The sequence below is a fragment of the Panicum hallii genome, chromosome 5 (assembly GCF_002211085.1).
Source record: "Panicum hallii strain FIL2 chromosome 5, PHallii_v3.1, whole genome shotgun sequence".
Lineage (NCBI taxonomy): Eukaryota > Viridiplantae > Streptophyta > Magnoliopsida > Poales > Poaceae > Panicum > Panicum hallii.
This window is the reverse complement of record NC_038046.1, coordinates 5,099,651-5,234,036: the sequence shown is the minus strand read 5'-3', so window position 1 is coordinate 5,234,036 and position 134,386 is coordinate 5,099,651. Positions and strand designations below refer to the sequence as shown.

At 48.4% G+C, this 134,386-nt stretch overlaps 19 protein-coding genes and 1 long non-coding RNA gene across 30 annotated transcripts in view; 9 read left to right on the top strand and 11 right to left on the bottom strand.

The window, feature by feature from the left end:
- Positions 1–821, top strand: part of LOC112893656 — a 2,922-nt gene extending 2,101 nt beyond the window's left edge. The window contains exon 2 of the mRNA XM_025961104.1: positions 1–821. This exon is cut by the window's left edge and continues 62 nt beyond it. Coding sequence (XP_025816889.1) covers positions 1–164 — 164 coding nt within the window. The 3' untranslated portion in view covers positions 165–821.
- Positions 822–6,060: 5,239 nt separating this feature from the next.
- On the top strand, positions 6,061–7,955 carry LOC112891472 (cytochrome P450 81E8-like). The gene is made up of 2 exons (XM_025958353.1): positions 6,061–7,091; positions 7,198–7,955. The coding sequence occupies exons 1-2, from the start codon at positions 6,147–6,149 to the stop codon at positions 7,810–7,812; spliced, it is 1,560 nt and encodes a 519-aa protein (XP_025814138.1). The 5' UTR covers positions 6,061–6,146; the 3' UTR covers positions 7,813–7,955.
- Positions 7,956–13,771: 5,816 nt separating this feature from the next.
- On the top strand, positions 13,772–16,612 carry LOC112891607 (transcription factor MYB77-like). The gene is made up of 3 exons (XM_025958511.1): positions 13,772–14,142; positions 14,246–14,372; positions 15,773–16,612. Exons 1-3 carry the CDS (start codon positions 13,772–13,774, stop codon positions 16,610–16,612), a joined length of 1,338 nt encoding a protein of 445 aa, XP_025814296.1.
- A 7,378-nt stretch (positions 16,613–23,990) lies between these two features.
- On the bottom strand, positions 23,991–25,963 carry LOC112894840 (nematode resistance protein-like HSPRO1). Its single transcript, XM_025962667.1, has one exon. It carries the CDS (start codon positions 25,707–25,709, stop codon positions 24,306–24,308), a length of 1,404 nt encoding a protein of 467 aa, XP_025818452.1. The 5' UTR covers positions 25,710–25,963; the 3' UTR covers positions 23,991–24,305.
- Positions 25,964–31,008: 5,045 nt separating this feature from the next.
- LOC112894885 (cell division control protein 6 homolog) lies at positions 31,009–34,851 on the top strand. Its single transcript, XM_025962722.1, has 15 exons — positions 31,009–31,185; positions 31,277–31,690; positions 31,768–31,842; positions 31,932–32,038; positions 32,124–32,230; positions 32,332–32,391; positions 32,478–32,551; positions 32,664–32,714; positions 32,835–32,884; positions 33,128–33,185; positions 33,581–33,670; positions 33,792–33,857; positions 33,948–34,043; positions 34,133–34,222; positions 34,323–34,851. The coding sequence occupies exons 1-15, from the start codon at positions 31,009–31,011 to the stop codon at positions 34,365–34,367; spliced, it is 1,560 nt and encodes a 519-aa protein (XP_025818507.1). The 3' UTR covers positions 34,368–34,851.
- A 17,617-nt stretch (positions 34,852–52,468) lies between these two features.
- LOC112894126 (auxin transporter-like protein 1) lies at positions 52,469–59,054 on the top strand. Of its 3 annotated transcripts, none has more exons than XM_025961741.1 (8): positions 52,469–52,725; positions 53,028–53,251; positions 53,374–53,559; positions 54,044–54,156; positions 54,250–54,433; positions 54,567–54,664; positions 56,637–57,102; positions 58,239–59,054. In XM_025961741.1, exons 2-8 carry the CDS (start codon positions 53,060–53,062, stop codon positions 58,461–58,463), a joined length of 1,464 nt encoding a protein of 487 aa, XP_025817526.1. In that variant the 5' UTR covers positions 52,469–52,725; positions 53,028–53,059; the 3' UTR covers positions 58,464–59,054. The 3 variants fall into 3 exon arrangements, with proteins under 3 accessions (XP_025817526.1, XP_025817525.1, XP_025817527.1); XM_025961740.1 differs by having other exon boundaries at positions 52,469–52,841; XM_025961742.1 differs by having other exon boundaries at positions 52,469–52,933.
- A 1,564-nt stretch (positions 59,055–60,618) lies between these two features.
- Positions 60,619–66,038, bottom strand: LOC112894216 (nuclear pore complex protein NUP62). Of its 3 annotated transcripts, XM_025961850.1 has the most exons (10): positions 64,861–66,037; positions 64,504–64,752; positions 64,150–64,234; positions 63,978–64,062; positions 63,670–63,792; positions 63,158–63,235; positions 62,072–62,175; positions 61,602–61,689; positions 61,426–61,524; positions 60,619–60,968 (listed from the first exon to the last, which is right to left on the bottom strand). In XM_025961850.1, exons 1-10 carry the CDS (start codon positions 66,035–66,037, stop codon positions 60,876–60,878), a joined length of 2,181 nt encoding a protein of 726 aa, XP_025817635.1. In that variant the 3' UTR covers positions 60,619–60,875. The 3 variants fall into 3 exon arrangements, with proteins under 3 accessions (XP_025817635.1, XP_025817636.1, XP_025817634.1); XM_025961851.1 differs by having other exon boundaries at positions 64,504–66,038; XM_025961849.1 differs by having other exon boundaries at positions 64,150–64,222; positions 64,507–66,037.
- A 1,811-nt stretch (positions 66,039–67,849) lies between these two features.
- On the top strand, positions 67,850–68,732 carry LOC112893335 (pleckstrin homology domain-containing protein 1-like). The gene has a single exon (XM_025960606.1). The coding sequence runs from the start codon at positions 67,958–67,960 to the stop codon at positions 68,411–68,413; it is 456 nt and encodes a 151-aa protein (XP_025816391.1). The 5' UTR covers positions 67,850–67,957; the 3' UTR covers positions 68,414–68,732.
- A 1,630-nt stretch (positions 68,733–70,362) lies between these two features.
- On the top strand, positions 70,363–72,326 carry LOC112893333. The gene is made up of 5 exons (XM_025960604.1): positions 70,363–70,855; positions 70,979–71,048; positions 71,175–71,350; positions 71,417–71,758; positions 71,831–72,326. The coding sequence occupies exons 1-5, from the start codon at positions 70,421–70,423 to the stop codon at positions 72,053–72,055; spliced, it is 1,248 nt and encodes a 415-aa protein (XP_025816389.1). The 5' UTR covers positions 70,363–70,420; the 3' UTR covers positions 72,056–72,326.
- Positions 70,936–71,916, bottom strand: LOC112893337. The gene is made up of 3 exons (XR_003228782.1): positions 71,775–71,916; positions 71,152–71,683; positions 70,936–71,072 (listed from the first exon to the last, which is right to left on the bottom strand). It is a non-coding gene; the product is annotated as an uncharacterized LOC112893337 (long non-coding RNA).
- Positions 72,327–72,471: 145 nt separating the features above from the next.
- Positions 72,472–82,705, bottom strand: LOC112893331 (RNA polymerase II C-terminal domain phosphatase-like 2). Of its 3 annotated transcripts, none has more exons than XM_025960599.1 (16): positions 82,231–82,281; positions 79,974–80,444; positions 79,480–79,690; positions 78,988–79,145; positions 78,833–78,903; positions 78,622–78,727; positions 78,451–78,540; positions 78,037–78,094; positions 77,153–77,283; positions 77,020–77,073; positions 76,493–76,589; positions 75,496–75,704; positions 75,311–75,391; positions 74,344–74,409; positions 73,206–73,279; positions 72,472–72,983 (listed from the first exon to the last, which is right to left on the bottom strand). In XM_025960599.1, the coding sequence occupies exons 1-16, from the start codon at positions 82,264–82,266 to the stop codon at positions 72,971–72,973; spliced, it is 1,926 nt and encodes a 641-aa protein (XP_025816384.1). In that variant the 5' UTR covers positions 82,267–82,281; the 3' UTR covers positions 72,472–72,970. The 3 variants fall into 3 exon arrangements, with proteins under 3 accessions (XP_025816384.1, XP_025816383.1, XP_025816385.1); XM_025960598.1 differs by lacking the exon at positions 82,231–82,281 and adding an exon at positions 80,915–81,587; XM_025960600.1 differs by lacking the exon at positions 82,231–82,281 and adding an exon at positions 82,571–82,705 and having other exon boundaries at positions 72,481–72,983.
- LOC112893334 (isoprenyl transferase-like) lies at positions 82,469–84,182 on the bottom strand. Its single transcript, XM_025960605.1, has 4 exons — positions 83,732–84,182; positions 83,565–83,632; positions 82,884–83,388; positions 82,469–82,780 (listed from the first exon to the last, which is right to left on the bottom strand). The coding sequence occupies exons 1-3, from the start codon at positions 84,062–84,064 to the stop codon at positions 82,938–82,940; spliced, it is 852 nt and encodes a 283-aa protein (XP_025816390.1). The 5' UTR covers positions 84,065–84,182; the 3' UTR covers positions 82,469–82,780; positions 82,884–82,937.
- Positions 84,183–84,496: 314 nt separating this feature from the next.
- On the bottom strand, positions 84,497–88,789 carry LOC112893332 (probable 3-deoxy-D-manno-octulosonic acid transferase, mitochondrial). 3 transcript variants are annotated; one of them, XM_025960602.1, is made up of 12 exons: positions 88,413–88,789; positions 88,273–88,315; positions 87,690–87,812; positions 87,368–87,487; positions 87,202–87,280; positions 86,937–87,053; positions 86,353–86,450; positions 85,966–86,056; positions 85,742–85,864; positions 85,580–85,650; positions 85,083–85,300; positions 84,497–85,001 (listed from the first exon to the last, which is right to left on the bottom strand). In XM_025960602.1, the coding sequence occupies exons 1-11, from the start codon at positions 88,727–88,729 to the stop codon at positions 85,136–85,138; spliced, it is 1,347 nt and encodes a 448-aa protein (XP_025816387.1). In that variant the 5' UTR covers positions 88,730–88,789; the 3' UTR covers positions 84,497–85,001; positions 85,083–85,135. The 3 variants fall into 3 exon arrangements, with proteins under 3 accessions (XP_025816387.1, XP_025816386.1, XP_025816388.1); XM_025960601.1 differs by having other exon boundaries at positions 84,497–84,993; positions 88,413–88,787; XM_025960603.1 differs by having other exon boundaries at positions 84,497–84,993; positions 85,742–85,861; positions 88,413–88,784.
- A 990-nt stretch (positions 88,790–89,779) lies between these two features.
- LOC112894903 (GABA transporter 1) lies at positions 89,780–94,859 on the bottom strand. Its single transcript, XM_025962748.1, has 6 exons — positions 94,602–94,859; positions 93,013–93,243; positions 91,284–91,381; positions 90,994–91,180; positions 90,770–90,900; positions 89,780–90,647 (listed from the first exon to the last, which is right to left on the bottom strand). Exons 1-6 carry the CDS (start codon positions 94,720–94,722, stop codon positions 90,033–90,035), a joined length of 1,383 nt encoding a protein of 460 aa, XP_025818533.1. The 5' UTR covers positions 94,723–94,859; the 3' UTR covers positions 89,780–90,032.
- Positions 94,860–98,216: 3,357 nt separating this feature from the next.
- On the top strand, positions 98,217–103,114 carry LOC112892938 (nucleobase-ascorbate transporter 12). The gene is made up of 10 exons (XM_025960049.1): positions 98,217–98,797; positions 98,915–99,012; positions 99,108–99,278; positions 99,412–99,512; positions 99,989–100,124; positions 100,224–100,274; positions 100,377–100,664; positions 101,006–101,240; positions 101,317–101,603; positions 102,536–103,114. The coding sequence occupies exons 1-10, from the start codon at positions 98,326–98,328 to the stop codon at positions 102,755–102,757; spliced, it is 2,061 nt and encodes a 686-aa protein (XP_025815834.1). The 5' UTR covers positions 98,217–98,325; the 3' UTR covers positions 102,758–103,114.
- A 928-nt stretch (positions 103,115–104,042) lies between these two features.
- Positions 104,043–107,032, bottom strand: LOC112892937 (uncharacterized protein DDB_G0286299-like). The gene is made up of 4 exons (XM_025960048.1): positions 106,777–107,032; positions 106,262–106,698; positions 105,860–106,160; positions 104,043–105,544 (listed from the first exon to the last, which is right to left on the bottom strand). The coding sequence occupies exons 1-4, from the start codon at positions 106,882–106,884 to the stop codon at positions 104,294–104,296; spliced, it is 2,097 nt and encodes a 698-aa protein (XP_025815833.1). The 5' UTR covers positions 106,885–107,032; the 3' UTR covers positions 104,043–104,293.
- A 924-nt stretch (positions 107,033–107,956) lies between these two features.
- Positions 107,957–110,428, bottom strand: LOC112892940 (protein BUD31 homolog 1-like). 2 transcript variants are annotated; one of them, XM_025960052.1, is made up of 4 exons: positions 110,216–110,423; positions 109,576–109,686; positions 109,258–109,445; positions 107,957–108,386 (listed from the first exon to the last, which is right to left on the bottom strand). In XM_025960052.1, exons 2-4 carry the CDS (start codon positions 109,667–109,669, stop codon positions 108,231–108,233), a joined length of 438 nt encoding a protein of 145 aa, XP_025815837.1. In that variant the 5' UTR covers positions 109,670–109,686; positions 110,216–110,423; the 3' UTR covers positions 107,957–108,230. The 2 variants fall into 2 exon arrangements, with proteins under 2 accessions (XP_025815837.1, XP_025815836.1); XM_025960051.1 differs by having other exon boundaries at positions 107,962–108,386; positions 109,576–109,701; positions 110,216–110,428.
- Positions 110,429–110,579: 151 nt separating this feature from the next.
- LOC112892939 (WD repeat-containing protein ATCSA-1-like) lies at positions 110,580–113,603 on the top strand. Its single transcript, XM_025960050.1, has 9 exons — positions 110,580–110,979; positions 111,179–111,436; positions 111,535–111,694; positions 111,779–111,954; positions 112,286–112,520; positions 112,669–112,823; positions 112,905–112,994; positions 113,075–113,146; positions 113,286–113,603. The coding sequence occupies exons 1-9, from the start codon at positions 110,827–110,829 to the stop codon at positions 113,343–113,345; spliced, it is 1,359 nt and encodes a 452-aa protein (XP_025815835.1). The 5' UTR covers positions 110,580–110,826; the 3' UTR covers positions 113,346–113,603.
- Positions 113,604–113,860: 257 nt separating this feature from the next.
- Positions 113,861–124,880, bottom strand: LOC112892172. Of its 2 annotated transcripts, XM_025959286.1 has the most exons (14): positions 124,368–124,874; positions 123,472–123,598; positions 123,317–123,354; positions 122,660–122,753; positions 119,242–121,841; positions 119,022–119,153; positions 118,813–118,885; positions 118,662–118,701; positions 118,428–118,500; positions 118,295–118,357; positions 117,467–117,544; positions 116,706–116,878; positions 115,001–115,047; positions 113,861–114,917 (listed from the first exon to the last, which is right to left on the bottom strand). In XM_025959286.1, exons 1-14 carry the CDS (start codon positions 124,580–124,582, stop codon positions 114,219–114,221), a joined length of 4,452 nt encoding a protein of 1,483 aa, XP_025815071.1. In that variant the 5' UTR covers positions 124,583–124,874; the 3' UTR covers positions 113,861–114,218. The 2 variants fall into 2 exon arrangements, with proteins under 2 accessions (XP_025815071.1, XP_025815072.1); XM_025959287.1 differs by lacking the exons at positions 113,861–114,917; positions 115,001–115,047; positions 116,706–116,878 and adding an exon at positions 116,894–117,129 and having other exon boundaries at positions 124,368–124,880.
- A 6,696-nt stretch (positions 124,881–131,576) lies between these two features.
- LOC112891736 (cytochrome P450 94C1) lies at positions 131,577–133,651 on the bottom strand. The gene has a single exon (XM_025958675.1). It carries the CDS (start codon positions 133,477–133,479, stop codon positions 131,905–131,907), a length of 1,575 nt encoding a protein of 524 aa, XP_025814460.1. The 5' UTR covers positions 133,480–133,651; the 3' UTR covers positions 131,577–131,904.
- Between the last annotated feature and the right edge of the window lie 735 nt (positions 133,652–134,386).

The window sequence follows — 134,386 nt, the reverse complement described above, 5'->3', positions numbered from 1 at the left end:
GGTACGCGGCGTTCCTGTGGCAGGCGCGCAACGACCTCGCGGCCGCGGAGGAGACGTACCAGGAGGCCATCGCCGCCGACCCCAGCAACGCGCACCACGCGGCGGCCTACGCGCACTTCCTGTGGAACACGGGCGGTGAGGACACATGCTACCCCCTCGACTGATCTGCGCCGCCGCCCGCCACCGCCCGGCACGCAGAACATCGATGCCTCCCATAAAAACCCAAACACAAAAAAGAAAGAAAGAAAAGAAGAGATCGCTCCCTCCGCCACTCCGCTCCCTCGGCAAGTCCACGCTCTTCTCGCGGCATGTGCTTGAGCGGCCACCCGGGCAGCAAATGCTACACTGCAACAAGTGAAGCTGAAGCTGATACACTTCGCGCTACTAGAGTCAGAATCGTTCGTTTGCTTAAGCGGCCATGTTCTCTCAGTCTCTTCCCGTGGTCGCTCGTTCTGGGGCAAGTGAAGCAGTGGAGCAGCGGCCGACGGAAACCCGCGGCTCGCCGCCGCTTGCCGATCTGGAAACCCCGGCGGCGCGCGGTTGCCGGCTGCGCCGGGGGGGATGGGGTCCGTGTCCGTCCACTTGGCGTCGCGTGCCGGGAGACGGCGTGGATGTTTGCACCTGGCGCCTTGCACGGTGTCGTTGAGATTCGCGAGACGCCGCTCCGTTCGGTGGGGGAAGGTGAAGTATATACACCAGCTGCAAATTTTGCTTCTTGTAACTGTGCAGATGAATAAACTGTATGAGAAGCTCTCCAATTTTGTTTGTTTTCACCCGGTGAGGCACCACCAAACCAACAAGTATATGGTTCCTTTCCTTTATCCTGGGCTCTGGAGTGCTCTTGAAACTCGGAGTCGCATCTGGACGTGAACCTGTGCTGTGGGGGGATCGTTTCAGTGAAAGCATGTGAACGGGGGCCCTGGGGTTGCGGCAGTTGACAATTTGCGGCCTCTTTTTCCGTCGCCTTGCACATGCAGAACATGCCTTTTGTAAGACCACGGTCACTGAATCCGCACCCCTCGTAAACTTCGGAGCAAAATCGAAATTTTCAGGAAACTAGTAGCACGGGAGCATCCCCTTACCATCACACCGGATGCGATGTTTGGATGCTAATTAGAAGTATTAAACATAGACTAATGATAAAATAAATTTTAAAATTCTAGCCTTATTCGTGAGACGAATCTATTAAATCTAATTAGTCCATGATTAGCCCATATGATACTATAGTAAACATATACTAATAATAAATTAATTAGACTTAATAAATTCATCTCGTGAATAAACCTAGACTTATGCATTTAGTTTTATAGTTAGCTTATATTTAGTCTTTTTGACATCGAAATATTCGATGTGACATGGTTTAAAATAAACCCCAGGAACCAAACGCACCCTCACAATTCCATTTCGACCTATCAGCCTTCAACTCAAACAAATAAAAATTAAAACTACAGTATAGAATAGCTGGATGTGAATCTGTCTGAAGAAATTCAACAATATCTTTTATGTAGAATGTGCTACGCACGTATTCCATAAGGATAAGAAATTCAACACACAACTAAGAAGCCAAATCAAAACCCACAAAGTCTTCACTTGATTTGGTCCTCAAAAACCCTATCAAACCTGGAAAACATGGAACTCTCAAATCCAAACCTAAATAAAACTGCAAACTTCCTAATTGACCATTCGCTAGCACCTAGAGCTTGAGATGAGGCATGCCAGCGTATGCGCGGCCTTGTAATCGAGAAAAAAAAAGAAATATAAAACACATTGCACATTGATTTTTGAAAGGAAAAACACATTTAACAAAAAATTGGAGGGGGTCATCTTGAAGAATTTGCATATCCTGTAGGAGCATTTTTTTTCATCATGTGAAGTACATTTGTGATCGCTGAATTGCCCACTGATGGAAACATTCATGTTCCTTAGCAGCTAAGGCTGCGAAATAATGCTGTGCTCACTAATAATTTTCAACATTTGAAACAGAAAAAGGCAAAGAATATATGCCACCGCATAATAATAATAATAATAATAATAATAATAATAATAATAATAATAAATGTATAGAGGAAATAGTAAAATATCATCATCTTGCCATATCACTCTGGTTTTATCATTTCGTATAAAGTTGTTTTCTGTAAGCACGAGACGAAAAGAAAAGCCAGCTAGAAAAGAGCCTGATTCCTTTTCCTTTTCTTCTATTTGCTCTTTTCTAAAAATAATAATATAGGGGCGTCAGAAATGGAGCAGAGTGACTGGGAAAAATCCGTTGATTTCAGATTCGCAGTCACACCGTGTTGTTTTGTTCCTTCGGGAAGTAACCAGTAGGAATGCATCAAACTGGCTTTGAAACCGCGGATGCAATGGCAGGCGTAGCAGAACTGAAAAAATAACTCGCACTCTCATTAGAACATGCCCAGTGGCAAGCATCGTTTCAAAAAAAAAAGCAATTCTAAGCAATAATCGCTTCTCGCTTGTGCTGCATCTATTGCAATCATGCATATGATGGAGTACTGTCCGTACGGACAAACTTAAATTTGCAAAGTTGCTGAGTACGAACACTCATCAGTCATCACTAGCCACGGCTTGATCATGATCACTTGTGGTTGTGGACAATACAGCAGTCAGTAAGATAAGTTCCTCTGCTATTCTACAGTTTTCTGAGCCAAGATCATTCATTGTTCAGACCGACACCGGCAAGAAGTAACTACAGAATTTCACAGGAACAGCATTTTATGGCAGGTATCACGATCGCAAGGAGCAGCTTTTCGACTGCCACGAGGATCGACGAGGTACAACGCCATCGCAATCTGCAACCGACCTGATCCCATCGTTGCCTGACGAGCCGGTATGCTTTGCCGTCTGCCCTGGCAGTGTCGTTCAAAGATCAGAGCACAACCGAAACTTCAGCGGTAACGTCCTTCTCTTCGACAGATACTACTCAGTGTCCTTCCGATAGGTGATTGGTAGTCTTGTCCAGCGCCATGCTGGACGCACACCAACCGACTAATCCGCCAAAGATGAGCGGCCAAGGCCGGCAGGGCCGTGCCCAGTTCGACTGAGAGCTACAAGTCCTCGAGCCAAACTCATGTCACTTCATCAAAAACAGTGCTGAGGATTGATACGATTCCGATCATGTGTGTGATGGATGGGCCAGTGCCAGTCAGTCGCCGCGCCCCCCGTTGCAGGTTACGGGGCATGATCGAGCTTGCATTGCGCGACATGCCTGGGCCACCTGTAATGTGTATGCTTATGCCTGAACTTATTCTGAACCTACTGTTCTTGATCAAGCTGCGATGTGAGCCTGTCCGCGCTACTTGATGTGGTGTGTCCCCTGACCGAACTAGGATCCAGGGTTTCCAGTCATGTCCAAGAGGAAGGATCCACCGCGAAGCAGGGTTCAGAACTTCGGATCGATTGAAACATTGTGCGTGCTTCAAAGGGACAATAGCAATGGCCGGAGGGGAGATACAGTTCTCCATAGTCGCAGGCTTAAACTTTTCGAGACTGATGGAGGTAGCCTTTATCCTAATTGCTTCGAGTTTCTTCTTACCTTTTCTGAACATGGTCTGCCATCATATCTGTCGATGCATAATCATCGTTCGCGCTGCGTATGAATGCCCAGCCCTCATATGATACTGCAAGTATGAATACTGTTGTTGCTGATCATCTACTGATCTAGTCCTCTGAAAATAGCGGATGTTTTAAGCTGTCATGGGCATGGATTGGATTGGAATGAGCCTGGTCTAGCTTCTTCCGAGTTCGCTCTGCCATGTCTACATTCAACGAATATCCTGTGAGTATGTAGCATCAATCATGTACTGAGGAACGCCATGTCCTTTACCCCTTGGCACTGTTGACCCAAGCTTATCAGAGTATAGGAGTCGATGTTGAATCATGTGCTGCCGACGTGTCAGCTGCCTACCAGAGTCCTTTCCAGTTGAGTGGCAGTGTGGCACCCATTCTTGAGAACAGGATGCTCAGTTTAAGGCAAACGAATGCTTAACTGATTGGTGCTACCGTGCTAAGAAACACGCTTAGCTGGACTTGTTTCTGCAGGAGAACCGTAAATAATCAAACGTCAATGCTGCGCCGATGGTTTATATGGGCCTGATCAATTTGGGCCATTCCTGATAAAGCCTAATACTAAGTCAGTGTGGGCTGGGCCGGCGAGGCCACGTCATAGGGATCGGCACGATGAGGCTTCCAGTTGTAGGAATGAAGTCCTAGTATGTGGGCCAAATTAACAAGACACTAGCCCAAAAGGACTCGGAGCAGTAAAGTAAAAATGTTCCAAAACAATAAAAAATATTCTGAAAATTGAAGATTGTTCCCGAGCAAGAAAAAATATTCTGAAACAAAAAATTTCTAAAAAAACGAGCCAAGCCTCTACATGGGCTCGTGGAAGAACCGGCCGGGAGGCTCATCTTGGGCGAGGCCCGGCGAGAGATGTGGGAGAATGTATGAGAGGGAAGATGGTGTCATGGAAGGTACGTACGGGAGAGGAAAGAACGAAGGTGGAAAAAGAAATGCTAAGCTCGTGAGTCAATGGAAAAGAATCTCAAACAATGAGCAGGCTGAAGCATGGAGCAGATGGACCGACGTATAGGATCCGCGTACTTGCATGCGTAGGCCTAATAAATGAACCGAGAAAAAAAATCCATTTGCAATCTATTTCTAGAGTTTTCCTTAATTATTCTAGAGCTTGGGAATATTCTTCCACGTTTAAAGAAGATTCTATTTTTGAATTTGAAAAATAATTTCTGAAATTAGAAAATGGGGAAAATAAACTCACGTACCTACACCAACTAACCCCCTGCCTCTGATCATCTCCTCCATCTCTTTCGAATCCGAAAACTACATCTTCATCTAAAATCTCATAGCCCCTATCTTAAAACCAAATTCAATATAGATTCCTCACAGAAGTTTTCAACTCCAGCGAGCGACTCCGCAAGCCATCCATCGTCCCCGGCGAACTCGGTCAGCACCATGACGTTCGCGTCGTCGTCGATCGTCTTCAGTTTTCACCGCCAGGCGCCATCAGGCGACGCCGCTCGGAAAGGAAGAGCAGCGAGGAACTCGACGGATGTTTCTGGGGACTACGTGCTGACTGCTGACCCTTCAAACTTCAAAGACAGAAAATTGAAAGGTCTCCAGCATCGGACAAGGTTAGGTGTCCCGTGTGGTTTTCTCCCTGCTTGGCAATCTCGAAGGCGTCGCTGCTAGCTCGATGCTTCGGCTAGCTCACGGCACCGCATACCCATGGCAAACGTGCGTTCTCACCGGAAAATCACCGGAAGTTCCGGAGCCTAGCTAGCAAGACGATGCTAATCTTTGCAGCATAATTTAGCGTCCAGATTATTTTTTTGGTGCATCAAATTCACTAACATGAAAGCCTATGGGCTGTTTGGACCCAGATTAAACTTTATTCCCGTCACATCAGATGTTTAACACCAATTATGAGTATTAAATATAGGCTAATTACAAAACCAATTGCATAAATGGAGGCTAGTTCGGGAGACGAATCCATTAAATCTAATTAGTTCATGATTTGACAACGTTGCGTAAACATGTGCTAATGATGGATTAATTAGAGTTAATAGATTCGTCTAATGAATTAGTATCAATTTATGCAATTAGTTTTATAGTTAGCTCATATTTAGTCTCTCTAATTAGCATCCAAATATTTAATGTGATCCGGACTTCTGGATTCAAACAGCCTATCGTTGTTGTGTATATGCATGTGTGTGTGCCTAGCTCGGAGCTGGCTGCACGTACGGTTCAACTGGATCGATCACTAGGATGCTTCCCTCACAGTACATTTGACAAGTACGAAGTATACTTTTCTATAGAACAATTGTATCACGTCGGAGGAATCATGTGCCAACACACCGCAAAGGAGACGTCACTGGATGCGTCCGCAGAAATGCAGCGTCACCTTGCCCGGCAAGTCTGACAGATGTTCCATCTCCTAGCCACAAGTTCGTCGTCAGGCTTTTCTTCCAACAGCGAAGCCTATCCTTGATGTAGCTATATATAAGTATCTGCATCTGCATGCCCGTCCATATCCACATATATCACACAACAAGACACAGGTCCTAAATCTCAGCTCATCATCAGTCACCACGTCGCTTCATCGCAACCAAACCATGGAAAGGTTCTACTACCTCGCCGCCGTCACCTTCGTGCTCCTCGTCTTGCTCCACCACCTCTTGATGGGCCGCGGGAGGCGGCGACGCCTGCCACCTGGGCCGCGGTTCGCGCTCCCCATCCTCGGCCACCTCCCCTTGCTCAAGAAGCCGCTCCACGCCTCGCTCGCCGACCTCGCGGCGCGCTACGGCCCGGCCGTCCACCTTCGCCTCGGCAGCCGCCACGCCGTCGTCATCGGCTCGGCGGGGCTGGCGAAGGAGTGCTTCTCCGGGGACCTCGACATCACGATCGCCAACCGCCCGCACTTCCCGTCCGTGCGGGAGGCCTCCTTCGACTACTCGGTAATCACCCTCGCCAACTACGGCGCGCCCTGGCGCACCATGCGCCGCGTCGCCACCGTGCACCTCCTCTCGGCCCATCGCGTCAACATCATGTCGGACAACGTCATCTCCCGCGAGCTGCGCGCCATGGTGCGCCGCCTTGCCCGCGCCTCAGCCGCCACGCCGGGCGGCGCCGCGAGGGTCGAGCTGAAGCGGAGGCTGTTCGAGCTCTCCCACAGCGTCCTCATGGAGATCATGGCGCAGACCAGGAACACCTACTCCGACGACGCGGACGAGGACATGTCCAAGGAGGCGCGGGAGATGAAGGACATCGTCGAGGCGATCGTCCCTCTTGTTGGTGTGGCCAACATCTGGGACTACATGCCTCTGCTTCGGTGGTTCGATGTCTACGGCGTGAAGAAGCAGCTCAGGGACGCGGTTAACCGAAGGAACACGTTCATCTACAAGATGATCGATGCAGAGAAGGAGAAGCTAAAGCAGCTGGAACGCAAGAACGGCAAGGACGACTCTGACGAGAAGAAGAGCATGATCGCCGTCATGCTGTCGCTGCAGAAAACAGAGCCCGACGTCTACACCGACACTTTTATCAGCGCTCTCGTGGCAGTGAGTAGCACTATCCATGTTTCCATGCCCTTAATTCTGTTTCTACGTAGCTAACAATCATGCTCTCTTTCCATCTCTAATATTTTTTCTCGTATCTGGATTGAAGAATCTGCTGGGCGCTGGCACGGAGACAACCTCAACGACAATGGAGTGGACAATGGCGCTCCTGCTTAACCACCCAAATGCACTGAAAAAGGCGCAAGAAGAAATCGACTTGAACGTCGGAGGGGGTCGTCTTCTTGACAAGAACGACCTTCCCCACCTGCCGTACCTCCACTGCATCATCACTGAGACTCTCCGGCTGTACCCTGCCGCGCCGATGCTACTGCCGCATGAGGCATCCACCGACTGCAAGATCCACGGATACGATGTCCCCGCAGGGTCCATGGTCCTTGTCAATGCGCATGCCATCCACAGGGATCCAGCTACGTGGGAGGATCCGGAGGAGTTCAGGCCGGAGAGGTTCGAGCACGGCGGAGCAGAGGGAAAGTTCATGATGCCATTCGGGATGGGGAGGCGCAAATGTCCTGGGGAGAATCTTGCAATGCGAACCATGGGGCTGGTTCTAGGGGTGCTGCTCCAATGCTTCGATTGGAGCAGGATTGGAGATGGAGAGGTTGACATGGCAACAGCCACTGGCACCATCATGTTTAAGGCTGTTCCTCTGGAAGCTCTCTGCAAGCCACGAGCGAACATGTCTACTATTCTTAAGAAAATCTAGGATGAAATCTTAAAATTTTATAGGTAATAAATAAATGGCACATAAAAATGTAATGCTTATACCGTCTGCTATACTTTGTGCGCGTGTATTGCATACTTGTGCATACTCCATACTATTGTAAAGATTATAGTACAACCTTTGGGGTCAAGGTATTCATGCTTTGTGACATGTGACCAAGGTATTCTTGACCCTTTGACTGATTGAACGGTTTGATCGGAGAAAAAAGAATTTATTAGGTGAGACTAGACCGTGATTATGTTCCTCAACCATGGAAGCAATATAATACTTACTATCCGACCCCAACTTCACATATATGTGAGCATTACATCCGCATCTTGTCTCCGAGCACTTCTTTGGCTTCTTCGGATTTTGAGATGGAGCAACAATACCGCTAAGACGATTCTTGGATCAACCTTGCCTTGAACAATGAAACCTCTTATTCTCAATCACATCGAGAACCTTGCTTTGAGCTCCAACACGGACAGAAAAACCACCTTTATGTGCATATGTCTTGTAGAAAACTTCAACGGCTTCTAGAGAATCAAATATCATTCCAATGACGGGCTTCAGTGCATCCTCGCAAGCAGGTACAAAAGAGGCATCGTACAGTGAGAACAAGAATTAATTTACCAATGCAAATTTTATGTTCATTCTACCAACCAATTAAACCAAATCAAAATAGCTTACCGATGGAGGAAGGATTAGATTTCTTTTCGGAGTGCTAAACCCATCACCGGTGGTGTCCATGTGCACTCCTTATGCATGGACGTTGGCCTCCTTGTCTACAATGCAATGGACAGGACCAACAGCAGTGGTTTGTAGGTCATCTCCATGGCTGAAAATAAAGTTTGCAGCTGCTCCATTGTGTTGCACAGGACCAGGATCAATTGGAGGGTCAAGGTGCGTGGTGCCCTGGGCAGCAGAACCTGGCATGGACGCGTCCCTGGTGGGGTGCCCTCCGCAGCACGCATCCATGGCGGTCAGTAGGGCCATCAAGCCTCCGCGAGGCCCGATGGGCGGAGGTGTGGTCATGGCGCGGCGCTTAGGGCACGAGCAGCCTTTCTTGCGACGATTTGAGGCAGTCCGGATGAGAGAGGTCCAAGGCACCGGCGGCGGCAATAGGAGCTAGGGCTAGGGGCAACGGAGGTGGAGGAGATGAGAGCCTCGATCGATCTGGGAAGAAGGTGGAACGGTTCGCATTCTGTCCAGAAAGTTGAAGTGGAAGAGAGGTGGGGGGGGTTTGCAAAATTACAAATACATCAAGTGGGGGGCTGCGGGAGGGTTCTTTTGTATATTAAATCTCAGCCCTCCATTCTGGATCCAACATCACGGGGTTATTTTACAAAAGAACCCTCCCGCAGCCCCCATATTGAATCTCAACCCTCCATCCTGGATCCAACGTCATGCGGTTATTTTACAAAAGAACCCTCCCACTACCCCCCACTTGATGTATTTGTAATTTTGTGAAACCCCCCTACCTCTCTTCCACTTCAACTTTCTGGACAGAATGCGAACCGTTCCAACTTTCTCGTCTTTTCCAGTACCGATTGAGATAGAGGCTCTCACCGCCGGCGCCCGTAAATATTTACTGTTAACTTAAGTCAAATGTAAAAAATTGTTTACTGTTAACACTTGCCATGTAAGTTAGATACAAAAAGCAATAAACGTTGACAAGATAAGCAAAATTCTAAAGTAAAACAGTAGAAGATTGAGGTGGCTAATTCATCGCGTTCTTGGTATTCTTTCCCTTGCGTGGCTTAGTTAATTCTTTTGCTCTCTTAATTCTTTTACTTCTTCCATTTGAACGAACTTCAGTTGGTGGATGAATCTCAACTTGTTTTGGAATTTAGCAACCAATAAAACTCTCATATTCTTCTTGATGAGTTTGCACCGTGGTAGGCACAATTTGATCAAAAGAAGCCTCCATATTCAACAAACTTGAAACCAAAAAATTCATGGCCTCATCTGAACCCTTTGCTCTTTGAATAAAATCTTCGAGCTTGTTTTGAACAGCTGCTATCTTTTTCATTTTTTCCGCCTCTCTAGCATCTATGGGCTTCTCATCCAATAAGTTGCCTTCCTCGTCATACACAATTTCCCTAAGGTGACACAAAGAAAAAAGGTAGTTAAGTATGACCTATAGATAAATAGGGTAATAAAATAAATACAAAGCTTGATTCCTTTTACCTCTTGCATCTTGTCTCCCATCTCTTCAAAATATATGAGGAAGGTATTTCAAACAGATTTTCACCTCTCAACATCATAACAGTATGGCGACATGGGACTCCAATCATCTCAAATAGTTTACACGAGCAACTCCCAAATGAACTCGTTGTGCACCAATGAACCACTCTATCCCTCGTGGTAGCATCATTAATTTTAACAACCTTGACACCCTCATGCTGCGCAATGTCAACAACAAAGCATAAGTCTCTAGCAGCTATCACTTCTTCTTGAAATATTTTGAACACGTTACGTGAGTACAATATACTTCCTTATCTCTCGATAGGCCATGGTGTCATCAAAAGTGGCGCACTATGAATGCTAGTGTGATCCGCCTTTAACTCCTCATGCCTTTGGCATTCTAAGACAGTATCAAATCTAAGCCAAAACTCAACAAAACTTAACTTTCGATGTATAAAGCGATTGAAGAATGAATTTGAGCTTTCGGATCTTGAGGTGGTTCTGAGTAATCCTGCAAGAGGTATATCCATGAAGTATGCTGGAATCCATGACTCACGAATTTGATACCTGTTAGCCAACCATTCATTCACTTATAGACCAAAATTAGTGATAATAGCATTCCAGCTCATCTCAAATTCATCCAGAGTCTCGGAACCCCACACACACTTATTTAAATCACACCAAAACTGATCACTAGTGTTTGTTGGAAAGCTAACCTTCTCAGACATCTTCTCCATAATGTGCCACATACAAAACCTATGAATTGTATGTGGAAAAATAGATCTGATTGCTGATTTCATGCTAGCATCTTCATCTGTTATAATAAGTCTTGGGGCTTTTCCTCCCATTGCCGAAAGGAAAGTTCGGAGCAGCCACTCATATGATGCAATCTTCTCATTTACTATGAATGCAGCTCCAAAAAAGACACTTTGCATATGATGGTTGACTCCAGTAAAAGATACAAATTTCATATTATATTGGTTGGTGCTATAAGTTGCATCCACAGACACTAAATCACCAAAATGACTGTAATTTTTTTACTTGTAGCATCAGCCCAGAAAACATACACCAACTTCCCCTGCTCATCAACAACAAAGTCATAGAAAAATGCAATATTTGCCTCTTTCTTTCTCTCTAATTGTGCAATAAATAACTCATCATCTGCATTCTTTATTTTCTCCCTAAGACCTCGATAATAGTTTTGAAGATCCATTTTCATGCATCCAATATTATCAAATCCATCACTTACTTGTAGTAGTCTATATGCTTGGGAGGTGCCTATACTTGCTTTGTGACATGTGACCAAGGTATTCTTGACCCTTTGACTGATTGAACGGTTTGATCGGAGAAAAGAAATTTTATTAAGTGAGACTAGACCGTGATTATGTTCCTCAACCATGGAAGCAATATAATACTTACTATCCGACCCCAACTTCACATATATGTGAGCATTACATCCACATCTTGTCTCCGAGCACTTCTTTGGCTTCTTCGGATTTTGAGATGGAGCAACAATACCGCTAAGACGATTCTTGGACCAACCTTGCCTTGAACAATGAAACCTCTTATTCTCAATCACATCGAGAACCTTGCTTTGAGCTCCAACACGGACTGAAAAATCACCTTTATGTGCATATGTCTTGTAGAAAACTTTAACAGCTTCTAGAGAATCAAATATCATTCCAACGACGGGCTTCAGTGCATCCTCGCAAGCAGGTACAAAAGAGGCATCGTGCAGTGAGAACAAGAATTAATTTACCAATGCAAATTTTATGTTCATTGTACCAACCAATTAAACCAAATCAAAATAGCTTACCGATGGAGGAAGGATTGGATTTCTTTTCGGAGTGCTAAACCCATCACCGGAGGTGTCCATGTGCACTCCTTCTGCATGGACGTTGGCCTCCTTGTCTGCAATGCAATGGACAGGACCAAGAGCAGTGGTCTGTACGTCATCTCCATGGCTGAAAACAAAGTCTGCAACTGCTCCATTGTGTTGCACAGGAACAGGATCAATTGGACGGTCAAGGTGCGTGGCGCCCTGGGCAGCAGAACCTGGCATGGACGCGTCCCTGGTGGGGTGCCCTCCGCAGCACGCATCCATGGCGGTCAGTAGGGCCATCAAGCCTCCGCGAGGCCTGATGGGCGGAGGTGTGGTCATGGCGCGACGCCTAGGGCACGAGCAGTCTTTCTTGTGATGATTTGAGGCAGTCCGGATGAGAGAGGTCCAAGGCACCGGCGGCAGCAACAGGAGCTAGGGCTAGGGGCAACGGAGGTGGAGGAGACGAGAGCCTCGATCGATCTGGGAAGAAGGTGGAACGGTTCGCATTCTGTCCAGAAAGTTGAAGTGGAAGAGAGGTAGGGGGGTTTCGTAAAATTACAAATACATCAAGTGGGAGGCTGCGGAAGGGTTCTTTTGTAAAATAACCATGTGACATTGGATCTAGGATGGAGGGCTAAGATTTAATATGTGTACATGTGCACAAAGGTGCCACGTGCACCAGATATGCTCCCTTACCAAACCCCATCGAATTGAATGGTGTGGTGAAATCATGAAAAAACAACTCAATTAATTGAACTAAAATGCATCATAGTGACCCTTGAGGCCATTAATTTGCACTCCAAAACTAGGAGGAGGTGATGGACCAAAACAAAGCAAAAAAAAAGAGTCATGGTGGGACCATGAGGAGAGCAAGACATGGACATGGACATGGACTGGGAGAGATGATACACAAAGTAGCACCAAAGGAATGCAATTATTAAGTTTTTTCTTTACTATTTATATTGTTTTACCTTGGTATTCTCATATAGTCAGGTCCATTTTGTCGTTCTTGGGAAGAATGCCACAAAGAGTGCTCTAAAGGGCAAATTTTCTAGAAGGGAAATCACAGGAAGAAATATAGGCTCATGAAATGAAAAAATATTTGCAAACCTAAGGAATGAGAGCGATTAGGATTATCTCTTGAATCGAAAGTTATCCTCGAATCATATTGTTTATCCAAAATGGAAAGTTCTCCCCCAATTGAGTGATAAGTTTTCTAGAATGAATATGGATTCTTTTTTCATCTATTTAATTCTCCTAGTTTTTTTCACTGGAAGAAAAGACTATCACTACCTAACTCCAACTCATTATGAATTAGAAAAATCATGGAATTGGAGAAGAAGAACAAACACTTTGGCCTCGGGAAAGATGAGGATCAGCCAAAGAGATGGCAGGTAGGAAAGGAAGAAATGATGGGGAACGCCATGAGGCATGCACAATTATTGACTCATGCCACAGAGGTTAAGCATGTATCGGCTCCATCCCCGTTAACAGTTGGTTTGACTTCTACTTTCATTGACCTTGCTATAAAAGAGATCTCTAGGGTTGCTGCTTCGTGAAAGAGCAAATTCGGATCAATGATTTCATACTTTATATGTTGCTAGTTTGAATATCTTTGCCCAAGTAACAAGAGGAGCTAATGGTATAAATGGGCCTTGGGCCTAACACAGTGGCTGTCGAGACAACGCAACAACCCTCTTTTCATGGGCCGTGCAAGTAAGAAAACAAGAGTTGGAACGTCATACTTTTGCATAGTTTCTGGCCATTTGATGTGAAAGTGGTTTGAGGAGATGAACGGTTGATGTTGCGCCCTCCTTCTCTATATACCAGGGGGCTGGATCTTCATCTCCATCCTTTCCCCTTTACTCTCCGCTTCCTCTGCTCCCACCCATCCAGAAATTTCATCCTCTGTAGTTCATTCTTTTGCCTCCAAACTTGGAGGTTGTACCGATCATGGCGTTTAACAACTCAATCCTCGTCAATCGCGTTCTTGCATCGGTGTTGACAGAGGATGAGGCGGCGGTAAGTTACCTTGCAAGCTCAAGCCATGGTGGTCCTCAATTTGAGCACAACTTGGTGGCGCCTTCTTCTATGCAAGCTGGTGGCGCTCAATTCATGGACGCCCCCCTCGACGTGAGCTCCCTCGTGGCCAGCATAGGTATGACTCCCGCAGGATTTGAAATGCCGGAAGGGGCCATTGTGGCGTCCGGCTACAATACCCTTGGAGGCGTTCCTATCGATGTTGAAGAAATTCCGCAGCCGCAAACTGGAAGCAATGACAAGCCAACATCCTTCAAGGGAACCTGGACAGAGGAAGAGGACAGGTAACAATTCCAAGTCTGATTTTTATCCCCCCGGCCCCTTCTTTCAGATCTAGATTCCTAATTGTGTTGTGTGATCTAAAATCTTTGCTTCTCCAATTCACAGCGTTCTGAAGGATATGGTAACACAGCATGGCGAACGGAAGTGGTCAGTGATATCACAGTCTTTGCCCGGTCGGATTGGCAAGCAGTGCCGAGAGCGATGGATTAACCATCTGCGTCCCGACATTAGGGTTTGATCCCTATCTTTCTTGTTGCTTAATTTACTTGTATGCGGTTATTTTTAATTTTGGGAAACTGTTCGGTCAGTAAGTTTATTAAGGAAATTCGTGTGATCTTTATGCATGAATAGCGCTTAACGTTTTGCCTCACCATCGAAAGGAAAGGATTAGATAGCATAGATTACTTGTGATGTTGTATGTGTTTAGTAATTAATATTAAGCGCATCCAATTCCTCATCAAACTCTGAGCCTTTGCTTTCCTTTTTTGTGCAAATAAACTTTGTATTGTGACGGAAATGTTCAATTTACACCTAGAATACTATAAGAGTGTGATTGTCAAAACAAATTTCCAATGTGAGTGAGACTCTAGCGACAATTAATAGGTGAAAAAAAGATTTGCCCTCAAAAAACTGATATTTCAAAATTAGCAAAATGCACTAGGAGTACCTTTGGACTTTTTTTCAGATTCTTATCTTGGTTTATTAACTCTGAAAATAAGAATCTGGATCTTTAAAATTTTGAAGTGTTTACTCTAGGTTCACTCTATAGATCCCATTATGAACTCGGATTTTCACTTTTAGTCGATCACTTAAGAACTTTGAAGGGCCATATCGCACACTTTTAAGAGTTCATGGACTTGGTAGGAATTCAAGAAAAGTTTTAAGATCCCAATGCTTTTCACTCCTCCGTTCTTTCCGAAATCTTGTTCACATGTGTTGCTACCCTTAAATCTTGATCCAACGTTACCCTTAGACCCTTAAATCTCGTTCACCTGTTCCGAAATCTCCTCCACGTGAGAGGGGGGGGGGGGGGGATGGTGTACCACGTTTGTTTGTTTATCTTTTCAGACGATTAAAGTGAGCGTTACCTGAAACATTTGACGTTTAGCTACCTTTTCTTCCTTACGCAGCTCACGCTCATACTGTTCCTTTCTCCACATGCTTTTCACTACCCTGTCCACTCCGCTTCCTATTCCGTATTCCATGAGTGACTCACGCCACCGTGGCCATATGTCAAGCTGCTACTAAACAACCTGTTACGGGACTCACCCTCTGGCCTCTGCAAACAATATTCACTGCTGGTCCTCCGCCTTCTTGAGTTCTTGGCTGCCGGCGCCCTCACCGCCTTGCCAGTTGCCACCCCGCCAACCGTACTCTCTGGACCCCCTTGGATTTATTCGAAGCCAGTTGCCATGGCGAATCTATAAAAGGATTCCAAAAATACACAAATGGCTAACCGCTAACCTCATCCACGATCCATCTCTCTGGCGATTTGAATGTTGACTGAATGTTTCCGCAAATTTTAGTCATCCGAGCAATAGGCTAACTTATTTTTTTTTTGCATGTACGTTCTTCAAATATAGAATTGATCTTCGCTTATGCTAATCATTTTTGTTCACTGACTTTTCACAGCAAAATGACATATGGACGGAGGAGGACGACAAGATGCTTATTGGAGCTCACAAATACTTCGGAAACCGCTGGTCGTCGATAGCAAGGTTCCTCCCAGGCCGGTCAGAGAACGCCGTCAAGAATCATTGGAACGCGACCAGGCGCAGCCTCAAGGCAAAGCGCCGATTGAAGAAGAAGAAGAGCGAGCAGCAGGTGCCACCCGGCCAGCTTTCCGTCCTGGAGGAGTACATCCGCAGCCTGCCCCCGGCCTCCGAGTCTGCAGCACCGCCGCCGGCGGCGTCCCCGCCGCTCCAAGGCCCCGCCTACAGTGGGCCCATCGTTCCAGAGGCTGCCCACCCGCCGGCGCCCGAGATGGAGATGAACTTCAACGCCGCCAACCCGGCCGGGCCGCCATTATCGCGCCACCTGCCGGGGATGATCAACCACAACATGCCGCAGCTGCCGGACCTGAACATCAGCTGTGACCCGCAGGAGGCGGGCTACATGAGCTACGCGATGTACGCTCCCTCGCCGGCGCCGCAGCTGCAGCTGGTTACTCAAGACCCCCAGCAAGCCACCTTCAGTTGGTTCCCGTTCGTCGAATACCTCACGGCGCTGAACACGGGTCTTGCAGCTGGTCCATCGTACTACGCTGGTGGATCCTCCAGCAATGCCGGCGCAAGCGGCTACTACAGCGGAGCGGGCGCCGGCTACTACTACAGCGAAGCAGGGCCTAGCAACGCCGGCGGCAGTGGCGGCGAACCAGCTGGTGACACCGGCGACGTCGTTGAGCTGGCGTCGAGGGAGTTCTTGACGCCCTCCAATGACGAGGCGACTCTGGACCTGACCAGGTTCGAGTGAGGAAGACGGAGGCTCCAATGGCCTGTCCGCTTTTCATACCGGTAAGAATATCTTGGTGCGTGCGTATGAACCAATACAATTTCCCTTGAATGAATTGGACTTTAAATTTGCTGTATGAACCATGGATGTGACTTTAAGAACCTCTGTTGTACTAGACTCTTTCAGACACCTTCGTGCCATCATTTCTGTTTCTGTCCCTTCTGTTTGATTGTTTCTTGCCTGTATGGTAGCAAATCAAAGTGTAGGAACAGATGACTCGGTTCATTCAGTTGGATCATAGAGATATCCTCTCCACTGGAGTAGCGCTCACGCTCCTGTATTCACGAGCACGTTAGCGTTAGTTTAGGTCTTTCTGTTGCCTCACAACACTCATGTAAATGTGTATAAATATGTGTAAATGAGATGAGTTCAGTGCGTTGCACAAAATCATTCTCCTTCATGGTATCATCTTGAACCTCGATCCGTTCAATGCCTCTTCCACTCCTCTTTCTCTCTCGTTTCTCTACAAGCAATGGAGTACCTTCTTCGACATCACCTTCCACAAGCTCGGCATCATCGACCGCATTGACGGCACCATCGACGCGCGTCTTCGTGCTGACGATGCCGAGTGGCTTCAGATCGACGGCTGCATCACCTCCTGGATCTACGCCACCGTGACTCCGGAGATCATGTCGTTCGTCATGCAGCCACGCATCACCGCGTTCTCCCTCTGGTCGGCGGTGCGCAACCTCTTCCTCAACAATGCCATGCACCGTGCCGTCTACGCTGCAGGAATTCCACAGCCTTTTCCAAGGTGAGCTGAGCATCAACGCCTATTGTGGCCGCCTGAAGGAACTTGCTGATCTCCTGGCCGACGTCGGACATCTGGTGTCTGAACCCGCTCTCATTGTCAACACGCTGCGGGGGCTGAATTCCAAATTCAGCAATGCCATCTCCTTCCTCGCATCCGACATGGCCCCACGACCTTCCTCGATGTGCGCTCGTACCTGCTTCAGCAAGAATCGAGGATCGCGCACACCGTCAAGATGGAGGCGTCCACTGCTCTTCTTGCTGCCAGGACGCCCGGCGCGCCGGCGCCGCGTCCTCCTCCACCACCCATCTCCTCATCCTCGGAGCCGGCCAAAACTGGCACCGAGCGCAAGAAAAAGCGTAAGCACAACGACGGCAAGAAGGCTCCTTCCACTGGCGCTCCGTCCGGGTCTTAGCAAACCTGGGGAACGATGTTCAACCCGTGGACAGGCGTCGTGCAGGCATGGCCCATGCCACAGTGGCGTGCCCCGGCACCGGCGTCCTCGGTCCACGCCCCGGCAATGCTCCTTCTCCGGCGCTCACGGCCACGACACCGGCGCACAACTTCGCCACGATGACCCAGCTCGGCCGTGCCTCGACACCACCAGGTCTGCTCGCCGCGTTCCAGTCCATGCCGTCCTCAACGTCCTACTCCGGCGGCGGTGACTGGTTCTTCAACACCGGAGCTTCATCGCACATGGCATCCCACCCTGGTAGCACTTCCTCTTTCACCCCGTCATCTTCCCCTTCTTCAATCATTGTCGGCAATGGTGCCACTTTACCTGTTCATTACACTAGGACTGTATCATTTCCGACAAACACTGGATCTCTTCATCTTAACAATGTTTTGATTTCGCCATCTCTTATCAAGAATTTAGTATCTGTTCGGGCTCTCACTCGCGATAATAATGTATCTGTGGAATTTGACAATTTCGGTCTTTCTATCAAGGATCTTCGAACCAAGACGATTATTCTCCGCTCTGAGAGCTCCGGCGATCTCTATCCACGGCACGTCGCGGCTCCAAGCTCCTCTTCACATCAGGCTCTCACCGCTGCAACTTCCACCGAGCTGTGGCATGCTCGCTTGGGTCATCCAGGACCTGCCATCTCGTCTCGGATTTTGGATTTTAGATACTTTTGATTGCTCATGTCATAAAACCGGTGCTCACAGTTGTCAGGCTTGCCGCACCGGCAAACATGTTCGTCTTCCTTTTTCCCTCTTCAGATAACGTTGCAGCTCTTCCGTTTCATTTGCTCCATTGTGATGTGTGGACGTCACCAGTGCTCAGTAATTCCGGTTTCAAGTACTATCTTGTGATTTTGGATGATTTCTCATATTACACTTGGACAATTCCTTTACGGTACAAATCTGATGTGTATGCCACCATCGTTTCCTTTCATGCTTATGTCTCTAAGCAATTTCAGATGCCGATCCTCAATTTTCAGAATGACAATGGTAAGGAGTTCGATAATGCAGCTCTGCGTTCCTTCCTAACCTCCAACGGCATCTCATTGCGCCAGACATGTCCACACACCAGACAGCAGAATGGCCGAGCTGAGCAAGTTCTCCGCACTCTAAATGACACCGTGCGTTGTCTGCTCTTCCACGCCGCCATTCCCACCTCCTTCTGGCCTGATGCACCTTCTGAATCGTCGTCCCTGCCGCATGCGTGATCACACACCGCCCTTCCGCATCCTCTTTGGCCGCGAGCCCGACTATGCCATGCTTCGTGTGTTCGGATGCTTATGCTATCCAAACACTACGTCTACTCGCATCACCGGCATGTATACGAGCATATTAGTGCCTTCTTACGTAAAGATGAATCAACTCTATATTAAGATTAAATTCGATACATTTGAATAATTAATACTGCGCTATAATTTATATGCATTCTCATTTTCAGAATTACTTGACTGGATAAAGCCGTGTGTGGAAATTACATGGAAAACATGGAGAACCAAATAAATTGATTGGGGACCAAGCCTAAGTCTTCCCAATATTCTCTACCAGGCCACCACGTCACTTTTGGTGCAAGGAAAGAAAGAGTCCAAAGCCAATATATTTGAGATGTTGGATTCGGACTGTAGGATAGAATTAAGTTGTAACGGCTGCCACAACTTTATACGGACTCCGATTGAGGGGTTCTTGGACTTCACGGAAAGCTTATAAAGTTTATTTTCATATGGATCCGGACTCATATCCATATCTTCTCCGAATCGGCCGCAATCGTTAATTTACTCTAAAGACCTTTTCTATCCACGGTGCTGCGTCACCTGATTTTGTCCCGATGGGGTATGTATCAAGTGGGGCCTAACAGGGCGCGTCCTAGGGTTTAGGGACGACCTCCACCACGTTCTGATCGTCCTCTACCCTATCATTACCTCCATAGCCACCACAAACAGATTGGGTTTTGTTTTGTTGAAAGTTTAGCCATTGCTACTTGCTCGTAGACGCGTGTGTCGGCTAGACCATCCGTTCTACTCGATTCAGAAGCCCACCTTTGTGATTTTAGATTAATTGTTATCTCTATATTTGCAATTGAGTTGCTTGTTCTACTTGTTCTTTCTTGTTCTTCAATTGGTTGCAGTACGAGTGCCCTAGTGGCCGGATATTGCACTCCATAAGATCGCGGCAGCTATTGTAGGTGATGTATCGGTTGCTAAGGCGCAGCATCCTTGGAAGTCTGTAGTCGGGCCGTGAACGTTGTCTCCATCCTCCAGTTGAGTTATCCATCCCCTTTGACCGAAAGATCGGGAACAAACTCTAGCGGGTTCACATCATCTACCACACAAAGTAAACTTGCTCCACGGTCCATGCCATGTGTTTTTCTCTATTATCCCCCTGACACAAAAGGTTTCAGGTGCTATGATCCGCAGTCCAGGCGTGTCATCACGTCTAGGTACGTATATTTCAACGAAGCTGTCTTCCCTTTCAGGTCTATGCCGAGCCAGCCACCAGCACCAACACCGGCGCCCACAACTCCAGATGCCTGCATCTGCCCGGCCACTGTTCTGCGTCCGGCACGCAGGCGAGCTGACGCATCGGCGCCTGCACACGCCCATCCGCCCGCCAATGGCTCCCCGGGTGCGGCGCCATCGTCCGGATCTCCCTCGGCCTCTGATCTCCCGGCGACCACTCCTGCATCACCAGCATCGCCACCGCGGTCTCCCACACCGTCATCATCGAGCCAGCACCAGGATGTGTCTACACCGGCCCACCCTTCGCCTGGTGACAACCAGAACATCGATGCCCCGGCCCTGGCTCCATCGCCAACGAGCGCCGCCGGTTCATCGTCGCCACCTGTTCCTGCGCCACCAACGTCTGCTCCAGCGTCGCATCCAATGGTGACTCATGGGATGGCCGGCATCGTCGTTCCCAACCCACGATATGCCCAAGTCGCCACAACGGACGGCCATCATCCCCGACGTGCCGAGCAGTGTGCGTGCGGCTCTGAGTGACCCAGCGTGGCGTGCTGCCATGCGCGAGGAGTACGATGCTCTAAAAGCCAACAAGACGTGGTCACTGGTTCCACGTCCTCCCGGCGCCCATGTCATATCTGGCAAGTGGATTTTTCGCAACAAGCTGCATCCTGATGGCTCCCTCGACAGACGCAAGGCCCGTTGGGTCGTACGCGGGTTCACGCAGCATGCCGGCGTGGATTTTGATCAGACCTTCTCACCGGTCGTCAAGCCAGCTTCAATCCGTACGATGCTCCACATTGCTGCTGTGAAGAACTGGCCAGTAAATCAAATGGACGTGAAGAATGTCTTCCTTCACGGCCACTTGGTGGAACGGGTTTACTGCCAACAACCTGCAGGTTTTGTTGATCCCCAACACCCTGATCATGCCTGCTTACTTGATAAGTCGTTGTACGGGCTCAACAAGCTCCATGCGCCTGGTATGATCGATTTGCGGGCTATCTACGGCAAATCGGATTCACCAGCACCATCTCCGACAGCTCACTGTTTGTCCTCAAACACGGTTCTGAATTGGCCTACCTCCTCTATGTGGACGATATTGTCCTGACAGCATCATCTTCAGCGCTTCTCAGTCACATCATCGGCCAACTACATCAAGAATTTGCTATGAAAGACCTTGGCCCACTGAAGTTTTTCTTGGGAATTCAGGTGCGTCGCACAGCATATGGGTTCTTTCTGAGCCAAGAGCAGTATGCCTCTGATATTCTTGAACGATCTGGAATGGTAAATTGCAAACCTGCATCCACACCGGTCGACACAAAGCCCAAGGTATCTGCCTCTGCTGGAGCTTCATTCAGTGATCCATCTTTGTACCGCAGCATTGCCGGAGCACTCCAATATCTTACAATAACCAGGCCTGATCTTTCCTATGCGGTTCATCAAGCCTGTCTACATATGCATGCTACTTGTGATGCCCGTTGGAATTTGGTGAAACGAATACTACGGGATGTCCGAGGTACCACCAGATTTGGACTCCAACTCCGGGCTTCAGCATCTTTAGAATTGATCGCGTACAGTGATGCCGACTGGGCAGGATGCCCTGACACCCGTCGGTCTACATCTGGTTACTGCATTTTTTTTCTGAGATTCCCTTGTATCCTGGTCGTCCAAGGCGACAAACGGTGGTCTCGCGTTCAAGCGCGGAAGCCGAGTACAGAGGAGTGGCCAATGCCACTGCAGAATGCTGCTGGTTGCGCCAATTGCTTAGTGAGCTGCACATCAACATTCCAAAGGCAAGTGTGGTCTATTGTGACAACATTTCGGCAGTATACATGCCCGCAAATCCTGTGCACCACCGGCGAACCAAGCACGTTGAACTCGACGTTCACTTCGTCAGAGAAAAGGTCGCCCTGGGTCAGTTCAAGGTAGTGCATGTTCCAACCCAGCACCAATTTGCAGACATAATGACAAAGGGCCTTCCAACAGTTCTCTTCGAGGAATTCAGAGACAGTCTCTCTATCAAGCACATTGACGCATCGACTGAGAGGGGTGTAGCAACAGATGACTCGATCCATTCAGTTGGATCATGGAGATATCCTCTCCACTACAGTAGCGCTCACGCTCATGTGTATTCATGAGCACGTTAGCGTTAGTTTAGGTCTTTCTGTTGCCTTGCTGTTGCCTCACAACACTCATGTAAATGTGTATAAATATGTGTAAATGAGATGAGTTCAGTGCGTTGCACGAAATCATTCTCCTTCACAAAGCACCTGAGATGCCGTAGTTTTAAGATTTGCTTCGATCAACTGTGTGCGGTTGATACATCTATAGAGGGTTTGGCTGCAGCACTTTCCCATTTCATCTTCGGCCAGTAAATTTCATACCATGTATGGTGTGTATGCAACCGGTCCAATCCTAATGCGCCCATCTGCATTTCTGGAGCATTATCACCCATCTGCATTTCTGGAGAGCATAAGCAACGGGCTGAACCGAGTTGTTCCAGTCACTGATGCCATGTATAATTTCATGCCTGTATTTCAGTGATGTCAGGATACGGTCACTGAAATACAACCGAGTTGTTCATGCGAGCCCTTCCGCAAAAAAAGTAAAGGAAGGCCGGTTCTGGAGGCCCAATATCCTGATTTCAACAGGCCACTTTGACAGACAGACATGCTCGCATGAATCTTCTCCATTTTTTTTTGATGGGAAGAATCTTCTCCATTTCGTCCTGAATAATAAACCTTCTTTTCTTTTCCATTTCTTCACTCTGCTTTTGTGACATTTCCTGTCCTGAAAATATATTTGCACTTCTCTAGCGCTCACTGCTCAGTGTGTTCTTATATTTGGTTATGTGTACATGGAGGACAAGCACGGATACAAATTATATATATTTTGGATCATTGAGTCGATCCAAAAAATTTACAATAGTGAATTAGAATAACATATTGCATAAATAATTTAGGAGGAGAAATGAACTAGTGTGGCATGCCATCATATTTAATAAGCTGATCCAAAAAATACGATTGGATACCCACTTCTTATGAGCATGGCTCGTGCAACCCCATCGTTCAGTTGTGCAATGTGCAGACCAGCAGATACAATGGACCCGAAGGGGTGATCGCCCACTGATTTTGTTCGTCTCTCGTGGTGGAAGACAGATTGCCCGCCATGTGAGTAACAGCGGCATGTGTGCATTGCCGAGGTTTCGAGGGAAGCATGTTGGTCAGTGGAGCAGAACTTTCCAGACAAATGACCACGTCCATCCTATCCAGTTTCTCAACCATCTTCTACGATAATTTGGACACTTATTTTTTTGAATAACTGAACACTTCTTATTATCCTTTACCTTTGCGTAGCTGGATGGTGAATGGGAATGGCTTGTGCAGTAAAGTAGATCTGGTAGCTTCAGTTTTGACCTGTCGGTTTAACCACGAATTTAGCCACCTTATCAGCTTTCTCGAACAAAACAGAGCACCTGCTGATCAGGTCATCAGAGGTGACTCGCCTCGAATTCCAATTGAATTCAATACCAAACGGGGCTCAACTCGACATTTGTAGGGCAACGTAGCAGTTTTCGATGGTGTTCTTGGAATTCGTTTTCTGCAGCTTCAGCCTTCAGGCATGTGCCCTGACTCCTGAGTCCTGAGTCCTTTCTCCAGTCCCCATAGTCGATCAACAACAATCAGTCAATCCAGTACATGAAACCATCTAAACGTATTTACAGAATGTGATATATATACATGATTTCCAATTGAAATGCTTGCCTAGAGTTACAAATGCCATCCAACTGAATCAATCTCTCTCGGTAGAACACAACACAACGCAGTGCAAAAAAAAAAAAAAGAAATCTGGCGCTACATGTAGTACGCATTACAATTGCTATAGAAATGGATCACACTCTTATCACCACCGGAATTAGATTCAGGATGCATCAAGCATGCAGGTGAGCAGGTCGGCAAAACTGCAATCAGGTCATCTCGTCGTCTCAGCTCGGCCGGGACGGAGCAGAGGCCCCCGCCATCTGCTGAACCCAGTAGTCCGCCAAGAACGTCTTGGCGGCGTCCAGGCTGGGGTAGTAGGGCGGCTCGAGGAACATCTGCGCGAGCGGGTCCATCCCCTCCGCCGGCACGAACAGCGCCCGGTTGCCCGACGCCTCCGCCGTGCCCATCACCGCCGCCACCAGCTGCCGGTACGCGAAGAAGAACCTTCTCACGCCCGCCTCCACGGCCTGGAAGGCCTGGAGCAGCTCCACCTTGCCGGCCTCCTCGCCCTCGCCGCGCCTCCGGCTGTGGTAGAGCCTCATGGCCGCCTCCTGCACCCGCGGGCCGCCGTTGGGGTCCACCTCGACGCCGAGCACCCAGGGCACACGCTTCTTGAGGTCCCTGGTGGTGTTAGCGACGTGCAGGAGCGCCCTGGACCGGAAGCAGAACGACGCGTCGGAGCCCGGCGCCGCCCGAATCGCGAGCTGGCTCTTGAGCCGCAGGAAGTCGTCGGGGTCCATCAGCAGGTGGAGGTCCTCGACGTCGGCGAGCAGCTTCCACACGCGCTCCAGGATCCAGCAGTCGCTGGCCGCCGCCTCCCAGTTCCTGGCTTCGATCCGCTCGTTGAGGCGGGCGAGGAGCTGGGACGCCGCGCACAGCCAGGACTCGAGTATCTGGTACATGGTGAAGAGCGTCTCGTTCTCCCGGTTGCGGTAGCCGGACCTGGGCTCCGGCTCGGGCTTGGGCTTGAGCGCGTGCAGCTCGTGGGGCCGCACGACGCGGTCGTACTCGAGCACCGGCTTGCCGGCGAAGTTGGGCTCGCCGAGGCCGAGCGTGAAGGCGCATCCCTGCATCTGGCCCTCGATGGCGTACGTGATCCTGGCGGCGAGCGTCTCGGACTTGTCCCAGGCCGCGAGGCGCGGGAGCAGGCTGGCCTCGCTGGGCTGGCACACCACGGCCGCGGCGCTCCCGGGCAGCTGCCAGACCTCCGACGCGCTGCGCTCCCGCGGGAGCACCCCGCCGGAGGCGGACAGCTCGGCGAGCGGCGCGCCCAGGTCGCCCTCGCAGAGCGCGGCGGCCAGCTCGACCTCCCGCGCCGCGAGGCACTCGAGCCGGCGCGCGAGCTCGCGGCGGCTGGCGTACCCGCGCGGGTCCGAGAGCGCGAGGGACGCGAGGCGGAAGGTGACCTCGAGCGCCTGCAGCGCCGGCGTGACGAGGGCCTCGCCCGCCCACCCCGGGAAGCGCCCGGGCTCCCGCAGCGCCGACAGCTCCGGCAGGCGCAGGTACCGCTCGTACGCCTCCGCCGCCGACGCGTCCTGCACCCTCAGGACAGCCGACGACGGTGGCTGCGCGCGCGGCGTGTCGTCCCGCCGCAGCGGCGAGACCGGGGACAGCTTGGGTGTCGCCATTCCGGCTCCAGCTGGGCTCTCCCTGCTACGAGCGTTTGCTGATTTTTCAAATTCCTTTTCTTCTTCTATCTACAACACTGAAGTTCTTATCGGCTGCTTCTGGATTGGAGTTTGAACTCGAGAATGAGAGGGCGAGGCGTGTTTTATAGATAGCGCGTGCGCGATCGGGTCTCGTTCGACGGGGGAGCCGAGTCGATCGGGGCGGCGGAGGAGGAGCGTGGCCTGGTCCTGGCGTGTGGGCCCGCGGCGCGGCGCGGCGCGGGTTTGAAACGGCGGGTGCCAGCGTGTGCTGGGGTGGGGTACGGTGGAAGGCAATAAATTAGGGCGGAAAAAAGGACCATTGGGGGCGGGCAAAGGGTTTCCGAGCTTATCCGCAGGAGATGATGCGTTTCCTGCCGCCGTCCCGCGTCGCGGCGATGTTTTCTCGTGTTCGGCCCGCGCACGCCGCCGCTGTATTCGATGGAGCAACGCGGCCGTCTCCATCCGCCGGCGCCCTCCACCATCCTAGGCCGGCGGCAGGCGCCAGGTTCCCCGAACGCTCCGGTATTATCCTTTTTCTATCTAATAAAAAGCATTTCTTTTTCTATTTGCGGTGTACGAGAACGCCACCGAGTATAGAATTCCTTTACTCGTCTTCGCTTGCAGGCAATTCCTAGTTCCTGCGCGGGAAAGGTGGAGTTTCTTCTGAATTACGTGTTGGCGTCTGCGCAACTCTGGTCGGCAACGCCGTGAGGCCGTGAATTTGATTCTGCGGTTGGGGCTGGAACTGGCTGCGCTGTGACTGTAACTTGCATGAATGGGCAGGCAGTTTCTTTTCTTGCCGGTGTTTTGCTAGTTGACTTTGCGTCTCGTTCTTGGTTCTTTACCACGAATAGACGTCGTAGTCAACGTTTTAAAAAGTGTTTGAAGTTGCTTAAATAGTTTCCTTCTTATCTACTCAGTTTGTGGAGCACGTTGTACTCTGAACAACTGTGATTCCGGAACTCGCCCGGAATTAGCACAGGTAGCTTGATGATCATGAAAACCAATACCCAAAATTAGTAGTTGTCGTTAACAAAAAAAAAAGGCAACGATGAAAATGAGAATGTGCTACTATTGTTCGATCGTTGGAAGAAAGGCCACTGGCTTAGTGCAGGCCAGCCGAAAATTCAGAGCGACGCGGCAATGCTGCTGATACGTCATGCACTGATGCACCAATCCATTCGGGCATTTGGCCATTTCCAGCTGCAGTACCCAATTCCACTGTTCCAATCGGCTCTGCTCGCCACTTGACTCAAAACGTTCTCACTTGTCTCCGAGTCACCGGTCACCGGCAAATCTTTTCTATTACCCAATATTGCACGAGGTCGATCTGCTCGAGATCTTGGACCAAACCAAAGCTCCATCCAACACTGCGTTCCGCGCATCCATTACAGCCGTGAGAGACCAGCTGCGTGCGCTGCCGAACTTTGACGGCGGCGGGCGCGGCAGGTGAGTCGGCCGCCCCCGACCTCGTCCCGGCCCGCGGAAGCAGCCGGGAAGGCTGTCGACGTTTGGGAGGGAAGGTGCAGTAAATGCGCAGCCATTCTTCTCGGTGCTTATCGCTTAACCGGTCAACCCTGTGCGTAATTCGCTTGGTTCCTCGCTTTGACCTAGTTTAACCCCTTGGTTGGACGGGCGAGACCCCGAGGTCATCGGCCGGTCGCGATAACCATGGGAGGTGTGCAAGTTGGATTCTTTAAGCTGACCAGAGACTGCAACTGGCAATCGTATGGCCATATCCTTTCTTTTTTTTTTCTTAATATGGATGGAAGAACAGAATTATATAAACAAGTAAGTTCCTACGATGTTGGTCATGGTGCATCTCCATCCATGACGAGGTAGTACGGTACAGCCGGGCAACAGTTTAGCTGAAAACGACGTCATTAAGGCGGCGAGCGAGGTGATGCAGGTCGGCGGATCACCTGCTTAATTAAGTTACCCGCCAGGACACCACATGATATAATACGACGTGCACCGGCGAGCGGCGGCGATGGCTCCGAACGACCGCCTCTCGATCGATCGCGCGGACCCCGATCTCAGATTAGCGAAGCGAGGAAGCCAGAATCATTCAGAAGGGTGTTTGCTTCTGACTCTTTCCCGGGACAGATTCTTTTTCAGAACACAACGCAGGCAAGTCACAGCGCCAAATAGGGGTGTGAATTAATGATCCTTCAATCTGTTGTACTATTTCTCTAAAAGTAGTACAAATATTTAAAATAAAATGGTTCGGAGGTATACTAAAGGTCGTCAATTTGCACCGCTAATGGCTACCACTATTATCAGTGCGATGAGGCTGTGGACGCGTCCGCGGGTGTCCTGAGAGCCCCGCACTCTAGCCTTTGATCCGATCATCCGTTTCAATTCGGTTCCCTATCAATCCAAATCCGTCATGCGAGCTGACGAGTGTCCTGTGCAGAGCAAACTAGTGCTTGGCACCATCAGTCCCAGTAGAGCTCCCGCCAAATCAGCACGGCTAAGGCTGTCTCCAGCGATATCCTCCAAATCCCATCCTCTACATCCTTCATTTACAGAATTCTCTACAAGATTCTCTCCTCTATATCTCATTTCTCTCCAACAACGTTCTCTAAATCTCGTTCTCTATACATTAAACCCTATATTAGAAACGTATTTTGTTCCAAATTTTTGTACGTACGTATTTATCATACCTCCAACGCTATGGACATATTTTATTTTTATTTAATTCAGTGTTTGAAATGTAAAGAAAAAATAGAGAAGAGGAAAGAGAATCTCTATACGTAGAGGAAACCTGTAGGGTTCTCTATTTTAGAGAACCATTTAGAGAACGCTGCTGGAGCAATAGAGAACGGAATCTTTCTCTGTATATAGAGTACAGAACGTTTTAATTACACTGCTGGAGACAGTCTAAGCACGCGCATCAGCCTGACATTGCCCGCCCGCCGGGTACGAGAATCCCGGCGCCTGGCGGCGCGTCCGCCAATCACGTCGCGAGCATTCCGGGCGAGGGCCCGCCGGTGTGGGCGCTGGGTGGCGTCCCCCGCGTGCGGGTCCATGTCGACGGATACGGAACCGAGATTACGGCCGCCACATCTCCTCTCCTCTCCTCTCATCCGAATGAAGTTTCGGATAAGAGCCGGCGCGCTGACCGTCCGGCGGCCCCCACCCCATCCCCATTCCTCGCCATATCGCGTGCGGAGGCCGGTAAGGCCGGCGACCGTACCCGAACGACCCTCGCCGGGATCTGGTTCTAGACGAACGAGAGGCTTCCACGCAAACGCCGGACGTCGCCGTCGCTGCAAAAGCAGATGGGCAGCAGGTCGGGTCGGACCGGTTCAATCTCCGACGACGAAACTGAGCTCGCGCCGGGTCTCGGTCGAGGGCGACGTGTACTGTACTGGGCGGAGAAGGAGGCGTCCCATGACGCCCCCGTTCGCCGCGGTGGCGGAGACGGCGGGGCCGGCTGCAACGCTGTGCTCGGCCGCAGCAATCTATCCAAGTCCAGCTAGCCGCCCCCGTCGGTGCGCGTGAGTTAGGCGGCACTGGCACGGCCGGGCCGACCGGCCGACGACGGCAGCTGGGCTTAGGTGGACGTTCGCTGCCTGGCCCTGCCTCTCCTCCCTTCCCTTCCCCACCGGACGCGCCTTCACGTGCGGCGGGGACTGGGGGTCGGCTGATCACCACCACGGCAAGCACCCCACCACACCGCCACAGGAAACGAGGAGGAGATGATACAAAGGCCCACTTCACTCAGGCAAGTGGCCCGTGGTTGCTGTGCAGAGGGGCCGGTGGCCCGTCGGCCACATGGGCGCCACGCGGCCCGGCTCGCCAGGGGACCGGACGCGGCCCAGCCTGTGAGAACCAGGTGAAGTGACGGGCTGACAGCAACTCGCGCGGGTGGTCCATCCCTTTCCCGCCCACTCCTCTCTCTCCAATCCCTTGCTCCAACAGAAGAAGACGACCATCATGGCCGGAAGGAGAAGACGAGGAGCTCGGTGAGGGTTCTTTGGGGACAAGCTTATTAGAGGCCCATGGCCAACAGTTAATCGAAGAAATAAAACTGTGGCCCATGGCCAATAATTTGGTCAATCGTCATAAACTTTTTTCTCTGAACGACTGAACCTATCTATTATTCATGACTTATTTTCCTGCAACATTTTTGTCACGCTGAGAATATTTTGCCCTGTCATAGATTGTGGTGTGTCATACACGAATATGAAAAAAAGGGACCATACGATGCATTGGTATACTTGTTGATGAGTATCTGTACAGTATAATCTTCGTATGTAGTTTAAACGGTAGGATTATATTGCATGAAATAAGTGTTCTGTACGGATCTAATACTTATGTTCTGTACGTACATGTTTGAATAAACAAACCTGAAAAATCCAAGAGTCAAGCTAATTCATGGGGAATCTGCAAAATGTCCTAGTTGTTGTTGCAGGGCTTCACAACAATAAACAGGGAGGAGTTGAGGCAAATCTAACCATTAAAAATTCTTCATATTACCAACACTCGTCGCCACCTTGGCAATCCCCATCTTCGAACCCATTAAACTGCCCCACTAAAATTTTAATAAAGTTTGTTTCCTTGTAATCTCGAAAATCCTGATCCTTAATTTTTTAAACACAAATGCAGATGCTCACATACACGTATGTCACGCAACTCCTATCCCTATGATCACCTCCGAGAAAATGAGACGGCAGATCTTCAAAATTGATGAAGTCATCATAAACACCTCGCTATCAAGAGACACTCCAACTACCACTTAAAGAAAGAAAAGCAACCCGGCTGGACAGATTCCTTACCAGCTGAGTGCTCAGTTCGCAACCTGATCCCTCATCTTTCTTCTCCTATTCCAACAGGGGCGTTTGCTTCGTTCGCCACTAACGCCCTGGGACGCGCATGCTAATTAAGAATTTTGTTTTGCCAACTAGCACTAAGTTGGTGCTCCATTCGTCTGGTTTATCATTTATGCAATGGGGACGCCACGCATCTGCTCACGCAGCCGCTATCACGTGTACACGCGCGCGCGCAAATTTTGAAGAGGCACGCGCACCAACCCAACCCCGGGCCCCGGACCCAGAGGTCAGAGCCGCACCCCACGTTCGTGCTCTCGCGTTCCCGCGCGAAGCCGAAAACCCTTTCGCGCTCTGCGCGCCCCGCGCCCCTCCACGCCCCGCGCCCCCGCCCTTTTCTTCCCCACCCGTCTCCCCCTCCCCGCCATCGGCATCCACGATTCCTCCCCAATTCCTCCACGTCTCCTCAGTAACCGCCAATTTTCCCGTCCCGCCAAGCAGCAATGCCGACTCTCCGCAGCGCCACGGCGAACTCGCCCCCCGCCGCCACCCCGTCCCCTGCCGCCGCGAGCACGCCGCGCAGCGTCAAGCGCCGGCTGACGCCAGGCCGCGCCGGCGAGACGCCGGGCGCGTCGCGGCACACTTCCCCTCACCGATCCCCGCACGCCGGCGCCGGAACAGTACGATCCGCTGCTTTACTTGGTCCCCGATGCAGTTGCTTCCTTTCATCCGCTCCCTGTTGCAATGCACACCAACTGCTCGATCTCGCAGGTCTGCTCGCCGAAGCTGCTATCGGCGTCGCCCAAGTCCTCGAGGAAGCGGCTCTACGGCGACCTTGTCGCGGCTGAGAAGCCAAAGTGGAATCCCCGAGGCAAGCTCAATTTCCATTTTAGCCAGCCCATGCGTTCACTTAGTTGCTTTTTTGGGGGGGGCCTGATGGCGAATTTGTCGTGCCACGCAGATCCCGCGCAGATGAGGGCTGTCAAGGAGGCGCTGCACGTGGCAACGGTGCCGTCGTGTGAATTGGTTTGCCGGGACCATGAGCAGAGGCGCGTGTTTGAGTTCTGTAAGGGGTGCGTCGAGCAGGAGAAGGCTGGGAGCCTGTATATCTGCGGGTGTCCCGGCACGGGGAAGACCTTATCGGTTAACAAGGTCAAGGAGAGCTTAATGAGTTGGGCTGATGAGGTACGCTTTGACAACATCTCATGTTCCACTGCAGTTTCCAGTTTTAGATTTGCTGTGTTAATTTTGTGTGGATACAGATGGGAATGGAGACACCCGACTCGTTAGCAATCAACTGTACAAACCTGTCAAACACATCCGAGATTTTTAGCAAGGTATTAACTACTGTGCAGTTATATACTCGATCTATTTATGCATGTCCAACTCGACCAAAATTGTAGTTACTAAGTGACTTCTAATGCAGATACTGGGACAATTTCAGAACCGTAAGAAGGGAAGCAACAAACTGTCACCACTTCAGCAACTTCAGAGCATGTTTTCCAACAAGGAATCAGCTCCAAGAAGAATGATGTAATAACTGCTTATATCCACTGTGACAATGGGGTTTTCCTGCTGTTTTAGGCCTGCTATCTGAATTGGATGCTACTATTGCCAGGTTGGTCATTGTGGATGAGATGGACTACTTAATAACTAGAGACCGGGCTGTGCTACATGATCTTTTCATGCTTACGACTTTCCCATATTCTAGATGCATACTAATAGGTAAAGTTTTGAAGGATACTCACACCTAGTCACCCACTACTGGTTGTTTATGCCAATGAACCAATTAATATGGTTTTGCTGACTGATAGTGCTATTTTCAGGAATTGCCAATGCCATAGACCTTGCAGATCGGTTTCTTCCAAAGCTTGAATCCTTAAATTGTAAGCATTGCCAACAATGTTAAATGCTGCATTTTCTGGTATAAAGTAAATTAACATTCCTTTGGCTGTGCTACTTTAATTGACAGGCAAACCTCTTGTTGTAACTTTCCGTGCTTATTCCAAGGATCAAATATCTGACATAATTAAGCATAGACTAAAGGTAAATATCTCATTGTGTTACCAATTCAGATCTCTATGCATCTATCTCTTGTTATTAAACACTCAATTGCTTGCTGTTCATAGTTCATATGTTTTTTATGCCACTTATACAGGTTCTTGAGTATGATGTTTTTGAACCACTGGCTCTGGAGTTTTGTGCTAGAGTAAGTGCATTCAACCTGCAAAAATCACACTATAGTTTCATTGACAGAAATCATAATATTGTACTAAGTATTGTCGTCTATGTTCAATCTATAACATTTTGGTGAATGTTATTTTATCAGAAAGTCGCAGCAGCCACTGGTGACATGAGAAAAGCTCTAGGTGTTTGCAGGTAAATCACTTCTGTTTTTGTTGAAACAATGATATTCTCTGCAAACTGTAGCTCCATTGCTATAGCTAATAAAATGTTGGGCACAGCATTTTTTGAACCCAATGGAATTCTAAATCTTGTTGATGCAAGTGCTAACAAATTCAGAAAATTTTGTTTATGTCAAATCAATGGTGACTGCTTAAGATTGCTTGTCTCAGCAATGTGAGCCATTAGTGTATAACATTCTTATATTGTGAATTCTAGGAGTGCTGTGGAGGTTCTTGAAGCAGGGCTACAAGATTCTGATCAAGAATTAGGAATAGTAAGTTTTGCTTCTCACAGTTCATCAAGAATTGATAAGTAATTTCTAGGTAGACAAGACATAAAACTAGATTGATAGTTCCTAAGTATAACAATCTAACTTGAGGTGCTGGCTTTTGTCATAAATTGTCATTGGCCAACTATGTGATTTTTATGATTACATAAATCTGGTCTCGTACTTCGATTGAAAGTAATTTGAATACGACCATCATTAGGCTTGAATGTTGTCAATTGTCTCTTTATCTTCTAGTAAATAGCCTGTATAAATTTACTTATGCTGGTATCATAATTTCCCACAATGAACTTTAATTTTTCTTGGTCTGTCCAAATTATTTGACACGATTTTGTTTAGTGCCTGAATCCTTAGCATTGGAGGCCTAATATTTTTATGTACAGGTGACGTTCGACCATATGGATATAGCCTTATCAAAGGCATTCAAGTCAGCAGTAGTAGATAGCATACTGTGTCTTCCCCAACACCAACAGGTAAGGTCACAATTCTGTAGAAGCCTTCAGAGCTTTGTTACTCCTTTTGCTTCCTCCTGTTCTGTTAATTGTAGTCTGCTGCATTTCTGCATCTCGTTCTTATGTGTGAAATGTTGGGCAGATGGTACTGTGTGCATTGGCAAATACTTTCCAGCATTGCAAGAAAAAGGCCACTACTCTAGGGGAGGTAACACTTACTCCATGCCATAGTAAAATAATGCACTTATCACCTCAACTTTTATGATTCTAACCTACCTATACATACCTTTTTTTTCAGCTCAACAAATCGTACATTGGAATCTGTAGATCAACCCAAGTCCCAGCAGTTGGAATGCTTGAATTTTCTAACATGTGCATGGTTTTGAGCGATCAGGTGTGAAACTATGGTTAATCTTTTAGTGCATTGGAATGAAATGAAAAGGCAACCCAAATGCTTAGTGTTTGATGGAGTTTGCATTGTAGGGATTCATGAAGCTGGGACAATCCAAGGAAGATAAGCTTAGGAGAGTAACACTTCAGATTGACATTTCAGATATAGGTTTTGCATTTAAGGTGTGGACAAAGGTTCTTAATCCTATATATTTAGCAATATAGCAAGTGTTCTGTCTTCTGGCTTATTTACTAATTGAGTAAAATTTAATCAATGATACAGGGAAATCGTTTCTTTCAAAAATGTCTGGAGCAGCCAAGATGCTAGCTAGACTCATAGTTACCAACAATTACCACCTGGATGCGCAATGCTCAGGTGACTGACTGATACAATCCCATTATGCTAGCTCAGTCCTTAATGTGCTGAAGGATGCCAGTGATAGTCAAGCAAGCTGCACCATCTGTATTTGGTCATGCATTCAGCAAACTGCAGTTTACTGCTCCCTCTTAATGGATTACTTGAATTCAGGGAGCTTCACTCAGTTCAGGCCGCCTTCGATCTACAGGATCAAAACTTGGTGAAATATGAGAAACTCTTTCTTGGAGTGCGGAGAGAAGTGTACATGTGATGAGTTATGACAGTAATATCTGACACAATTCTTACAAAAGATAGTTGACTGTATTTTGATTTCTCCACTTTTGGTTCTTGCAGAACCGATTATATAGCTAATCACTAGCATAGGAACAACATTTATTGTCACACTTCTTGCTGAAAATTGAAACTGATAATGAGAAGATGGGATTATGTGATATCTTTGGCAAATCAATTGCACTCTTGTCATTTTACTCGGTGACATTGTTGAGATTGTAAACTGCATGAAAGTATGGAACGCTGTCGCTCGAACTAGTGATAGCCTTGCCTTTCGACTTCCTTGCCGCTGCCGCTGCATTCATGACTCATGAGTCCCCTCACCAGGCCGCAGGCGCCCACTTGGCTAGCTGATCCACGCCACAGTGCCACGCCGCCCTCCCTCGGGACTCGCGCTCTCCATCTTCGGCACCGGCAGATGGCAGAATGTCCCAATGCAGCTTCCACCCCCGCCCATGGGCCATGGCAATCAATCCAACAGCCTTTTTGGGCTCGTGCTCTCCGGCTCCTGCCGCGCGCTTGCTCTCTCCGGTGGCCAAGTGGCCTAGCCCTCTCTCCCTCTTTGGGTTCTTTCCTCCTGCTCTACGCTTCTCCAGTAGGCCAGTACAGTACACCTCCGACTCCGACCTCCGCGCCGCTCCGCCGTTCCGATCCCAATCCGGAAGCTCCTTATCAACCCATTGCTGTTGAAACGCGGCGTCGGGTTCATGGAGCGGGGCGTCGAGACCTGCGGGGCCGGTGCCAGCGTAGAGCGCCTTCTGCTTATGGGACGGAGACGGCGGGCCGCGTGACGGAGGCGGCCGAGATGTCAACGGTGACGTGTTCCGGTGGCAACGTAGGTAAGAGCACCTCCAGAGTCCTGGGACGACGACGGGGCGCGTGCCAGCGGCGGTGGCGGCGACGCGGGATCGTCAGCTGCAGTGGCCGCACGCGGCCTGGTGTCGTCGCCTCGTCGCCTGGGAAGGAGGCGACTTTGGCGTCGCCGCTGGCGGAGAGAGGAGCCGGGAGCGCTGCCACCGTACTGCTGGGAGGGCGAAGCGATGAATCTCTCGTTTCCGCGCCTCTGGACGGAACGAAAATGGAGGGCGGCGGCCGTCGGTGGCCGGGAGCCGAGCAGTCCGACTCAGGGATGCGGCGGCGGCAAATATTTAATCCGAAATTTACAAAAAGACCCCTATATCGGATCGCGATCAGTAATCGGGATCCAAATCAGGGGGTATTCTGCAAATATATAAACCGAAATTTATAAAAATACCCCTAGATCGGATCGCGATCAGTAATTGCGATCCAAACCAGGGGGATTTTTCTAAATATGTATTTCAACTTTTACAAAATGAGCTCTACAAACCCGAGGACTTTTCGAAAATGTTCCGGGGAGGCGGGGACGCCGGACTGCCGGAGCCGCCGCCGGCGTCTGCGAGTTCCGTTGACATCTGCTTGCCTACGCCTAAGCCGTCTCCGGCTCCCCGCGCGCTCAGCTCACGGTCCTTCCCCCCTCCATTTTTCCTTGTTCCCCATTTCTCCTTGAGCGGTGGCGATGTCGCGCCGCCGCCGCCGCCACATCTCGTTTAATGTCGCCGCCGGCAGGAGCGGATTCACCACGAGCTAGCCCGCCTGCTTACACGTCTTCAGCGTTGAGGTTTGCGACCGCCTGTCTCCCATGGCGGCGTACCTGGTTGCCGTACGTCCCCGCAGCGAATCGACCCAGCCGTCAATGGAATGCGGTGCCGTGGCCCGTGGACGCAGCGCAGCGATTCGCACTCATTCTCCGTCAGCAGCGATGGCATCGCAGCTCTTCCATCGCGGGCGGCGGATGGAGTAGCTGTCGGCGTCAGCTGCGGTGGCCGTCGCCTTTCCTCTGTTTCCGACGCCGGATTTCAGACCAGCGGCGGTGCAGGCCTGGTCTTCGAGCGCCGCCAGCACCGGCCCATGTGCACGGCGGAGGAGGCAGGCAAAGGATACAGTGGAGCGAGGTTGACTGTTGTTTAGGAATCAGGAGGAAGGCCAGGTGCTAGGTGAAGCACAAAATCAACTGAAACTCGGACAACACAAGCTACTGAATGAACTGACGATTGCTATATCTGCAGGTTAGCTGCGTGCCTACGTCTCCGCTGTGCATTGCACACTCAAGTAAAGAAGTGCAGCTGTTCTCTCTGCCTTGATCTGATTTCCATATCCAACCGCGATCCTTTTCGCAGTCTCGTGCTGAAAAGTCGAGCACTCGATCTCATCCGCGATCCCTCGTTTTCTCTTCTGTCTCTGCCTTTAGCATTGCTGTATCGTCGTAATCATCGTATCGAGGCGCCTCGGCTAGACGCTTTGAAACCGATTGGGACTCCTCCCACATTTCCCGCTGCTACTTTGTAGTCACTGGGCTCCAAAATTTTGGGCCGTAGTTAGCACATGTTGGTACTGTGAAGAAGTTTCCTTAGTCTGGGCTTCAATCGGGCCTCCCAGCCCAACCTGATCGTTTCCAACTTTCTCCACGAAAACTGGGCTGCATGCTTTCTTGGGCTAACTGAGCTTGCATGGGCCTCCCTAACATAGCCACGCAACTCAAACTGCAGAGCAAATCAGCACAGATTCGGCACTCGGTCACAGTTGAAAGGAGTGTTGGAGCATGCAGGTCAGCCAGTAATGTTCCACTTGACTGGGCAACGGATATGCCGTATATCGAAGGAAGCAAGCATGCATACTAGTGCGCCCTATTCTCGTCGGCTGACAGAATGCACGGCCGTCTCTTTTCGTGTAAACCAAACTGCTTGTAGTCGGAGACAGCGCCATCAGCAAACAAAGAGACGATAAGGTTAGCAAAGGGCATCGCCAGAACCCCGTGTTAGGAGTATTTAGGTTAGGTGTGGACGGGAGGGAATAGATGCTGCGCTGGTCCACGTCAGGACGCAGGATCGCAAGTTCCAACGAGCCCCACCCCCACCATCACCACCACCACCTCGCCGGGGATTGGAATTGGATTGGCCGAGACCATCATCAGCATCGCCATCGCCGTCATGATCACCCCTCACAGCTCAGATCGCCCCCCTCCCTCCATTCGATGCCGCCTAGTCGGGCTCAACGTGGTACGGCGCCTTCAATGGGAAACGACGGCCACTGTTATCCTGATCATGTCCAGGTTGAGCTAGTACCCCTTCCGCTGTGCCACCAGACTCCAACCCCACCCCCGTGTCGGAAACCGGGATCAACAGTAACCAGCCCTGATAAAAGGAAGAACTGCGTGCGATCGAGAGAAAAAAAATTCAGCAAAGCCGATTCATGGCGCTTTTCCAAAAGGACAAGCCGGTGCTTTTGAACGAGCCCCGCTTTTCCAGGTTTCCAAAACCTTAACGCTGCTGCTTTGCCAAAAGATGATGATAGCCCTCGCTCTTTTGCACCCGAAAGGTCGAAGAAAGCTCGAAAGCACAAAACGCTCTGAATTTTTGTTTACGTCCCAACACCAACGAGGAGATCGAGAGATCGGGCAAGCAAAGCAACCGAGACCGGGATGGCTCAGCGGCAGAATCCACGGCCATGATGGCCGGACTCGATCCTCCTTAATTATCAGCGCCGCGTGATTGCGGATCGCTTAGCTCGCCTGCGTGCTGCCCGTACGCTCGCTTTCGCTGGCAGTAGCAGCATGGATCCCGAGTTCCCAGTCGATGCTACTACAAGTAGCAGTGTCCAGTCGGTAGGGCGGGCGGGGATGTGGGCGACGCAACGGCGGTGGGCGCCGCCGCGCCGTGGCGTCGCCCTCGCGTCGCAGGCTGGCTGGGGCAGGGCGCGATGCGGGGCGGCGACCTGGGATCACGCACGGCACGGTGCCCATGCGGGACGCGGTGGCGGCCAGCGTTCTCTCGGTTTCGGCGTTTGGGACCAGTGCGAGGGCGAGGCCATCCATCGATCTCACTCACGGATCGGGCACCAAATCCGCAGCGAGTTCTCAATAGCACTTCCGGATCATGTAGCTGCCCAATCAATCATGGCGCCCCCGTCGCTGTAGCGCCAGGAACGGGTACCCGCACGTGAAGGGCACGAGGGGTCGGCGTCTACGCCACACGAATGTTTGTCCACACGCGCTGCCCCTGTCGAGAACCCTGTACCCTGAAAACAAGCACACCCTAAAACCCAGCTCGCCATTTAAGGAGGAGGCCGCTTGTTTAAGCCTCTGTACGATCTCTATTTGGTGAACACGTTGCGACCCTCCGAGAAGATCAGAGCTCCGATCAAGCAGCCTCTGCTCATCGGTTGCTCGCGCCAATCGAACGCCACATGCGCACACGCCTGGTTCGGGGGCGATCGGGCGCCGAGCCGCCATCACCCTGCAAGTCACAAGCTCCTTTCATCATCAGTGCCACTCGCCGCTCGCCCCATGGAGTCGTGGGCATCACACATGCGTGGACAGATGGGCAGATCCGCTGCCCTGCTTCCTCCAATCCTATTCCCTCCTGCCTCGCCTCCAGTTTCTCCACCGGCACAATTATTGGGCACCCGGAAAAGGACGCTGAAACCCTGGAGTCCATGTCCATGCTCCAAACACCCAGAACCGCAAAAAATTCTCCCTTGGCGCTTGCTCTTGGTGGTACTCCCACTCGGCTAGCTAGGTCTCTGTTCAGCTGCGGAACTGTTGGAGCCTCTGCAGCTAGTGCTCACTGCTCACTGCTCGCGCTCCCGTGCCGTGCGCACTCGGCAGGTCAAGTCAGCCAGTGCAGTCCACAGATGCGTCTGAGATAGCGTTCAAAGGTTCAAACCTCTGATTAGTAATAGTACCTGCACTATTACTATATGCGTGAGCAGTTGGCCGGAAGATTCCGGGTGTGATTGATTATTGGCTGCTCCTTTTAAACAGGGGGATTATTGGTAGATCAATTGACGTTAGAGGCCAAAGCACTATGATGGAGTAGATTACACCCGTGGTAGGGCAATCTAGCCTAATTCTTTGGGGCTCTGAACATGCTCACCAAACTTTGACTGTACCTGGCTGTTTGTTCGAGCACTCTTCCTTTTCCGAGCAGCCCGCAACTAAACACTTCATTCTCATGAGAAGCAATGAACATCCAAGCTAGCTGGCGACGTTTCAGTAGTAGTAGTAGTAGATTTCTGGGCGACCATCATGACCACGGAGCACCAGGTGCATTCTCTCTGGACAGCGTGCGCTTTGAAGCTGGAGATTCGGACTCCCCAGCAGGGAAGCTCGACACATCTTCGGCGCCAGAATCTTCTCCCCACCCACCGCAACAGCCAGACATTTCTCTCTTCTTGGTGGAGGATTGGACGGGGGCACTGAATGAGTGAAGCTGATGTCTGAAACGAAACGGATCAAACGGAACGGGCCATTTGTGGTCACGCATGCGAATCATTTTACCGCACGCATGGCATGATCGGCATGGAACTGTCGCGACCACTGCTCGATTATCGATTATTTCTCAACACGGGAAATGGGCCACATTGCTAGTGAGATAGGACGGCCCAGTCCAACTTGGCACCAGCTCAGAGAGAGAGAGAGAGAGAGAGGTATGGTGGAAAAAAAGAGAGGCGCTCCTCGCACAAAAGAGCAGAGATGGGGCCGCAGAAAGAACTCTTTGCATCAAAAGCTCGAAACATTCTCCATTAGCGAGTGGCTGAAATGACAGGAGCTCTTAAAATTACACCACACACCAGCACCGCTCGGTTGCTTGCTGTCAAAACCAAATCCAAGTCCCAAAGCGGCAAAGCCTCACCGCGACGTCACCGTCACCTTCACCTCTGCCATTAGCGCTTGCTTCCCGGGGGTCGGTTTCCATGGCAGGATTCTTCACATCGCCTCAGTCAAATCCTGCTACCGCTTGCTCGCGCAGGTGCCCATGGCGTGCACCCAGCCCTGCCCCTTCTTGACATCCTCGCAGGCTCCCAGCTCAGAGGTGATGCAACCGCGGTCGCTTCAGTTTGGGCGACGCGCTTGTCGTTCCAGTGCGCATATTTCTTTTTCACCATCAGCAGCAAGAGCTCCTCCGGCATCAGATACCTTGGAGGATTCGGGAAGTTTTGTACGATGATAACCGCTGTTGCTAGCGCGGCGTGGCGGCAGGCCAACAACGACAGGCCCTTGCATTTGTGCAATTTTATTTCGTGCACGAACAGGGTAGCTTTTTTCTCCTCTACGGGAACCGTCGTGTTCGTCCAGAATATTTGGGGAATTTTCTCGATGATGACATATATTCGGCGCATTATTGTAAGTCCAAACAAATTCCTCGTGGAAAAAGGGGATTTCATCACCACTTGGCGAGAAGTGATTTTCAGATACGGTTACATACGGTTATCGTTTCGTGACGAAAAAGACGAGCCGACACGCACCCGCCGCGTGCCCCAGCGCGCCGCAGATGCCGGCCGCCGACGCCGGATTCTCGCCGGCGCAGCGAGCAAGCACCGAACCCCGCACTACACTACTCCGGTGGCATCCTATCCTCCCCGTTTTGCTGCGCCGGTGCGCCCCGGGGCTCGTACAGCCACCGGCCTGACGCAACCTGGCTGGCCCCGTCCACACCCCCCAACCCCCAGCACTGTGGAGCCGAGGAGGAGCCGGCCTTGGCCTGCGCGGAGTACACTGCGGCCGCGCACGTACCAGAAGTCCAGAACCCCGGATCGCTCGCTCGATCCATCTCTTCCCGCGGCGGCATCGGCGTCGCTTTACAACCGCTTTGACGTAGCAGCATGTCCTACAGGGCACTACGGCACGGAGAACCAGACGGATGGATGGATAGACTAGTGTAGATGGCGGCAGTGGGCAGCGCGGCCAGGAGGGGCCAGTGGAGGCGACATGTTCCTGTCCGGCGAGGCGACTAGTGCAGGCAATGATCCGTGGTCTAAACCGTGGAAGCATTGGGATCCCCCGGGGGCAGACAAGAGGGGGACAGGGGCGACGGTAGTGGAGCGCGCGGGTGGCGTATGTGCGCTCTGGGCCGTCGGCATCGGCGCTGCCGCCGCCGGGAGCTCCGCAAGTGGAGGGCTAGCGTCCCGAGTCGTAGCTGCACTGCACCCTGAGGATCGTGAGGGGGTGGCGCCTTTGTGTTGTTTGTTTGACGAAGAGCCGAGCTCGAGCAGGCATGCATGGCCAGGTATCGCTGTTGTTTAAATGTGATGGTGTCTTGTCAGTGCGCGCCACTCCACTGGCGCACGGTGCGTGCAAGAAGAGGAGAGCTCATGACCTGCGCCCTGCTTGCGTGAAGTGTGCGCTGGATTTTGGCCCAGGGTGTGGAGCAAATCTAGGAACGTCCAGAGGTCTCTTTTCCATGGGTGCGCACGACTAGTGGAGAAGGCAAAAGAAAAAAAAACAGAGGATATCTTACCAGGATTGCTGCCTGCCAGCCATCGGCGATGGCCAGATAGGACCCCTGGAGCAAAGTGATCTTTGGTTGGGTATGGGCAGCGGGCTCCCCCTGCAATAATGCTACTACGATTCTTTGAGATCGATCTTCTACGCTTGTCAATTAGCAGATGGTTCTTTCCGTCGTCATTGTTCGCCTGTCAGGTCGTGTTTACGCACGCGCGCGCAACGTCGCGGTTCCGAAAGGAACCGGAAATGGTTTGGTCTGATGTTGGAGGAACTTCAAGTCCAATCGGTCTCCAAAGGTTGGTGTGCCGTCCCTATGGAAAAAGGTAGAAACCGCGGAGGAAAAAATTCCAAGCAAGTCCACGTCTTGGAAACACATTCCCCTTTCTGATTCTTGGGAGTTTTTTTTTTTTTACTACTTGATTCTTGGGAGTTTGGTGGGGCTTGGAGGAGCCTGGTCTGGCTGCCTACTAGTAGCAAGCTAGCCTGCTGGTTCTGAGATACTGCTGCTGCCCTACCCTGCCTGCCTGTGGGCCTTTTGTTTAGCTACAGGAATGGCGAGAGCAATTGGCTAGCTGGATTCACTTTCGGGCATCCACAGTAAGCATGCAGGTACTACCCACACAGCCCCTGCGGCCAGCAAACAAAGGCTACTGCATATTCTAGTGTAGCATTGTAGCAAGCTCGGTATGGGATCATTGACTTTTGAGCTTGTATTTTTCGATCTATACATTTGGACCTACGCTTACTATAGCATGCATTCGGGTGATTGCCTTTTGAGGTGTAGTAGGTCTAGGAGTATCAGGCACATAATCAAAAGCGCGAGCAGGGTCTAATGAATCCAACGGTTAGGATCGGAAAGCTTGCTCGGAAAGGATGCAGCAACTCACAGATGGCACACCAGTTCCGCCGTGCGTGCCCGGGAACCGAAGACGCGTCTCGTGTCGGCGCGTGACGCAGCCCGTGCGTACAGTGTACCGAGACAATCGTCCAGACACACCGGCCGCCCGGCGCTGCGTCAGCCGCGCACCGTCCGATTGGCGCTCGGGTCGGCTGCCGCCGTAGCCCCGCATGCCCCGGACGTGGATCCGGAGGCGAAGACTTCCCCGGGCGGCCGGCTGCGCGACGACGCCCCGCCCAAGGACGGGAAAGGTCGTCGCCGCCTCGCTTCGACCGCGCGTTCCCGAGAAGATCGCATGCGAGCGCGGGGGGCTCGCGGACACGGCGGCATCGGCAAGCCCGAGCCGGCGGCCGACGCGGGGCGAGGCGACCTTACCCTAACCGCGTGCGTATCCGCCTCGGCTTCCCGAGTCGTGAGGGCCAAGGCAGGGGGCGACGGCGCCGACGCCGGACGGGTGGGTCTGCGCGCCGGAAACCAATGAGGAGAAGTCGCCGACGGTTTACCCCGAGGGTCCAGCTTTCGGCTAGCTTGATTGATGACTGTATTTTAAGCCGCCGCCTCATGCATCGTCTCGATCTGTATCTGCTCCGCACACTTCCGTAGTTCGTGCGTTCGTTAGTGTGCACGGAACCGTAGGTCACGAGTTAGTACAAGTGTAACATTGTTTAGTCCCTAGGAGTGCGAAATTTTAAGATCATCAAGGAGCTGATTTCGTTACAAAATCAGAAAAAAAAATGCTGAACGTACGTGTTCTTCTCTACGCAATGCAACGAGCACCATCTCGTGCTGATTGGTTCAAGGAAGAACATTGCTGGACGTGTGAAGCCTAACGGTAGCTAACATTCACATGCCACGTGCAAGGGCTCTACACTGATCACAGATATCTACTAGAGTCGAAAGCAAAAGAAACTCAGGTTGGAAGGAGAGTAACAAAGACATTATTAGACATGCATGAGAAAATCTGACATAAATGCACGTTCAGTTCATGCGCGAGGAAGAATTTAAAGAGAAGTATTTGATTCCCTGAAACATCTCGGTCGGTTGATTCGCTATGATTGATGCGACGGAAGTAGCGGTGGTCAACTGCTGTTCCTGTTCTACAACGGCTACAAAGCCCAGGCGCCCGTGCGGAGGTCAACTCTTGCCCACATGCCCTGTACACGGAATGCAACGGAACTGAAGTCTGGTCAAGAAATACGATCCCGGAGGAATCAACAGGCAACGGGATAATGGTCGATCTACTGATGGATCTTCGCCCTTGATTATTTCTAAAGAAATACAGCGTACGCTGTCAGGCAATATGAAAATACCACCGCTTTCCTAAAAAAAAATATGAAAAATACTACGTCAGTGCTGAGCATTTCATTAATGCTTGGATCAGTTAATTATACCGGATGCCTCATGTACATACGTTCCGGCAATTCTCTTCAGTTGACTCTTGGTTAAAATTGAATCCAAGTTGCTCGTACGTCTATTCCAACGTTCATAAAGCTGCAACGGGAAACTGTCTTTGCTGCTCCCGAGTTCTAGCCCTTTACTATTTTTTGTGATAAGGTCCTGACAACTTATTACTAATTATTAGAAATTCATAATGACTGCAAATTTAATGGGGAAAAAATCAGAGAAAGGATTGAGTGCATGAATGAAACGAGGAACAAGGGCATGTGCACCCTGGGATGCGAGCAAATGGAAGTATTTTAATCTCTCACATTTCTTCTTTTTTTTTTGTGGTCGATTGGCTTAGCCGTTCGATACTTCAGCTGCACCACCTCAATTCCTCAACTATTTCTTCCTCTGCCATAATCCACAAACAGATTGAGTACATGACACTGATCGAACACGTACTTAAGTCACCCAGATCAGAAGCCACTCACGATAGTAGGAGTCAGCTCTAAAGCAGACTACGCGCACGTATTCTTCTTTTTTCCCCCTTTACGCCCTCCTACGTAGGATACGCAGATGCGATCCACCGAAATCGTGAAGCAACCGCACGTGTCGAGTACATTATGTTGTCTGACCGTCCGATTAAACTTTGAGCAAGTGTGAATTCTCTGGCCACCTACTGCCGTGCAGCACCCTGAATCCACGGAAACCGACCGCCCAAAATACTCAAGTTATCCGCAGCAGGTCTCGTAATCTCATCATAAACGCTCCCCTGCTGCGCGTACTATACGAACGCCTCACCTAACCTGCGATTTTTTTTTTCAAATCAGACGGTCCCGTTCTTGCTTTTGCTTGTTCAATGCCTCGGGCAAGTGGCCTTAGTTTATTCTTCAGGATAGCTGCGGAGCACTGTGCAATGCAGACCAATAGGACCATACCCTATTCTACATGAACTTTTTTTTTATAAGGCTACGTGAACTATTTCTATGCTTGAAATTCATAAATCAGAGTAAAAATAAATAAATGTGTTAAATTTTGTGTTTGTTCTAAACCGCATAGTGTGCTAGTACTAGTACAAGACGGGTAAGCAAGTAGATGGTCATTATCTGCTAATCACGCGATTAGTTAAGGTTGGACTTTGGGAGCTATCCTACTCCTACCACACCACGTCTCCCGAGCCGAAGCGAAGGCTCTGGGGAGTCACGTAGGAAACAAATTTCCGGATGCGTGGTTCGAAATCGGATTCGCCGCACCACATTTTTATCGGATCTCGAGTTGGGGGCTTCCCTTCCCGGGGTCCCAAGCAAATCGATCGTCGGCCAGCCTGCCCCCGCTCGTCGTCGTCGCCGTCCGCCGAAGCATCCATCCATCCATCCATGCCGTTGCCGTGCATGAACATCGCCACATCGGCATGGCACATGATGGGAGCTGCTATCGCCTCCCTCGGTAGCTGGCGCGCGCGCACAGTGGCCTGTAGCGCGTGCAGGGAGCGAGGAAGTCTTCTGCTAGGGGCCGGCGCCCAATCCGCGAGGCTACCGCTGCGCTGCACGTCCATGACGGGACAGTTGTACGGCGGGTCAGAACAGTGTCGCCTCATACTGTGCCATCCATGCTGACCATGCAGCTGCAGCTGCAGCCCAGCCTTCCGGTTCCGGCCATCCCATCGCTTGCTTGCTTGCCTGCCTGCGGACACTGTAGTAGGAGTACGTCCATAAAATCCAGCTGGAAAAGTAAACTCCATGGATTTCTTCGATTTATTAAAGGCTTTAATTATTGCTGCCATCCCCATTTTCCCTTTCCGGTGCGAGCTGTTGCGCGATGGATCCAAGCGGAAAAGGACAGCGCAGGCCGCCCGTGTGCACATGACATGATGATCGGGGCCGGGAGCTTAGCAGCTGCTTAATCATGCGGGGTTAAGAGGGAAGGCGCCCCGGCCCTTTCGGGCTCGGCGGAGCCAAAAGTCCACCGCGCAATCATTCCACGCCGGATTAGGCTGCCGGAGGCTCGCGCTTGGGCGATCGGACGCCGGCCAGTGCCTAGCTAGTTTACTAACCGCAGATCGGATCCACTAGCCAAAGCGGCAGCTAATACCTTTTCATTTCTACGTGGTTGGATGGATCGATTAGCCCGCTAGTATATCTATCTCGCTTCCACTACACTAGTTAGCTAGGATTTGCCACTCAGTAGGTAGGTTTATAATTTTTTTTAATCTCCACTTACGCAATTTTATGAGGTGGGGTTGGGGGGGGGGTAGTTGCTAAATTGCATGTGCTTAGGTAGGTAAACACATGTACTTGGCTAAGTATTTAAGGACTAAAAGACGTGTAATTGTATTCTTTTCAACTCCGGGTTTAAGGTAGAGATGGATGGTGGTTCAACTGTTGATCATGCCTGGTAGGTGCATTGACAGAGTGGTGCTACAGCATCTATCTTCAGGGCATATGCCGTGCACAATCATGCCATGCCTATAACGGTCCTCGATCGGCTACCGTTAGCATAGAAAGCGTCGCAGAGTGCGTTAGCAGGATCGCAGGATCATTTGACCAAAATTCAGAAAGATTTCAGCATTTTGCGTGCTGTCGTGGTGCCGTTTTCAAAACCGCTCATCGCACGCAGAAGAATACAAGGAGGGGTACAGCTGGCCGGCAAGCGCCTACGCACGGGCGCCCTAAAACAAGACGCACCCAGGCGACAGATCCCGTATGGGCGGGGTGGCATGCGTGGCGTCGCGGCGGCATGGCTTCACGTATCGGGGGGAGGCGTCGGCTCGCCGGTCTCCCATGCCGCGACGGAGCAACCCCTCGATCGGAAAGCAGCAGCAGCAACCCTTGCCCGCCCAATTCCGTCTCCCTTTCCTGAGGTGTTTTTTGGACGTGGTTTTGTCCAAGATTCCTACCAATCGTGCCCCGGATTAGGCTTCAGGCTTTGTGCTTATCTGCCCCTCATGGCCTCCTAATCAAGCTGCTACTACCTGCTGGTAGTGTTGCTAATCCACACCCCCAGCAAGAATAAATGAATAATATTTTCTCGCGAGGATACCCTGGGAAAGTGGGAATATTGACGCCCATGTCACTGTCCATCTCGGCAGCTCGGAGGCAATGGCCAATGGCAATGCGAATGCAGCACGCGCGTCGTTTTCCTGAGGGGGGTGACCGGCGTGCTAGCGCGAGGCGAAGCGTACGATCTAGGAACCGGTCCCGTGGAAAGGCTGGGATGGGAAGAGCTAGGGAGGATCCGATCGCACCATATCTCGAATCCACGAAGCAGAAAGGTCGTCAGTCTCTGGTTAGTCGCTTGATCACCCTGGTTTGCGTCTTTAAGGGCATTTTAAAATTTGGGGTCTATGTTTAATTTCCATAAGCATAGATGTGGGTGTGGAGAACACCAGGTGGAGTCAATAATAGTACTGGATGATATGATGAAGCCACATGCGAATTCTCCAGAACAGGAATGTTGGGAATATTACTCCACTTTGATCAGTTGGCATCATTGGAAAAAATCTTTGATTTGATACAAAGGCTGATAGGGTGTGAAAGGTCGATTTAGGGTCTGCAGTCTCCACTTATAGGCCAGGTACTGCGTGTGATGCTTATTTAAGGGGGGGAAAAAAAGAAGAATGGCTTTGATTTGGATAACGCATTAATGGCATGGTAGAAGAATTTCGTGTGCCAATAGATTACTAAGCTATTTGTAACGTAGGGGTGACGAAACAAAGGAATGGGAAAACACATGATTGGGACTTAGATAAATACTGTACTTCACGTACCATTTGTTTGATCCTTGAAATTTGTACATAAAAACAACTGCCCAGGCTATTTGGATCCCTCCTTTGCACTCTTAAGACAGCAATTGCAAATCCTACAGTTCGATGCATTCCACGTAACATAATTTTAAATGCGTACTCTTTTGTTTGCGAGAAAATTCCTCAAAAGCTCCATATTCTAAAGTGCCCATTGCTACAGTTTAAACTGCGCGCAAGGCTTATCTTGGTTATAATAATGAGTACTTTGATTTTTTATACCTGCCACGAACAACTATTTCTACACGTCATCGAGATCGCAGGTTGTACGTAATGTTCAACGGAGGACTGATGAGCGATTGCTCAGTTGGTAGAGTGTGCCTCGTACATACTCCTACACAAATACAAAGAGAACTTATTCCCGTCGAAGGACCTGAGAGCGAGCGTGGCACCCGCGGCATGGTTCCAGAAAAGAAATTCTCCGAGAAGCATCCTCCGCGTACTCAAACCGCATGGGGCCCCGCCAGCCGCTCAAGTACGCGAGCGAAACTGCTGCGCGATCATGCCCAACCTGCTTTCTCGAGAAAGAAGGATTTAGCCGGCCTAAACGAACCAAAGCATTTTCTTTATCCCCCTGATCGGGAGAATAACTTTGAGGGCGCACTCGATGACCTCTTGAACTAACCACCCTCTTCATGATTAGCGTGCTTAGTGCTAATGAATCCGCCCATTAGCGCGCGCCGGAGCTTTTCCTCGCTCCCGTCCCTCCGGCTGGCCGGCCGGCCGCACGGCGGGGCGGCCATTAAACAAGGACGGAGCCCTTGGCTCCACCGATCGAATCATGATTACCACGCCGCCGCCGGGTATCCATCTAATCTGATCGCCCGGCCGTGTAATCCTCACGATCCTTTTGGGGTTTCCAATGAATCGAATCCAACGCTCAAATCTACTCCACTGACTCGATCGATCGATGGCCTCAACACGCAGTCCGACTCCGAGCTTGCATTATCACGGCGAGCGGCTGTGCTGCGAGCGGAAAGAACGAATGGGAAAGCAAGCGGATGGGAGGGAGGACACGCTTTCTGCTGCGGTTTATGGAGGAGGGATGGGCGGAGCAGCTGGTTGATTGCAGGGAACGGCGCCGTACTGTACTTCGGCAACCATCCCCTCTCGCATGATCAAATAAAAGCAGCCCAACTTTAAAATGCTGCTGGTAGGAACATATACTGCTGTTGCAGCAAATTTGTTTAAGCCAGGAAATCTTTTGTGTGGAGCTAACATAATGCGTTTCCTGGGCAGTATAGTATGATCAAATGCTCGGGAAGAAAGCTTCCATCTGTCCGCTTCATGAACAAGAAAGCGAGATGAAATACTTTTTTTGTCAGTATAGTACTCCACTACTCCTACTAGTATAGGCAAGAGAGACAGTAATTTTTTTCAGAATGCTGTTGGAATTGATTTCTTGGTTTGACCAGAATCGCAAAGAGACAGTGTAAGAAGAGGAAGTCCATTCATAACGTCCATGGGTCAGGGAGGGAAAAGCTCCCCAACTAACCACAATGGGACCTAGTAATACGACAGTAGAAGTATCACTAATCCGGCATAGTACTTTACTCCCTTTATGCTGTTTTCCTTTTCAATTGGAACTGCTCACACAACTAGCATTATTTTCCTTCTCCCTTAAATACTACCCATACTCACTCACACAATTGTGCGCAAGCTACATTCTACTTCCGAAATCCGCTTACGAAGGGGTTTAAAGGTTCGAACCTGTAACCTCCTGAGGCCTGGTGCTACTGATACTTCTGTTGACCAACTGGTCCTAGATCAGTTCGCGGGGTATGTGTAAACCTGATTTGCTGAATATATGCTGATGACAACATCTATTTGAAACTGCCTGGTTTGCTACTTCTTTAATTTATTTTTATTTGCCTCCCCTCGTAAAAGCTAAAACCCTCCACAGAATGTATGTATGCAGGATCCTTGTTGGACAAGTTGGGCAAAATCAAAGCCTTGAAGGCAGAGAAAATTTTTGTGGAGAAGCCTCTTTTTTTTGGAAGGGCTGGAGGCTACTGCATTTATACGGCACGATGTGATGATATCACTCGATTGTTGAACAGTGACAAACATGATTGATGTGCAACAGAATTTTAGGCCTTGCGAATAAATACGTCAATAACTCTGACCAGTAGAACAGTACTGACGACCGGGTGTGTCTCTGCACAAAGATACGCCGGACTTGATTAACTGGATCCACTATTTTCTTCGAGGAGCCACACCAGGATGGCAAGATTCATGGGGAAAAAAATGTGTGTACTATTTTTTTTACGACGGAACTGTACACCAGGATGGCAAGATTCATGGGAAAAAATGTGCTTACTACTTCGCCAGCCAAAGTAGAACTAATCCAAACTTCACTAGTGTAGTGTAGTACTCCTTAACGCAGATCACAGGGAAAAGCAACAATCTGCTGTCACAAAAATACCGAATCGTTTGCATTCCGGTACGTGGAGACAACTCTTTTTTCTGGACACGCAGGTACGAAAAGGAAATACTACGTCATCCATGAGCCCTGGCCGTTACAAGGAACAGATTTTAATTATTTCTTTCTCAAAAGAGGGAAAAAATGATTTGTGCCATCGTGTTTGCAATGCAAGTGTAAAATGACAAACACTACGCTTGCAGCATGCGCAGCAGCGGCCGGCAAGGCGATGCGCCGTCGGACAGATCGTCAGAGGAACGCAATGGACGACGGCTTCGTTGCTTGGAAGAGGCTACCGGATACAGTACGTTGGGTCGTCTACCAATCGTACGGTTCGGGACGCCACATGTTACATGCAGGATCGCAGCGGCAGATGATCCTCTGCCGGTGCATGGGCCCAGGGTTCAGTCGCCGTCACCAACCCAAAGACGGCATGGTTTCAGTGTAGCATCAGCCATATCAGCAAGTAGCTCAGCACTGTATACTGCCCTATAAAACTTGAACCCGTCACATCAAAAAGAATCTTATCATTTAGAAGTGTTAAATAATAAAATTCTTTTTTATGTGATATGTCTAAACTAGAAAAAGAACGCACGGTGTGTTCGTTTTCGGGTACCTAAAGTTTAGAGGGGTCACATCAAAGAGAATCTTGTCATTTAGAAGTATTAAATAAAGTCTAATTACAAAACTAATTGCAGAACCCTAGTGCTAATTCGCGAGACGAATCTAATGAGGTATATTAGACCATGATTAGCGGATGATTACCGTAGCATCACTGTGGCAAATTATGAATTAATTAGGCTCATTAAATTTGTCTCGCCAATTAGCACACAGCTGTGAAAAAAATTTATAAACAGATTTTATTTAATACTTCTAAATAGCAAGATTCTCTTTGATATGATGGGTCTAAAGTTTAGAGGGTGAGAAACGAATAGGCCTTCAGTCACATTTTCTACTGTGCCAAGCAAGCTCCTGCTCCTCCGTCCCTTTCTCTCTCCCTTGGATCATGGAAGAAAAAAACAAAGCACCAACGGGCTCTGACCGTGTGAGTAGCCGTGTTTACGTGAGGAACAAGGGGAGACTTGCGAGGATCCAGCAGGTAATATACTAGTCCCTCTGACATCCTGGCGTTGCTTCCGTCGGTCAATTCTTTGCCGTCCAATCAACCCCTGGCCATAAAGGCTCTCTCCGAGTTTACCACTCCGAGCAAGGTAAATAGTAGTATCACATACAGTATGCTCCATCTCACACCGTAAATATTAATATAAAGTGATCACTCTTTTTAGCTTATACTATAAATAGCAGAGTCTAGGGAGGTTCACAATACATTCCTTTGAAAAAAAGGTTCAAAACACAAGATTTATCATCAGGCGGATTAATTTTCAGTATACCATTTGGTAGTTTTTATAAAATGACCAACTATTTTATCCATTGAAGATTATCATTTCCAAAGTCGGCTATATTTCTAAACGTGGATTCTAATCCAACAGCCTGATTCGCCCGCCTCTTATCATTCCTATAGCTGAAGAAGAGGAGAAATAATAAAACTGCATTATTGTTTGGAAACTTTTTTACATACATGGAACATTTAATGTCTTTGCTGAAACAAAATTCCTTATATTAAAATATTATGAATCCAATTGAATTTTTCCCAAAGAATCTGTAAACATATAAATAGCATTTCTCTTGTAGAAATTGTTAATTGGAATTCCATCTTGTAAACCGTAGTCATGGATGTAAAAAAGGAAGTGCCACGGAGGAGAGAGAAACTAATAAAAACAAACAAAAACGGAGGAGCGAAATGTGAAAAGGCCGGGCAGAGAGAAGGCTTCGCCGGTCTGAAAAAAAAAGAAAAGAGAAGGCTTCGCCAGTCTGCAAGCCGCGCGCGTTATAAAGCCGCAATTGGTATCGTTCCCTCACCATCTCCCTCCTCTTCTCTCACCGAATCGCACACGCAGAGGGGCTCCCCCTCCCTCACCTCCCCCCCCCCCTCTCCTACGGAGTGATAGCCCACACCTGCTGCGCTCGCCCCCTCTCCCTAGCCCCTCGCCATTACTCCCTCATAAAGGAAGAACAGAGCAAGGCCGAGGAAGAAGCAGCGTCGGGAAAGGACCCGGCCGCAGTCTCAAGCTCCGCTCCGCAACTCCGGCTCGACGCCTGCCAACCGCGCGGCGCGGCCACCACGCTAGCCCCCGTCTTGCAGGCGGACAGAGCCTCCCCGTCGATAGCACAGTAAATTCCGCCGCATTCCATTCCCTTCCCTTCACTTTCGAAACCCACCCTGCATTTACTGCACGCCACTCGCCCTCCGGCCTCCCGCGATCTTCAAAATCTTCTCCCTGCAAAAGGTGGGTCTTGGCGTTGGTGTTCTTGCTGCCTTTTCGTTCCTTCGTTCGTTCGTTCGCGCCCCGTCGGGTTTCGTCCTCTGTGTTCTGCTTCTGTACGGGCTGTGTTTTTTTAGTTTTATTATTGTATTGTTCTTTGGATCTTGATCTGGTCGGCAGCTACTCACGTAACTTTTCTGAACGACGCAGCGGCCGGAGACGGGAAGGCCGGGCGCTTCAGGATGGCGCGCGAGCAGCTGGAGGAGGCCATCGTGGCCGACGGCAACGCCAAGGAGGAGGAGGTCGGGGTCATGGGCATCGCCGGCGCGGGCGACGGCGACGAGCAGCACGGCGGCGGCAAGTTCAGCATGAAGAGCTTCCTCTGGCACGGCGGCTCCGTCTGGGACGCGTGGTTCAGCTGCGCCTCCAACCAGGTGAGCGGAGCGCCATCCGCCATGGCGTGCGCGTTGCTCCCTCAGCTGAGCACAGAGATAGAGAGAGCACCGGCTGGCAGCCTGGCACTGAATTTTTTTTTCCATGGCTCCTGGTCTTGCAGGTGGCGCAGGTGCTCCTGACCCTGCCGTACTCCTTCTCGCAGCTGGGGATGCTATCCGGCGTGCTGCTGCAGATCTTCTACGGCTTCCTGGGCAGCTGGACGGCCTACCTCATCAGTGTCCTCTACGTCGAGTATCGCTCCCGCAAGGAGAAGGAAGGCGTCAGCTTCAAGAACCACGTCATCCAGGTATGGCTCCTCCGTCCGCCTCCTCGCTTCCGCCACCGCCGCCGCCGTCTCCCAACTCCACTTTCTCCTCCCCGCCATAACATCTGCAACTGACTACAGTTTCGCTCCTTTTGATCCGGTCTCGGGATCTTTTTTTTTTTACCAAAAATTTGCTTTTTCTCGTCGCGTTTGGTCGTTATCGATCCGCCGTGGCTGCAGAAATGCCGCCTTTTGTGGAAACGGGAGAGGGTATTGGATCCCCCGGCCCCTCGTCTGCATGCTCCGCTGTGCTGCTTGTCAACCCAAAAGCGAGCGGAGCCATGGATGCCGGAGTGGATTTGGGGAGTTCAATGATCCTTATCTCTCGCAAAAGCCGTTTGGGCAACTAACAATCTGTGATTAAAAAAAAAGATGATGGTAGAAACTCAGTAGTATCAGCAGTAGTGATAGAACTGATGATAAGAGTACTCTGATGATAATCTTGTGATGTGATGATGTTGACCAGTGGTTCGAAGTGCTGGACGGGCTGCTGGGCCCGTACTGGAAGGCGGCCGGCCTGGCCTTCAACTGCACGTTCCTGCTCTTCGGCTCCGTAATCCAGCTGATCGCCTGCGCCAGGTGGGTCGCTCGACCCTTCCCTCTCTTCCATTCCGCTGCTGCACACCGCGTGCGAGGAGGGGTGAGCTGAAGATCTTTCGTCTTTGTGTGCAGCAACATCTACTACATCAACGACCGGCTGGACAAGCGGACATGGACGTACATCTTCGGCGCCTGCTGCGCCACCACGGTGTTCATCCCCTCCTTCCACAACTACCGGATCTGGTCCTTCCTGGGGCTCGGCATGACCACCTACACCGCGTGGTACCTCGCCATCGCCGCGCTCATCAACGGCCAGGTGAGCCCCCGACCTCCATCCACCGGGGAGAGCGCCATCCCAACGCACGCTGGGTCCTATCCGTCTTCGGTTTGGGGGCAATGCTGTCTACAAATGATTGACCGTCGCCGTCGGCGCCGACGCGTACGTGCAGGTCGAGGGCGTCGCGCACACCGGTCCGACCAAGCTCGTGCTCTACTTCACCGGCGCCACCAACATCCTCTACACCTTCGGCGGCCACGCCGTCACAGTGTAAGTCTTTCTACTAGCAGCCAACTCCTCAGTTCCTTTCCTTCCCGAAATGGATGAACTCAAGTCAAATTAGCAGCATGAACTTACTATACTCCAATTCTGCACTTTAGCCGAATGCTATTGTTAATTAGCATTAAGTTCTTTGTTTAGTTGTTAATTACTTGGAAGGGTGCTGCTGTTAAGTTACCCTGGAGCAGAGCTTGCAGAGGTCAAGTGAGCTTTTCACCAGCTGCAGCTTTTGCCTGCCGCCGGGGAGGACATGTCCGGATTGGAAACCAGCCTGCCTCCGGTTTCCATTCCATTGGTCCCCTCCCTTCCGTCCATGGTGGGCGATACCAGACCAGCTGCAGTACCACGCCGCGACACTGTAGTTAATCCTAACTACACATGCATGATTGTAGCTTTGCAGCTAGCTCAGCTTCGCAAAGCTACCTCCACGGCGTGCAGCAGATCCCCATGAACAGCCAGGGCCACTTGCAGAAAAACAAAAAACTTGTAGGCAGCGCTGGGCTTAGCTTGTGCGTGGTGGGAACCAGCTGCTTGTGTTAGCTGCGGCCGTAGGTGATGAAATGCAGTGATCCGGCTCCTAAAGCTCGGTGTGTTCATGTGCATTTGTGTGTGAACTGGAGGAGGGATGCATCCCAAAGATCCCCTACCAGTACAAGATATAGCCTATGAGGGAGGGAGGGAAAAGAGATGCAGCGTTAGCCACTTTGCATTAGAATAGACGGCTTGAGGATGATCCCTTTATTCCCACTGCTTGCTCAATGCTTATTCCTGATCTATTTTATTGCCTGGATTATTGTTATTGATGGCTGTGGCATGATTAGAGGCCATGCGAGGAATAATTAGCAGCAGCGGCGCTCTAGTGCGGTGTTCAAACGCCTTGGTCTCTAGTGGGCGCCTTTGGGTCGGAGATCTGGGAATTTTCTATCTCCAGCTCCGGCATGTGGGTGCTTGACTGCTTGTTCTAGTGGGGGGAAATGGGGAAAGAAACCATGCTTCGTTGAATTTGGCTAGTGCAGAGTTCACATCATGCGTTGCAGGTGCAATTCGTTCCTATCTAGCTGCCCTCATGCAGAGAGCGATATGATGATGATAAGCTTGCAACCATCCATGGATTGGGACTTTAGGTGTTTAAGCTTAGCAATGGAAAGCCTTGCTTAGTGGAGCAATGGAGACACGCCCACTTTGGGTAATCCATCCTAAAAGAAGGTGGTGAGGGTCTCTGTCCACCTTGATTGACAGTGCCCCTCACCATTGCTGGATCCGAGCAATTTCTTCAGAGCCCGGCCAGTTAGGCACTTACTGCACCGGAGACTGTAAGAGTGATCTGACGATTAGTGGCGTGCATCACGAGATCTTCTAAGCTGGAGCTGAGTGTTGAGCAGGCGATTAGTTTACTGGTAATCCATCCTAAAAGAAGGTGGTGAGGGTCTCTGTCCACCTTGATTGACAGTGCCCCTCACCATTGCCGGATCCGAGCAATTTCTTCAGAGCCCGGCCAGTTAGGCACCTACTGCACTGGAGACTGTAAGAGTGATCTGACGATTAGTGGCGTGCATCACGAGATCTTCTAAGCTGGAGCTGAGTGTTGAGCAGGCGATTAGTTTACTGGCAACGGCCTTATTTGGCCGCACTTGCCGGGTCCTCCATCATTTGACTGGGAGGCGCGGCATGCATGTGTTGGCTAGAGCTTGCAAGATTCCTCCTGCCGCCGAGATCTTTGCAAGCAAGTATCCTGCCGTGCCGGTGCGTGACTGGGAGAAGCACTAGCATGATTTCCTTTTGCCGTCGTCGCGTATCATTTGATCAACTAAAGTCTCGGCATCATTGACTCGCATGTGCGAGGCCGTTTAGTCCGTTAATTTCCTGTATATTTTTTTTCTATAAATGTACTTTATTTCTGAACTTTTGCTAGATGATGAAATGAAAACTATTAATAAAGTATAATTGTTGGTTTTCTGTGCAGCGAGATCATGCACGCCATGTGGAAGCCGGCCAAGTTCAAGTACATCTACCTGCTGGCGACGCTGTACGTGTTCACGCTGACGCTGCCGTCGGCGTCGGCCATGTACTGGGCGTTCGGCGACGAGCTTCTGAACCACTCGAACGCCTTCTCGCTGCTGCCCAAGAACGGGTGGCGCGACGCGGCGGTGATCCTGATGCTGATCCACCAGTTCATCACGTTCGGGTTCGCGTGCACGCCTCTCTACTTCGTGTGGGAGAAGGTGATCGGGATGCACGACACCAAGAGCATCTTCAAGCGCGCGCTGGCGCGGCTTCCCATCGTGGTGCCCATCTGGTTCCTCGCCATCATCTTCCCCTTCTTCGGGCCCATCAACTCCGCCGTCGGCGCTCTCCTTGTCAGCTTCACCGTCTACATCATCCCCGCGCTCGCCCACATCCTCACCTACCGCACGGCCTCCGCGCGCATGGTAAGCGCCCCACTTCCTCCTCCGGCTCCGATCCTCCCCCAGTTCTTCCATCCATCCATGGTCGATCATGGCATGTTTTTGGTGCCCGTGCTTCGAGTACCAGAAAAATGGCTTTGATGCCCGAACAGCATCTGGCTTGGCAGTGCGATTGCCAACTGGTGCGAGTACGGGCAGGGGTGGTGACCCGATCCGTTCATCCCGTTGTCCAGAGCAGTGGCCGCAGCAGCCGTGGCCCTGTCACGAACAGTTCCGGGAGTGGGAGCACACGCGGCACAGGCCATGGAATAGACAGTGGAGATCCGTGCACAGCACAGGCAGCAGCTTCCCAGTTCATGTTAGATGCACAGAGCGCCGGGCCCCGCCGCCTACATGGGCAAATCCCCAATCATTGAATCCGGCCAACAGCCACATTAATTCGAAGCCGGCCCCGCCCCGCGGCGTCCGACTGCGATATGGACGACGGATCGGGTGATCGGGATCGCCCCCGCGTCCCGGATCCGCGTGTCTGCCCGTCGCTTTGGCAAAGCGCCAGCGGCCATGGCAGATCGATCGGCCTGCCGGTGGCTTCCTCGTGCAAGGTTCCGGTGGCTGGCGGGCTGGTCCCGGCCCCCCGGCGGGTGTGCCGTGAGCGAGGTGGGGAATGCACGGCGCGCCCGCCGCGCCGCGACTTGCGCGCGGGTACGGGACGGCGGTGATGGGTCTGTGGAAAGCGACCGTCGACGTGTCTGACGTTGCGCCGATGCGGTGCTGATGTTCGGTGGCATGCTGTCATGGGAGACCCTGGCGCGCCGTGCGCCGGTGGTCGACGTCGCGGCGGTGGCGCGTTCTGGACGCGCGCGCCAGGCAGCGTCGGGATGACTGCTGGAGCGCGAGGGATAGATAGACGTGGGATGGCGATGGGGATTTGGGTGCGCGGCTGGAGGGTTCCTTTCCCGGCCCTCCTTTTCCCCAGCTTTATTTCCGAAAGGAAATCGAACAGGAGCCCTGAAAATGCCCCGAAAAAGATAGTACTAGGAACACGCGCGATGCTCATCTTATCCTGCACAGCTGTGTACTACTAGACTACTAGTATGTGTATATTCCGCTAGCTTTTCGATGCTTTCTGACGTTTTTTTCTCTCATGGAAAATGCAACAGAATGCTGCGGAGAAGCCACCGTTCTTCCTGCCGAGCTGGACGGGGATGTTCGTGGTGAACGTGTTCATCGTGGTGTGGGTGCTGGTGGTCGGCTTCGGGCTCGGCGGCTGGGCCAGCATGGTCAACTTCATCAGGCAGATCGACACTTTCGGGCTCTTCGCCAAGTGCTACCAGTGCCCCAAGCCGCCCGTCCCGGCCGCGGCGGCGCCGTTGCCGCACCACTAGATGCGCAGCGCCGGCCGGAGGCATCGCAAGGAAGCCGGCCGGCGCGCCGCTTTCGCAGCAGCCAGTGTTAATTGCTAGGTTTTGGTCGCCTTGTAATATACAAGCCTCCTCTCCCTCCCCTGCCTCCCCTAGGGTGCCACTTCACACCGTAGCAGAACTCGATCAGCAGCAGAGGTTTCACGCACGGCGGCGGCTCGGGTCCGTTCGTTCCCTGCCGGAACAAGGTCTCCTCTCCTCGCCCCCGGGGCCGTGCCGCTGCCGCGTGCGTTGCTTTCCCCCACCCCACCCGGCCGGTCCGTTGCCATTGGTGTTCCTTGTGTTTTGTTTGGCTTGCCAACCAGTATAAGTGTGAGTGATGGTCATGGCTTATAAGGCCCTCTCTTTCTCCCGCTCTCGCTCTCGGCTCATGTGACGATTCCATAGTCCATATGATACGACATACTTATCCTGTAGGGTTCTTTAGTTTCTTCTTTTTTCTACTCCTCCCTTGATTCATGGAGCTTGGACCATGTTGTGTAGCGTGTGGGCGCTTGTAATGGACTGGACGATTCCTCATGCTAGCTAAAGGCAAAACACAGTGGCCTTTGTTTATTGCCCCTTCGCTTTGGACCTCCTCCTCTTCCTGGCGTTGTGTTGCTGTACATGTTGTTGCTCGCTTCGGCCGCGCCGCTTTCGCCGAGCGGCTAAAGTTTTCCCGACGGGTTTTTATGGGCTTCTTTGAAAGGACGCCCCAAAGCGATCCACCGCACGGGAGAAAGAAGAGAAGGATGCTGCGGGCGCGGCGTGGGTCGGCGCGGACCATAATTACGCGCACACCCGGGGCGGCGCCCTTGCGAGGCCGCTGAACTGGGATGGCTTGGCTGGGGCTTTGCGCGCAGTGACACCGTGTCAATGGGTCGCTCATCAGGTGACTATGATTAGCGGCGGCGGCGGCAGGTCTAATCATACCACCCTACTGCTCGTTTAGTCGTTTTCGAGGGTCGGATTTGGACTCTTGGCGTACGGCGTAACAATACATCGTACTGAATTATGGACTGGCTTCCGGGTCGCAGCATCAACACGGGCCTTGGTTGCCAAGATTGCGCTTTAATTCGCCCATGTGAGTGGTGCGAGCCGAGCTCTCTTGCAACTGGATTCCCCCGATCCTCCCTCGGGCATCAGCCGCACATGGAGCGGGCATGTGCCCCCTTGACCACCGGTTTCTCTCCAGATTTCCTCTGGCTTTGCTGCATCTCTGTATCTGTGTTCCTCCCCAGGTCCTGAAGACTATCATGGAGAGGCAAGCTAGCTTAAGGGACAGTGGCGGTGGTGGCGCAGAGCGGCCATGTGCCGTCGACGAGTTCGGAGATGGTTTAGTCTAGCTGCAAGTAGCCGTTGGTGACGGTTTTGTTCGATTTGATTCCGAGTTCGGAGGTTTTCCGCACATGGTTTGGTTTAAGAACTCCTACACTCGAGCCTCACAGTTCACATGCAGCTCACACTCGCCGTTGAAAGGAATCCCATGATGAATTAATGAGCTGTGCTTGGTGATTGCCGTTTGCAACGGATTTGTCGATGACGGATACTGACCTAAACCAGGAGTGAGTGTGGCGTGCCAGGGACACACTGGTGCGTCTTTGGTTGTCCGACTGTTTCTAGGAAGCCTCTCATTTCAGGTGAAGGAAGCCGGTAGCTTTTTTATCAAGTAGCTTATCTTGGTTGTATAGAACAGATCCAAGACCAAGCTAAGGAATAGCAAGGTAGGTAAGCTTAACATGGAACAGAAAAGCAAATTGTGCCATCGCTTTTTTTCAAAACACAAGGGGTGAGATTGCAATATGCCAGTAGGGAGTAGCATCTTTCCAGAAAGCTAGTGTGCTTTTGGGCCACATCGCGCGAAGCAGAGGAGCTTCGAATTTTTATGGGTCTATTCGAAGCGAAACAGACCTAGAAAGCCCATTAGTCGATAGCTTCAGACAGGCTACATTTTATTGGGCCTCATGGAGAGAGTGACTGGAACAATAACAGGTGAATGGTTCCACGTATATCAGTCGAGTGGTTCTACTACACTAATTTCTCTAGCTGCATGCTGCCTGCAGAAATCATAACCCCCCTCTAGTTGTTACTTCTTCCCAAATAACCCTTGTATACTGTTAAAGCCTTCAGATGTTAGAAAAAAACTGAAGTTACTGTTCTTATAAAAAAACTTAAGTTACTGTCAAGGAATTTTTTTATATGAATTGAAAACACAAGTAATTGATGCAAAGCAGAGGGCTGATAACCAGCAATCTGAGTGACATTGATTAGTATCAATCAAAGAGTTCAACCAGCTAGAGCTATGTGGCACCAAAGTACTTTAACGGGGAGAAAACAACACGTAACATTTGCTGTGGGTTAGTGGAACCAAGCACAGCATATGCTTACTAGCCCGGATCAGCTTAACCAAAACCTGGGAATCCCGGAGTCACGTTCAGCTGAAGCGCTGTTGTTGGGCAGCCTCTGTATTCTGCCAGAGAACTCGTTAACCTAGGCAAAATGGAAGAAAAAAACATCAATAATGGTTTCGAGCCAAACATATCAGACAGCTGAGTCCATTAATTAATAACTACTAGAAATATAACCGGCGTGAAAATGTCAATACATCAGACATCTTGCAATGAAAAAGATGATATAAATCAAATTGCTCCAGTTTTGATCAAAGGCAAGGTTTCACATAACTATGAAAGGCTATATGGTGAAATGGCAGGATTCAACTAAACAGTATATTAAAGTATGGGATAAGCTTTGTTCAAAGGCAGATTCTACAGCATTGTAGCACAGAACCAGACAATACGGTTCTGCATCATGCCAACACCATTGCTAAGATAATTACACTTGACAACTTACAATATGTAGGGATGGGGTTTCAACATATCAAACTGAAAGAAATGAGAAGTTAAAAAGAAAAAGAAAAAAATGATCATAAGCAGTTAGATATCCTGACCTTCTCATCAATCCACATCAGGGACCGCAGTTGATTATCCAGTATCCGGACAGCAACATCAAATGGTGTCATACTATCAGAGGCCTCAAGCTCACCACCCTGAATCAGACAAGGTTAGTAAGAGATTGCTTGAGACTGAATAGCAAGTCCATTAGTATATTTGATTCCTGACTAACCTGAGTAGCATTCATAGACTGAATGATGGATTTTACTTGTTCTGTCATATGTTGCAATTCATGTTCCACAACTTCTGCTTGCTCATACCTTAGCATTGCAAAACAAATTTAATTGGGAGACACAAAACAAAGTATATGTGAAAGAGGAATCTTGGCATTTTCTATCCCAAACAAGAATAAACAGTATAGAGTAATTTAATGAACCAGGACAAGTTCTGCTAACTTTTGAAGCCATGACACCATTGCAAACAAACCATTAAAAAAATAAACAGGTGATCTGTTATCTATATGTATAATATTCAATTCAGTTCCCTAAAAATAACATTCAATTCAGATGTCATTTTGAGAAACCATACTACTGTTTTCTTCCAAAATGATTTGAACTGTATTTCTTTATACTACGTTTACCCTAGATTTGGAGTAAAACTAAAACCCAGACAGAAACAGCAAGACAAGTTTCTTGAACTAACATTGTATCTCTTGCTGAAGCAGCCTCATCTCCACGAAGTAACACGCGTTCATCCTGGAATATGCGTTCAGCTTCCTCCTCCATACCCTGTAGAGCGTTGTCTACCTGCAATTATAAAACAAGTCCTTTGCAAGTTAGCAGCTGAATGAAGCTCCATGATGATAGGAACAGAACTCGAGATTTTTTTAAAAAAAACAAGGTTAAACTACATGTAAAATTGCAAGGGGACTGATTCAGATATTTTTCAATAAATTGCAATCATTAAGCAAGAAAAACTGCTAGTGGTATTGCAGACCTTGAACTCTGACCTCTATCTCATAGCAGTCTCTAGCCTAAAGAAAAATCAGTATCATGTATAAGGTTCACAATAAACCAAAAAAAGGGGAACAACACTTTCACACAAGAATGCTTATGGATCTTATTGTCAAACTGCCACATTTGAGTTCAAGGACTATTAACCAATTGAAAGTCACCTTTATTTTAAGCAGGCATCAAACAATCACTATACAGGGCATGTACAAGTGTAGGGCTGTAGGCCTATCAAATTGCCACCATGGCGAACTACGGGATTTCTTTTTAATTTTAGGCAAAAGAAACTTTCAAATTTTCAACACTGTTCTTTGACCACGTGTATCCTTACTTGTAATTCAAGGTCAGCATATGCCAAGGCTCAAGCTGGAACAAGCATTATTTATTACTGTTATTACATATGCCAAGGAACCTTGCATTTGGAAGTTCATTCTGTTCACAACTTTTAAATTACTACATATGCCAAGGAAACTAGCATTTGGAAACCATTCTGTTTACAATGTTGAATAGCACCAGAAAAAAGCTGAACTTCTCATCAACAAAGGGTTGGTTGACTGACAAAGACAAAACAAAACCATATCCATGGTAGGTAAGTAAAACTATTTATGAGCAGGTTACAAGGGGGACATAATTCAAAGAGGCGAAATCTTCAGCATCTGTAATGCCACGAGATGATCAATTTCAGGAATAAGCAAGCAAACAGGAGCATAAAACAAAGGATGAAGTATAGTTAATGCAAGCAATGGAAACAAAAAAGAAACTTAGCAGAAACATAAACCTCTCGCTGATGAGTTTCTATCAACTCAAGTTGACGCTCCAAGCTTGTTTGTGTTTCAACAACTTTAGCCACTTCAGCCTGCAAAAAAGAGGTACATAGTCAGTTTACAATATCATCACAAAAATCTTGCATAAACATCTTCAAAAAGGTATAAAGTAATCTGAATCAAAACTTTTCACCGAGACAATTGGAATTCCTTGAGAAACCATCAATTTTCCTACTTCTCAGGTCTTCGCACTACCAATATTTGCGGAATTAGATTCAACTAAGCTTACTTAGCCTGCTACCATCTACTCGTAACAAAGCATACACTATAAATATCATTTACCTTAAACATTATTTTACAAATGGCACTCAATAATAATCTAAAATAAGCACAAACATATGTATAGCCTTAAGCTGATCTCCTAACTGCAAGAGCTTGAATGAGAATTTGCCAGATAGTTTGAGCCCCTTAGTAAATGCAGTTAGATATGTTGCTCAAAAAAGTAATAGTAAGTGAAAAGGCAAACCTCAAGCTTGATAAGAACATTTCTGTTTTGCAGAATTCTCTTGTCCCATTCAGCTATTGCAGTGGCATGTTTCCTGAACTTCGCAGTACGGTCTTGAAGCTCATTGTTCCAGTCCCTAATAATCTACAGCTTAGAGAATTATGTGAGTTTATCTAGAAAGTGAAAATAGTGTCGAACTACTTAATTAGAAAAATCAGATGTTCAGGCAGCACAGATATTGCTCTAGCCTCCAACACATTGCTGATAGAGAAAAGAAAGTGCCACAGAGAAAATCGACTAGCTGTAGTTTAAACAGATAAGTGCAGTACCTCCTCGACACTTTTGCCAACAATTTCTGATGGAAGCTTAGGTGCTTGGGAAACTGCTGGAGTGATAGCTGTAGTAGTAGCAGGACTGCAGAAGACAACAGAAAGAAAATGAAAAATGTCAGTCTAGAATCCAGAACTAATAGTAGAAATGCATCAAGAGAACTTCTACAACCCTGTGCTGCTAGCTTGAACAGCTGAGGAAGTTGCCTGGCTTGTGCTGGTGGTGGTGGCTGATGTGCTAGCAGCTGTAGTAGAAAACATACAAACATAGGGGTCAGTATAGTGCAGGTAGTGATAAATATCAGGTCCTGAAACAACGATGTAGATTCATTTGAGATGTTATTTGTAAAAACTGGATGCTATAACTCTATGTGGGTGACGCTTGAATATTTTAAACCAAATACAGAGGCACGATAATAGGTCCGAACCAGGCATTTAGCCATGGCTAACATTTTCATCGAACTACGGTCACATTTAAGACATAAAATTGAAGGACAATTGCAGATGACGAAGATCCATGGAAGCTCACCAAGTGACAGTGTCGAAGATGAGGTAGAAGCTGGTGTGGTTGTTTGAAGATTAAAACTAGGAAACCCTGTTGTCCCAGTCAAAGGAGATGTGGTAGTCATGCCTGCAGATGTAGATGCACTTGTGACAGTGGTGGTAGTGGCTGTTGCTGCCGCTGCTGCTGCTGATGATGGTGCTACTGAAAAACTGAAACCGCTGGTAGAAGCAGCAGGGAACAATGATCCCGATGTTGCAGAAGCTGAAGTAGCTGATGGCGCAGTGGATGCACCAGTTGCAGAGACAGAAGCTATAGTTGGTGTAGAAGCTGACGAAGATGAACCAAAGGAGAAGCCAGACGTAGTGGCAGATGAACTACCTGCTGCAGTGGTATTAGAGAACAGCGAGGGTGCAGGTGAAGCCTGCGAAGTAGCCAAGGAGAGGCTGGTGGCGGGCGAGGACACCGAAGTGGTAGGCGTGGCGGACGTGCTCTTAGCGAAAGCAAAGGCAGGGGCCGTGGAAGCAGAAGAGAACAAGGAAGCAGCCGTGTTCCCCGTCGCCGAGCTTGCTGTTGACGGCGTAAAACCAAAGGACGGGGCGGATACTGTTGCTGGCGAGGCAGAGAAGCCAAAGGATGGCGTGGTGGTTGCAGCAGGCGCTGGAGAAGAGGCGGTGGTGGTACTGAAGAGTGGCGCAGAGGTGGTGGATCCGAACAGCGACGAGCCAGTGGCGCCTCCAAACCCTAAAGCCGGTGATGATGCCGCGGTGGAAGCAGTGCTCGACGCGGCCGCCCCCGAGCTGAACGAGAAGCCGAATGATGGTGCAGAGGCGGCGGCCGTGGTAGTGGTGGAGCCGGACGCCGACGAGCCAAAGCTGAAGCCCGTGGAGGCTCCAGAAAAGAGACTTGGCGTGGACGCAGCGGAGGAGGCGGCGCCAAACAGACTAGGTGTCGTCGCAGCGGCGGAAGTGGCCCCGAATAAGTTCGGTGTGGTCGCCGCGGCGGAGGTGGCCCCAAATAGGCCCGGAGTAGTTGCCGCGGAGGTGGTAGCGCCGAATAGGCCCGGGGTAGTCGTCACAGAGCCGGCGGCGGACGCGCCGAAGAGGCCCGGGCTGCTTGCTGGGGCAGAGGCAGCGCCGAAGAGGCCGGGGCTGCTTGCGGCGGAGGTGGCAGCGCCGAATAAGCTAGGGGTTGTTCCGGCGGGGGATGCGGCGGCCGTTTGCCCGAAAAGGGATGGGGCGGGCGCGGCCGATGAAGCGGCTGCGGTGGATTGCCCGAACGAGAATCCGGTGGATCCGAAGCCAAAAGGGGAGGAGGCTGCAGTGGAGGCGGGCGCGGCGGCGGACGAGGCCCCGAACAGGGAGGAGCCGAAAGTGGGGGCAGAGGAAGCGGCGGCGGAGGATGAGGAAAAGAGCGAGGAGCCGAAGGCGGGGGCGGGGGAGGAGGCCGCCGGCGGCTGGGAGAAGGAGAAGGCGGATGGGGTGGAGGAGAAGGAGAAGGGGGAGGAGGCGGTGGAGCCCGCGGCCGCGGAGCTGCCGAAACCGAAGGAGGTCGCCATGGCTGGGGGCGGCGGTGATTTGGGCGAGATTTTAGCGTGGTTTTGCCGGTGGCTCCACGGCCGAGCGGCTTTTGGGGGGGTTGGGGCTCTTCTGGGGGCTTGGCCCCGTTGGCCGCTTGGGCGCTTGCAGATATCGAAATTCTCCCTTGGCTTGGTTGCCTTTTGTGGCATCTTTTGAAATAAGGTTACGAGAGGGAAGGAGGGATTTGGGGGAAAATGCTGAGGCTGCTGATTGCTCTTGGCCTCTTGGCTCTCGTTTTTTTTTGAACTCTGACCTCTTGGCTCTTGCAGCCTTGCTAAACATCATTATTAAGCAAGATACAGCGAATTTTATGGAATATTGGAACTGTGATTGTGAAGACTTACCAGTATAGGTCAAGTTCAAGATAGAAAATTCAGTCATGTAGGCGTAATTCTGATTATTCAGTAAAAGTTTGACCAGTGAAATTTTAAAAGAAATAACAGTGCTCTTAGCAAATGTAATGTTTTTATGAAAAATGATTGCTTACTTATTGATATCCGAAAAGTGCCTAGGCTGCTCAAATGTCCTTCTCCGCTTGTGAGCTAGCGAAGGAACAGTTCACTACATATAACAAGCAAGTTACTAGAAAAAGAAATAATACCATAAGTACCGCTCTTCAGCTAATAATATGACCATCGCTCGTATATACTTAGTAGTTATGTATATTGTGCTACTGGTCAAAAAAAAATTTGCCGTTCATACTCACGTGCAACCTTATTTGCTTTCTCCCTCTTCAATTTTTCATTGCTACTCTAACAACATTGATCAGAATATATTTACAAAAAGCCTAATATGGCCACTCCATCCATTGTGCTGCTCAAAAGGATGGAACATAAAATATGCTCATTCTATTTTTGTCTATGGTTGGAGTTGCACTATAGGATTTTACAAATGCAAATAGGATTGTGATGGTTAATTATCTACAATAAGATCTACCATCATGTATTTATGTGTGCTTCCGTTGGCTTCTACTTACTATCGGTGTATTTATTCTTGAGCCTTTTACTTCTTCCTCAATTTTCTTGTCCACTTTCACTGATTTGATATGTGACAATGAAATAGTTAAATTTAGTGCTAAAGAAGGACCATCATCACATATATAAAAGGAAATGGGAATGTAGCGAGTTAGAGAGAGAAAGGATAAGTTGGTGATAAACTCGTAGGCAAGGATATGCATGACGCCAATAAGAATGTATGTAATGTGTCGTGATAAAAATGAGCATGGATGGTGGAGATAGGATGGCTTCATAAAAACACGAGGATGTTGATGAGGTGATCTTAAAGAAATTAGTAGTAGAAGTTCATGCATTGTGGATGAAGGTGGGAGGAGGACATGAGATGATGGAGGAAAGTTGAGTAGAAGAAAAAAGAGTGTAATTCGTGAAGAACAAATAGTTTATCGTTAGGAGAAAGCAGTGCTGGTTATCAAAATGCAATGCTCGTAGCTAAAGATATGGGGCATAAACTAAAATCATCCATATTATATCCTAGTCACCCGAGTTAAGTTTACAAAATCACAATAAAGCAATTTAATATAACAATTCAATAAACTGTTGAGCTGAAAGATTTTTTTTGTTATTAGAGATGAGAATCATCATTGAATTTGAGAAAAAGCTAATATTTTATTTCTCCGTAAGTGTCTGTTCTTGTAATTCAAACCCTAAAAGGACTCGGTTTGCAAAACAAAATTCATTTCTGAAAGGACTCGTCAAATCTTGGAATAATCTGGTTTTGCTGTAATACAATTATACAAACAGCTCGCTCAGTGCAGCTTGCAACCCAACCCAACCAGAACCAGCCGTCCAACCAAAACAAACCCCCTTCTCCGCGAAAAGGAAAAAAAAAATACTCGCGACTCCTCGCCAAACCCGATCCGATCCCCAAAATTCCCCACACCCATGGCGGCGAGCTTGTGGCGGGCGGTGATGGGCACCGGCGCGGCGTCCGAGGACGCCGACTCAGCGGGCGGCGGCGTGGAGTTCTGGCGCGTCCCGGAGCGCGCGGGTTGGCTGACCAAGCAGGGCGAGTACATCAAGACGTGGCGGCGGCGGTGGTTCGTGCTCAAGCAAGGGAGGCTCTTCTGGTTCAAGGACTCGACCGTCACGCGCGCCTCCGTGCCCCGCGGCGTCATCCCCGTCGCCTCCTGCCTCACCGTCAAGGGTGCCGAGGACGTGCTCAACCGGCCCTACGCCTTCGAGCTCTCCACCCCGCGGGAGACCATGTACTTCATCGCCGACACCGAGAAGGAGAAGGAGGAGTGGATCAACTCCATCGGCCGCTCCATCGTCCAGCACTCCCGCTCCGTCACCGACGCTGAGGTTGTCGACTACGACAGCCGCCCTGGCGAGAAGTGATCGATTATTCGATTTGATTGGTGAGCAAGGACCGGACACACCTTGTAACTCTGCAGCATCTCTATCTCTTCTATGTTATTACTCCTTTAGGTTTCGCGCTTGCGTCTTCTTGTTTCGTGGATATGATCTGTGCATTTGTATAATATTTCGGTCATTGGGGAATTAGTTCAGGATCTTGATGTATAGCTTGCTGTCTGATATGATCTCTGTTCAAATTTCTGCACTGCCGTATTGGTCAATTGGTTTGTATTGGCTGTTCTAGATTTTTGTGAAGCCACAACATTGGATGTGTGAAGTTTCTGCAAATTTTCTTGCTGAATTTTGACTTGTGCTATTTGAATATCATATCAGTTTTGATCCATGAAATTACTTGTTACTATCTCACTTATCTACTTGTCTGCTCCACCAACTATGCTTCGGTGACCATGATGAACTTAAATCAATGCTCTGTTTACAGGAACAACTTCTAGAACACTGTTGCCTTCTGCGTGAGCTTATAAAAGGCACCACAAATTTGTTTTCCGTGTGGAAGATCTGTACTTTAGTGTTCTTTATGATCTCATATCCTTAATTTATCTATTGAAATTCATGTTGATGAAAACAGATTAAACTATTTTTGTTACAGCTTATAAGTTTAGCGCAATCAAATTGACTGTTTATGAAGATAGCTAGAACCACTGAACCAGCAATCTTATAGATGTAGAACCATATTTGCATCTGAGCTGATAAGTCACCGGACAATCTGCCTCACTATTGGTAATGTTTAGGGTTTCCCATTATGGAAATTTATGCTCTCCTGTGCTTCATACAATTTTAAAAGCCCAGCGTTGCTTCTTAATGCTTCTGCTGTCATGCTGTGTACCAATTTACGAGTTACTCCACATGTATCCAGCAACATTTGCCTCGGGAATCTCATAATGCTCCCGCTGTATACCACGTTAGCATGAGTTAGCTGCCACATGCATCCAGCAACATCCTCTTCTGCTGTGTGCCATATTAGTAGGAGCTAGCTGCCACATGTATCCAACAACATTTGCCTCCGGAGTGACTAGATTTTGAGCTGCTACAGCTTCAGATAGCTGCAGTAGCCCTTTGATGGTGCTGTCGTTCGTTCAGATAGCTCACTATTTGTGGTTTAACTGGCTTTATAATCTGTTCTGCCGAATCATACTATCATTCTCGACAGTTCAGTTGTTGTGAAGACGCATGTGGGCGATTAGTCGACAAGAGATCAGTTTATAAATGTGGAACTATTTGGAAATCTTCTGGTGATGTTACCATAATTTCTCAGAGTTGGCCGTATCTCATTTCGACAACCTCTCCAAATTCCAAGTGAATTTGTGCCAATGAACTGAGTTCTAGGCTATCCTTAAGCCGCCTCTTTCATGGATTTGATCAAATATTCTACCTCCTTGTCTCCTCAAATATTCTACCGCCTGTTATCCTACACAATCGCCTAGTTTGTTCGTGATACTGGAGCCAATCATGACTCATGGATACAGCATACGGCAGGACTCGCGTTCATTTTCTGATCTGGTCCTTTGCCCTACGGTTTCAGCTTACCTGTGTTGACGTGTAAGCATGCCTGTATCCTTTTTTCTTTTTCTGCGCGTGTACATGCAAGCACAAGCGCTATCGCGCGAACTGAAGGCATTTGGAGGGCTAAAACTTGCACCCGTTATTCAAGCCACGCGCGTTCGTAACGTACAAGGATCCATCCATCGCAGGCACGTAATCCGCAAAGCGTTCAGAATGCTTTTGTGTTCACACCAAAGCAAATCCGTAATGCCGCTGTCGGACACTCTCTGCCGTAATTAACCCGTATGCTATTGATACCAGAGACAGGAGCTCAGGACAATCCGCAGGTGGCGGCTGGCGGGCGCCGGCGAGTTGCGGAGCGAATGAATCCGCGCGAGCGCGGTCGCGAGACGCAACGAGCGGCGGGAGCAGGCGGGCAGGAAACGAACCCCCCGCGCGCGGGGATCCTGACGCGAGACCAGGGGCAGGATGGGAGGGGGAGGGCCCCGGCCCGGCCGCGAGCTAACTGACACGGTCACCACGACCACACAGCCGCACAGCCTGACAGCCACCCCGCGATCGGCGTGCCACACACATAAAAAAGCCACGCAGAAGTGGCAAAGCGCAGCGGCCCCGCAGGCAAGTCCACTGCCGTGTGTCACTCCTACCGCCGGCTGCTCTTCCCTCGGCTCTGCAGGCTGGCCGCCGTGTCCGGAACCGATGGAAGCCGCCGCCGCCGTGGCGCGCCGCGCCGGGCTGCTCGCGCGGGCACGGCCCGGCAGCAGGCCACGCGTGCGGGCGTGGGAACGCGGCGTCGGCTCGGCGCCGCCCGCCGCCAGAAGAAGGCTGCTCGTCGCGTCCCTTGGGGTCGGGGAGCCACTCCCCGTGCAATCATCCCGGGGTGAGGAGGCCGTGGCGCTGGAGGTAATCTGATCGCCGTCTCGCCGTAGTTCGTTGGCTTGTTTGTTGCCACATGCTTTGTCTGCCGTTTGTGTTCGTGTGCCTGATGCGATCACCCAACTGTGAACTCCATCGTTTTTGGCACAGGTGCTTGAGGATGACGATGAGGCGAACTCCACTGTTCCTGCCGGAAACCTGCCTTACCCCGACGCTGACGGTACGAGCTCCACCCCCTGTCAATCTGTCATGCGTATAGTCGTTTAAGAACATATTCATAGCAGTGATGTCTTTACGCGGACAACAAAACCCAGTGCACTAACGATGACATGTCTCTCTTGTGAAGAGATCGCGCTAGTTCCCGGGAGCAAGATGGTCCGCGTCAAGTTCGTGCTGAAGAAGCAGTGCGCGTTCGGGCAGCAGTTCCTCGTCGTCGGCGACGCCCCAGCGCTGGGCCAGTGGGATCCGAGCAAGGCGACCGCTTTGGATTGGTCGGAAGACCACGTCTGGACGGCGAAGACGGTGAGATTCAGTCAGTGTGCGTCCTTCCATGGTGGTGTGTGACCCGATCGCTTTTGGGCTGGACAGGATTTGCCGGCAAACAAGCTGATCGAGTTCAAGTTCTTGCTGCGAGATGCCTCGGGGCATGTTTGTTGGCAGCACGGCGCTAACAGAACCCTGGAGACGACTGAAACTACAAATATCTTGGTCGTCTACGAAGACTGGGATCACGCCATGAAACAGAAAGTATCGGAGGAGGAAGAGCTCTCGGCCGGGCCGGAAGATGTGATGTTTTCAGACGACCTTGCAGGAATCAATGGTGCAACCCTGGCACATATCATAGCGGACGAGAACCTGAAGAATCAGTCGGCAGCAGTATTAGCAGATGCTCCTCTGCAGGTGGTAGCAAATGAAACGAACCAACCAAAGGTAAACACGGAATCACCTTTTGTTTTGCATAGAATCATATAGCTGGCATTTCTCATCTGTTTATTGAATCAGTTGATGTTGGACAAAGACCAGACGGTTCTAGAAGAGCTCCGTGGAGAAGCAAAAACAGTAGCACAGAAGGGAAGGAACGGCGATGGCACTACCTTATGTCAGGAAGGCGCCCAGCTGGCAAATAGGCCGCCAAGTATATTAGAGAACGACTTGGCCTGGGCCGGAAAAGCCATGCATCAGGTGCTCCGGATCCTGGGTTTCCAGATCGGCACAACAAAAACATGAAATTAGAATCAGGAATCTGTGTGTATGTTGCAAACCTGCTGTTTTGGAGGATAAGCTGTGCCCTCACCTCTTCAGTTCTACATGCTGCAAGGAACGACAACACTGAGGATTGCAATTGCAGCAGGAAACAGCAGCTCTTTTCCCCTGCACTGTGTTGCATATATCAAGGAGTAGTACTGCAAGTATGTATAGTTTAGAAAACAGTAACGAATAAGCTGAGCACCATCAACCTCATATCTGCTTGTCATTAAGGCAGACTCCACCTGTCCAATCTGGCAATCTCAGTTCGATGAGGAGTTGAATCTGTAGAGGTAACTCCAAAAGAGACACGTGTGAGCGTATAACTCAATAAACAAATCTGAGCATTGGAACAAACAATTCTGAGCACTGGAACGTCCTCAAGGGCGACATAAAGATTTGTAAAGGATTTAGCACCGTTTATAATAAACATAAACATGAACAACCGGTACAAGCATTCCATTTTTAATGCTCCATAACTGTTAATGGGTCATTACATCCTTCAAGGAAACAATTTAGATCCACAACATCTACATTCCTACTTGTTTACAGCCAACTATTCCACTATCCTAAACAAGATAGAACATCTATAGTTGTATGGGAATAAGTTGCACATGGGAAGATTCTTTGATGAAGATGGTCAAAAGAATCCATAAAGCACCATGTCTGCCCTCATGTTATACCACCTTCAAAGCCAGCCTTTCCAGAACAAAACATGTGCTTGAAGTTTGGCGCATATCATGGGTTCAAGGTGAGATGTCAACCATACTCACAGAAAGGATACTGTGCTTCTGCTAAATCAGACAGCTCAGATGGTGAGATGAGCTGCTGTCCTCGCATTCCGACCTTTTTGATATTGAACTCATTTGGTAGCGGAGCTCAGAGGGGGGATGGGGATCAGCCATTGCATCTGAAACACAGAGGACAAAAGGAAACTGTAAGACTGACAACTCGACAAAGCATTTATTATTCCACCCAATATGTCCAATGATGACAATTTCTAGGAAGGATACAACAGGCTACAACTATGCTAAATAAATAGAAGGTACTATGTACTCTACGTAAATTACAAAATCAAGTTAAACAGAGAACACAGCTTCCTAACACCAAAAAGTGGCAACAGTCAAATTACCTTACAGGTCTCAGATACTTCTTAATTTGTGGGTCACTAGTTGATTTCAAGGTCTTCAATGCCTCTTCCGCAGCCTGAAACCAAAAAGGGGTGGATGAGTTTCTTCAATTGGTTCGGTACTCAAGGTAAATAATAATGACCATTAAAACAATAAAAATACATTGGGACAAGAACAACAGAGTACAATAGTCAAATATAGTGCTTGACTCATAACAGTTTTTCACAGCAATCAATGACTTGCAAAAGTTCCACATCATCACATAATTATGCTAATGATTATTTGTGTATTTGAGGGCATTTTACAAATTTTCAGTTACATTTGCCAAAATCCTAGCTACACAGTAAACTAATAGAAACTATATTTTCAGAGGAAAGAAACACATATAGTATGCACCATCATTTCATGGCTGCAGGGGGATGCAAGGCAACGTATTCCACTGCTAGCCAAATGCCCATTTTGACCGGTTACTGGTATGGCATAAACCGGGAATAAACTGCACAAATGAGGTTTCTTATTTTTGTCAAATTTTCCGTTGAAACGATTAGCGTTCAAGCACATGCTGTGCAGCACTTTGTTTCCGTAGTTACGAGCTGCCACTGTAGGTAATATCTCCATTTCGGAAAAATGCACCATGCTCTGCAAGTATAGTTAGTTTTCTTTGCAAATTATATGCATAATTTATTCCCAATTACGCATCTGAAGTTTCAGTTGGACACCCAAGAAAATACCCAGGCCAGAAATTTTAAAGCCTATTGTTTTGACATGTAAAGACGGTAATAAACTCTCAGCAGAAACACACACACACACACATAGAAACATGAAATCAATTTTAAGAATTCATCGCGACTTAGATCAAGATGAGATTTTAATTCTTTTATCTGAATAAAAGGTATGCAAAACGTGTTCTCAGTTCTAACTCTTAAACATTGTTTCTCCATTTTGATAACGGTGTACATAAAGTAACAGAAGACTACTTTCACCTAAAGTTGTGTACTAATCTACCCTAGACCGGACATCTGGACTGTGACCCCATCTGCATGAAAATTGGTGCACTTCCTGATGCAAAAAATATTTTAATATGGCAATGGAATGCAGATTTACACGGACAAAAGGGAAACACAGCAGAAAACATAGTACCAGAAGCTTCGCAATATCTCTGTCCGAACCAGAACCCCTCCCAAGAATCTGTCCAGCTAGTTCAACCTTCAAAAGAACATACAAAGAAGTGTGATGCTGACTGCATTAATAAGCTGGCACCAGGTGCTGGGGCCAATTCAACACCCTTAGCGAGTCAAGAAAACAGGTGGTAACCAGCACAGGCGAAGCCATGAATCGGCAAACCTGGGCCATGGCCCCCCCTTGCCGTCAGAATTTCTTGTAAGGCAATGAGGTAAGTAGGTAGCTGTTGAGTGTAGTCTGTCTAGGTGTGCAGCTAATAAGCAGTAACCGCATGACGACCTCCTATGAGCAAATACATTCCTACATGAACAACAAACACTTCTCTTCGCTACGGAAGGTGTGAAAAAACTGGAGACACCGAGTCACGTCCGACACCTCGATGGGCACCCTCCGTTACTGGCTGCCCCCCCCCCCCCCCAACAACAACCAAAGCTTTGGGTCTGGTTCCGCCACTGGTAACCAGCCAGTTCCCATAGCTCTGTGTTTCCGTTTTTAAAAGGGTGTATCCAGTGCGAAAGCTCCCACAAGGTGGGGTCTAGGAAAGGGAATTCCTAGAAAGCCTTACCCTTGGAAAATTCTTTTGAAATTTGGCAAAGAGGCTGGTTTGAACCGAGGACCTCCAGGCCACAAGTGGATAGACTCTACCACTGCGCCAGGTCTGCCCATCTGTGTGTTTCCATTTTTGAACAAAACAACTGTTTTCCAATTAGCAGACCTGGCAGGTCTTATTATATTGTTTCTTACACTTATAACCACTAGAGCGGTAGAGCCAAAGACAGGTAGCAGTCGCATGCGACTTGGTCTGTGTTTCCAAAGTGTAGAACACTAACTGCAACACCTTGATGCTGTGCTATGTAAGGTGACCACAAGGCCCAGAACTATACCAGTAAAATTAAGAAAAATGTGAGCATGAATGTTAGCTAACCTGAAAATGGTATTCTTCGATTCTGGCTGGGCTAGAATTCTGGACTTCATCTCGAAACACTAAATTCTGGTCCTCCAAGCACTACAATATCAAACACAAATTAGCATTCCATGAAGGAAAACAAAATTCAGCACGTCAAAATAATGTACGAACGAAGAAATGGCAAGTGCAACATAACCTCTTACATGTTCTCTAATAAGACTCATAACAGATGACAACTTATCCAAATTATTTGAATGATCCTGTTTCAATGTACTTCCAGAAGGTTCGTGCATGGAAATATCAACGTCTGAACAAGTAACGTCCTCCAGAAAGCCATTTCCACTCCCAGGGGACTTCCTTGAATCTCTGTTAGGAACTCCAGCAATAGGAGCAACGAATGACAAATAACTGCCTGCAAGCCAATCCATTAAAGGAAATTAATGCACATAAAATTCTAGCCGTGTACTCTCAAACAAGAAAAAATTGCAAAGTTCTCAAAGGTATCCTTGTTGTTATCACAAATTTGTACAGATAGAAATGCAGAGCTGAAAACCCCTAAACATGTGCAGTAAGGAATGGCCGGTTGCTCTTTTGACGTAAGAGTTATCATATGTTTCTAAGAGAACCTAACTGAACATCTCAAGGATATTGAATGAAGAGCTATTTCCGTACTACTAGAACGAACATCTATTACTGGAATGTCCACAATAATGTGTTACTAAGCATTCTTAGGTTGGCTGTCATTCTTGTTCATGCTAACTGCCACCAGCATGTTCACATTGCAATGGGGGTTCCAGTTGCGATATTTGGTTTGCATTTCCATGGACAAGGTGATGTGTATGCCCATTAATCAGACATGATAACCATTTCTTGTCATGTGCCTACAGCTAGTCTGATAAAAATTACCAGTTGACACATTCCAAAAATCCGATGGATAAGCCAAGATCAGAAAGCTGTTCCATTGCATCAATCATAAAAGGAAATGATAGTACATCATTTACAAATCACCTTCTAGTCAGTATACCGGCACGAATAGTTTAATGGCCCTTAAAGGATATTTTCCATAAAACTACATGAAAGTATTTTAGGGCTTCCAGATGTTTGCTTGCTCACATATAATCTATTACATTATAAATGCCAAGCTTTTTTAAGAACATAGCAAAGCCTGCAGCACACAAGATGAAAGGGATATATACTCACTCTCCAAATTTTGGAGAGCTTTTTCAGCAGCTTGAACTTGGGCTTCATCTCTTGTTTTTCCGATGCCTACTCCAATTTTTTCATTACTAAACAGAACCTGGAAAACATAGATAATTAAGGTGAAGCTGAAATGATTAAGCAGAAATGTGAAGTGCTGCTACCTAATTCTAAAAATTCAGAGTAAATAGAGCCAATGAAGCTACATGATGTTTGTCAAGTATGAAAGATTTTATCGACCATCACAAAAAAAAAAGTACTGGCATGACAATGCTGTTGATGTGTGTTTAGGTGGTTAAGGTAATGTAGCTCTTTCAATTCTGAAATGGATAGCACAGATTGTTGACAATAGAATATGGTATAAACACTAAAAAAACTAGACCAGCCTAGGAGGAACTAGATGGCTTTTATATTAAGAAAATAGGCACCCAAATTCGCCTCGACGAGGACTTGAACTTGAGTGGCCTGGGCTAGGCTCAGTTCCTTATGTGGTATAAACACTGACCAGTCATAAAATTCAAAATACAAACCTCTACAGAAAATTGCATACTTTTGCCATTGCTTACAGTAGATCTGAATTCCACCTGTATGAGAAATAGTTGGGGATTACTTCAGAATCGAATAAGGAAACAAAGATAAGCTGAAACAGTAAGGTGCTCATACCTTGGACTCACATAGTCGCCCGATTTCTTGTAACACCGTGACAAATACCGAGGGGGCTATTGCTAGTGCACCCCCATTCGGCTGGACATTCCTACCTGCTCCAGTGCCTCGAAATGACATCCCCTCGTCATCTAGACCAAAGATCCAAGTTGATTACTTACAGCACCATGTTTTGATTCTATACAACATATGCGATAAGTTCAGGCAAGGTTCTCAGGATCAAGAATCCTAGGCAGGAATGCATTCACGATGGGATTATCAAGATCATATGATGTCTGACCTCAAGAAAGAAAGAAAAGGTAAGAAGGTCCTATGATATTTTTATCTCCTCCAGTGCCTCACATTGCCATTTCCTCATCATCTAAACCAGAGTCTGTAGCTAATTACTTAAGGCACAAAGGGCCAGCTCATATACGGTATGAAATGACTCCAGGCAATGCTGTCTGATCAGTCACAACTAACATAAATGATACCACCTCACTGTGGCCCAAAAAAATCAGACTTCATATGCTTAAACATAGTGAGAAGAGAGAACAGAGCAGTAATATTAAGTACTATAGACTAAATGCAATATTATATCAAGCAGCAGACAAGGAAAATTATTCTCATGTCAAATGGTTTAAAAATAAAGATAACCAAGAATAACTAGGACATGAACATTAGGCTCTAGAACAATAATTTTCGGATTCCTGCACCATGTAGCACAACACTCTTTCTTTGACAAAGAAAAATGGCAGAAAGAAGGCCCATATCCTCTTGGCAAGTTAACAGATAATCCAAACAATGAAAACTAGTGAGCTAATAGATAAATATAATAGGTAACAGGAAGAGCCAGGAGAGAGAAACCAAAAGTTATACAACCGAATTTATGAAATGAGAGGTACCTGGTGAACGGGTTGAGGATGACATTTGCTGTCCTTCCCTTTGCTCACCCCGATACAACTGAAATAAGGAAAATAATTGAACCTCTTGAAGCTTACTTTGAATGGCAAGATATTAATCACAACCACTAGTCAAGAGAATAGACTAGAGTACTTGGGGTTTTGATATAGGTGTAGATCCAGTCCCAAGCAAAACTAGGAGCAGTTCGGCACATTTTGAAAAGCAATGTAGTAAAAAGGTAGATAATTATAAATGGCTAAAAGCAAGCTGCAGGAGCCATATGATGACATTTAACAGTGCTTGCCCACAGACTCAAAACAAACCAGGGGACCATTAGTTTGCATCCTCTAGTTAAAAAGGCTACACAACATTTTCCTAAAAATCGATACAAGTAACACAAGGATATAAAAATTTACCTGCCCATTCAATCTCTTCTCTACTTCAGCTCCCCTCATGCCCTCAGGTATAGGAGCCTGATCTTTATTGCTTGGAACAAAATTAGTATCCTGTAGAAAAATTGGAAGGTAGCATAAAATTTCAGAAAATAAACTAGAGAGAGAACATTAGGTTATCCATATTATTAATACCTCGCAGACTAAGTAGTCACCAACATCTGGAGCATATGGAAGATCCAGTAACCCATTTTCATAGAATAGTTCAAACACTTTCCTCAGTAGATTCTCATCAAACTCTCTGAAAGAAAAGGAAAAAAAAACAGAGAGGCCCAACTGAAGCAGTAAGAAATATATCATTAAAATACAGAACTTCCATCACAAGTCACAACATCCATTCACCAACCTGAAAAACCCGCCACGAACATTGCAAGCAACATTTCTTGCAACACAAAGAACTGGAACAGCATTTGCCATCTATAAATAGTTATAGCAAATACACATCATTCCAGAATGGCCATATGTTCAACACAAGATATAGAGTAATAAACAAATAAGTACCTCAGCTTGTGGGGCATAGTATGGAATATATGCAGGGACAACATGAACCCTGTGCTGATCTTTATCATCCCAAACATTAAGTCGGTCATCAATTACCATGGCCATCTTTGGATGGCATCCTCTATCTCGAAAGACATTCTGCAGAGACTTTTTGGAACCTGCCACGCAATAGAGAGAAATGATGAAATAGATGGTTAATCGAGCACAATTCTGGCAGAAGATCAAAACCAGATACCAGAGTGATAGGAAAGGAAGGTTACAGTTTCACTATTTCATCCAAATATATTATATGCTATTTAATGTAACACCCCCCCCCCCCCGGCGGATACAGAGGATGCAGTATAGATAGATTGGCACTGTTGCATTCAGAAAGGAAAAACCAAATAGAACATTTGCAGTGTAAAGTTTACAGCAGAAAGGTGTGGTTAATGAGTTGTAAAACTAAATGAAACAAAATAGAAATTAGACAATAGTTGAAACAAGTTGACTTGCCTGACTTTACACAAGTTATGCGTTCTGAAAGCTGTTGCGGACTTATCAAGTTGCCTTCTGGATCAAGAAGTCTCCACATCTCAAGAGCATAATCTCTCTCAGCCATTGTACATACATACACCTCAAATCTTTTTCTTCCCTTTGCTGTTAGGTAACTTCTCAACTCCTCCCAAGCAGGCCTTAGCTTTACGAAAACACTGGTATCACGAATCTGAATAGAATGTATCATGCGAATGGGTAAGGTGATAAAGTAATCATAAAACAATTAAGCTGAATGACAGAACTAATCTCTAGATATCCCAAATTCTGAAAACTTCCATATATAAGAGTAGTTATGCTGAATGCCTGAGTCCATAACTCCATATTGAATTAAATCTAGAGAAACTTAGTAGAGCTAATAAATCATGCCACCAAAGTAGACAAGGCTAAATTGCAGCCCCAAATACCCAACAACAATGCTTGTGGAATTCATTCGAATAAGGTCTATATCATACCTCCGGATTGATGCGAGTCAGAATTGCATTCCTGTCAGGCAGTCTGATAACAGGACGAAGAACACGCTCCTGACCACCAGATACAGGTTGAACCTCCTCCTTATGGGTTCCAACTATTTTGCCATTGTCCGTAACTGTATCGGTATCAATAAATTCTTTGAGCAGCTCCTTGTCCTCTATGTACCTCTTGATTTCTGCAGACATCCCTGCTATTCTCACAGGATCATCTTCAACATCCATCCTGCGGGAAAGCATCTCAATCCGATCCTCAAAGGACTTCATTGTATTAGCAACAATAAGGGTCTCGTCAAGATCAAACACAATGGCAAGGCAGCGCAGGTTGAGCATCCTGACTGAAGATGCATAGAGGCCAGAGCGTGCTGAGCAGCACCAGAAGCATGGCACCTTTTCCGACTTGGTCGGCATTGCCACTAGATGCAGCTCCTCATCTCCAACCACTACCACCGCACTCTACACAGCCAGATAAAAGGGTTATACAAACCTTCTAGTTCTTTGTAAAATTCTATCAACATAAACGACAGACGAATCTAACTACATGAAACTCATAGCCCATGACAGACCCAGAATGAAATGTGAAAAAATGCTTCAACATCTGATACTTGTTCCACGAAGTACAAGTACCGCCACAGTAAGCTACGTTTTCTGCTTCAATTTCAAATGAACATGGCAATTCCAATCACATCAAGCCAAAGACACCTATGATGGACCAAAACTGAAATGTGCAAAATGCTTCGTCCCCTGATACTTGTTCCACGAATTACGGATGGAGGAAATGGATAGTCGTCCTAGGAGGTCACAGTAAGCTACGTATTTTCCTTCGATTTCAAATGAGCATAGCGACTACACTCGAATCAAGACAAAAAACACCCATATCCATACGCTGTTCAAAAACAAAAACAAAAAAAAAATTGGGGACAAACCTTGAACTCGTTGAAACAAGTGAGGTACAGGCGGTGGAGGCTCGGGAGGGGAGGCATCAGCTTGGACTGCAGCTTGCATCGCACGGAGAAGGGCGCGATGGTCTGCAGGATGGCGAGCGGCGGGCACCTCTCGCTCGGCGGCGAGAGGTGGCTGACGCGGATCTCGTTGCTGGGGAACGGGAGGCCCCCCTCGCCCCCTTGCTTCATCGGGAACACCTCCATCTCGCCGAGGAACACCTCGCCGTGGAACATCCGCATGCTGACCCCGGCGGCGGGGGCGGCGCCACCGCTGCCACCGGGCCCGCCTCCAGGGGCCCCCAGCGGCAGGGGGCGAGGCGCGGCCATCGCGAGTGGGGAATCGGAGGAGCGAGAAGAGAGAAGGGGGGAGTGTAATTTCACGCCCGAGCGCGCAGGCTGGAGCTCCCGCTTGCCCGCCTCCCGCTTCGGCGGAGACGCGGAGCCGCGGGTTTTTGGTGTCTGGGCTGTGGGGGGGAAGGAAGGAAAGAGGGCGGAGAGAAAGTGGGGCTGCGGGTGCCGGTCTCGGCTGCGTTTATATAGAACTTTGGGGGCCGAGGCGCCGGGGCGGATGGTTCCGTTTGTTCGGTCCAGTCACCGGTCTGGTTGCGGACACGCGGACCCAGCCGACCAAGTCGCGTCCCGGACCGGGCCGGGGTCGGCGCGTCAGTGACTGTGACTATATTCCAGCGTCGCGCCTGGCTCGGTGCGCCGCGTGGGGCACCCGGATTATTATCGCTTCCTGCTGGCTTGGTACATCTGGGCATGGTTTTGTGTGCCTGGCGCATGTGATTTGCGAGTGGATTTGGATTCCAAATTTCGGAAGGTGAGCTTTTCAAAACTTCGGAAGGTGGTTAAAAGATGGTCATTTTGGACAAAGTTCGGTTAAATTTTTTTTACTGGGAACAGTAGTTCGGCCCTTCACCCTCTCTACTACAGGGCTACGGCGCGAATTACTCTGGTTTCGAGCTATATTAAGCCATGGGCATCGGGGCGAAAAGGACAACAGAGATTTTAAGATTGTGAAGGGCCATAACGTCGATGACGATACATGATATCCACTTAGCATAGCAGGAAAGCACTAAAGTCAACGGTGGAACCATGCCCAAGGATACGTGTCGAAGACTCGGCGCCCCACACCTCATGTTCTTCAGTCTACCCGCCCCCTAGCGCCAGACTGCCACTCACTGGCCATGCCCATACGTTTATTGGTTTCCAGACATACAACCTTCACCGTTATTCGCCTAAATCCCGTTTCCCGTGAACGCACAGGAAGCTGTAGTACGAGGCTAGAGAGCTACCTTCTGGAATTTAGAAATTCTCAATCTCTGTGACATGACATCTTGCCTTCACTGCTAAATTTGTCCAAAGTCAAAGTTAATTAACTTTGACCAAATCTATAAAAATTTATACCAACAACTATACTATTCAACATATGCGCTATCAACGTATACTTTATGGTGGATTCAATGAAATAAATTTGGTATTATAAATGTTATTATTTTTCTATAAATTTGATCAAAGTTAGCTGAATTTAACTTAGGACAAACTTAATACAACATGTAAATAAAACCAGAGGGAGCAGTAAACATTATACCATAGCCAGAACATACCGGTACAAATCTTCATGCCCTTACTCACCTTGGCTGCATGAATCAAATTCACAATCCTATCGTTGCTACTACTTGCTACTCTTCCAGGCTCAATCAAGATCCGAGATGCAGCTTGATCTTTATTGTCTCCACTACTGTTTCTTCCCCACTTCTATGAACCGGACATCTGACATCTCCAAGGCTTACTTCGAGTTCCCCTTCTACAGTGTAATCTTCTATAAGCATCTTGATCGACATCCTGCAGAAAACCCAAGCCCCATTTGTGAGTCGTAACAAACACAACCGCACCATGCGAACACCATGAGCCCCGAACCCATCATGCTCCACTGACCAACGCTTACCTGCTAATGAATGACCGTTCAAGCACGCCTTCCTCATGCCTTCCTGGCCCTGCGCTACAATTTCCTGACACCGAACCGCCTCGCCCTGCTCTGGAAGGAGACCAGGGCCTCCAGGTAATCGTCCTCCCCGAAGTCGGGCCACAGCGTGTCCGTGAAGAAGAGCTCCGAGTACGCCGACTGCCACAGCAGGAAGTTGCTCAGCCGCAGCTCGCCGCTGGTCCGGATGAGCAGGTCCGGGTAAGGGAGCTCGGCGGCAGGGCTCGTCTCGAGTTCGTCGGCGAACAGCGACTCGTCGATGTCCTCCGGCCTGAGCGCCTTGTCGTGCACCTTCTGCGCGAGGCTCCGGCATGCTTGCACTATGTCCCTCCGCCCGCTGTAGCTGATCGCCAGTGTCAGGTCCAGCTGGGAGTTGTTCCTTGTGGCCTCCTCTGCTTCTCTTGCTGTCTTCTGTAGAGAGACCGGCAGTCTCGAGGAGTCGCCGATAACACGTAGCCGAATTCCTTCCCTGTAAAATATTAGGAAAAAATGCCATATCATCAATTGGTAATTCAGAAACAGATATGTCTAGGATAACTTGATAGCTAGACATTATCCTATCTAGTTCCATGAAGCCGAGTTCTCTAATGCTCTGCATCTTATCGGGAATGTGTGAGGCTATTAGCTGGCGGCGCAAACGCGTACCTCAACAACTCTGCGACCCTCTCGTGGATCACCCGCTCAAACAGCCCCATCAAGAATTCCACTTCCACCTGCGAATTCCAGCAAGGCAAGAACCGTCAGGGTCGTCGGAGGCAAAGGAGGCCATGGCGGCGCGTGGCCGTCCGTGCGGGCGGGCGAGAGGCGCGTACCTTGGGCCGGCTCCAGTTCTCGTGGGAGAAGGCGAAGGCGGTGAGTGCGCGGACGCCCCAGGCGCGGGAGAGCCGCACCGTCTCCTCCAGCGCGCGCCTGCCGGCCTCGTGCCCGGCCGCGGACGGCAGCCCCCGCGCGCGCGCCCACCGCGCGTTCCCGTCCATGACCACCGCCACGTGCCGCGGCAGCGACTCCGCGCGCAGGGGGGGCGGGAGGAGCGCGGCATCGGCCGCCGGCGCTGCTCCGGCGCGCGGGCATGGCGTGGGAAGGCGCGTGCGGCGGGAGGGACCGAGGAGCTGACAGGTAGCGGCCGGGGAGTGGGATAGCGGCATGGGAGCTCTCGCTTTGGGCCTCCCTGGTTTGTGTTGAGCTTCTTTGGCTCCAGCTTCGCCAGCAGCGCAGCTCAAAAATTAACCACTACCACGCCAACTGCGAAACGGCTTCCCTTGCACGTGTATTTTGTGCACCGACAGAGTAATAGTAGGCTTTTAACTTGTAGCGCTTGTACGTTGTGCACTGTGACACTGTACGACGTGGTGATTGAAGAAAGAAATAGAAAAGGACACGATGCTGATCTATAACGAGCCCTGTTACACGTACGACTTACAAGTGAAGATCCAACGAATGAAATCTCATCTCTTGTACAGAAAATATCACGAATGCAACCAATGGTTTAGATGCATGTTTGTACTCAAAGCATTTTCCTGGCTAAAACTAATTCATCGTGTCGTTTTCTGTTTCTTTTTTTTTCTTCCCGAAACTTGTAATAAATACTAACTCGTTGAGTCGTTTTCTGTTTCTTTTTTTCTTCCCGAAACTGTACCTTACATTATTGGAAAATGACATCGATCGCGCATAGCACGCCTGATAGAATCATATGCAGCTAACAGTTGACATCTAACACTAAAACTGGCATCGTCCTTGAAATTCCCGCAGCCTTGAAAGTGCAAATTTTACGAAGAAACAAGGACGGCGAAACATCATCTGCTGCTGGCGCTAAAGAATGGCAAAATATATCACCCACGCCACAAGGAAACAAAAGAATGACAAGCAGCCCAGAGGAATTTGTCGAAACATATTTCAATTTCTGAGAGGAGCAAACCGGGTAGACGACACGGAGATACAATTCAGTTTCATGTGAGTGTAGGGGCCTTTTAATTTGAGATCCGTGTCCTTTGTCACCACTCACCACTTCACCAGGTCACCAGCATGTCGCATTCAACGGTGCGGTTGTCTTCCTGTGCATTTCCCCTCAGAGTCCCTGCAAGACTGAAATAAATCAGCAGCGGTAATATGGTGAACGGCAATTATCGTACTATCAGGGGAAAAAATTTGGGTCCATGAGCATACCACGGAGATTACAAGAAGAGGGCTCTGCTAAATTAACTGTTCCACGTATCTATTCAGAAGTCAATGGTGAACCTACAGACTAAATTCCATACACGGTTCACAACTCCATGTGACATAATGGAAAATGCAACTTTTGCAGCTCTTTGACATGCTCCCAGAGTTTCGGCATCACCAAGCAGTTCTTTTAGTGTTTGCAGAAGTTCGAATTCTCCAGCCACCTGAATTGAAAAAAGAGCACTCTGTGAAAGAATTTTAGGGACCACTTCCCTCTGTTAAACACGAATTTTCTCATGCCCAACTAATTTTGGTAAGTAGCGGGAAAAGAGGCATGTCCAGAACCAAAAAACTATCACTCATTATACAGCCACCTTCCCCAATTATTTCTACGGAGGAGAAAGTGATCAAATATAGAATGCAAACAAATGGTGTGCCGTAGTCAGTCTCACAGAATGATGCTTTGTTTAAATAAGGAATAAAGCATAACAAAAACTCGTGACCTGCTTGACAGCTAAAGGATTTGTTTGCCACATATCAAGCAGCATATGGTAGAAGTGTCCAACATGGGGTCCTGCAAGCCAGATTTCAATTCATGAATATACAGATATAGTGATTTTTTTCGAATGAATGTCAAAAATAAAATATCAATGCTTTCGACTTACCTGTCACAACAGCACAACCAGCTGCAGCAGCCTCAGAAATATTATGGCCAGCTAAGCCAGGTAGAAATGAACCGCCAATAACCGCAACTGAGGTGACCCTGTAAAGCATTCTTAATTCCCCTGCTTTTAATGGTATTTTATGCCATTAAATCATAGTTCAAAAATGGCATGTACAATTTGTGCAGGAAGAGCACACTAACTTTCAGAAGGAGAGGTGCACAAACCTAATGTGTCGACCATGTATACCCTAGTGCCTGAAGATACCACTTCCTTTGTCGACCTCAGCACAAAATTGACCTCTTGTTTCTTCAGTGCCTACAACAACATATACAAAGGTATCTTAGGTGGGTTCATATTATATATGGTACCAAATGAATGGCATCTGATACCAGAACAGAGTTGGGACTCAAAATTAAAATACATGATAATCTTCATGCCAAATAAATCCAAAATTCGAACAGTAAAGTCAGTTGCTCCTGTAACTACCTTTGTGTATTTCAACAAAGGTAGTCATTTTCACTTTTTGGTACCCAACAAGATACAGAAAGTAGTCAAATGACCAATGTCTCATAAACTACAGAGCTGGGGTAAAAGAGGCACCATTAACATACTACGGAAAATTTCTTGCAGTCCTGAGGATGTCTTGGCACAAGAATTAGTAGTAGAGTGGGATACATCTTGATTAACTCTTCATGAACCCGGAGAATGACTGAAAAAATAAAGAAAAAGAAATCAATGGGCTGTGACAAACTGAAAACCTTTTTATTCACAGAAGAGTAAGCAGACTAAGTATATGACAGAAGATTGACCATAAAAAACTACATGAATGAAGTTCTGGCAGAGGTGACTCTCCTAAAACAAAGATAATTTAGTATCAAGTTATTCCAAGCTGGAGGATATAGACGAATCCATTGACTCAGTAGTTAGCACTCCTAGATATTTGACTGCCTTATCCTTAACTATATATGCAAGTCAAACTTTCAACTGTGACTATTATAGTGACACCATAGATCTGACGTTGAAGGTATCAGATTCTAACAGCAGAGAATAACATTGTTGTGGAATGTGAATTGCTAACAGCTCCTTTATACAGCTCGCTAGAAGGGAAACGACACATTACATTTTTTCAAAGAAGGAATAAGTTTAATACAATACATCCATGAATCAGAGAAAAGGTGTAGTCCTGGGTTCTTACCTTGTTCTTCACCTCTGTGAATAGAAGCAGCCATCCAGAGGGGTCTATTACTAAACTGTTGCCGAAGATCATTTATTTTGTTGACCTCATTCTCCCCGACATTAACATCGCCAACAGCTATGCGAATCACATGAATGCTCTATAAATCATTTGACTTGTAAACCTGGCTATCTTCCAAGCTCCCAAGACAACCTTTAAAACTAAATCACTCATAGGTTCATTTCAAATTTAATGTCAGAAAAGACTAGACATAAATTGAGCATACCATATTTTAAATCTCCAGCAAAATGGATAATCCCTGGTGGTGTATGTAACAGCTGAAAACGAACAGCCTGAATAGTACTCTGCAATGATAAGAAATGAATGATGGGAGCAGTAATAGATGTACTCATGTACATCAAAGTAAGGTCAGCACTACAATTGGTACTTACCAATGGGGCAACAAGTGATAGTTTAGAGAGCATCAGAGTGACTAATGGCAACCCTAGAGGCACGGACCAGCGGTTGAAAGACTTCAGTGACATGCGGGCATTTAAAAGAGCGACTGCAATCTGCAGATAAGTAGGTAATTCCTAGCAAATCAGTAGCTACAGTCTACAACATGATGCTGACACTTTGAATAGCCCAGACAAAAGGTCCGCTCTTGCGGTACGGGAAATCAAAGAAAAGTGTCCAAATTCTAGAAATTAGAAAATGAGCATGATGATGAACAGAGATCTCATCATGCTTCAGATTTACGAGAAAGATACTTACCCCTTTTGCTGTTGCAGACATAATGAGGTTTGGCCAGAGTTCACTCTCCATAAGAAGTACTAAACTTGGCTTCCAGTATCCAATAAAACTGTCTATAGCATCAGGACAGTCAAGAGGAGCAAACTACATGCACAAAAAAAAAATCTGATGTCGGAATGGAGGTAAACATAGCATGCAAAATTTCACAGGAAGCACTTCTGACGTAGAATCCCAGAATCCTTGTCCCAGCATCTAAACAAACTACACTTTTCCTCTCTCAATCTTCACTCAAAGTTTACAGTGAAATATTACAGCCTAACAGCTGGGGTAAGGCAAATGATCCTGTAAAATTTTCGTTAGGTAATAGTACTGTGAGATCTAAGTAACTACAACTGGATATCCATTATCTTATTTTTGAGACAGAAAAAACAAAAACTGTACAAACAGCATTAGGCAGGCATGGACAGGCGTCAACAGACGAATAAAGCCAACCCAACTTAGAAATTAACACGTACTTGAAAAGAAAACAAAATGTAAATTCTCACTAAACTAATTTCAGCACAGCATCATGGCTATGAAGCTACGCGAGCAACCTGCAACGCACCTGATATATGACACCATCTGGGAGCAAATCCTTGATGACTTCGCTGCATCCAAGCCCCAGACAAAGCTGTTCAAGGTACGACCGCAACGCATAATACAAACTTTTAGAAATGGAACGCGCAACGGTGAATTGGAGCTTACAATGAGGAGAGAGTGGTGGTGGTGAGGAGCACGGGGAGGCCGGGATGGAGGCGGGCGCAGTGGCGGACGACGGGGAGCGCCGCCATTCCCTCCCCAAGGGACACGGCGTGGAACCACACGAGCGGGGATCCCGGCCGGGGCCGCGCCGCCGACGGACGGCCCAGCCGCTCCGGCCACCGCGTCGGGTGCTCCAGCCCTTGCAGCCGCCGCCACAGGAGCACCGCAGGCGCCGCCGCACGGCTCGCCGCCCTGTACAGCTCGTACAGCGCCAGCCCCCCGCGCGCCGCCGCCGGTGCCGGCGCGCGGGCCGGATGCATCGCGGCTGGTCGAATAGTCGATCGATCGAAGCGTGGTTTTGGGCTTTTGGCAGCGGAGTGCGAGAGCACTGGCCGGCTGGCCCCAGCCGCATCAAGTGAGTTCTGAGATCGACTCAGACATGAGGAGCCCACGTACATCCGTAAACCGTGCTAGCTTACGCACTCTCGTAGTTTCCGCTTTTAAAATTGAAAGGCTTTCCTTTCTCTTGCGCCTTCCAAATTCAGTGAGCAACTTTGCCTGTTTTCAGAACTTCAGATGCCATCATGGCGTTGCACGGACAAATATAAAAGCGCCTTCTCCCTTCTGCCTACAACGGCGCAAGATGAATACTACGGATGACTGGAACCTTATCTTTACATGATAACCGAATCATATTTTGTATTCATGCAGGAAGTTCAAGTTAGATTATCCAACAACAAGAGGACATGATGTTGATACGGTGAGATGGTGTGTTTCTACCGAGTAGACAATACAATATGTTTTGTAAATATTTTTCAAACAAAAGCAGGAGCACTGCTACGTTATTTGACTAGGAGTAGAAGGCGAGTCCTTGCATAGTCTTGATTACATAAAAATAAAATAACTTCCAACTCTAAAAAAACTAGGGAAACAGCTGGTGCGCGGTGCACCACAGGCCCGCAAACGCATGTGACGCATGTCGTCTGTCGATCTCCTGGAGGAATTGAAATACCTGGCTGTGATCCCCTGTATGCTTACAGGATGAGCATGGTTGTCTCCAACGGTGTCCTCTAAACCGTTCTCTACCCTATATATAGAGAAGATTTCATTCTCTGTATGCTCCAGCCGCATTCTCTAAATGGTCCTTTAAAATAGAGAACGCTACAGGTTTCCTCCATATATAGAAATTCTCTCTCCTCTTCTCTATTTTTTCTTTACGTTTTAAACACTGGATTAAATAAAAATAAAATATATCCATAGCATTTGAGGTATGATAAATACGTACGTACAAAAATTTGGAACAAAATACGTTTCTAATATAGGGTTTAATGTATAGAGAACGAAATTTAGAGAACGTTGTTGGAGAGAAATGAGATATAGAGAAGAGAATCTTGTAGAGAATTCTGTAAATGAAGGATATAGAGAAGGATATAGAGAACGACGGTTGAAGATCTCCTGTATGGCGGTCTGACTTGCATGTGGACAGTCCTCCCAAAGCTAGATTCGTGGTTTACTCCGTAAGCAGGCAGAAAAACACATTTGCGCGTGCCTGAGACACCGTACACCTCTTACATCGGTTATTACACGCAGACCTTTCTGTGCGTTACTGGATTTGTGAGCTCCTCACACGTTGGCGAAAAGCTTGTAGGTCTTGGCGTCCAGCGCGATCTGCCGCACCGCCGCGACGGACGCGATCGCGGCGAGCGCCGAGAACACGACGGCGATGGCCGTGTTGAGCCAGAACACGACCCCCTTCTTGGACGGCTTGAATGTGGCGTTGTAGAACACCGCCGGCACGGCGAAGTCGAGCGGCAGGAACCCGAAGGCGCCGATGAGCGAGTTCATGTCCCCGAAGAAGGGCACCATGGCGGCGACGGTGGTGGCCAGCGCGACGGCCGCCGTGCGGGACGCGAGCCGCGGCGCCACGTTCCGCGCCGCGTACTGCCCCTGCTTGGCGTCCGAGAAGAGGCCCTCCAGGACCTCGTTGGTCGGCTGCAGGTACACCACGCCCACCGCCGAGAGCTGCAGCAGCGTGAAGAGCTGGGTGATGAGGAGGAGCCACTCCGGGATCACGGCCGCGCCGTCCACCATGAAGTTGCTCAGCAGGGTGCCCTGCGCCTGGTTGCCGACCGCCCAGTACCCCGAGATGGCCACGCTGAAGAAGGTCGTCACCACCACCGCGTAGCACAGGCACAGACCCCTGAACATCTTCCCCGTCACCGGCGCCGCCACCGTTGCCTGAGGCACATCACGTTGCAAATTTGTTACAGGAGTTGTCGCTGCTGCAAACATCACTGTCCATGGACATACAGTGACTAGATATGTGATTCAGAGCTTCCGATGATCTGCAGGCTACGTACCTGTATCTCAGGGATGATACCATTGCCATATGTGGTGGCGATGATGGCGATGGCGTTGAACACGCCGAACACACGGTTCTGCGCGTCACCCGTGATCGAGTAGTCCTTCGGGGGCGCCTTGTCGGAGTTTCCTGTCATGTCGATCGCATTGTCATAGCAATTACTTGTCACTGTAATTTTCCTTTGATCTCTGGAATGCTGGCTTTGGAGGGTAAGGGTAGTACCTAGGTATACGGAGCCGGCGACGGCGCAGAAGCTGTAAGCGAGGCACAACAGCAGCGAGATGAGGTTGACGTGCCGGAGCGAGTGGAAGGATGGCAGCTGCGCCAGGATCATCATGAAGACGCCGAAGATGGCCACGAACACGTACAGCTTGATCGTGCCCCCCGGGTTGGCGAGCAGGTAGATCGCCTGCAAGGGAAGTAGGAGCACACATGTGAAGCACGCACGATCCTACTCGTGTTTATGCAATAATAGATTTCCAGGACGATGTCCCGTGTGTAGGGTGCAGTACCTTCATGCTCTGGCCGGCCAGGAGAGTGCACGCGATGACCGCTCCGAAGCACACCAGGAACTGGATCGGGCCGATGTAGTATTTCCCCCATCCAGGCCCTTCAGTTGTCAGCACAGTCAAAATTTATCAGGTATCAGTGAACACTGAACAGTTTAGCCGAAGAAAACATCCTAAATGTGTGATCACTTGAAGAGTTTGCTCAAGGATTGCAACTGATGATGGTTTTTCCAACACGTATGTGTGACTTCGTATCTGACAGACTATATTATCTGTCTGGTATGTGGTATGTGATGTCACATATGCTTTCAGTTAGAGCAAATTGCAGGTAATGGGAATTGGGAAGTTATCGGTGCTGGTCTTTTTCTTGCCAGTCGCGTTCTCGAGCGACTAGGACAGGCATGCATTTATAGATGACAATATCTGGACCCTGTACTCACTCTGGAGTGGTAAGTTTCGTGGACAAAATTTACAGCGTGGGGCCTTGTCCGACGACTATACCACAGTTTGGGAGGAACTGCACACGCAACGTGCCCTGTCCTCTCGAGACATGCTGAGATTTCTGTGACCGCCACGGTACTCCTAGTAAATTAGTAATCTACGTGAGCACCATGCCTAGCAGACAATGAACTGTTCAAATTTGGACGCAATGGTAAGTACCATCAATTATTGGAAGCTGCTGTGCGCGGCGTGCCGACACTGGATGCCTCTAAGCTCTGACCGATCTGCTGCAGTACTAGTCGTTGACCACGTGCTTTGAAGTCTGAAACCCCACACAAATTAAAAACAACGGCTAGCATCTAGTTGCAACAAGCATCACGGGCCGAGTCCAAGCAATCTGTCTGCTTCGGATGATGCGTGTCCTGAAGACTAAACCCGCCCGTCCTTAATCTGCCCATCAGTTTCCTAGCTGCACTTGCATGCTACTAATATATCCCTGCCGCATGCGAAATTGGAAACGATCGATGCTTTGGCATGATTGGCCATAGAGCAATGACCTAGTGATGCAGGACTATAAGATAGCATTCCATCCGTTCTAAATTGTAAGTCGTTTTAGCAAATTTATAATTTTTATTGTGGATCTGAACACAGTTTATATCTAGAATCTATACATCTAGATTTGTTAAAATGATCTACATTTTGAAACGGAGTGAGTAGATAATCTTGCCTGCATAGATACAGGGGCAGCAATGACCTGGTCATGGCAGTATGGCGCCTAGTACAGGATACAGGGGCAGCGGATTCGGTCGCAGCTCTTGAATCAATGTACGCTCCACTTGGATCGTTCAAGATGCTCAATTCGGCCTAATCTAAGCCCTTGATGTGCGCGTCTCTTTGGCAGATGCAGCTTTGTTAACACAGATACCGAATGCTACCGATCATGTGGTCCAACAATTTGCACTTTCATCAGGCCCTTAGATTCAGGCTACCGATTGACGCGACAACAACCACAGCTTATCGTCTCATTACCAGTATCGCGGCGACGCTATTTGCGAGTGGATATTTTACGGATATAATACTCCAAGGTAATCGCCGTCAGTCATTGAACCGCAGCTGAGCTACACAATTAAACCGCGCAGAGGATTATTCCGCGATTACTGCAAGGGGCGCTATGCCGCTATCTATCTACCTGTCTAATCGCCGTCAGTTATGAGCAGTACATGGAGTGAATAATGTGATGCGATGGAGAAGTAGTGACGCTGTATATGTATGAGTACAGTAGCGAACTGACCTAGGATGTCGGTGGCCATGTCCCTGAAGCGGAGCTGGCGGCGGCCCTGCTGCGCGTGGTGCTCCAGGACGCGGGAGATGAGGTTGTACGAGTAGAAGGTGACGGCGGCGCCGATGACGAGGCAGATGATCCCCGCCGTCCACCCCAGCGCCGCGAACGCGAACGGCAGGCTCAGCAGCGGCGGCGCCACGATCGACGTCGTCAGGTGGTACCCGCAGTGCAGCCATGACCCTGCACCATGCCCATCATGCATGCATTGAACAAATTAAGCTCGATATTTGCAACCCTAAAACTTCAGATTTAATGATCACAGCTCAAAAACACAAAAAATCTTTAATTATGAATGATTGCGTGTAATGCCTGGTTCAGCGATTCAGGAGCCAAAAGATGCGACTTCGGGGACAAGAGAAATTTGCTTGGTCAAAGATCACCTCATCTTCTGTTCACAAAAAAAAAATTTAAAAAAAGTTCACCTCATCGGCGGCGAGCGACTCAACCTGCACTGCATGACTGTACCTGCACTTGATTGTTAGGATCTTCTGCTGACTGCCGCGAGTATGATTAGCTAACGCATTATTGCCAAATAGGATTACCTGACCAACCCCCGGTCTACTTCTGCCACCATTATTGCTCCGATCCCCAAGACCCCAAGTGTGGATGCAACATGGGTGCATGATGCTACTAGCATGTGACCATGTCAACGAGGTGAATGGCCAGCGCGAGCATTACACGCATCAGGCTTGAGATAAACTAACCCGACGCGGCAAGTGAAATCCACAGGTACATTTGACTAAAATTGATTGAATCTGCTTAACTAGCCATGTTAGTTGTGGTTCAGTTGTGTGATGCGGGGCCAGGCTAGTTTGGGAGACAGACGGTGTGCCACGCACATGCAGGAGTGTTGTACATCGGCACACACTTCGGCAGGGATCGCAGGGGCACGGTAAGTACACCTTGTTTTGTCTCTTCTTCCCGGTTGAAAAAGGACAGGCGAGACGTGCAGGCGTAGCCATGCCGTGGGATGGAGAGGAAGGAGAACCGAGGATCTCACGCCTCCCGTAAGGTAAAACGGTGAAAGAAAAAGAGAGGGTGTGAGGTAGATTGGCAAGAGAGCAAAAGCATTCAAACATGCATTCATTCACTCGAGAACTTTTGATCAGGGAGTGGTCTGTGGTCAGAGGGGGGAACAGTAACTTCGAACGGCCAGATCATTTGCCAAGCATGATGTAATCAATCCTTTTTTAACAAAATAACAATTATAATATGTTGAGTAATCATCGTCTTCTCGATCTTTCGTCTGCTTGCACCCTTTATTTATAACTGGCGTGTAACTGTTTTTGCATGATTTAGTCTTTTACTACTGGCTAGTTCGTTCGAAAAAGAAGAGAGAAAACTACTGACTAGTTCAGGTTGAGCCACGCCCAGGTTGCGTGTTTGAGAACAATAACAGCCAGTGGCCTCCCCGTGATCCTTGCCGGCGCTCAAGAAACACAAAGATGGTTGCAGAGGGTTGGCAAGGAGCACACGCTTGCCATGCAGGTGAAGCAAGAGAGACGGCGGAAGAAGAAACGCCGAGCGAGGTAGCTTACCCTTGGACTGGAGCACGAAGAGCGCGCCGGCGTCGAGCTTCTGGCCGATGGTGTCGCCGCCGGCCTCCATCTTCTTGGCCTCCTCATCCTCCCGGCTCGCGGCCACAGGTTCCAACCCCATGCCGCCTCCCCTGCCGCTGGAAGAAGGAAGGGGTGTCTGCTGGCTAGCTAGTTTCTTCCGAGCAGCTAGCAGCACGTCGTTCTGGCTGAGAGCCTGAGGCGACCCTGCCGGCTGTGCGTGCTGTAGTATCTGCAAGCTCACACAGGGCGGGGGCCCGCTGAGGCCGGCGGCTAGCTTATATGGGCGCAGCGTCGTGCCGCGTGCGTGCTGGTGCGAGCGCGACCTGCATCCATCCCGCCCGCGCCGCGCGCCGCGCGGCAGCGTCCTTGGCGTGCGACTGGTTAAACGGCAGCCAGATCGATCAGAAGCTAATGGCGTGACAGCAACTTGGGAAAAAAAAATACGGGACTGGAATTGATCGCGCCGAGTACTACGACGGAGGGTGTCCATTTCGGTATGGTACAAAACAACACCAAGCCTTGCTGCACGACGCCTTTGCTATCTTGGGGGCATCATGTAACGTGTGTTAGCGCGCGCTCGCGCACATGATCCATGTTCAACGCTGCAACAGTGCGTTGTTGGTATGGCACGACCCCTAGCTAGCGCTCGAGCGTCAACGTTGATGGAGGATGGACCGACCGGTCGAGGCGTATAGCGTATCTAGTGGCTGAGGAGCGTGCAGGGTCCATGGGCGTGTGTGCCAGTGTATACTAGGTGCGAACGCCCACTACTACTTTGCTAGTGTCCAGTGTCCACTACGGGATAACTGCAGTCTGCAGATAGCTGTGCTCACTGCGACCTGATTTTTCTTCAAACATTTTTTTTCTAAAACAAATACACCCTGCGAACTGATTTTCTTCGAGAAATGATCGGTCGGCAAGTATTTTCGTCGTTGATGTTTGCTTGGATTGATGGCTTGATGCTGAAGGAGGCCCGCGTGACAGTTATGGGCGCCGGGTATCAATCTAGTGGTATTGGGTAAGTAGCGGTCACTATCGAGTATCAACAGCACAGATCCTCGTCAGTGCTGTGTCTTTGGTGGATGTAGTGTAGCAGCCTGTGGGTAAAGTGACGGGGGAATGACAACTAATAAGCATCCGTGAATTCAAAACTGTAGATAATGATTGTATTGTTTGTTCTGACTCTGGCTGGATATTCTTGTGATCTGTCTTGTGATCACTCGCCTGCAAGTTGAGTAGAAAAAAAAGTCGATCTGGTGACGTCTTTTCAACGCTTGGCAACCGAGGCCAGCTGCGGAGACAATTTCTAACAGGTTCAGCCTCCTGGGTCCACGTGCTTCCTGTAAACAAAAAAAGAAAAACTATGCTGCTTCGATGCAGGAGATCTGTCAGTGCTGAGTAGATTATACAGTAACATGCATAGAATACTGCTGCTCTGCTAGCCACAGATCGTGAGCATAGTGTAATGGGGGGCGTTACGTTCCTTGGTGCCTGCAGGTACACGCTGCTCGCCACTAAAATAAACAAGTGCCATTCGACCAGTGTACATCACCCGAGTTTCAAAAGAAGTGGCGCCGCAACCGAATATAAAGGGTACACTCAGCTTTGACTTGCCAATGCAAGATTGTAGGAATTTTGTGTAGGCGAAAGCGTGCGGTGTTGTTCTTCCAGATGAGTGGCAAAAGCGCACGTTAATTTTCCATGTACATGGGAGAGCAGATAACGTTGTTGCATAAAGCTAGTGATCCAAATGCAAGAAAGTGCGGCGAAAGCTTTAGATGTCCAGTGGAAAAAGTGCATCCACTAAAACTCATTTGGTAAAACAGTGGCAAAGCTCGGAGCAGCCAGGTTACTGATCCAACCATTGATGATGTGAAGGAAGAACCTGTTCCCGTCAAAAACAGTCACGATTTCAGCTTGGTGATAAGAATGGAAGCAAAGGTCTCCATTTTTTCCTTTTTGAGTTACTGGGTCTCCTCCATTTAGCCCTTCTCATTCTGCAGGTCACGAAATAGGCCCGGCCTTTCCAGAGATTGGCCAACCGCGAGCCCAGCCCAACAGCCCAAGTAGTAGCGGCCCTTAGAAAGCCTGATGAAAATCAGTCCCATTGTTCATCAGACAAGCAGGCTTTTCCTGCTGCAAAATCTTGGGTTAATCTCAAAAAAAGAAAAAAAATAGTATCTTGGGCTATCGGCATGCACCCATAAATCATGTGGGCATGTAACGTTAATTATGAAGGCTACTTTAAAAATGGTTAATATGAAGATTTTTCTTCATCTAAAAATTATTTTTCTCGGAAGACTTAGCTTATACGAAGAGTGCTCGAGTACTTGATCTTTTTTTGTACTTTAAAATTTGTAAACAGCCTATCGGCATGCACCCATAAAATGTAGCACTCTATTAGCATTTACGCGAAGCCTTATATTTTAAGTTCAAGAATTTTCACCTGCAAATGAGGTTCATGGGCTCATGGCAGATCATAAAACAATGATATTTGGGGGCATGCGTACGTGCAATGCTAGGAGCCAGACTCAGTAGTTTGATGAGTGCTGCCTATGACATACTTGTGACGCAGCTAGGAGCCTAGGATTAATGATAGTCCAATTCTCTTGTTCCTCTATCCTCCCTTCTCATCCTTCTCCACGATGTGCAACCATGCAGGGGCTGCTTGCCCACTAGATCGATCCACCCCTGATGACAGTTGACAGGAATAATTACTATGTGTTTTATTGTGAGGAAGACCATGTATTTGTCTGTTAGCAGAATCGCCTTAATAACTAATTAGTAAGTGATTAATTTATCTCAGTTCAAGCATAATATGTAGAGTATGTTTATATGATGGATTCTCACTTGGGGATGATGCTCTAATGGTTCTCCCTCCTTTTCAAATGTAATACGTTTTAATTTCGCTCTAATTTCAACTTCTTTAACTTTCTGATTATGTCCAGAAGAAACTATGCAATAATCTATAATATCAGATAAGTGCAGTATCAAGGAACAATTAAGGTGGATTTAATGAGACTAATTTGATGTTGTAGATGATGTATTATTTTATAAACTTAGTTGAAGTTAGTAAAATAATTTACCCTATGACAAAACTAAGACGTCATACACATAGGGAATACTCTTTATCCATGATGATGCCTAGTTAACAATGGTTTTTCCAACAAGGTTTCGCTTACAACGAGCAACAAAAAAAAAAAACTCTCATCGTGCACACAGGAAGTTCATTAGGAAGTGGGTATTTTTGATAACCACGTAAAGTGGAGATGATGCGGAAGCCAACCTTATCGTGCTTAGCCTGCTAGTGCCAAGCCAACAAAGAGCAGCCAAACAGCGACCGAGTACGACCTCGCAGTCACGTACGCACCACTCGTCACTTGACCCGCGTCTGACCCGGCCGGAAAACCACACCCGTCACACTGACCCTATCCCAGATTTCAAACGCACGCCGCACGAACCCACCCCGCAACGTCCTCTGACACCGCGGGCCCCGCCCGCCTGCGTCCGCAGAATCTCCGCCTCCGCCTCCGCACGCACGGATTTGTACGCGTCCGAGGCGTCCAGCTTACTGCCTCCGCCCTCCCTCCGCCACCCCACCGCACCACGCTCCCCTAAAACCCTCGCCACCGCCACTCCCCGCTCTGCCCGGACCATTCCCCAAGCGCCGCCGCTCGCCGGCGGCGGTACCCCGCCCCCCGCGATGTCGTCCGCGTCCGGCGCGCTGCCGCAGCCTCGCCGCGGGCGCCCCGGACCCTGGCCCCCGGCGCCGCCCCCGCAGCCGCAGGCGCAGCCGCTCTCCTGGGCCAAGCGCACGGGCTTCCAGTCCCGCGTCTCCGGCGAGTCCCTGCCTTCGGCGTCCGCTCCCAACTCCGGGCAGGTCCCCCTCCCTCGCCCCGTTGAGGCCCCTGCCGATCTGGAGTCCGGCCCGCCGCCGGCCCGGCCCAACTCCGTCCTCCCGCCCCCTCCTGCCGCCGCTGCCGTCGCGGGAAATGGCGAGCGGCGGCATCCCCCGCCGCCCCCTCCTCAGCCGAGGACGCGGAGGAGGGACTCCGATGGCGGAAGGCCGAATGGGCAGGCGGCCGCGCCCTCGCTTCCGCAGCTACAGGAGGAGGAGGAGGCGCCGGAGCGACCGGCTCATGTGAAGTACGAGCTTCGTGACACTCCTGGAATATGTAAGTACTCAATCAAGGAAGAGAAACATGCATGTGTGAAGTGCTGGGCTAATTCGTGGGGGTGTCAGGTGTGATGTACGGTGTGCTAATTTGACCTGTTTTTAAGCTGTGTTGCAGTTCCTCTAGTGATATACGGATTCCAACATTACATCTCCATGGTTGGCTCCATCATCCTGATCCCTCTCGTGATGGTTCCTGCAATGGGCGGCTCGGCAGTGAGTGTGGCATTGATCCTGTAGTATTTCTTGCTGTGCGACTGATTTAGTGAATATGTTACTTAAGGGTTGTTGTTTGGATGTGTGTCAATTAGGATGACATGGCAGCAGTGGTGTCCACAGTGTTGCTCGTCACAGGGATGAATACATTGCTGCACATGTTCACTGGAACGAGACTGCCTCTCGTGCAGGGCCCATCCTTTGTATATCTTGCTCCTGCACTCGCGATCATAAACTCCCCAGAGTTTTTTGGGCTCAATGACAATGTATGATTATTTTCATTTGTGTTATGGTGTTTCAGTGCCTATAACATGGCCAATGTTGCAGTCATGCATAGTTCGCTTGGTTTTGGTCCTCTGGCAGTCCTGACTGAGCTTAACGGCTTGCATTCGATTGCAGAATTTTAAGCACATAATGAAGCACCTGCAGGGAGCTATAATAATTGGAGGTACATTCCAAGTGATCTTGGGATATACAGGCCTCATGTCACTATTTCTAAGGTGCGCCTCCATTTCTGTTAATAAATACAAAACCATTTTCTTGCCCATCCAATTAAATGCGAACAAATGATTGCCTTAGCAGTGAGTGAATAAAAAAAATTAGATGAGATGAGATGCACTCGTATAGGAAATATAAAACTTGATCTGAAGTTTCATTCTGAATGCCTAATATTTCAAGTATAGAACACCTTTTGTTATGGTCAGAATCATCTTTCACATGGCCATACAATATAAACAATGCACATGACATATTCTTGAACGTAGATGACTTGAAAGCTACAAGGGTCATCACAGTTAAAAGGGAACACTGTTTGTTTCCAGTCATAAACATCTTTCACATTTTCTGTAACTGATGAATACATTTCTCATGCACCTGGTCTTTTTGATGCACAATTCACCATATGTTATTGTGACAAGTAGTAATACTTAGGTGATCTCTACCTTATTTGTGTTTTGCCTTTATCTGTTTATTTCAGGTTGATAAATCCAGTTGTTGTCTCACCAACAGTTGCAGCTGTTGGACTTTCATTTTTCAGCTACGGTTTTGCTAAATTAGGCACATGTATAGAGATGGGAATTTTGCAGTTGTTGATGGTGGTTATTTTTGCACTTGTGAGTATGCAGGAAATCACTTTTCAGATGCATTCTGATATAATGTGAATAATGAAACATTGTCCTTTTCTGATCGTTTATCTATTTCACTTGTGGCAGTACCTCCGGAAAATAAAGTTATTCGGCTACAGAGTGTTTCTTATTTACGCGGTAAGATTTTGGCTTATAATATTTGATTGGATGTGTGATTTTGTGCTGCATGGTTGTTAGTATGAGAAGCTACTTTCTGAACTACTGGTGCTTCCTCCTTAGGTTCCTCTTGGATTAGGAATCACATGGGCCATTGCTTTTGTTCTCACAGCAACTGGAGTTTATAGCTACAAAGGTTGTGATGCAAATATTCCAGCCTCAAACAATGTATCAGCCTTTTGTCGGAAGCATGTGTTGAGGATGAAATCTTGCCGTGTAGACACTTCACATGCCTTAAGATCTTCACCTTGGTTCAGATTTCCGTATCCGCTGCAATGGGGCACTCCGGTTTTTAGTTGGAAAATGGGCCTTGTGATGTGTGTTGTATCAGTTATCGCTTCTGTGGATTCTGTAAGTTGACGATTGCTCTGAAGTTTGATATCTGCATTGCTTTCCTTTGGTATCTTTACTTTTCTTATTAAGCTAGCAATACTTATTTGAATAAGATCTACCCATTGGCACATTACCTTACCTACATTTGGAAACTTCTTGCCAATGATCAACTTGACATTGGTTTTCTTCTCCGACACTTGTTTTGCTCTACTATAGGTGCCTGGAAACTAATTCACTTAGTAAAAAACAACAATTTCTTCTCATGATTTCAAGTCCAGAAACAACCATTTGACTTCAATGTACTTATGATTAAAGTTTGCCTATCTCCTAACAACATGCTTGTGCCTTTTCAATTTAAGGTTGGTTCCTACCATGCATCATCTTTGTTTGTGGCCACAAGGCCACCAACATCTGGAGTTGTTAGCAGGGGTATTGGTGTTGAAGGTGTCTCTACAATCTTGGCTGGCCTTTGGGGTACAGGAGTTGGGTCTTCAACGATAACAGAGAATGTACACACAATTGCTGTGACTAAAATGGGTAGCCGAAGAGCAGTTGGATTTGGTGCTATTTTACTTCTATTGCTTTCTATAGTTGGTAAGAAACTTTTTCACATTTTCATGTTGGTGAAAAATTTCTTATGCTTATCACTGTTATTATGACTCCTTTGTAGGAAAAGTTGGAGCGTTCATTGCTTCTATTCCTGATGTGTTGGTTGCTGCTCTCCTTTGCTTCATGTGGGCAATGCTATGTGCTCTTGGCTTGTCAAATCTTCGTTACAGTGCCACTGGGAGCTCTAGGAACAGTATTATAGTTGGGCTGGCTTTGTTCTTGTCCCTATCGGTTCCTTCATACTTCCAGCAATATGGTGTACATCCTAGCGCAAACTCATCAGTGCCAACTTACTTTCAGCCATACATTGTTGCATCTCATGGACCTGTTCACACTGGATCTGGTGGGGTATGTACTCAAACTTTCAACCTTGTTTCAACAGAATACTTCATTATCCTATTCTGCTTTTTATATGCGCATTACAGTGAAAAAGGGTGGGCATTATTGCCTGTTAGCCAGGCAAATGAAGAAACTGCACCCCTAAGTTGAGCCTAGGAGCCCCTAATCCTGCACACCTCCCACCCTGCTGTCGCCATCCCTCTCCTCTGTGCTCCTCGCCTTGACCACCAACCCAGTATCTTTAAGTCTCCCCATTCCCCTTCCTTCTGCTAATTTCTCCTGCCACCAGCCAGCCTCTGCAGCTGGCTTGCCTTTGACTGCACAACTCGCCACTGGCTACCTAGGAAGGCAAACCGCCTGTCTTGTTCCTATACCAACCCGACCATCTATATGCTTCACAAATGAAATATTTAAGGTTTATGGTTCAACTTTCGAAAAATGTATAAATAAAAAAAGATAGCATATGAAGGCACTAATTGAAGGAAATTATATGCTTCAATTGAGTATTTGTCAAGCATGAATAGTTCTAGTGGGTAAAACTTTTAAAATATCTGATGTTGGATGTACTCCATTACATGTTTGGTTATTCAAGTTTGAAGTATCGTGAATTATATTACTGTCCTGATGAGCATGAATCTCCTCTTCATGCTCCCAGGGTCAACTGCTTTCCACCACATTATTCCTCCCCACCCCCTCCCCCTCGATTAGTACCAAGAAATATAAAATCGAATTATTTTTATGATGCTTCAGATCTTAATGTCTAAATTATCTACTTGTACTTACAATCCAGCCTAATATGGTTAGGAAATTATTACAGCTTATACTTTCATAAGAAAGAAATACAATCCTACAGCGAGCATGTGCCATCCTACCAACTCCTGGTGCGAGTTTTTGATAGCCTTTGGTTATATCTGAGTATTCTTTATCTGCTTGTGTTTCAGGTGAACTATGTCCTCAACACGTTACTGTCACTCAACATGGTCATTGCATTTCTGGTTGCTCTCATTCTTGACAACACAGTCCCTGGTGGCCGGCAAGAGCGGGGGTTGTATGTATGGTCAGAATCAGAGGCCGCGAAGAGAGAATCAGCTTTCATGAAAGACTATGAACTTCCTTTCAAGATTGGACGTGCGTTCAGGTGGGTGAAGTGCGTTGGCCTATAGCACAATTTTGGGTAGCTTGTAGCTTCGGCCAAGTTCATCAACATCTCAAGTGAAGGAGTGGTTAGGTCATTAATCATGACCGACTATTTCGTGACCAAGCTAGTGTATATCCTATATTACTCCTTAGGTTAGTTATTTTGTCCTGATGCATCTAGATTTTCAGATACTTCGAGACTGCTGTATATCATCGCTGACGGATTTTGTTCTTCTCCTGTTATTTAGATGGTTTTAAGAGAGATCAATTTGTATAGGCAATAGCCGGTAAAAAGAAATCTGAGCTGCACCTGAACTCTATCCGGTTTTGTGTTAACTTAGGTTCACATGAATCAGAAATCTGATTTGTCCAGTTGGTTTGTAGTCACCACTCACCACAGAAACCGGCACCTTGCGTACACCCTACTGGGAATTCAGATTACCGTACTGAATCTGCACCCCAGGTGTATATTGTATTGTTTAAGGTTGGCTTCGCATCGAGTATAATTCTCACTTATCAAACTTGTAAATGTTATTTAGTTTCGTCGCACTGACCAGATTATTCACAGCAAAAAAGCCGTGAAATTAAAGCTGAAGACAGATATGATCCTAGCACTGTAGGTAGGAGCCCTCGCTTCAGTTCGCCTTCTGCCCTTCTCAACTGTTCATCCATGAAGCTCTATACTCTTGCTAGCTGACATCTTGGTTACTGCCTGTCACTGGCACTCGTTATAGAGGTCAAACTATAAGGAAACTTACAAACTTTTACGTCATCCTGTTCATCACTATCGACGTATTATTGGTGGATTAGCCGTACGCTTGTGCTGAGTCACGTACTCGCATGCCAATGATGACGCCACATAGCTTGAAATGCAAGCACCCAAGAATCCTGGCGACCCCGCTTTTCCAGAGGTCAAACCGGTGGTCTGGCCGGCGGCCGCTTCCCCGGGCACGCCATCGGCAGAAACAGGCCACACCGCCCGCTCGCGAACGCCCGGACTCTCCGACGCTGGCGAGCGGCACGCCCTGCCGGCCGGCGGCCGCACGCGCCACGCACGGAACGGACTGTGCGTGCCAGGTGGGTGATGACTTTGAGGCAGGACGCGGTGGCCGCGATGATGGCGGCTGGCGTCGGTGGCGGCACACATGCTGTTCCGAGCATCATGATGTGTGGGCAGGACAAAAAGGTCAGTGAGGCGGCTCGAGGTCGAGGAGGCAAGCAACGTACTCATCATGAACGGCGCAGTGCCGTGCAGCAAAACTGGAGACCGCAGACCAATTCGGCGAAAGAAGGTGACGCACTAGCCAGGTGGGGGTGCAAAGTTCCCTTCGCTGATCCTCAAGTACCTTTCCACAACATTTGCATAGGTCTGCGCTACTACAATCATAAGTGCTTCTGCCTGCAAACAGAGAAGTGTTGTGGTATGCTGGTATGCTATACTACAGTACACTCTACATTACTGCAGAACACACTTCTATACTGCTTTACCGAACAACAGCCACACGATGGCACAAATGCTAACAAACGAAGACATCAACAAAAGGACATGGTATAGCTACAGCTTACAACATCCACTTATTGGATATGGTGTAATCGATACCACGCTGCATGAACAAATCCGCACTTCCAAGAGGCCCTGCTCTCCTCAGATCTTGCTGGAGTCCTGGAATTCCAGGAAGGAAAGGAGCACTCCCAACTGAAAAATCTGGGGTGGGAATGCTGCACCTACCAGGAGTAGGCACCGGGAGAAGCGCAGGAGTCTGAACATCACAGCGCTGCTTTGCTGAAAACCCTGACCCATCTCCGGAAACCGATGGAACTGATGTCGCGGCACCATAAGCAGCAGCAGCAGCAGGAGGAGGATTGCTCAAAATGCTGGTGGCAGGTAGAGCCGCGGCTCCCAAACTAAACCCTGAACCGCAGGCATTACCTGAGAACATCTTCTCATCCACTGGAAATGAGTCAGTTGGCAACCGGAATAAACCGGGAGTGCCGACAGATATCTTCGCGAAATCCTCGATCGCTGGAGCAGGAAGCGCCAGTATCTCCTCAAGATTAGGGCCTGAGCTGCTTGCTTTCTCGGCATGTGAAATGGCAGCGCCGTCCAACTCCGGTGGCCAATCCTCCCTTTCATGGTAATCTTCCGGTGCCGGGAGCGCCAGTATCTCCTGACGGGCTGGGCTTGAGCTGCTGAGGTTTTCCCCATACGAGATGTCATCTTTGGCCGGCAGGTCGTCGTATTCTTTGTGCTCGTCCCCCGGTGCCGGGAGCGCCAAGGTCACCTGGCTGGGAGGAACCGGCTTGCTCAGCTTGGCACTGAGGGATATCCTGGCACGTTGAAGCGCCTGCAGGACACACTCTATGTCCGCAATGTTGCTTGACGCCGGTCGATACGGCTGCGTGTCAGCTGTGCTGTCCGTGTTGTCATGAAACTGCGAGGGGCTGTTGAGGGTGTCACTCGAGGGGCTCCCGTCTGATGGTGCTTTGATGGTGTAGTGCTTAGCATTCGCATTGTAACCTGATTCCCCGTCCGAGATTTCGTCCTCCCGGTTTTGATCTTGCCTAGTGACTGTGCTGGTGGCGGAGCTTTCTTGTGCCGAAATGGAAGAGGTTTGCGCACGCCCGTGAGCAGGCACGTTGCTTGCTTCACGCCGCAGGGCACCGGTTTCTTGTGATGCGTATTGGGGAGATTCTGAAAGGGAACCATCCGGCAGACATCCAGCAGACGGGTTGATGGTGATGGGGAGGTTCTTTTTGCTTGATTTAGACTCTGCATCTGTCTGAAATGCCTTATTCTTGACCTCCACATCAACCTGAAATTTGTAAAAAGAAGTACATTTGTTTTCAGATAAACAAAACAAAAGTACATGGGTATAGTGAACAAAACCGTAAGCTTCGCCTAATCAACTGCCCAGTTCTGAACCATGAGTGCAGTGCTAAGCTCTGCAGCATTTTGACATAACTAAGCACCAAGCTTGTACAGATGAGAAATGGAAGAATCGATGCCTCAAAAACACGTACGTTTTACAACGGCGCACATATATAGTATACACTCTACTGTAGTAGCAACCAAGAGCAACAAGAAACCATAATTCAGTAGTACAAAATTAAAATTTTCAGTTGCTTACCTTATTTGCATTCCTGTTCTCGTTGTACTGTTTCTCCCACTCCCTTTGAGCTTTCTCCTCTTCCTCGTACTGCCCTATCAGCTCTGCCTGCCTCTCCAGCACCCTCTCCATCTCCCCATCCTTCTCATACCTGATTACGTACTGGCCACCTCCACCGTCCCCTGAACTCCGCTCATCTCCACCCACCTCCCCGTCCATGTCCGCCTGGCCGTCGTCCGTGACATCCGACCCATCTTGCCGCCGCTTCTGACTCCCCGCGCCACCGCCGTCATCTTCTGTTGCCCCCGACCTGTTCCCATTGCTGATCAGAAGCGCACGTTTGTCAGTTAAAAGGATAAGAACGAAGACGGACAAGAATGGCTTGTGGAATTTGATGTTGGCTCCATTGTAAGCCAGAAGCACCTCAGCTCTATCCGCCGCCTGTTCTTGCGGCATGACTGTCCCATGCGGTACTTGGGCGAGGAATCGGAGGAGAGCAAGTAGAAGTAAGCCAGCCTGTGCTTGTGCTTGAGCTGCGTGGCCTTGCGCGGGCTCACGCTGCGGCCTTTCCACGACAGCCCGCCGGCGGGTTGGGCCGTCCCGGACAGCGCGTCCTCTGCCTCGCCCTTCGCCGCCACCGTCTCCTCCTCCTCCTCCTCCTCCTCCTCGAGGGCGGCGGCCGTGTTGCCGCGGCTCTTGGCGTCCTCCTCCTCCTCGCCGTCCTGGTCGGAGGCCTCGTCGTCTGAGAGGTGGCCGCCGAAGCCCTGGGACTCCAGGATGGCGAGCACCTCGTCAGCCGCCCGCTCCGCCTGCCGCCTCTGCGCCGTCACCGCCCGGACCTGCTCCTCCAGCTCCGCGACCTGAAAGCAGCAGCGCACACGAATCAATGCCGAATCGCCAATGCCATCAACATCAAATGCAGCGCCAATGTCACGTACCCTCTTGGCGAGCTCGTCCGCGCGCTCCTTGGCGGCGCGCGACACGGACCGCTCGGAGAGCAGCCGCGCGCGGAGGAAGTCGACGGTCATGGCCGTGGAGTCCGCCATCCGCCCTCGCGCACGACGCCGGGCCGAGCTGATGCACCGGTGAAGCTAGCTACCGACCGAATTCTCTCGGAGGGGAGCGGGGCTCCGCGTAGCACCGCCACTGCCCTCTCGCTCGCTCACATAGTCACATGCCGGCGCGGGCGCCTTGACCGGCTTTGAGCGGCGGCCGCGCCCCGCCTGCCTGCGCATTAAAAAAGGGGAACCGCTCGGTTTCCTGGGAGGAGCACGCAGCGCCAACGGTCCACCGACGCGCGGGTTGTTACACTGACTGGGCCGGCTCGCTCGACACATGCACGCCGGTCGCACGCACGAGGACCATGGGGCGGCCGACGGGGACGCGCCCCCTGCCACGGCGTACGTCGCGCTGGGGCGCCGTCGATTTCCAAGCGCGACGCCTCACCTACTCGGCTTCCCGGGTCCGTCAGGGCGGCAGTGTCCAGTGTGGCGTGTTGGCATCTTACGGGCTGTACCCCAGCGGTTGTTGTTTACGTACGGGATGAATCTGTCCAGACGCCAACCGGCGCGGCGGGTGATCTTCCACCCAGAGCTGGACCTGGACGAACGGGCACGGGCGGGGGCAAGCGTGGCACAGCTCGTCGTGTTCGCGCAACGCGACGCGAGGCCAGCCGGAGCCAACGGTTGCTACCAACGCCCCAGGCTAGTGGGGTGGGATGGAATGGCAGGGGAATGATCTGCGAGTCGGACGGCACATGAGCGGCTTGTTGGCCGCCCGCACTCGCTTGGAATCTTTGCTTGACTGCCTGCCTGTCAGTCAGTGCCTCGCTTGACTTCTAGATCTTGAGATTACCGCCTGTACTTCGGTAAACATCGCGGCTTCCGAAAGACTTCGGTAGGCGCCCTCACTCGATTGACGGTCAGCTCTTCGAGGTCGAGTATAGAAAAGTGTGTCTTCACTCTTCAGTAGCGACTGGACACGATTCCCTGCTGGAGAAGACTTCCTACAATACACGCTTCGCACGTACAGTTCGCAACGACAATACAGCTCTGGCAACTGATGACAATAGATAATCCAATTAGCACATTCATTCATACATGTAGAAAAGAAAAGGCAAAACAAATTAAAAGACGCTAGTCAATTAGTACCAGCATGGGCTGCACGAGGTGAAATCGTCATAGTACATACAAAGTCAAGTCTGAGCATAACAGTTGGAGACATCCAAACTTCAAGAAATTTAGAGGCATCCTAAGGCTTACAAGTTGTAGCAATACATTCATGCGAATCACCTCTATAGGCAACCGTCGCTCTTTATCGGCCCATGCTCAAGAGAGATCTCAAGTGTTAGGTCGAGATGCTGAGTCATGGGCCCAACAGCATAATGACAAGATTAGTCACCGCTGGCACAGCCCCTGCAGCCGCAATGGACACATTCGATCACTTGCTCCTCCCTGAGGTGCTTGGGGACTCGGCAGACGCAAGTCGTTGCAAAGTTGTGGTCACGTGTCTGTATGCACCGAAGGCAGCAAAGGCGCTCATAACCCGGCTGCAGAAGGGTAAAAGCAAAATGTATCAGTAAGCAATCAGGATATATAGACTAAAAATGGTCTTCAAGTTGCGAATTCAACCACTGCATTTCTATGTGAATATAGTTTTAGAATCTAATATACGTATGAAATTGCTTCTCAATACAAATCTACACATGGCTTTATGCTTGCAAACTAAAATTTGAAAGCTGTCGACAGCCAAAGTTTCAAAAGTTTGACTGGATTTTTGCCAAAGCATCAAACCAGTGAATAGGAAAAGAATACAATAGCTAAATGATGGTGTGACCGAACGGAGTATTTATCTTCAGTCAACCGTTTCCAGACACCTTTAGTTCACCAAAAGGGGGAAAAAACATTTCCAGGCACCACTATCCAAATTATGGGAGACTCAAAAGAACATACTGGATGCCTGATAAATTCATTTTCAGTCAACTAAGTAGACCAGACCTATTTTAACTGGTAAAATTCAAGATCTCCAATTTCCAACATAAACCAAAACCAGTGGACTGGACTGCAAGGTGCAGGAGTAATAGTCGTAATATTCAATTACCAATATAAATGAAAATCAATGTGCTAAGGTACATTCTAGTGTACAGAAAAGCCAAGCCATGCATCAGTTGCTACTGCAGTCTATCATGTAAGCTATATAAATCTCACACTTAGAAACGAAGTGTAGTAATTTGATATCTATAATGCAATTTTGCATATAAAATATCTATGCATCATTTCCACTAAATAAATCTACCAACTGATTGCAGAACATGAGGAGATTAACATCCCACCCTCCCCAAAAAAGAAGATAATCTATTGTAGCGAAACAACCAACCGAACAGTACAGTATACAACAAATATGGAACCAAGGATACCTACCTTTTTCCACTTTGCAATCAGATTACGGTCTGCATAACCCTGGTCCAGGCAAAACTCATAAAGCTTCTGTGATATCTCCTTCCTTCTGTAGTAAAGATCATATATGTAGCGGCTCCTTTGATGAGAAATACGGAAAATTGGCCAGAGAGCTTCACACTTTCTCTTCCCGTCATGTGGATCATTTTCAGCTGCATGAGCACAGAGTGTTAGTAAAATCATATGCTCTAAATATTTTTTTGAATGAACATATGCTGTAAATATCAATTGATATCAGTGGTGACTAGTGAGTGCCTCAAATATATAAACGTCTGTGCATACCTTCTCTCATTTTGGCATCCAACTCACGGATTGTTGGTTCAATAAGCTCCCATCCTTCCGGATACGAAACACGGCTTGTCTTTATCTTCGGCATGCTGGCTTACTAAATGTCTGGAGAACACAAATCTGAGAAAACATGACCGTGGAGTATGCATAAGTCTCAACATAATACTCAGGTAAGCATACTCTTCAATAAATCTAATCAATGCTTTATAAAAGCAGCAATGGGCATGGATTCACAGTGTAGAACTTAGAAGTTACCGCATTGATTAAAGCCAAACACCATCCCACTAAAGCCAATACCTACTCAGGTATGAGATCGAGAGGTTTTACCACTAGGAAACAGTACTGATTGCTACATAGCACGTCTTTGTAACCATAACCCATCATGACATGAGGGGTTCCTAAACCTAAAATCGATGGCATCAAAATCAATCAGGCGTTCCTAAACCCTAGGGGCGAACTCGACATGGGGCACCGGGTGTTCTGGAAAATAAACGAATCGGCAGCAAGCTGGATGGATGGGTTCATGGATCGGTGCAATGGATAAACGTATTGCATCCATCCCTGTAAAGGATAGATTTCGAAGAACAGAAACAATCTTAGAGGGATCCATCGAAGCGGGCTAGGGTTTCCTTACCAGCGAAAGGGGAAATCAATCCAAGTCCAGATGGATCTCCACTCCACGCCGGGCCGCTGGAGGCGAGGATATGGATGTCGAGGAGAAGGGACGAAATCCTTCGAAGCAGGCACGCCGCGAGCTTCGGTTTGGCGGAAGGAAGGAGGCGGTCGGGTCGTCAGGGGAATGGGGAAAGAACCCTCAAAGTTCCGTAGTTTAGGCCGCCCTGATGCAACGAAACCGCCTTACTGGGCCTTTGTGGGCCCAATGTCGTGAATTCGCTATCAGAGCATGCTAACGTAGAGGCATCGAACTCCGCTTTGGCTGGGCGATGACAACTTCCAACAAGGCTTCTTCCACTCGAGGCCTCGAGCACGAGATCGCGTGACTTGCCGCTCGCGTCAATACTTGCCAGTAAAATCCATCGGAATCTTGGATCGGGGTATAACTGCCGAATTCAATGGAAGCTTCCGAGAGTAACAGCTGATCCCTTCCACGTCGGTCAGCGCAGCGGCGACCAACCCACCCCGGCCGCGGCCCTCGTCCCGCCGCGCACGCCGTCGCTGCACGCGCGCCGCCACGAGGGCGACGCCGCAGAGACAGCAGGCACGCCCGGGAGCGGGCCGGTTTGGATGTGGCTGGAGGAGGTGAGGGGGAGGGAGCGCGGGGAGCTGCGCGCCCGGAGGTTCGAGGCCGCCGCCCGGGCGCGCCGCGCGGCCTCGCTCGCGCTCTCCAACCGCAAGGAGTTCGCCACCCCGCACCACGGCGCCGTCAACTCGCTCCAGGTCCCCGCTTCTCCTCCATCGCCTCCCCGCTCGGTTCAATTAGCCGCAGTTGTTAACCACTGCCTCGATCCATATTGATTTCCTTGCTGGCCTTGTCGAGAAACACTTCAAATCAACTAATCAACACCGAATCATGGGTCCTTTGTTACGCGATGTGTAGTCGCGTTCGCTGGTGTCTGTAATCTGACAATAGGGTCAGGTTGATTTGACAGAGGGGAGGTACCTGCTCTCCGGGGCATCGGATGGGTCGGCCGCTGTATTCGATGTGTGGAACGCGACCGAGTACGAAACCGGCTTCATAGCTAAGCACAGGCACATACTGCTTGTGGACAAGCAGCACCAGAATGGCCACAAGTTCGCCATCTCGGCGGCAGTTTGGTATCCTGTGGATACCGGGCTGTTCGTCACAGCATCCTTTGATCAGTACGTCAAAGTTTGGGATACCAATTCGACTCAAGTATGTGCCTGGATTTCTCAGTTACCACTCTCTGCTGCTCCTGCCTGTTTTGCGATCCTGATGTTCTGAACTTTGTGTGCATCTTTTTGTTTTCTCAGGTCGTCATGGATTTTAAGATGCCTGGGAAAGTGTTCACTGCAGCCATGTCTCCAATTGCAACAACGCACATGCTTATCGCTACTGGGAGCGCAGATGTTCAGGTCCGTCTGTGTGACATAGCTTCTGGAGCCTTTACCCACACATTGTCCGGTCATCGTGGTTAGTTTCTTAATGCTAATGTGGTGATGAAAATATGCTTGTTTTGCTTGTATGGTACCTTCTTATCTCCGCCCATCATCTTAGATGGCATCATGTCTTTGGAGTGGTCTGCCTCAAGTGAGTGGGTTTTGATGAGTGGTGGCTGCGACGGGGCAATACGTTTCTGGGACATCAGGAGAGCTGGATGCTTTCGTGTTCTTGATCAATCACAGTCTCAGCTTGGAAGGAGGTCTCCTCTTCTTAAAAGCACAACAGAGAATGTATGTTCACTCTCCCCCATTGTTATTGTTTGCTCTTCTATTTGTAATGTTTCTCAAGAGAATCTGACCAGAGTGCTAAAAAAAAGTTGCTTGCCATCTTCTGGCCACAATTCTAGAGCTTTGATATGAACCTTCAGATAGTAGTTTACATCCTTTACAAATCTGTCCGTTATACTGGAATTCAATAGCGTACAAGTTTCAGCGTATATAGATGGGCCTTAGTGCTCTAAGCCTCTAATACTGCTATGTGTTCTGTACTGGTCTTGGAGATAATCCAAATAATTAAAAGCAAGGTTAAATCATCAATGTACTTATTTTTCATCTTAAGCAGGATCACATTGATTCCATAGGACCTTCAGCTTCCACAAGGAGCTTAGCTCAGAAAAGGACTGGAAACTCTAAGAAGAACTCACCAACAATGCGCAAAGGTCAAAATCTGATACATGGACATATGCAACAGAGATTGCATCCTGGTTTATCATCCAGTCAAAACCGTGCAACATCTCATTATGGTGCTGTTACTGGATTACGAACAACTAAAGATGGGATGTACCTTCTCAGCTCAGGTATGTGAACTTGAGTTATAATTTTTTTGAAGTGTTGTTTGTTGTTTTTCGTTTTTCACTCATGGCATATTATACCTATAAGGATTAATATGCACTAATATTGTCAGTATAAAAGCTGCTACTAAGACAAGATTATCCTTTACTTTAGGATCTGATTCTCGTTTAAGACTATGGGACATCGATTCAGGATGCAACACTTTGGTCAATTTTGAAGCTATGCGATTGCAGACTGGCAAGCCATTGCAATTAGCAGTCACCGAGGATCCATCACTTGTATTTGTGCCATGCATGGCAAGCATCAAGGTGTGTTGCTGTCTGTTAGCTTGTCAATTTAACTCTCAAATAATCTTGAGGTTCACATTTTGCTGTTATATATATGGTTAGGCATACAATTTATGGTCTGGTACGACATTTCGGACATTCCGGGGTCACTACGAACTTGTGAATTGCTGCTACTATAGTGAACAGGACCAAGTAAGTTTGCTTGTTTATTATCATATTTTAGGGGTGAATGTTTCAATATCTACTATGTTTCTAAGTGTTCAGGAATGCAGGAACTTTATACTGGCAGCAATGATAGACAAATTCTTGTATGGTCTCCATCAACTCCAGCTTTTACTGAAATGGTATATCATCTGTCACTTGGTGCCCTGCAAGCCCTTTTTGTTGGGTTTGTCTGGCAAGCTCTACTCTCTCACGGTTTTGAGAATATGGCTTAAGCTATCTTAGACGAATTCATTTGTTGACACTACTAAAATTGTGCAGGAAGATGATGAGAAGCGGCATGGGCTTTCTGCAGCTGATGAGGATAACTGGAGCGACTGAGAAGGCCTGTACCTTTTTCCCCCTGAAGCGGAAGGATCGTATACTAACATTGATGTGAGGGATGTTAACAAGTCTTGAGGTTGTTAGCTCTTGTTAGCAGCCTGAAAAGGTTGTACATTTGACAGTTCGTTGAATTACTGGTAGATTTATGGATGTCTCGGGTTTACAAGTTATTCTGCAGCCTTGTTCGATTCACTTTGAAACGATTGTGCATGCTGATACTTTACCTAAAGTGCAGAAAAAATTTCTTTGAGCAAATTGGCAGGAGCTTTTGACTTCTCAAATGCCCCAGTCAGAAGGACAGGGCCTGCATAACAAAAGCTCAGAATCCTGGAACTTTCAATAGAGCCATGAGAAAGCTACGTGAAACTGAGAATTCCTAGGAAACCAGACACCGTCCCACCGTGTAGCTCAAGAATCACTAGCACTAATAAATGAAATTCCATCAGACCGCTAAAATGCTAAACGATCAGCAAGAAATGAAATTCCATCAGACCGCTAAATAATCAGCACTATGTTCTTTTCCTCCCGAAATGCGTCAGACTCGCTTATTTCAAAGATGGTTCACATGCACTAGTATTAGTGTCAGAACCGGGATTTCAAACCAGGCCCAATGTATTCAGAAGTCAGAACCGGTGGCTTCTACTCTAAGCTATATAGCTCCCCCGCGAGCTAAGATAGGAAAATCTGTTGTGTTGGTTCTCTTGCATAGTTGCATGATTACATTGAACAGTTTGACACAACCAAGAAAACCAACCTATGTGACCAGGTTAAAAGTAGCAGAAAGAATACAACAGAACCTACCCTCCGTTACTAAGGATGTGAGCATATAATCCTGTTTCACGGGGAGCATGCCAAAATGTGCCCTTGTCTTTAGATCCTCTGACACCGAATGATGCCTGCAGCACCTCCGTAGCACAGCCATCTTTCGCTACCTTTGTTCATGTTCCATCGCACTCGATGCAATGCGACAGATTTGGGAGGCAAGACCTCAAAGTCTTTAGGGGATTCACCACCCTTGCTGTTCAACGTGCCAGCATCCTCTTGCTCTGTAGGACCAGCCAAAACTATTGCACCTGCTCCTGGTTCTTCGCTGTGTCCATCTTGATCATCGCCAAGTTCTGGATTTACAGCACCTGCTCCTTGTCCTTTTCTGTGTCCATTATCTTGATCATCACCAAGTTCTGGATTTACAGCACCTGCTCCTTGTTCTTCACCGTGTCCATCATCTTGATCATCAGCAAGTTCTGTATCTACAGCACCTGTTCCTTGTTCTTCGCAATGTCCACCATCTTGATCATAGCCAAGTTCTGGATTTACAATGTCCCTGTTTCCTGTCGGGGTGTTAAGCTGGCATGCTGGCGGGCCAGTGACATCGCTTGCAGGGAGGCCCTGAACTATATTTTGGCACGGTTTTGTACCCTTTTTGTTCACCACGGGAACATTTGGTAATGGAGACATTTGCAGCCCGCTGCCAATCTTAATATTTTCTCCCTCCTCTGATAATGATCCACAAAGGAAATAAGGAACACGGTTCCGCCCAGGTTCCTTCTCCCAGAACCTTGGAGTAAGCTACAGCAAGTTGAGTGTTTGTTTAGAGCACTGAACTCAGAACGACAAGAAAAGATGCCCATAATGTCACCTAAAAGGTTTACCTGGAAGCACACTGCAGTACCATCTGCCCCACAGTAAGCAGCACAACCTGTCATCAGCAGACAAATATTATGAATATTAGGATCACTACAAATTTGACACTTTGAGGCGCCGCAAACAGTTCTCTTAAGTAACCAAGAATCAGGCAACAAGCTACGCTCCTGATTCTAAAAGAGACAGCTGCCGCTGTTTTGGAAAGCTACTGGAACCAGTTCATCCACCTTTATATCTGGTAGTGATTTCAGGTAACGGGCTGTTTGGAAGCCCATTTTTCTAACAGAAATCAGTGTAAAATACAGAGACCAAGCCCCTTACACCGGTAAAATAAAAAAGACCTCATGAGGCCACACAAAAAATGTTGAGATCATATCCACTGCTCAAGCGAGACCATATGATGAGGATGGGAGGTCATGAGCGATCCCACTCAGTGACGTCGATGAGCGTAACAAACACACTAGCAGTGACCGAAGGATGACGAGGGTGAACAAATTGGTGGCGGCGGTGATCCGACCTGGAGGCCCCGGCGATCCCATCAATGGCTGCGATCTAATCAGGGCCAACAAAGAGATCTATTTGTGCAGACGTCTCCAACTTCCTCTTTGCAACTGATTCGACGAAGACGGCATGCTCACTAGTGAGTAGTGACCGCATTGAGCCATTCGTCTGGTATACCCATCGGCATCAGCAATAAGTCCACTATGAAGGCGACAGACTCATCAGTGTAGGTAACTGACCAATCACATACCTGCAGCCAGCAACAAGGCTCCTAGGTCTCCAATTGCTTGGATTTGAATCCATCTATGCTGTATGGACTCCTTTGTAATTCTGATTTGGGGACCCTTTTTGCTTTTAATGGCATGCTTTTAGTAGTTGTTTTCACAAACATGGACAGGGCAACATCCAATGAGCTCTCTGGCATTCATCACCCTTGCAGCCCTCTGCTGCACGTGCATTTTGGAAGGCAATGCTCGTGGTATCCCACTGCAGCTTGTTTTTCCTTCCATGTTCCTTTTCTGTTCTCCCTTTTCCCCCTCAGCTAAACTGTTGCGTAATATCCAAACAACATGTATAAAAGGGAAATAAATTACAAGGGTTTTCCTGTGCACTAGAGAATACACCTGTAACTTGTTTACTGGTGAAAAGTTATACAAATCTAAGCTGGTGATCCCAGCAACTCTTGTCTTTTTCTGTTTCATACTATTCTTTTCAGACTGTTCACGCCTATCATCTAAACACACTATAATCCACCATCATCCGTTGAACTATGTATCAACTATCAAATAGCAAACTAATAATTTCATGAGAACTAAACCAGTAACTACTGGTAGCAGGGAGATCGCCAAAATTTCTATTAGCACCAAGTCCATTTTGATATTTAGATTAAAAACACAAGTGATATTGACACTACATTCAATTTATTCGATAATAAATTGGGTGCGTGTTACACGGGCGCGCATGTAAGCTAAATTTTTGGGTGTGTGTGTGTGGGGGGGGGGGGGGGGGGGGGGGGGGGTTGTATGGCCATTTTGGCCTTTTTTTCCTTCTCTCTTAATGCAATGATACGCAGCTCTCCTGCGTATTCGAGAAAAAAAAATTATGCGATAATAAGTCCTCCAAACTGACTGCTACATTTTAGGAACTTTGTTATTCAGTACTGCTTAAGAAGGATATAGAAATTGTTGTGACAGAGATGATTACTAAATATACCTGTAGTGTCTGAGGCATGGACACTCCAAATCAAATATTCTGACAACTGATAAGTTGCAACACCCTGAGTTTTTGTTCCGACAAACGGCCTTCCAGTGGCTGGAACATCATTTGCAATCCGGGGCAAGCTCAGAAATTTCAATGTACCATCTTCCATTGAGATGACAATCCCCCTGAAAACATATGACAATAAATAAAACATTAGCATAATGATTCTAGTAAAAAAAGGAAAAAAAATCCAGTAGCCTCCTATAAACAGAAATGTGGTATATAGAATTCTCCTGTACCGCCTAAGCATCACAAAGTGGTTCTGCAGCTGGAAAGTGCTAGCCAATCAATGTAAACCGCAATTAATAAGACAACAGTAGCACAAACACTTGTGAGTTAGATCAACGATTTCGCAGCGAATGGGTGAATTAAGTTCCTGCCCAACAAAGGGAGCAAGTATTGGATAATATAGAAGGTACAAGGACATGCTAAAGCATTAATATTTAAAAACATGTAAATAATGCAAGCTAAAAAACTTACAACACATTCATGTATATTGCATAATGACAAAAATAAATCCATTTCTAAAATCTATTTCTACTAAGTGTTTAATAACAAGAAAAACAAGATAAATAAGTAGAGAGAAAAAAACTAAATTCAATCAGTGCCTAGAGACCAAAGGTTAATGAAATTGTTTCCAGCCATGAAGCAAAGCAAATTTGTGCCAATGGGTTTTCTTTACAGATATACTCTTTAATAAAACTAAGTACTACCTTCCATCCTTTAACCACTGAACACTTAATACAGCCCTTGGAGCAGTAGTTAGCTCCCAAAGAGGACGGTACGGATCTCTGCAAAAGAGTTTCATGGCATGAAAATCATCAGTAATCAAATATCACAGTTCAGTGAAAGAAGAAGACAAAAAACAAATGCAAGTGTGCATCCACAAATGTCAAAGAGGAAGAGCTCTCCAAAAGTTCAAACGAAGTTAAGGAACCCGAGAGTTAATTTGCTAAGGTTACTGAACATAAGTCCATTTTGTAGTGCGGCCAAACTCGTGAGGTCCACCAAACTTAATTTAAACCAGCACAAATAATTTCAGCACAGTACTAAGACTATCCTGGAAAAAATGGTAGTAGGTTGTTGAAAGAACTAAAGAAGGATTATGAATCAAGGTTATCCAGTATGTTTTTCTTCCTGTAAAGGCTGCCCCCTTATACTTCCAAGACAAATACAAACCGTAACAAGAATTTACAGTATCATGCCTAATAAGTATCAATTACATTGGATTCTTATAAACAACAATAGTCCTTTTGAGAATAGCATAGTCTATGGATTTGGTGTATTATTTATTTGTTCACCTCAAATATCTCAAAACAAAGTATGAAGATGGACATGATTCTTCAATATGAGCTAAGAGCTATTGAGATGTTTTCAGTTCGTAGAATCAGAGGCATGGGCAGACAATGAGGAAAGTATAGGAGAGACTTGATTCGATAGATTTCTGCTCAGTGAGATTTTAACAAAAAAGATTAAACAAATGAGCTGAGATGAACCTCCAAGGATACATGTTCATATACCGAAGATATTTATGTACATACCTTAAATCCCAGAACTTTAGACCATCAGCTCCAGCAGTAACAAAGGTATTTATGTTCTCCTCACTGTTGAAAAGATTGAAGTTAGGATTGGCTTGGTTTTTGAAATGGAACAGAAGAATATACTGCACAGTACCTTATATAAGGTGCCCAAGAAAGAGCTCTAATGGGAACAGATTCAGCAGTGATACACATAAAAGGTTTTGAATCTGCGCATTCAACAGAAAAAATGGCTAACTTTAATCGAAATCAAAATAAAATGAGAAATATGCAGTGCAGGAATATAGCTTATTATCAAACTGGTAAAGTGGCCAATTCCAGAGAAAAGAGAAGGTGTAGAAAGCCTCAAAAAAGGAAGCTATCTAATTACCTTGTGATGACAGGTTTGTTGAGAAGTTCCATAAAGCAACCTAGAACATAGAAAGAGAATCATCGAACTTTCAGAACAGAAACTTAAAATAAGATTTAAAGGTCACAGGGTTTGAGCTAAGGAAACAATTCTCTACTAGAAGAAAATATACCGTTCCATCATGACAACCCGCCAATATCATATCATGCGGTGGAGAAGGCGACCAATCAACTGTCAAGGGAATGCTGTTTACCATTATAAAGAGGTAATGGCTTCAAAAGGAATATTCAGGCTGAGGAATATAGCAGAAAGTAAAAACCTGACATGTAGCTTTATCAGCAAAAGTATCAATCATATATATAGTTAAAATAAGTCCAATACCTTTGTCTGTTCCCACACTTCACTTTGACAGACCTAAATACAGGTTGAAGCTTTAGAAAACGAGGGTCAGAACCCTCCACCTTAGAGGGGGAATATAATTTCTGGATCATGCATGGTGATGGAACTTCCCACCTGTGCACAACAATGAAGTTAAGTATGTGTGCGATGATGTAGCACATAAAAACGATGTTCTGGAATAGTAACAGGTTTCCTAACTCACACTTCAAGGGAGCCATTCCCCAACAATACCGCAAGGAAACCCAGGCGTGATTTTTGTTCAGGCTGACTTAGTAAAGGAGGCTTCCATTTGATATCCCAAGCAACTTTGCCGTTGTGAGCTAAACACAAGACAACCCTTGGTAGAGCAATGTCTTTTGGGACTGGAGAAGAGTTTGAGTTTTCTGCACAACTAAACATATTGTCATCTTCCCTTGGTTCTTTGAGTGGTATGAGTTCTGTGGCTTCCACTTCATCAATAACCCTATCACTGTTCTTGAAACTGGGTGCAGCTTGATTTGCTTGTGCATTTCCATTACAATGAGAAGTAACATTGGAGGTACTGCTTGCATTTACTTTCATGCCTTCACAACCAACAATTCCATTGTTAGACTGGATCAAACCAGCCTCATCAGCCATGTCGTCATTTCTAGGTGATGCAGTAGTCACAGATGTGGAAAATCTCTCCATTGTGTGTGTTTCACCACGAACAGATGTGCCATTACTCTCATTTGAAGCAGGTATCCTTTGAGGTTGGCCCCCACCTTTCCTAGGGCACGGTCCTTTCATACAATTTTCAACCAAGACCACAGGATCACTTGACTTTAGATTTGTCTGCATTTTTTGCTCTTTGCCATTAAAATCTGTAAAATGACTGTGCTCAGTTGAAACAGGTTTCTTTCTGGATCCACTTCCTCTTTTGGTACTTGATTCTTCCTTACAATTTGCATTGCATAAGCCATGTCTTGGTGATGCAGCATCAGACGATACAACACCCAAGCGAACACTGGATTTCTCAATACTACACCCACTTGAACCAATTGAACCAAGATTACTTGCTATAAATTCGCCATCACTCTTATCCAAAGATGTGAGATTGTCTGAACTAGTCAGTACAGAAGTCGTCTTTGTGGAGCTGGCACCAGAAGCCACTAAAGAACTAGTTCCAACAGAAAGCGGATTCCTTTTAGGCCTTCCTCTTCCCCTCCTACCACTTGACTGTCTTGATTTAGGTGAAATGTGGATGGGCTGTACCAAATCACCTGAAAGAGCACCTTTGTGTACATTGTCATCAGAGTTTAACATGTTAGCAGAACAAAGGTCACTTGTCACTGATACCATGTTCTGTGCAGATATCAAAGTATTTTCAACAGAGGCCATTGGACCATTCGGAACAGTTTCTATGGAACCCATGCTCCATGGTTCAACACCAGAAACCACTGGGGAACATAGTTCATAAGAAATTGTTTTCTTCTTATTTTGTGCTCTACTCCTCTGACCTTTTGACTTCTCAGAAATTGCAGTAGATGAGGATGTAAATAGTGATGCTGCATCAACCGCAACAATACTTAAATTAGAGTTGGACTCTGTGCAAGCTGTGTGGTCCAAACTGCATGCAGATGAAACAGACCAACCAATCGTATCCTTCCCTAATTCAATATCAGTGTCTGAATATTTTCGAGGCCTCACCCGTGTCCTCTTTGGTTGCTTACGGGTTGAAGTTGTTGGAGATTCTATGCATGCATTTTCTTTTACTATAGTGTCTGCCGAACTGGTCAGTTTGTGAACAACTGGCAATGCTGCATCAACTGCAACGATACTTAAATTAGCATTGAACTCTGTGCAAACAGTGTGGTCCAAACTGCAGCTAAATGAAACAGGCTGACAAGTTGCCTCTTGCCCTAAATCAACAACAGCGCCCGAAACAGATGTATTGTTGATTGGAACCGGATGCTTTCGTGGCCTCCCGCGTGGTCTCTTTGGTTTTGCACAGATTGAAGTTGTTGGAGATGGCTCTATACACGCATCTTCTTTTGATACAGCGCCAGATGAACCTATCAGTTTGTCACTAGGTTTTTTCCTAGGTATGGCATTAAACTCTTTGCAAACAGTGTGGTCCAAGCTGCCGCTAAATGAAACAGGCTGAAAAGTTGTCTCTTGTCCTAAATCAAAATCAGCACCTGAAACAGATTTATCGTTGATTGGAACCGGATACTTTCGGGGCCTCCCGCGTGGTCTCTTTGGTTTTGCACAGATTGCAGAGGTTGGAGATGGTTCTGTACGCACATCTTCTTTTGATACAGCGGCCGATGAATCTGCCAATTTGTCACTTGGATTTTTCCTAGGTCGCCCTCTACCTATTTTTGGAGTTGATTTCTCTGACTTCGTGGTTGGCATGACATAAGCCAATGGAAGGTCATCTGGAATACCTGTTGAAGTGGCAAGAGGGTCAAAAAGAACGATAGCCTGACATCCACTATTTTGGGATGAATCTTCCAATTTAGCAACTGGCAGCGGATATTTTCTCGGTCTGCCCCTTGGTCTTTTTGGAACAGGTTCCAGCTGATCATTATAAGGTCTCTTTCTTGGCCTCCCCCTTGGCTTTGGTGGGTTGGATGAACAACCAACAGAATTAGTCCCATCTGGTATTTTTCTAGGCCTTCCTCTTCGACTAATACTATTGCATGCATCCAGTGGCCGACGAGAATGTGCGTCTTCAAATGGTGCTAAAAGACACCAAATTTGAATGATACCTCTCCCCGTTAAGGGCATACCAATTTTATGGTAAGAAGAACCAGGAGGGTGAGCAGAAACAGCAAGATACTGCAAAGGACAGAATACATGAAATAGGATTGTGAGCTCCAATTAACATTTTAATTACTTATCATAAGTTCACAGTACCCTTTCAATTAGGACTGAAATGAAAATAGAACTATTAGCATAACTGCTATTGACAAAAAAAATTGTGTAGGTGCTCCTATGTAATCATCCTGTGCAAAAAAGATACACTCAAGAAATTAAGTGCAGGGTTTAAAGATATATGTTTGCACTTAGTAAATTAACACTTAGGCTACTTCCAACAGGTAGTATATCATATGCGTCACATAGGATTTTTTTTGTTGACATGACAATCACTTAATGAGGAGAGAGGTGAAAGCAGTATCTTATTTAAGAAACTTGTGTTTGAAATCCAATATTAGGAAACCTTATGGACTTACATTGTAGTGTATCATATGAAGGATTTGTGCACAATACATACAATAATTAATTCACTTTGGGAACCTAGGGAACAATGATATGATACTGAGCATTGGAAGGGGTTATTTCTACAGAAACAATTTGATTATCTCATTTGAGAAAAAAAGATAATGCTCTTCTTGTGACGTGTCAGTCTTGGATATAGCAACATAATGTTATCCATTGGAAGTAGCATCATGCCTCAATGTATCATTGACTGGTGAGCTCAGGATCTACTTGCCATGTCATGGCAGGTGTTATTTTTCTGAATGACAAACTTCGGTGGCATTCAATTAAATTATCCCTGGGTATTGGATAACAAAATGGTGCCTTTCAGACAAATTTAAAGTTTTCACAGTACATTTAAAGCTTAACTACTAGCTCATGGTGATTAAGGCCACAACCTCACAGTTTATAGAAGAGCCAGGCTTGTCGCACAACCTTGGGCACCAGTCCAAGGCCCAGACATTTCCCCCAGCAAACAAAATAGAATCAAAGCTGCAAAATTAAAGACATTTATCACAGTTCAATCAAGATAGTTCTATAACATTACATGGATAATCAACTATAGAGATAAGTGAAAGAGGATGGCTGGCTGATTTTAATAGCTATTCTCAGAAAGTCATGGCACTCTCAAACTCAAATTAATGAACGCACAAGGACTAATGGTGTAAATGAAAAGATACTAGAGGTATTTTCATCATAATATTTATGAATTTGCTACTGTTGAAGATGAAGAGTTTCATCATTTTATTGAGTGACTTCATGGTTCAGCTCCTCACAAGTCAGAATAGATCATAAGGTACTCTGCAGTATTGAATGAGATAATGTTCTGGACCAAGAGAGTATTTATTATATTTATCTAGCAAACAGTTCAATAAAAAGGTTAATCTTTAGTGGTCTATTTATTAAGATAACTAAGATCTTGGGGTATTAAACACATGTGCCGCAACAATGTGACCTATTCTAAACTACTGTTTGCAGGAGTGGGTTTTGGTAGTGTGTGTGTTGAGAGAAGGAGGGGTTGGGGGGTTGGGGTGAGGGGAGGGGGAGAGGGACACCTGACAGTATTATCCCTCCGATCTTCCTGCTGTGTGACCTGTATTGATTATTATAACACCAAGGGGAGACAAAGTATCAGCTGAAATAATGCTAACTCTTTCAGTGTCAAACATAAATAATGCTGAAAATTATATTAGAGTTTAGTTTCACTGACCTGGGGAACAGTTGCAGCTGAAAACTGTGGTAAGATTATACTGTGCATGCCATCTCTTGACGGAGCTGACTCAATGCCAGTATTGAAACTTATATCTTTTGGCTCATAAGAGAAGTGCCTCCATTCTCTGAAGACAAAGAGAGAAATGAGTGACGACTTAATTTTGCAGATATCATGGTACCAAACCAGAGATCAACAATAGCCCGTTTAAAAAGAAAGGAGAAAGTAGATGTAACCCCTGCATCTTTTTGCATTTCAAAGAGCTTGTGGCTGCAGAGGAAATCTAATTTGAGTAAGTAACATACAGGCCTCTAGCAAAACTAATAATCATGTTTTTGTTGTGATAATTAACATGAAGAAACATTCAGCGCAACTAAGATGTTTTTATCAACTCCTAATCAACAGGGCCAAGTACCACTACACCCGCTTTGGCTTGACCCGAAATGAACAGTGCTCTTGGGGGACAATAGAGTTGCATCAAAACATGTCTTATCGCACTTTCACAACCAGGTGCTCCAGGGGACGTCTTATATTCCAAATCTACCAGCTTCGCGCCTTCAACAAAATTTTCTCGCATATGTATCAATTAACCAAACTCCATCAAACACGAACACGCATCGTTTTTGCTAAAACGTAAAAGCTTTGCACATCAATTTTATTGGAAGATCACAAGTGAGCCAGAAAGTTGCGGACACAAGACTCTATACATCAAACATCATCAGGACTATAATACTACAAAATTATGCCCAAGCTACTCTCTATACAGCATCAGGACTACGATACTATTGAATTCTGTCCAAGCTACTCTACTGTCGTTACGCCAACAACTGAAAAATGTCAATTCCATCGCAGTGATCGAGTGTCGGAGCAGAGGAAGCCAAGAGAGTGGTTTTCACCTGAGGAACGTTATTGACGAGGCAAACCGCTCGACTTCCGCGTCAGGGAAGTCTGGTTCGGGCTCTAAGTCGGCGAGCTCCGAGATGGCACGCACCGTTCTGGAGAACCCATCTGCTGACTCGTCGAAAAGGCACACCTCAACGCCATCCTTAGCGGTCCCCTCTCTATCTTCCGGCGGGGGCGGCGCCTCCGTCGCCTCCGGAGGCGCGGCCATCGCCGGCGAGGGGGGGGCGGCCGGAGACGGGAGGCGCGGGGTGGTTAGCTGCAGAGGCGGTGGCGGACTGAGGCTCGGGATGCTTGCAGCGGAGGAAGCGGCGGCGCCGAATGAATAAGCTAGGGGTGGTTCCAGTGGAGGTGTTGCGCCGACGAGAGGCGGGCCGTACGCTGCCGACGAGGCGGCTGGCGGCTGCTGGGGATTATTGAGCAAACGAGGGGAGCAGGGGTTCGATCCGAGGTCTGAACTCGGAAGTGGGAGGAGGAGGCACCGTGGTGGCGGACGAGAATTAGGGAAAGCGCCGCGCGAACAGGGTAGATTGGTAGAATAATCGGGATATGGGCCGAATAAACTTGTGGCCTACGGAAACCGAGATTGCGGTTGCAACTTATGGGCCCTAAGTTTCTATGGCAATAATTGGGCCGGATTGCATTTCGCATCACACAGAGATTTGACTATTTTCAGCGTTTCATTTTTTTTAAAAAAAAAAGCTCAGCGTTTTATTAAAGGTATTCTTTTGCGAGGTTATTAAAAAAGCTAATGACGCGGTCACAAGGATTTGAACCGCGGTGTGGTGGAGTTGTGCAATAACCACTACAGCACCACACCAAAGGTGAGATTCTGCTGCTATGTTTAGTTAGCGCATACAGTTATAACACTCGGCATATTGGAGAGTGGAGACGCATCATGTGTCAGAACAAAAGCGAGGAACAGTCAACGGAAATCTGCGTCTGTCACGATCTCACCTACACGGCTACCCCCAGCCAGAGAAAAGCAATCACGCACCACGATCCTGAGGGAATCTCGCCACGCCATCGTGTGTCTTCCCGTCGCCATCCGTTGTCGCCACGAGCAACGCTCTCACAGCGAAAAGGAAGGTAAAATTGCAAATCTATCGTGCCGTAGCATGATGGTAGATTCGGTTCGCACGGCCGCCGGCAGCGGGGGGCCGGCCGGGGGTCAAATCGCCTTGCCGAATTAGGTTCCGCGTCCACGCGACGCCCACCGGGAACCAGGCCGAGGCCGGTGCGGCGGCCATCGCTCGTGCGATCGTGCAATCAGATCGCACGCCCGGGTACAACAACGCCCACCACGACTTGCGGATGTGCCATATTCTAAAATATTTAATTTTAGTAGGTGAATATCGTGTAGAATGTGTTTATCTATCTTTAGATTTTTTAAAATTTTTTTTAGCTTTTTCTGACAATTATTCTTTTTTTCCGTAAAGCTAAATCCATTTATTGGAAAGTTTTAAAATATTTTTCTCAAATTCCAAGTATTTTATTTGGATTCCTTGTGTCCCAAATTATCTCCAGAGTTTTAAGCTAGAAAACATATTCTCAAAAAATAAAATCATTTTTCTTTTCATCTCGAGCTGGATTCAACTTATTTTAGATATAGTCCGTCTTAGATTCTAGAATAGTGCCATACCAAAGATTGAGCTCAACCACCGCCCTGATTTCGTCGTTTATTGTTTTTCTATGGATAAAAAGTAAATCCAGTTGAAGTACCGAAGCAAATACCCTTGTTTTCGCTATTTTCCCTTCCTTTCCAAAGCTTAAATAGCTCGTCGAAGCTAGCTAACCGCCATTCACCGTTGATCGCTTTCCTTCGCCAAGTTGGGTTGTCCAGATATTTTTTCGTGAGATGATGAAACTCCCAAAGCTGTTTCCCCCTTTTTTTCTTTTTCTTATTCTGATGTTCTCAAATTTCTTGTCATATTCGAACCGATCATATTATATCACCATTCTCCCTTTTTACTATATCGTATCTGACACCCTAAAATGCCTATTCAAGTTTCCTTTTATCCCCACCCAAACCATGCTCGAAATAGTGCTCATAGTCAGACTTCGGTGTTTTCCGATGATGGTCCGATATCGTAAGTGTTAGCTATGGCGACCTACGTCGCCACTGCACGACCCTAGCCTGACTCTCCAACACCTAAATCTCATCTGACCTGGTTCGGCCACCACCGTCCCAATCCTCTCTTTTCCTTCCTTGACACAGCATCTATACCAAGCCAAACTCAACTTTCTTGTTTGTGTGTGCTAGTACTCGTGATCGAGTCCGATCCGACCACACATGCCCAACTTATCATATTATTGTATACTACCAGGCCAAGCTAGCTATTTGCCACGTGCTCATTTTGGACTTCTTTCAAGACCGATCGGCTCTAACGGTTGTCCCAGGCGTGTACGTTACGCAATCCCACCTATTCATGCCTATAAGAAAGGATGCAGTCTGCTCACCTTCCCTTTCTTTCCCTCTCTCTGTGGCTAGGTTTCTTTTGAGCTGGCCCGTCAGTCTACGCAGCTTCGACCTTCCCATCTTTTCTTCTTTTCGTAGCCCAGCCCGGTGATCCAGCCCAGCACCAACCGAACTTGCTCGGCCAGCCCAGGTTCAACTCTCAGCCCATACCCTAACCTATCTTGGTCTAACCCGATCCTGCCAATAGCTTCCAGCCCAGATCAGCCTCAGCACAGCCTGCATCGTGCCTACATTGCCGTCTGGAACCGTGGCGTGCGTGCCACACCGAGCCTGGGCGTTCCGTCCCTATAAAAACGCAAAGCCCTGCTGTCTAGGCGCCCTACCCTGCCGCCGCACTCTTCCTGCTGGGTGTCGCTCTACCCTGCAGTTGTCGCCTCCCTGCACCCCGCCGCTGTGCTCTGCCCGCAAGGCTCCCTGTGTGCCCCTGCTACAGCAGCTCCCTCACCTTGGCTACTGTACAATCGCCGCCATCGTTCCCATCCGCCCCCTACAGTGTGTCGCCTCCCTCCTGTTCCCGCGTGCCCTTTACGTTGTGCCCTACCCTGCCACCACACGCCCCCTACCCGGCGCCGCCGCCCAGTCCTGCTCTACCTCCCGTCGCCAGGAGTCGTGCGCGTGCGCCGCCATGATGCAGCGCCCCTCCACCCTTTCCCTCCCTGCAGCCGCGCCCTCGGCGCTGCGCCTCCTGCTGACGTGCCCGCGCCGCCCCTGTGCTCGCGCGTCATCCAAGCTCGCGCCGCCACTCGTGGCCTAGTCGAACAGACCGCCGCCACCCCCTTTCAGCTCTGATTTCTAGCTGCCTCAGTGAGTCCCTGCCGCCGGTAAGCTCCAAAATTGAATCCCCTCGTCTTCATCTTTCTTTTCCCCCACTCCCCGCGCTCTCTCATGCCCTAGAACGCTGTGAATCTGCAAAACAGTAGCCGCTGGCCACCATGGATGTGCTGCAAAGCTTTTTGCAGATTAGCCTTCGGAGGAATTTGTAATTTCTGCAGTTCTTTTTGTGCCTGACGAAATCTAAAGAAAATCCTCTAGTAGATTAGATCTTTTCAACCCAGCCTCACCTATGGTCTTTTTCAAGATCTAACCCTATTCTTCAACCATAGAACAACCAATTTAAGAGCACTATTTTATGTGTCTCGCCCTCACGCAGACTAGGGGAATGGTTGATCAGCTAAACACAAAAGTGAAAAAGTTTTCAGCTAGTCCTTCATGTCTACGTTTAAACGCGACTAGGTCCCTGTAGCCTCATTTCTTTCGTAGATTCCACGTTTTAGATCCTTTTTGATCCGTTCTTGCTACGTTAGCTTCATTTTAGCATGAGCTATCGTGTAGTAGTGCTGTTGTACCGTAGTTTGAGTTTCATAATTACAATTAGAATTAGTTTGATTAATATCCTCTCATCTAGTTTTTCTAAATAAAATCTAATTAAGTCTTTACTCCGATTTTCATAATTAATGTTAACTTGATTAATATCAACTATAATTTGATTTGTTTAGTTCAACACAAACCATAAAGTTCGATGTTTAGATGCTCTCACCAGTTTCTTTTCTAATTAATTATTTAATTAGTGTAATTTATACATAAAAAATTATAAATAAAATTGGAGTAAGTTCTACTTTGTTTTTATAAATGCAAATATAATATGAGTTCATTATGATGAAGAATAATTTCTTTCAAATATCCTTTACATTTGTAAATTAAAATAAATAAAGCTTATAGTTTATTTGTTCTCTTTTATAACATAAATCTTCCGATAGCTGTTTCCTTTCGACAGTAGCTCCGTTTTCCGCGTTTCTTATATTTTTTTTATTGTAGCAACGAGCCCTATCCTTTTGTACACTCTTTTAAAGCTTTTCTTTTATTTGGTGTATTTGTTCTTAGTTATACTTGTTTGTTTGCTTGCTTGTATGGTTGGCCCGATGCTTGTGTGATGTTAGAAGAAGCGCGATCGAAGAGTTTTAAAGATTAAGGGTTTCAAGAATAAGAGTTGAAGTCCAGAGCAGCTATTCTTTGGAAGAAAGGCAAGTGTTTCCTTGATCATTCTTTTATTCTAATAATCATAATAAATATAACTTTTCTATATGCATGCATGTGTCCTAATCTTGATGGATCCTAATTAATGATATACCTAATCTTTGTTATCATTTCTTGTCAACTTGGGATTTACCTTTGTGTTGGGTAGCTTCTGCTTAGTTGCTATAACTGATACCGGTTTGGGAATAATTTATAACCGTGATAACAACATTGATGATGCTAGACCTGTTTTATCCATGTTCATGCTTTGTGTTGTTAATCACAAGATTATCTGCTTTAATCGGACCATGAAGAACCACCTAGAAAAACAGTGCAACCACAATACTATATGGCTCTGGTCTTGGCTAATTAATTTGAAACTCTAGCTTGTGATGATCTTAGCGAAATGGCAAGAGCGGAGTGCGTTGATGGGGTATAGCCCTCCTTTTGGAGGCTTTGTTTATGGTCCTTGGCAAAGGTACCACCTTACTAGGGAGGGTTACGACCACTGCAGCCTAAAATCTTAACGGATCATTGCAAGTTAGGGAATCTTTATAAAAACCTTGTAGTGAATCCATTGCCCCTCACCTCGGAAGTGTTTAAGAGTCTAGCTACCTCGGACAAATCAGGAGGCACGAATTGTAGATAAAGTGTACAACTTCAGAGTGAAAACTGATAAATCAACCGTGCTCACGGTTAAGAGCGGCTTGAACCCTCACATGATTAATGAACTTGAAGATGAAATAAATCATGGACCATATTTATGGTTATCGTTATACTTCTGGTATATCTCTTCTGTTTCTTTTAATGTGGGTTGGTATATACTTATTCCTTAGTAATCAGGTGCTAATAAAATTTGACCAACTAAAATTACTTATCACAGTAAGCCAATCAGCCTTTTCTTGCTTTTGACTTTCATGCCATATAATTCCCAACACTTGCTGAGTACCAACCATTGCTCATAAGAGAAAGTTGCCGTGAAGTTTTCTGAAGATGATGCTGAGTTACAGGCCTACGCAACCCTCGGTCGACTGCACGTGAAGTTTGACGCCTTCGTTTTCAGGATAAGCTGTATATCTCTGATAATCTTTTATAGTCTTTTAATTCTCCTTTTGTGATACTATTATTGATTATTTACTGATAAAATTACTATATGTATAAAATTTGATTCTGATACGTATTCAGTTTTGTTCTTAGAATTAGAACTGGGTATAACAGGTTGGTGCCGCCACTGCCGCTGGACGTTTCGGGCCTTGTTACCTTCTAGGCTGATCGGTCTACACCGATTCAGAGGACGGTGACGCTTGCCAGGCTGCTCGCAATCCATGTAAACCAGCAAGTGTTCGCGGTGGTCACCGATTGATGGCTCTTCCAGCGACCTCAAAAGAAAAGTCCATGATATCCTCTCGAAAAGAACCAGCGGATGCAGAGCCGTTTCCGTCGTCGCAAGATTCTTTTGTCGGGCCTGCTGGAAAGTGCAAATAAATCGTAGCAGCGTCGTCGCCTTGGCTGGCGATCACGATCGGCGCTGCAGGTACAAATTTTGCTTCCTGCAACTTGAGAGCACCTGACGCTTTGACACTTGCCGGAGGAGAGGAACGTTGTTATTCAACCGTTCTTATCCTCACAATGATTCGAAGAATGTCATCAGCAAACATGGAAAAGGGGCACCGTACGCTTCGGTTTTTAGCATCAGAGCTGTCGCCGCCTTCAGAGGACAGCATATTAGATCGAGACTTTAGTTTCGTCCGTAGCAACAGGGTGGGGATAGATGTATACTGATGGTGTTGTATGGATCGTCTTGGTTTAATTTCTTGTCCTGGAATAATGAGTTTGCCAACCTCGAGCAGGGTGAGAGCGACGAATTTTTTTAGCACAAAGTGTCATTTGTTAATGAAACGTGCACAAAGATAAACCTAGTGTCTGAAGAACGCCACACATTTTACTTCTCTGAATGTAAAGAAATCAGTTTCTGTTTGATACTACCATGCATGTACATGACTACATGAGTGTTTGATTCGGTAGTTGCGGTGTCTTGCTTCGGAGACAGAACAAAACGTGCGCCCTGCCTCAGCCGTGGTACTCCGCCAGTCTGATGGGCGCGGCGTGGTTGGCGAGAGGTCCATGCGGAGAGGGAACAACGCGCTGGGACGGCAGGACCATGGCGTCCTGCGGAGGATCCAACGCTTTGCATGCGGTGGCCGCCGCCCCCACGGCGCCCAAGGCCACATGTGCCCTTGTTCCTTCCGCGGCTGCGGCTCCCACCAAGAAAGAAAGAATCTGTTTGCGCAGCCGTACGTGCGTGCGTGCAGCACCCTGCCCCAGACGCCCTGCCCATCGCGTACCGCCCCGCCCCCGGACCCTGCACCAAACACGTGGAGCATTTCCGCCTCCCTTTCCACGGAAAGGCGAGCGAGCAAGCGAGCGATCTCCAAAGCATTGTCCCCTTTGGTTTTGGGCCACGAGGACGACCGCACTCCCACACCCGGAGAATCTCTCCGTCCATTCACCGCTACATTTCTTTGATTCCTCCCACCCTCTTTTTCAGAAGCGGCATCTGATCCATGTTTCCATTTATGCCTGTAATCTCTTTTCTGAATGAACAGGTGATCGCCGCCGGTGAAGTGTGCAAAGCTGCTTCAGCCGGCGACGTCTCCTCCCTCATCTGACCCAAAGTTCCAAATCCGATTAGCAGTAGAGCAGGATCATGATGTGACCAATCCCGATCAATTCTAGGAATCTATTGCCATTACCACTCTACTACGAGTAGCTCAAGTGGAGACGATGGACGACTGGCCAATCGTCCGCGGCACCGGCAGCTCCGTGCGGCCAAGCGCCAGCGCACTCGCATCGCCGGACCCGGGCGAGTGGCGACGGAGTCATCGCTCACAATCGACAGGCACTAGATTACAGGCGCGTCACATAATCTAGCCCCCAACCCCAATGCAATATTCCGTTTTGAATATGGAACGGGAAAGACGACGGCAGGCAAAGTTGAGGGGGCGAATCGTGATGACATCAACATTTTTTTATTCCGTTCGTCAGATTGGCGGGCCGTGCCCGCTCACACGTGCTCGCCGGCGCACTCGCACCGGAACCCCGCCCGCGAACGTGGCGGTCAGCCCCGGCGCGAACCTGGGCCGCCGGGAGCTCCGCTCGATCGCCTTGACGTCGAAGCTCCGGACCACGGCGACGATGACGGCCTTCATCTCCATGAGGGCCAGCTCCTTGCCGATGCACACGCGCGCGCCGCCCTGGAAGACGGGGTACCGGTACGGGCTCTCCGGGACGAACCGGCCGCCCCGGAGCCAGCGCTCGGGCCGGAACTCGCCGCAGTCGGGGCCCCACACGGACTCCATGCGCCCCATGGCGTAGGCATGGTAGGTGACCCGGGTGCCCTTCGCCACGGCCGTGCCGTCCGGGAGCTTGTCGTCGCCGGCGGCGAACTTGGAGTCGAACTGCACCGGCGGGAACAGCCGCATGCTCTCGTACAGCGCCGCGTGCACGTAGTGCATGTCCTTGAGCTTGTTGAAGGTGGACGCGGTGAGCCGGTCGTCGTCGCCGGCGACGCGGGCGACCTCGTCCCGGATGGCCGCGGCGACCTCCGGGTGATCGGAGAGGAGCAGGAAGAAGGCGGTCAGCGCCGAGGCGACGGTGTCGCGCCCGGCGAGCATGAAGCTGACGACGATGTCGCGGAGGTACTTGTCGTCGTTGATGGAACCCATGAAGCGCGACAGGAGGTCGCTGCCAGAGGCTGCGCCGCCGAGCTTGCGGCGCTGCCGGATGACCTCCTCGGCGAGCCTGTCGACGAGGCGCACCGCGTCCCGGAGCTTCCTCTCGTCCCCCAAGTTGAAGAAGCGCTTCAGCCTCCAGATGACCTGCATGGGCACGGTGGCGCGCCTGGCAGAGAGCGTGGAGGCCACGTCGAAAGCGTTCTCGAACGACGACACCGGCATCGACAGCTCGAGGCAGCCGGGGTCGAGGCCGAAAGAGATCTTGCATATGCAATCGAAGGCGAAGCGGCGGAACACGTCCTGCAGGTCAAGCACCCTGCCCCGGCCTTCCCGGGAGGCAGAGTGGAGCAGGGGGATGAGCCGGCTCCGCAGCTCGGAGGCCACGACACGCACGGCGAAGGCGCGCAGCGCGGGCGAGGCGAGCTCGGCCGCGGCGAGCTTGCGCTGGAAGAGCCACGCGTCCCCGTCGACGTTAAAGATCCCGCGGCCGAGGAAGTCGGCGAGGATGGCCGAGAAGGGCGCGCCCTTGGGGTAGTTGTCGAAGCGGCCGCGCAGCATGTGGTCGACGGTGGCCGGGTTAGCGGTGAGCACGTTCCGGAGGACGTGGACGTGCACGGTCTGCGCCGGCGAGGCGCGCAGCAGGTGCGCGTACCAGTCGCAGAGGTTGTCGAACTCGCCGGCCCACGACGCCGTCAGGTAGGCCTCGCAGACGGGGCACGCGCACCACCACGGCGGGCGCAGCCGCAGCACTGCCAGGAGGGCGGCGAGCGCCACCGTGCACGCCGCGGACACGAAGAGCACGGCGGCCACCTGCGGCTGCACCGAGGCCGCCAGGGCCCTCGCGGCTTCGTGTAACGCTAGCGCCCCGGGCTCGGCGGCCATGAGCGCTGTTGCTGAGTCTGCGTGTGCGTGGGTGCGGCGGTGGGCGCGCGCTCGCGTTCATACGCGGGGTGCGCGGTGTGAGAGCCGTGGCGTGGCGTCCCCGGAGGAGGCCGTTTTATACTACGGGGGATGCCTCGTGTTGTGTTAGGGATGGGTATAACACGATAGGTGGGTGCGCGTGCCAGATTGCGAGGGCCTTTTGTACTTCGTGGTTGCTGGTTTGACCTCCCACCCCCCTCCCCGTCGCTTGCTTTCGCGACGAGCCTTTCGTTCCCGGGCGCGCTCGTTTTCTCCGCTCCCCTGTTTGCTCCATGTGTCGTGCTGGAGCCTTGGTACTTGGCGAGAGCATGTGCTTGATCGGCTATAGCCGCATCCCTGGCCAGTGCGTAAATGTGCTCGGCCGTGGACGGTGGACCTCCCACCACCAACCGCTGGCCGCTTTTACCCCACCAAGTCTGTAAATTTTCTCGTGGCCGGTACCACAGTCCACAGAGGGGGCGAAGAGCAGATGAAACAGGAAACCTTTACACCTTCCAACTTTGGAGCTGGGGCTGGGGCTGAGGCCTGCAGGCCTGGGGCTGTGACTCCGTGGACCGTGGCCTATGGTCACCACAGGCATTAAACAGTTACGGACGGACCGGCCGCCGGGCTCCGGTCACAGTGCGGCCTGTGTCCAGAGCCCTGATGACGACCAGGAGGGCGTCACCGGCGAGCTGCGGCGTCAGCGTGTCACCGCGCCCGAGGCGAGTGAGTCTCCGACTCTCCGGGCGCTAGCTTTACTGCGTCGCGGTGAGCACGTGTCGATTTCAATGCACCCACGAGGCTGGAACAGCGGCACACTGGGGCTGGCTGGGGCCGACGATCAGTCAATGCCCGGGACGCCAGCGCCGTACGTGGCAAGCAATTC

Excerpts from the sequence above, each read along its gene's own strand:
- LOC112891472 (XM_025958353.1), top strand. The coding sequence starts at position 6,147 with ATGGAAAGGTTCTACTACCTCGCCGCCGTCACCTTCGTGCTCCTCGTC. Across the intron at positions 7,092-7,197 it reads TTATCAGCGCTCTCGTGGCA|AATCTGCTGGGCGCTGGCAC; the intron begins GTGAGTAGCACT and ends TCTGGATTGAAG.
- LOC112891607 (XM_025958511.1), top strand. The coding sequence starts at position 13,772 with ATGGCGTTTAACAACTCAATCCTCGTCAATCGCGTTCTTGCATCGGTG. Across the intron at positions 14,143-14,245 it reads TGGACAGAGGAAGAGGACAG|CGTTCTGAAGGATATGGTAA; the intron begins GTAACAATTCCA and ends TCCAATTCACAG. Across the intron at positions 14,373-15,772 it reads ATCTGCGTCCCGACATTAGG|CAAAATGACATATGGACGGA; the intron begins GTTTGATCCCTA and ends GACTTTTCACAG.
- LOC112894840 (XM_025962667.1), bottom strand. The coding sequence starts at position 25,709 with ATGGCGACACCCAAGCTGTCCCCGGTCTCGCCGCTGCGGCGGGACGAC.
- LOC112894885 (XM_025962722.1), top strand. The coding sequence starts at position 31,009 with ATGCCGACTCTCCGCAGCGCCACGGCGAACTCGCCCCCCGCCGCCACC. Across the intron at positions 31,186-31,276 it reads CGCACGCCGGCGCCGGAACA|GTCTGCTCGCCGAAGCTGCT; the intron begins GTACGATCCGCT and ends TCGATCTCGCAG. Across the intron at positions 32,039-32,123 it reads TCAGCTCCAAGAAGAATGAT|GTTGGTCATTGTGGATGAGA; the intron begins GTAATAACTGCT and ends TACTATTGCCAG.
- LOC112894126 (XM_025961741.1), top strand. The coding sequence starts at position 53,060 with ATGGCGCGCGAGCAGCTGGAGGAGGCCATCGTGGCCGACGGCAACGCC. Across the intron at positions 53,560-54,043 it reads TCAAGAACCACGTCATCCAG|TGGTTCGAAGTGCTGGACGG; the intron begins GTATGGCTCCTC and ends GATGTTGACCAG. Across the intron at positions 57,103-58,238 it reads GCACGGCCTCCGCGCGCATG|AATGCTGCGGAGAAGCCACC; the intron begins GTAAGCGCCCCA and ends AAAATGCAACAG.
- LOC112894216 (XM_025961851.1), bottom strand. The coding sequence starts at position 66,037 with ATGGCGACCTCCTTCGGTTTCGGCAGCTCCGCGGCCGCGGGCTCCACC. Across the intron at positions 64,235-64,503 it reads TTCGACACTGTCACTTGGTG|TTTCTACTACAGCTGCTAGC; the intron begins AGCTTCCATGGA and ends ATGTTTGTATGT. Across the intron at positions 64,063-64,149 it reads GTTCAAGCTAGCAGCACAGG|TCCTGCTACTACTACAGCTA; the intron begins GTTGTAGAAGTT and ends TGTCTTCTGCAG.
- LOC112893335 (XM_025960606.1), top strand. The coding sequence starts at position 67,958 with ATGGCGGCGAGCTTGTGGCGGGCGGTGATGGGCACCGGCGCGGCGTCC.
- LOC112893333 (XM_025960604.1), top strand. The coding sequence starts at position 70,421 with ATGGGAGGGGGAGGGCCCCGGCCCGGCCGCGAGCTAACTGACACGGTC. Across the intron at positions 71,049-71,174 it reads GCCTTACCCCGACGCTGACG|AGATCGCGCTAGTTCCCGGG; the intron begins GTACGAGCTCCA and ends TCTCTTGTGAAG. Across the intron at positions 71,759-71,830 it reads ATGAAACGAACCAACCAAAG|TTGATGTTGGACAAAGACCA; the intron begins GTAAACACGGAA and ends TTATTGAATCAG.
- LOC112893331 (XM_025960598.1), bottom strand. The coding sequence starts at position 81,259 with ATGGCCGCGCCTCGCCCCCTGCCGCTGGGGGCCCCTGGAGGCGGGCCC. Across the intron at positions 78,904-78,987 it reads ACTATGCCCCACAAGCTGAG|ATGGCAAATGCTGTTCCAGT; the intron begins GTACTTATTTGT and ends AACTATTTATAG. Across the intron at positions 77,074-77,152 it reads GGCGACTATGTGAGTCCAAG|GTGGAATTCAGATCTACTGT; the intron begins GTATGAGCACCT and ends TTTCTCATACAG.
- LOC112893334 (XM_025960605.1), bottom strand. The coding sequence starts at position 84,064 with ATGCCGCTATCCCACTCCCCGGCCGCTACCTGTCAGCTCCTCGGTCCC. Across the intron at positions 83,633-83,731 it reads AGAACTGGAGCCGGCCCAAG|GTGGAAGTGGAATTCTTGAT; the intron begins GTACGCGCCTCT and ends TGGAATTCGCAG. Across the intron at positions 83,389-83,564 it reads AGGGTCGCAGAGTTGTTGAG|GGAAGGAATTCGGCTACGTG; the intron begins GTACGCGTTTGC and ends AATATTTTACAG.
- LOC112893332 (XM_025960602.1), bottom strand. The coding sequence starts at position 88,729 with ATGCATCCGGCCCGCGCGCCGGCACCGGCGGCGGCGCGCGGGGGGCTG. Across the intron at positions 88,316-88,412 it reads ACCACCACTCTCTCCTCATT|CGAAGTCATCAAGGATTTGC; the intron begins GTAAGCTCCAAT and ends GCTTGGATGCAG. Across the intron at positions 85,651-85,741 it reads TGGTTGTGCTGTTGTGACAG|GACCCCATGTTGGACACTTC; the intron begins GTAAGTCGAAAG and ends TCTGGCTTGCAG.
- LOC112894903 (XM_025962748.1), bottom strand. The coding sequence starts at position 94,722 with ATGGGGTTGGAACCTGTGGCCGCGAGCCGGGAGGATGAGGAGGCCAAG. Across the intron at positions 93,244-94,601 it reads CTTCGTGCTCCAGTCCAAGG|GGTCATGGCTGCACTGCGGG; the intron begins GTAAGCTACCTC and ends GGCATGGTGCAG. Across the intron at positions 90,648-90,769 it reads GTATCATCCCTGAGATACAG|GCAACGGTGGCGGCGCCGGT; the intron begins GTACGTAGCCTG and ends GATGTGCCTCAG.
- LOC112892938 (XM_025960049.1), top strand. The coding sequence starts at position 98,326 with ATGTCGTCCGCGTCCGGCGCGCTGCCGCAGCCTCGCCGCGGGCGCCCC. Across the intron at positions 101,241-101,316 it reads TCTATTGCTTTCTATAGTTG|GAAAAGTTGGAGCGTTCATT; the intron begins GTAAGAAACTTT and ends ACTCCTTTGTAG. Across the intron at positions 101,604-102,535 it reads TTCACACTGGATCTGGTGGG|GTGAACTATGTCCTCAACAC; the intron begins GTATGTACTCAA and ends CTTGTGTTTCAG.
- LOC112892937 (XM_025960048.1), bottom strand. The coding sequence starts at position 106,884 with ATGGCGGACTCCACGGCCATGACCGTCGACTTCCTCCGCGCGCGGCTG. Across the intron at positions 106,699-106,776 it reads CGGACGAGCTCGCCAAGAGG|GTCGCGGAGCTGGAGGAGCA; the intron begins GTACGTGACATT and ends TGCTGCTTTCAG. Across the intron at positions 106,161-106,261 it reads AGGCGGCGGATAGAGCTGAG|CAATGGGAACAGGTCGGGGG; the intron begins GTGCTTCTGGCT and ends GCTTCTGATCAG.
- LOC112892940 (XM_025960051.1), bottom strand. The coding sequence starts at position 109,669 with ATGCCGAAGATAAAGACAAGCCGTGTTTCGTATCCGGAAGGATGGGAG. Across the intron at positions 109,446-109,575 it reads GGATGCCAAAATGAGAGAAG|CTGAAAATGATCCACATGAC; the intron begins GTATGCACAGAC and ends GTGCTCATGCAG. Across the intron at positions 108,387-109,257 it reads TGATTGCAAAGTGGAAAAAG|CCGGGTTATGAGCGCCTTTG; the intron begins GTAGGTATCCTT and ends ACCCTTCTGCAG.
- LOC112892939 (XM_025960050.1), top strand. The coding sequence starts at position 110,827 with ATGTGGCTGGAGGAGGTGAGGGGGAGGGAGCGCGGGGAGCTGCGCGCC. Across the intron at positions 111,695-111,778 it reads CACATTGTCCGGTCATCGTG|ATGGCATCATGTCTTTGGAG; the intron begins GTTAGTTTCTTA and ends CCATCATCTTAG. Across the intron at positions 112,824-112,904 it reads CATGCATGGCAAGCATCAAG|GCATACAATTTATGGTCTGG; the intron begins GTGTGTTGCTGT and ends ATATATGGTTAG.
- LOC112892172 (XM_025959286.1), bottom strand. The coding sequence starts at position 124,582 with ATGGCCGCGCCTCCGGAGGCGACGGAGGCGCCGCCCCCGCCGGAAGAT. Across the intron at positions 118,501-118,661 it reads AACAAACCTGTCATCACAAG|ATTCAAAACCTTTTATGTGT; the intron begins GTAATTAGATAG and ends TTGAATGCGCAG. Across the intron at positions 114,918-115,000 it reads GTACTGCAGTGTGCTTCCAG|CTTACTCCAAGGTTCTGGGA; the intron begins GTAAACCTTTTA and ends AACTTGCTGTAG.
- LOC112891736 (XM_025958675.1), bottom strand. The coding sequence starts at position 133,479 with ATGGCCGCCGAGCCCGGGGCGCTAGCGTTACACGAAGCCGCGAGGGCC.